The sequence below is a fragment of the Polypterus senegalus genome, chromosome 17 (assembly GCF_016835505.1).
Source record: "Polypterus senegalus isolate Bchr_013 chromosome 17, ASM1683550v1, whole genome shotgun sequence".
Lineage (NCBI taxonomy): Eukaryota > Metazoa > Chordata > Cladistia > Polypteriformes > Polypteridae > Polypterus > Polypterus senegalus.
Window position 1 is genome coordinate 74,294,205 of NC_053170.1, and position 144,179 is coordinate 74,438,383.

Sequence of the window (144,179 nt, forward strand, 5' to 3'; positions counted from 1 at the left end):
TTAAAGATGGACACAGTGACATCACGCATGCTCAGACTCAAATACTCTGTACACATAAATGTGCTCTGAAAAAGTGTGATGTCATAACAACAGAAATATAAAATGGCAAGAGGGGTCATCACCAACACAGTCCCACAAAATGTTAAAAAAAGGTGATAAAAGCAAAATCACTTAATTTCTAACACGCAAACAGTTCTGATTGTTTCTCTTATGTTGAGCCCTTCATTAAAAATTGTACCCTGAATGAAGATGTGTCAAAAGTGAATGCCCAGGAGCACTGTGAGGTACTGTAAACAGCAGGGGTGGAGTCAATTCAGGAATGAAATCAACAATTGTTCTTCAAACAAGCAAATGGAACTGGAATTGAAATTCAACAAGAACAACAGGAAATTGAATTAGAATTGAATTGGTGTTGCAGGAAATGGAATTCAATTCAGTGAAATTCTGCTGAATTCAATTTATTACTATTTGTGAGCAACTATTTGGGATAACGTAGGGACATACATGTGGACTTTATTTATGGTGCCTTACAAATTCCAAGTAAGGAATGAACAAAACTTAATGAAATGTAAGAATATAAAACTGAGAACTGCACATTAACAACTGATAAATGATGAATGACACAGGACATAAGTATCTGAATATACTGTTAATACCGGTATATGATTACCAGTTTAATGTAATAAATGCTACACATGATGTATGTCTCACACTACAAAATAATGAGTCATGTGCATTAATGTATTTCATTCACATATATTCACTTTTTATTGAATTGAATGATCATTTTCCTAAAATCTGGCATTACTAAGACTGTATTTCTCAGGCCTAAATATGTGTCTAGCAATACTTAAAAAAAAAATTCAGAGGAGCAGATGAGGCAGGAATCGTGAGATACTGATATGCAATTTCAGCCAAATATGGGAAGATCAGACTACTCGGTATAGCACAGTAGGCTTAGGTAACTTTGTACCTCCTCTGATGCTAATAACTCTGAAGATGTTCATTGATATTATGCATTTACTGTGTTGAATCATCTTGTCCCACAATTTTATACATGCAACAACATAAACAGAAGCAATTTTTGTTTTACATAGGTAAATAACCAAACCTCCATATTTACTAGCAATGGATAAAATCCTATGTGTATGATTATTGCGTAGAAGTGTTATTCACATGTAACTGTTTTTAAAGTGCTAGGTCCACAACCAGTACAAGTACTCACCTGACGATGCCGTTTAAAGTTTGATGTAGCTCGGCTGGATCCATGAAAATGTATACCACGATGCTTACAGACTGCTTTGTGATTACCGGAAGTTGTAGGAGTTAGTTCACCAAAATGTTCCTTCATGAAGGTCTTCTCAGAAATTTCAGTTTTCTCAGCCATTTCCAGTTTAATAGGGATTTCAAATCAGTGTGCTAATATTGCAATCATGCACAAATGAGACACAGTCCAAGATCATACACAATAAGCAATCCAAAGTCAATTAAAAACTTTCCAATCAAACTCAAAGAAAATCTCCAATCTCACACGTTTAACATAAGCCCTAAATCGTTTTCATTTATACTCATAGGTTATGAACCTTCACCTTGCATGGAATTCTGGGAAACATTGTTTTAATCTAATTTAAGAAAATGTTGTTGGGGCATTAATGTGCAGAGTGACATGTGCAAAGAGGAGAATCAAATTTAATATTTTAGTTTTTACTTATAATAGTGATTTGTGGAATTAATATGCATAATGTATAAAGCATGCATTACTCTTGTATTTATTTTATATGTTTATAATTTATGTAATTCAAAATATTTGATATACTGTAGACTATTTAGCAAATCAAATTAAATTATCTTAAAAAGTGGAATTTATTTGAATTCAGTTCTGTTGCCTGACATTCCAATTTAATTTCAATTCCATTTCCCTTTAGCTGCATGCAATTCTAATTCCAATTCCTGGAAGTGAATTGGAATTTACCATGCATTCTCAATTCAATTCATGAATGGCCACAACCCTGGCATTTGGGGTGAGGAAGCCTGAAGCAATACTATGTCTACTTTGAAATCTAGTAACTACAAGTGTAAAAATACTCCATCCCAGCATCCCACTATGTTCCATTGCCTGACAAAACTTAGCAGCCTGTCAAAAAGGGATCCACCATTCCCTATGCTTTGCCTTATTCTAATGGCTGAATACTGTATTACAGCTCATGGCTGAGGTATTTGTTTCCTCATCTAGAATGCCATCTCATCTGTTTAAATGAGCATATCTTCACCGTTGAAAGGCAGGATCAGAATTATAGGGAACATCAGGAACAGGAATGTTTCAGAATGAGGCTGATGTTAACTGAGGTCAAAACAACATCTGAATTAGAATTTGAACACTGAAGTGTGAAAGGCAGGCAAGATATTAAAGAAACAGTGAGACAGCACAGAATCAAACTACAAGATACAGTACTGTGACTCCAACCATCATCTGTGACAGGACACTGGCATTAATTAAGTGCCTAAGTGCAGGGCAGCCACAAAGTCACAACAGCATAGCAGAAAAGAATGAGTTAGAAAATATTTCCACAGCTTAAAAGTGCCAAAATTTATGGAAGAATGCTGTCCTTGGGATAACAATTGACTGCTATTTTAGGATAAATCAATAAGAGTCTTTTCACTCAGCTGTATTGTATTGCTACAGGCTGCCTCACACAAAGGGCAAAAGGTTTTGCCTTCAGACTGATTATTCAATGTGATGTGTACATCACTGGCATTTTCTTTAGCATCCTTCTTCCCTTTGTGACACAAACAATTTTAATTTGTTCTGTTTGCAGAATCCATGTCTCGGCAGCGTTTGTAGCTGTCTCTTTAATTTGCATTGCCTTCATGGCTGTGCAAAGGTTTGTTTACAAGAATGAAACCTGTGTTTGCATGTCAAACGTTACCTTGTTAAAAAAGTGAAGAATGTACCTGCTTTGTTTCTCTTGGAAGCTATGCAGAAATGCAAACACTAAAAGGAACATGGCTAAATATTAATAGTGTAATTGCACTGGGGAAGCTTGCCTATCCCAAGGAATTAAAGGAGTAATCCAACCAAAAAAAGATATATTTTTTGTTTTATATGTTACTTATCTCATGCATTTTGAACTGAAGGCAAAAAAATCTTATGTTTTCATGCAGAATGGAGAGTTAAAAGTTTATGATAAAATACAAGCCAACAGTGACCAGTGCTAAACAAGGCCAAACAATGTCAAAAATGTTAATTGAAAAAAAAAATGCATAATTTGCATGGTGTAAGTAGCATATAAAAGATATACATATATAATTTTTGGTTGGAGTATTCCTTTTCAATATTCACAGACTTTATCACTGGCTCTGAAGATGCTCCTAGCCAGCTCATTTTACTTTGGCAAGCCAATCCTTGCACTAAAGTGTAGCATTATGTGATCAAAGTCATAATCCAATAGTTTCTTAGTGCTGCTTTTCTTGAGTCCAGAGACCCTGAGGAATTTAACCCACAATCCCTTTTTAAAAAGACTCCACTAAACCCCCATTTTCTTTTTAAAGTTTGGAGCATTATTAATTTATACTGCCACTTGTCATGTGACCTATAAAACAGCTACCAGAATAAATTTAATAATAGTGTTCACCCTACACCATTCTTTGGTATCCGGTGTCTCATCTTGTGCTGGCAAGCTCTGTCAATTTGAGGCATGCTGTTTGCCTCCTGTCCAGTTTTTGACTATCAACAATGGTAGATTAGCACCTACTATTCACCGTGAAAACATACAGTATTTTGTATTCTGTAAAGGCCTCTCACAGAGTTCATCCTGTGGCTTTCCTTGGCATCCTTGTGTGTGTAAATCTCCCATACCTGGTGCTTCTTGCCTCAATTGCGTTTGACTGATCAGCCACAGAAAAACTGATCAATCAGACCAAAGGCAAACTGACAAATTAGATTGCTCCAAAGGGTCAGGCTCACACACAGACATTAACATTTTATTACATAGATAGATTGGTTCTACAGAAAAAGCCATTTAATTGTAGTCACCTTTTGTGAAAAAGCTTTCACAAATAAAGAATCAAAGACTTAGGTCAACAACTTTGTTGCCACATGACTAACAGTTCTATTGAATTTGAAGACAGCTTGCACTGTAGTCAGATATTTTTGCTAAGAATATTTCTGCAAATACAACATGGAATGCAATATTAAAAGTGAGCACCTTGAGCTGTTTTCCTGCAAAGCTTCTACATAATCCCTTAGTTTAGTGAATACATACAGTGCATCCGGAAAGTATTCACAGCGCATCACTTTTTCCACATTTTGTTATGTTACAGCCTTATTCCAAAATGGATTAAATTAATTTTTTTCCCCAGAATTCTATACACAACACCCCATAATGACAATGTGAAAAAAGTTTACTTGAGGTTTTTGGAAATTTATTCAAAATAAAAAAACTGAGAAATCACATGTACATAAGTATTCACAGCCTTTGCTCAATACTTTGTCGATGCACCTTTGGCACGGACTGGCGAGCTTTGTTGGACTGGCGAGCTTTGTTGGACTGGCGAGCTTTGTTGGGCTGAATGGCCTGTTCTCGTCTAGATTGTTCTAATTCTAATACTACACATGATATTCAGAAAGGTGGCAGCAATTACAGCCTGAATATGATGCCACAAGCTTGGCACACCTATCCTTGGCCAGTTTCGCCCATTCCTCTTTGCAGCACCTCTCAAGCTCCATCAGGTTGGATGGGAAGCGTCGGTGCACAGCCATTTTAAGATCTCTCCAGAGATGTTCAATCGGATTCAAGTCTGAGCTCTGGCTGGGCCACTCAAGGACATTCACAGAGTTGTCCTGAAGCCTCTCCTTTGATATGTTGGCTGTGTGCTTATGGTCGTTGTCCTGCTGAAAGATGAACCATCGCCCCAGTCTGAGTTCAAGAGCGCTCTGGAGCAGGTTTTCATCCAGGATGTCTCTGTACATTGCTGCAGTCATCTTTCCCTTTATCCTGACTAATATCCCAGTTCCTGCCGATGAAAAACATCCCCACACATGATGCTGCCACCACCATGCTTCACTGTAGGGATGGTATTGGCCTGGTGATGAGCGGTGCTTGGTTTCCTCCAAATGTGACGCCTGGCATTCACACCAAAAAGTTCAATCTTTGTCTCATCAGACCAGAGAAATTTGTTTCTCATGATCTGAGAGTCCTTCAGGTGCCTTTTGGCAAACTCCAGGCAGGCTGCCATGTTCCTTTTACTAAGGAGTGGCTTCCATCTGGCCACTCTACCATACAGGCCTGATTGGTGGATTGTTGCAGAGATGGTTGTCCTTCTGGAAGGTTCTCCTGTCTCCACAGAGGACCTCTGGAGCTCTGACAGAATGACCATCGGGTTCTCGGTCACCTCCCTGACTAAGGCCTTTCCCCCCCGATCTCTCAGTTTAGATGGCCGGCCAGTTTTAGGAAGAGTCCTGGTGGTTTTGAACTTCTTCCACTTATGGATGATGGAGGCCACTGTGCTCATTGGGACCTTCAAAACAGCAGAATTGTTTCTGTAACCTTCCCCAGATTTGTGCCTCGAAACAATCCTGTCTTGGAGGTCTACAGACAATTCCTTTGACTACATGCTTGGTTTGTGCTCTGACATGAACTGTCAACTGTGGGACCTTATATAGACAGGTGTGTGCCCTTCCAAATCATGTCCAATCAACTGAATTTACCACAGGTGGACTCCAATTAAGCTGCAGAAACATCTCAAAGATGATCAGGGGAAACAGGATGCACCTGAGCTCAATTTTGAGCTTCATGACAAAGGCTGTGAATACTTATGTACATGTGCTTTCTCAATTTTTTTATTTTTAATTAATTTGCAAAAACCTCCAGTAAACTTTTTTCACATTGTCATTATGGGGTGTTGTGTGTAGAATTCTGAGGAAAAAAAATTATTTAATCCATTTTGGAATAATGCTGTAATATAACAAAATGTGGAAAAAGTGATGCGCTGTGAATACTTTCCGGAAGCACTATATGTCATACCACAGTCACAAATAGGGAGAAAGTAATTTTGGGGTGCTTATGTGGAATCAGCGGGTTCAGAAAATGGATAGTCTTATAAAAATATTTTACAGCAGGGTTTTACTACTGCTAAAAGTATGCTGTGCTAAAACACCAACATTACTCTGCTATAGACAACATACAGTATCTATGGCTTATCTGTTCTAAATAAAAATTCCAAAAAAGCAAAACATAACATGTGTTACCTTAAGCACAACATGTTCTGAGATGTGGCTGGCTTGTCATCCCGGCCAATACCACCAGGCCGCCAGATGGAGCCCTCCCTGCAGTATGGAGGTGCCCCGAAGACCAGCAGGGAGTCATGGACTATGTAGTTTTTATACAAGACCCTGCTGAATACCACAGGGGCCGCAAGAGGGAGCTGCAGGGAGGACCAAAGACTTATTTGTGCCCTATGACCCGGAAGCTTGTCAAAGGAAGAGCGACAGGCTTCCGAGGTGAAGAAAAGAACATTTTACCTGACCCGGAAGTGATACTAGATCACATGGACTGGGGATTGAGAACATTTCTGGGTCAGGGTATTTAAAAGGACTATGGGAGCTCCCAGACGGCGAGCTGAGCTGGGTGGAAGGGTGGAGTGGAGGATTGATTTATTGTTATTTATTGTGAGTGTTTATGAATATAGTGGAGGAGAGGGTGCTTTGTGCACTGTGGAGATTTAATAAAGTCAAAGTTTGGACTTTTACCTGGTGTCTGGAGTCATGGACAGGGGTTCAAGGGAGCGATAGTGCCCCCTATCTGTCACAATGTTTAGAATTTAACTATATCTGTATTAATAATCCTCTAAATTAAAAGTTGAATTACCATCTTTAGTTCTGATTCCAGCTTCTGGATTTAAAAACCATGATTGCATGACATTTCTGGTGCAGGAGTCTATAGTGGAATCTCTGTAGCCACTAAGTGATAATTTACTAATTAGCTGCTTTGTTTTGCCTTTGGAGCTGCTACAAAATGCAAAATAAAGGTTACTCACCATAAAGTATGGTTTTCACATAGTGCAGCAAACAATAGCTAAGACTATTTGAGAAAATGCTGGTTGAAATTAATTTGTACCAAGTTTAATAAAAGGTGTGGGGCTCCTTCAAGCTGCATTATAGTGCCTAAGCTTAGAATAAGCCTATTGTCCATGTACTTAATTTCACAAATATTTCTTGTGTGGCATGGTGACACAGTGGCAGATTGTTAGCATAGGTCTAGGGTCATTGGCTTGAAGCCCACCCCTGGTCATTTCCATGAAGGATGTTTGTACATTCTCCTTCATGTCTCTGTGGGTTTCAGTGTGGGTGTGGACATGTGAAGGCACTACAAAGTATGCGTATAATCTAGGGATGTTTCCTGTTTTGTACAAATTGCTACTGGGATAAGCAATGACCCTGTGACCCAGAACCTGCAGGTCTAATATGGTTATGTTACATTACCATTGGTGTTATGGTGGTGAATTGGCTAGTGTTTTGCCTCCCACTTCCAGACTTAAAATCTTTCCTGGTCATTCTCTGTGTTAAAGCTTGCACATTCTCCTCTTTGCTACTGGCTGTTCCAGGATACACTGGTTTTCTCTTAAATCCTAGGGGGTTTATTGGCAACTGTAAGTTGCCCTGGAGTAACTCATTTAGGGAGTGTGTGTGACCCTGCTGTAGATTAGTATCCCAACCACTCTTGGTGTTCTGTTGCATGCCCTATGATACTGGGATAAGCTTATGGATGGAAGTGTCTCTAGAGAGCTGTGGAATAATTAGCATTACAGCCTTAGCCCTTCATAGACCTGGATTTAATATCTAGCATTGTTACTTCCTGTGCAAAATTTGCATATAATTAGAATGGTTTTCCCAAGGGAATTTATTCCTTCCCAGATTATAAATGTATATATGTCTTACATTAACATGTAAATCAAAATTTCCCTAATAACTGTGTTTGTCCGTCCTGGACGAGAATTATGCCCACTCCAGAATTACTCGTACCAGGATTGTGCGTAATGCAGGGCTGGCGGGTAAAAAAAGGCAACTACAATGGATAAACAGTTTTATAAGAAAATACGAAAACATATTGTCCGATGTATGCTGCAAACTCACTTACAAGGACGATGGCTAGAAGCTTTGTCCTTTTGAAGTCGAGGCAGTGAAGAACAGAAGAAAAGCTTAGTTTATTAAGTACCGGGAAATTCCTCAAGTAAAGATTTCAGTCGTATGAGTTCGGTTTCATGCTGCATCTGCTATTCCAAAAACAACAACTGTCAATGTAATTCATACCATGATGCAGAAATAAAACATGTATTGGTTCCAATTGCCAATGAACTGTGTACATTAGAAAAAAGATGCGAGCGTTTTTATAAAATTATGTGAAAAAACACAAACTCTGTAAAAGGTTCTGTTCGTTGTCGTTTTGTAATATATGCGTTATATAGATCATCTCGCTGCTCATGTGCGCTTGGCGCCCAGGATATTTTTGTACCTCCTACGCAAACACAACAGGTCCCCGGGTAACAATCACAACAGCGCTCGCGTGTGAGGGCGGGGCACAGAACTATGAGAGAGCACATTATTGACGAAAATTGTGACAGACAGGCGCTTTCTCCAATCGGATGATAGTACTGTTCCGAAGGGGAAAGTCGCACGCTAAAGAGCCTTACAGAGTTCCCATTCAGTACAGCTGGCCGGTAAATCTTCCTGACTGGCCAGCAGTCTACGGGGTAGAGGAAATAAATCCAGATCGTTTCGACACTGCTGAGATTTGAACTCTGAAACATCTCAAAAGAGGAACTGAAAAATTCTTTGGTGAGTTTAATTCGATATGAATATGTATTATTCGATGTGTTTCCATAGTGAACTGATTGTTAGATCATTTTGAACAGTGTAATTCTGAGTCGGCAGGTATGTGTACGCGTCTGTGTGGTTATTGTTTTATACATTGGTTTTTATATCACGTATGCACCAATAACCAGAGTTGCTTTTTTATTATATTTATTTCAGACAGGAAGCTCATTTTAAATGCATACACTATTATTTGTCTCACATAGAATAGATGCACATAATGAAACTGCAAGACGCAACTTGCCTGTGTGCAAACCTCATTGTCGTTCAGTTAATGCAATGCTATCGAAGCCTATTTTCAGCACTACACCTCGATGTGTGAAGCGAAGTCTTCGTGTATGCGTGACTTCTTGAGAGCTTGTGGGGGAAAACGAGCCTATTGGCATTGCATTAATATGTATATGGGAACATTTGTGTTTGTGTGTGCTCCCATAAACATTTTAATTTGAGTTTTCACATGACACATGCACATTTTGGCAGAATGTAAGGCAGATAATTTTTCCAAATATTCAGCAGTTTTGTAGAGATTGTTATGTAGATATTGTGTGAATGTGCGCAAACCATATATGTCCAGTACAATAAACGTCATGCATAGTTCATTTGAGCCGAATCAAACAATGCTGCCAGCTGCTTAACGTTTCGTTTCGATAATAACTAGAATCTACACTAGATATTAAGCTTTGTTCATCAACCATGTAAAACTTTGAATAACGAAACTGGCCTTAGTGGAAAGAAGTAAAGAAAAAGTCAGAAAGCTTTGATGATGACACTAATAGCTGGGAGGATTTAGATCCGGCAATAATAAAAGCAAAAGTAGCAGATATTGTCATTTTCCAAGGGTACGATATGCTCGGATTATTATATAAGCTTGATGAGCATTTTGCAAAGTACCTTAAAGAATTCATAGCTGTGTTTCGTCCTAAAGTGACTGGAAAGTTTGTCACTGCACCATATTTATTAATCTTGTCTTTTTGTTTGCAGTCAAGTGAACCTGGTTCTAGCTATAAATTTCAGAATTATAATTCGTTGTGCATTTTGAGTCTATGCAATATGTATTAAGCATATAGAGTATTGGTCTACATATACATTTATATCTGAATTATATTGAAGCTTTAATGTGTTTGTCAGATTTCTTTCTGTATAAATCAGTCTTCATTTAGTATAGTGCACAACACAACAGAATACAGTTTCTAGTGAGACACTTACCTGATAAGGGACTAACAGTCAGAATGCCATACCTCTAACTTTCTTTTTAGTTTCTTATTGTGGAAATATCTTTACTTATATTTTTCCTTGAGTACATTGTTTTTCAAATGTATCAAATCTGTGTATTTAAGTCTTAGATGAAGGTATGCATCCTGTAGACCTGAGACTCTTTTCATTTTTACTCATAGCAGTGAAGGGCAGACACAGAGGCACATGAGATGTACTCAGGGATGGCACCACCATTAAGGTGCATTAGGCATTCTCTTAGGGTGCAGATCATAAGGGTGGGGTGGAGGGCAGGGAACCCAGCTGCACAGGTTAGTTAACAGTCAGTTGGCGCACTAATAAGCTTAGCCTAGGGCACAAAAATAACCTTGCACCGGCACTGGCTGTGCCACTCACATAATTCTTAACAATGGCCACATGTTCATTGCAATAGGGTGATACTATTTTCATTCAATATATAGAGAATATCTCTTCTTACCCTTCATTTGGTGAAGACGTTGGAGGCAAAGTATTGAATCTAAGTCAGCAACTAAGACGGACAAGAGCAGGATCCACAGCACTCTGTGCCATGAAATATAACAGCAAATATTATAAATAATTTTACCAGGGTAAAGTATTAATGCCATAACATTTGGTGATACTAGTGTGTGATTTTTATATACAGGATAGCAAGATGCAGCCTAGGTTTGGAGGATATCCAGTTTAAAACCCAAGGGCTGCATCTCATCTGTTTGCAGGTGATATTGTCCTCATAACCTCATTATTCTGTGATTGAAATGGATTGCTGATAAGTATGATGCAGTTAGATTGAGCTTTAGCACCTCATAATCTAAGGTTATGATTCTATCCCAAAAAGGGTGTCTTGCTCATGGCAGAAATTAAAGGATACGATTCCTTGTTTTTGAAGAAGTTCAAGTACCTCGGTGGTCTTTCCCACTTGAGAGAGCAGATCTGATTGTGAGATTGATCAACTAAATTGCAACAGCTGCAATTTTGTGAATTTTATACCTGAGCATGATTTTGAAACAAGAGTTTAGTATATAGACAAAGCTATTAATTATTGGTCTGTATACATTTCCGTCCTCATCTAATGTTATATGCTCTGGGTGATGAGTAAAAGTGAGAGCACACAAGTACAAGTGGCTTAAATGAAGTTCCTTCATAGGGTTTCTAGGCTTACTCTCTGTGACAGCGTGAAGAGTTTGGCATTACAGGATGACCTCATTGTAGAACCACTGCTTTTCAAGATATGAAGGAAATCTGGGAGGACAGAAAGGCATGTGGAGTGACGATTTACCGCAGTCTTTAAAGGAGAACATATGGGGTAGAGTTGGAAAGCTTGGCTAAAGAAAGAAAAAACATTTCTGTCAGTGCCAATGGCACTGTAGGATTTGGTTTGTCTTTTTTGTTAATCTGGGTGGAATGGTGGCTCTGAGGCTAAGGATCTGTGCCAGCCATTGGAAAGTTGCTGTTTCAAATCCCATAGATGCCAGCTGTGACTCTGATTCGTTAGGCCCTTAAGCAAGCCCTTAACTTGCAATTGCTTCATCCTGGGTGTGACATTATTCTGCATCCAGCCCTGCAAGCAGGTCTTCCAACTTGCAGGAAAAACTTGGGGGTTGGTGGCAGGTTTGGCACTCCAACCACTGTAAAAAAACCTCACACTGTTCCAGTGTGGTGCTGAGGTGTCACCCACTGCACTCAGGTCCCAATCCAGGTGGTTTGTTGTGTTGGTGAGTGTGGCAATACGCTATCAGCACATGCTAAGAACCTCTCTCAATTTGCATTAATCCGGAACTTGGTGCTTTATTCCTTGTGATCATATCACTGTTTTTGAGCTTCATTGCATAAAGCTATATTTCTTTATGTGTTCTTTTTTTCTGCATTTATTATGAGTAGTGGTGGCCCTTCATAATAATATACTGTACATATATATTGTATAAGATACATTTTTTGAATATTTCTTCTACTATCTTAAAATTTATGAATACATTTCCCATGACATAGATTTTACCAGGAGTATTTTAAAATTATATACAGTAATTACCTTAAGTAAGCTCTTGGAACAGTGCAATCTGTTTGCTTATATGATGCTTATCTTTGTACCTGGAACATGTTCTTCCATTAAAGATGAATCAAAAAAGAAGTGGTATACAGTTTGACAAGCTACTAGCTTATACAGTGCATTTGGTTGAGTGGCACTTGCTCTAGGGAAGAGTGAGTTTTCAGTTAAGTTGAAAGCTTATGTGATGTACCTGGTTCAAGCATGCGTGTTTCAGTTTCAATTTTGTCCTGTTGTGGGATTCAATGACATTTGACGCTTTACTGCAATAGAAGTGTGCTAACCTGCAATGACTGAATCAAATCAATTACAGTCAAAGTGTCCACTAGCCCTTTAGACCTTTACTTACAGCAGTTCGTTTCTACTTGGTGTTCTCTGCTTCTCAGTTGAGTGAGATACATTGAAGTTGACTTTGAAGAGATCAAATAAGTTGTATCAAGGGCAAAACAGTGTAAATTAAAGCCACTTTTTGTACTAGATTTTGTACAATTGATTGTATAAACAAAAAAAATACAGTTAGGACACATAGAAAGGAATAATAAAATATACAGTTGACCCTTGACATACGACCGGCCTAACATGCGAACAACTTGATTTACGACCAACCTCTTGCGTTACGACTCGAATGCGGTCACGTGTATCCGCTTGTGCGATTGTAAACAGCCGAGAGCGTTCGTAAGCATCAGTCGGACCCCAGATACATGTGTTTGTGGACGTAATTTCGGTCAGTGCAGTGATTTATCTATATTTATAATTCACTAAGACCATGGCAAGCAAGACGCATAATTGTTAAGGAAGGAAGAGAAGGTAACAAAGGTAAAGAAAGTGATTGTTAAGAGATGTTAGCTAGCGGGCTGGCGCGGCACATGATGATGTCATCAGGCTGAGTCAGCACCGGCTTGCTTTGGAGTGTATTATTACAGCAGTTCACAACACGGCCAGCTTTGAACTGAGTGCTCGACTACTGTCATTATTAACTTGAGAAACAGCGATCACAATCGAAACGAAGAAAGAAATTGTGCGGAAATATGAGAGTGGCGTCCGTGACCGATGTCGCTAATATGTACAGCATGTCGAAATCCACCATCTCGACAATTTTACAAAGAAAAGATTTGCATAAGGAGGCTCCTTTTAAACAATAACCACCTTCCGTTTCATTCTTCTCCTTCTCTGTTCCTGCAGCCCAAAGATATCAAATTAAATGGTGAGTACAGTATAAAATTGTTGTTTCTGGTAGGCTAGGTACTTTTTATAACTTTTTGGTTAGTACATTAGAAAAAGTATTGGTGTTTTGGTAAATTATGCGCATTATACAACCCCATTTTTTATTATGAAAAGGTTAAGTAAGTGTTGCTGTGGGAGGTTCGGAGCGCATTATGGGTATTTCCATTATTTCTTATGGGAAAAATAGTCTTGACTTACAACCAACTTGAGTTACAACCAGCCCTCGCGAACGAATTGAGTTCGTAAGTCAAGGGTCCACTGTATATTCTAGATAAGTAGTAAATAAATATGGAAAGCAGTCAGCAAAAAATGCCTTTGTACCATGTTGGTACTGTCTTAGCACTAGAATTCTTGGTTCCAGTTAGGGTCTGTGTGAGTATTTCTCAAGATACTCTGCATATTGTCTTTCTTAATTCCTGCCTGCTAGGTTTTAAATTGTAAAAATTCAAGTGGAATGTAAGTCTTTAGTTTGTTCATTTTTTATAATCATAGACCACTTTCTTGGGTATCTATGATGACTTCCTGTCAGTTTCTTGCTGGGATAACCCGCTTCCTGTTGAATGGTGGTTGGCAAACACAATGAAGCAATCTGGACTGTTGTTCAGTTGTTCTCTCAAAAATCTTCCCAAACTGACCACACCATATGTTGCACAATTAGTGGAGTGTGACATGTCATCTAAAAACATGAAAAGGGATAGAAATATTTTCATGAAAATTATATTTTCAATTGCAAAGGTAAGTGTTCTCATGTTAATTTTATTTTGCTAGCTAGCATCATATACCATGCTGATTTATGAATGGAGCAATTTTCATTTTCTTTTGTTCTTTGTACGTGAATTATATGAAACATATTGAATATGGCGGTATGCTAAGATGCAGGTGTCGCAGATCATCATGTTTTGATGTTTATTCACTGTGGTTGTAATAATTTATGTTACTGAGTGCAAGTATTGAATATCAGTATTAGATTTACACTAGTGCTTGATTGGTGATTCCTTGTTAGGCACATAAGTCTTACAGTGAAGTTTTAATAAAGATTAATATTAAAAACTATTATATTAAAACACATGAGAATGCCTGATGGAGGACAAGCATAATCATGGTCTGTCAACATAACAGTGTCACACACTTCTTTCGTGTCTGTCTCTTGCATTTCAAGTTGCACATCAGAAACAACATGCCGAAAATCATCTCCCAGATGGCTGTCTGCTCAGTCATACACAGAAGGATGCCCTTAATTCCTTTCTCCCCAGTTGTTACACTTAAAGTGGGATGGGACAGTGCCAATTTTGAGACGCTTACAAAGTGCAGATAGAAGGGAGTAATTCTACATACAAAAGAGCTACCTCAACTAACATGAAATGCTGAGATATGGTTAGGTTTTGTAGCAGAACAAAAAGGAACACCACAAAAACTCTTCAACTTGGTTTTCAGACATTGTTGTGATATAACAGGATATGCCAGATCCCAGCAACCAAAAGTTTCTGAGTTTATGAACCTGAAAGTGTAGAAGTGGTCTATTGTGTAAATAATAGCCAGCTATCTGTCTTTTTTGCATTTCTGTCTCTACGAAGTCTTCTGCCTTTCAGCATTTTTGCCTAACCTGTGCAGAAGTGATTGACATCAGGTGCCAAAGATCCATTTTTGCCTTAAGCTCTAGAAGTCTATAAAAAGTTATGTTTGTTATGTTTAAAAAGTGCCTTCAGAACCCATTGCTCCTCTAGAAAATAAAATGAAAAGTCAGTACCTTGTAAGAGTGCATGGGCATGGTACGTCTCCATTGTTTCCAAGCATTTCTTTAGCTCCTAATGGCAGACATCAGAAAGCAGAGTATGGTATCTCTACAGCTATTTATTTTTCAGTAAAACTGAAAGAAGCTTGGTGTCTTAAATGCAGGATGGGTGGCTGCTATTGAAATGAAACTGGAAGCAAACAGAATCTGCTTCCCTTAAATAAGCAAATTAATTAATTCAGCTTGTGCAAGTACTAACCAACAGTATCCAAATTTACTAGGCAGAAAACCTCACTAACATCCTGGTTCTTTAAGCTGTGTGAAAAAGTAAACTATTCAATTAATCATCTTTTAGCCATATAGCATAATTAACACAATAAACCATCACATTGTGTTTTATAGGGTTGACAGCATTACAGTGCAATGTCAAATTAAATAATTAAAAAGTACAGTAATAAAAATCGATATATACACAGCAGATGCAAATACCAAACTTGTCTGCTGTGTTCAAAGTACGAAACTGTTCACTTGTAAAGGAGGAGGACAGATCTAAGCAGAATTAAGTATAGCAATTATTCAAGGATTTGAAGACACCACTACTTTAGTGATTAGTAGTGTCCCACCCACAAGAAACATGTTTCTAACAAATAATTTGCTCATTCTAGAGTTTCATGTATTGGGAGTTGAGTGTTAGATTACCTTTTATTAACATCTTTTTGAAGTCCATATTTCAAAAACTTGCAGTGGAGTTTGTATCATTTTTAGCCTTAAAGAGTTTCAGACAGTCTTCAGTTTATAGACTCAGTGTTGTCGTTGAGCTGTGACTACCATGGAATGTTACCCACTCACCAGGTGGACTTGGTGTTTCTCCCAAAGCTGCCACCAGTATAGACTGATGGCCTAAGGATTAAGTGAGTTCCCAGACAAGTAGAGTTTTTTCCAGTGAGCTCAAATATAGCAAATATATAACCATTTTTTACTCTGCACAGTCCATGAAAAGCAACAGTGATTAGAGATTTTCATTTTAATCAGTCTCTAAATAAGAGGTAAATTCTTGCTTACAAATTATTCTTTTTTAGACGGATAAATTTATAATTTCTCCCCAGGAGGAAATTTATTCTTTCATGTTTTCTGTGCTCACTATGTCAATTTAGACTTAATCAAAAGCCTTAAAGTTACTAGAATTTAAAATGTAGTATTACAACAAATAGGCCCACATATAGTAGGTGCTGATTAGTGTTTTTTATTATTCCTTAAACTGCAGGCAATTTCCTTTGAAAAGACTCAAGTGCCAGTGAAAGTGGATATCACATGGCATAGCACTGATGTTCATAACAGGTACCTTAAAGAAAGAGAACAGAGTTCTGTGAATTACAATTCTTGAACAGGTTTACTAAAATGTTCTAAAAAGTCCCAATAGCGAGCTCTTTCATGCTCTCAGGATAAATTTGGAATTGAGAAGTCTAATTAAACAATCTGTCTATGGATTATACAGGTTAGCCTAAAATTAATTTACTGGCTGCAATGAAAACCTGCAGGCAGTGCTCTCAGTGAACTGTACTTAGTAGCTTGGCACCAGAATCTAGCTCAGCACTTCTAGTGCAGTTAGTTCTTATATATCATGACTGAACAGCTACCTCTTAAGTGTCCCTAATAAAGCTATACAGATACATTTTGAATATTATGAAAATAGAATGAATATTTAATCCTGATAATATTAGTTGCAATTTGGTAAAATATCTTAGACAGCATTTCAGACCCTAGCAAAGTACCCCAGGCTTGTCAGCGCATCTGCACCTTCAAAATAAAGGTAGATTTCACATACTTATAATAGACTTATGGAGACAAATTTAAGCTGATGATCACAGCTTTGTTAGATTCTGCTTAGATATTTTTCCACTCATTGCCTGGTGAAGTTTCTTTTTCCTGAACTTTTTGCTTCCTATTGTCTGTATGTAGCATATAATTATTGAGAGATGAAGTACAATATATAGTACACATAGTGGCATCTGTATTGAAAAGATTCCATTCATTAAGCTATACTTATAATAATATTTTGTACAGAGCAACAAAAAAAAAATATATAAAAAATCTTATGTTCTTTCACAATAGGGTTAGAAGTGATATTAATATGGCATACTACAGCCATGAGGCACGTTTCCCCGAGGGTGATCCAGCTCACTGCTGGGGACCCGAGTGGCTGGACCAGGCCAAGGGGTCACCCACGTAACACCTGGCAGTGGCAGATAGAGGGTCATTTCCGGAGGGTGTGACTGGACCGTGCGTCTGCCTGGGGGGTTGCCAACCGGGATCCCGAGTTGTTTCGTCGTGTATTGAGTGCGACAACACACGCTCCCCAACTTGATACTTTCAGTTGAGTGTGAAAGATGCATGCTGAAAATACACAATTGATAAAGTGAACCCAGCTACCTTACTAGTTTGCTACAGGGAGCTGTAAATCCATCCAAATAGACTTTAAGATGTTTACAGCAGTTTTAAATTTATAAGAGTTTCTGTTGGTACACAGGTCAGCATCCGTCTCTTATGCAATGTCTTGGGTTATACAGACATAGCTATTCACCAGAGCAGTTAACCATGAAGCCTTTGGGTTGCTGCTGTCAACATTACCAACTTGAGGAAGTCTGTATGCTGAAGAGGGAAAAAGTAAAGTTAAGTACTGTCCATGATGAGTGGTGGCTCTGAGGCTAAGGATCTGTGTTGGTATCCAGAAGGTTGCAGGTTTGAATCCCTGTCACTGCCAAAAGAGTTTTTATTCTGCTGGGCCCTTGAGCAAGACCCTTAACCTGTAATTGCTCCAGGGGCTCTGTACAATGGCTGACCCTGCGCTCTGACCCCAAGGGGTATGCAAAAACTAACAAATTCCTAATACAAGAAATTGTATAAGGCGAAATAAATAACAAAACAAAAAAAAAAAAATGATGCCATGGTGCCTCGTACATTTTAACCAGTGCTCATTGATTATTTATATATACATGCATTTTCTGTAACAATTCCTGAAACCAACTTCTGACACAAAACATAAATATTTTTAAAGACTAAATAGTTTTAACTCCAAACATAACAAGATTACTTGTCCACCGTATGTGTGCACAACATCATTTGCATCTCTCTTGACAAGTGAAATGCAGAACATTACCAGACTGTGTGTACATCAAAGGCCTACAAGATTTCTTGGCCTTGAGTCCTGTCTGTCCAGGCACATTTGCCTTCAAAGAGCTCTTTCTCATTTTCTAAAACCTGATTTGTGTTTTCTAAAAAGCTATTTACAATCCCTTGAGAATATAACTCTAAATATAGAACAGTGCATCTAAACTTGACTCCACCTGACCTGCAGGTCTCTGTGGAGCATACATGGCAGATATCAGACAAAGTACCTTGTAGCCATTTCCATCTCTAGCTCTCCCTTCCTCCTCCCCTCTCTCTCTCTCTCTCTCTCTCTCTCTCTCTCTCTCTCTCTCATCCCTCCCCTTGCCTGCATTGCTATAGAAACAGAACCTGCTCCGACTTGGAGAGTTTAATTTAAAATGATATGGTGCTGGTCCTCGTGATGTGATTCAGCAGACAAGGAGGGAGGATAAATCTCCCTTAAGTGAGAGAACAGCACTGACAAGCAGATTTGGAGGCATATTGCATATAAAAGCATCCCAGAAACCCTCTGTAACTCTGATCTGGTCATATGTGCTGGGCATCCCAACCTATACACTGTAAAAGCCTAACTTTACTCTTGTGTCAGCTTAAAAGCTTCTGCATATCCTTGAAGGAACTACATAAAAAATTTAATTTTTCTTTTTCATGTGAGGTCTCAATTATCATTGTCTAAGAATTAATGAGACATATCGGTGCTGACTTTGGATAAGGCTAGATTGATCCATCTCGATGAACCACCATATTTGTAAAATTGGAAAAGGACTCTCAATATTCTCTTTATCAGTTCTGAGAATGCTGGTCCCAGAGAGCAGGAGACAGAGTGGAAGAAAAAGACTCTGCTATGCAGTGCAGCCTGTGTGTCTGTAATCAGTATTGATTCTGATTGAATTTTTAATTTTTTCTCTTTGGTTGAGTAATCTGAAGAAATTGTACACTTCTCTGTATAGACTCTGTGTGTGTGTGTGTGTGTGTGTGTATCAGAGAGAGAGAGAAAGAGAGGAAGGATGAATAACAGTGGACCATTGTTTTGGAGATAGCCAAAGCAGGAGAATTCTTTGTTTGGCATTTTATACATTATAGTTTAGAGAGAAAGAACACATGTAATGTAGAATTCTGGAGACGTAACATACACTCTATAGCCATTAGCAAGTAAACACTGTTTTATGTGCATGGCCTTTGTTGGTCAATAATGTATACAAGGCAAGGATATTTTCATTTTTCGCACATCTCACACTGCACTGAGGAATGCCTAATTCTTCCTTATTCTGGCATATGTGGTAAAGGCAGCTTTATACTAAGGCTGGATTCACTTTCTTCCTATGGTTGGCTTTGTACAATTGTAAAAGAAAATGGGTCTACAAGGAGGGAGGAAATACCATTCCAATGTTATCAGAGACAAACAAGACTAGGCTTCAGTTAGGAGAGGAAGTTAGTCTGCACCCCAACATTAACATATTGGTTTTATCTTAAACATGTCTATCTTGTTCATCTGGAGAATTCAAGTTCCATACCCAGTTGAACTATCTGTGTTTCATTGATTTTCTAGTATCTTTGTGTATTTTATATTTGAATTCTATTTTCTTCCCACAAATTAGACAGATTGGATTAATTCACAACTTTAAATTGACATGGGATCAAATAGAGATTGTCTCATTCTTACAAAGATGCCATACAGAGAGATCTCAAACAAAAGATCATTGGGCATAAAAAAAGCATAACATGATATGACATAACACAACATTCTCCAGCCTGCTCAAACCAATTAACCGTCATGGTGGATCCTGTACTGATAGTACTTGGTAGAAAGTAGGAAACCATCCTAGATAGGTTGCCAGCCTATTGTGGGGACCACTCATGTACACCCCCACACTCAAACGGGAACAATTTACAATTACCAGTCAACCTAACCTACACATCTTTGGGAATGTGGTGGGAGACTGGACCACCTGGGGGAAAGCCGAAATAGAGAATGATATATTTGGATACTAGGTCTGTAGAACATCCATTCATTAATTGTGTAAGCCTGCTTTGTTTATTGCTGGGTCAGAACCTATTCTCAAAGTAGACCCAAATTACCCAAGATAAAATAGTAGTCTAGGGCAGGACAAACTCATGTGTGCACTTTCACTCATTCATTCTAATTAAAAATAAATAGTTAACCTAGGAAAATGAAAATAAAATATATGAGGATCCAGAAAAAATGTAGTAAATCCACATGCACAGTGGCAGAATTTAAAACCACACCCCAAGAGCTTTAATGTAGTAATGCTTTTATTGTTTATTTAATTTTAGATATAAAAGACACAGATCTTTTTGTTTCCTCAACAGTGTTTGTTTCTGAGTATGGCACTCACTGAGCACCCCAGGTTCACCTGAATCTAAAAAAATGATAAACACTTTTTTTTCTTCTAGTAGTCCTATGAAAGTACAGAGATGATTAGGCTGCAACAAGTGTTTTTACCGGGATCCAGAAGTGTTTCAGAGAATCAATGGAGTCTGTCAGTTTGACAGACATTTCTGATAGGTGATGTGACAGGTTATAGTGGCCAAAAGACATAAAACTAAGTCTAGTTATGGACTGTTCTCAATCAAGGCTAAAGACACAAACAGTGCATGAAAATAAACACTTGAACTGTTCCAACCTGAAAAGGCGCTATAGTTGAAGGTTTAAGCAGCCAGAGCCTTCTTCAACAAGATTTGATGCAAGACAGGAACTAACCCTGAATAGGAGGTATGTCCAATACAGAGCAGCACACAGCCATAATGGGCTAATTTAGAACTGTCTATTAACCTAAAATATGCACTTAGTTTTGGAATTTCCAGGGGAAACCTGAAGAAAGAACATGCATACTCCATACAGGCTGTTGGAGACCAAGATTCAAACCCAAACCCTGGCACAGCAGAATCTAAATTCTGAAAGAAAAAAAATAACTATCTAACTGACTCTCTATTTCATAACTGCTGTAATAAAGTAGACTGGAGGCAGAAAAAGGTTTGGGGATGACCACCCCGTATACTGTGATATATGCAACAAAATAAACACGTCTTTACAGACAGGAGTCCACAACTGAACTGACTAACATTGTGATGGCTGTTCTATTTATATGGAGTAGATAGAAACAGGTGGGATATCATGGACCGGGACCAGAAGTGAGGTCATCAGGAGGCAGGATTTGTAGCCTGGAAGTGACCTTACTGGGAGGGTTCTTCAGCTGGTCTGCAGAGAGACAAAGGGAGAAAGCATCAGATGACAGCACCAATCCCTGGTTCAGCTGAGAAAAGACATTATTTGAGCCTGTAAACTGTCTCCCATATGCATGTGTGTGACACTGCTTATAAGCAGCAAAGATTTCTATCCCATAACACATTTACACATCTGCATTCTGACAATGGACATTTCTTCATGAGAAAATTACACCTAAATAGTATTACACAAGTTTTAAAGTGCATGTATAATGTGCATATTCCAAATTAAGAGCAAGAACCTGGTTTTAAATAGCATTTCCAGTAATCTCTCATATGTGTTGGAACATGTGATCTATGTTTTGGGTCATCACAGAAATTCAAGCCAAAAAGGAATCCTAGATGGGGTGTTAGTCCATTGCAGGACACCCTCTCACACACCACCCACACTCATTTATTAAAAGCAAAATAAATAACATTCACACTTTTGGAAGGATTAAGGAATGCTAGAGTATCACAAGGGAAACCAGACAAACACAGAGAGAAAAGAAATACTTCATTTGGACAATAGCATGGCTGGGATTCAGACACAGTTCTCCTGAGCAGTGAGGCAACAGCCACTCCTTACACTGTGTTTGCATAAAAGTAAAATAAGATTTTTGAATACAAATCAAGTTTACAGTGTTGCCAACTGAAAGTGCAGTTATCATTAAGTGATACTGAAGAAATGATGAAACACACTGAATTGTTAAAACCTTTAATAAGTTTCAACAGTGATACTAAGGCTTTCTTGTCAACCATGACTTCAAAAGCAGTTCCAAGAACAAAAAGACCTATTATTTTGCTATAAGGGCCAGAGGTTTACTTTTAAACTTCTCACTATCAAAGACAGAAAGTGGTGTGGTAGAACAATGGTTAGCACTGCTTCCTCATGGATCCCTCTTCTTGTTTTTAGATCCTATGCCTGGTCATTGTTTGTTGAGAGATTGTTAAACTTTCACAAACATTGGTAAATTGTGCAACCACACCTCCCAAAGATATGCAGGATATGTAAATAGTGACTGAAAGCTGTCAGAGTGTGGATGTGTGTATCAGTGGCCTCTATGATGCACTGTCCCCTCATCCAGGGCAGTTTCCTACCTTATACCCAGTTCTGTCAGGATATGTTCCAGCCCTCTGCAAGATAATACTGTTCAGGCTTGGTATACTAATAAGTCTCAAATTTCCTACACTGATGTTAATGAAAGTTAATGTTATACCAAAGCAATCAGGTGAACACATTTATGAAAATGAAGTAATTGTCACAGTCTTTGTCACATCTTTGCTTGTCACCATCTTTTATGCCTATGCCTTTCACCAGAAATGTTTTTTTCTTTAATCTAATTAAACAAAATAAATACTGGGCTCAGTCTTAGGATGGGTTTGTCAATGCTCTGCTTCTAGTGTGCCTGTTTTGTTTCTCTACAAAGCCACATTCTGAATTAACAATTCTTGTTTGAATTCGACTTTGTGTAATTATTAAATAATTTAACGGATGATACTGGACAGAAAAGCAAAAACCAGACTTATCTCAAAGCATCTTTTTTCTACTGCTATGTAGATGGTGGTGTTGATAGATTCAATTTATGAGGTTACTTTTCTTTCTCTCTGGAGATGCACAGGGACCATTCAGAGTGTAAAGTAGTATACTTCAGTGACTAGTGATACCATGAAATTATACAGATCACATCAGTGCTTAAATTGATAATTCTCGAGCAGAGAAGAGGCAACCCATGTGGGATTTCCTGAATGTTACTTTGTGTTGTTTGTAAACTCAAAGAGCACAGCAGCATATTCAAAATCAATACTTATCTTTATTTATTCATATAATCTCAGCAATGCTTTGTCTATCACACCTGCAGAGGATTGGTGCCAGCTCTCAAATTGTTTTTCATGTCTTTTTCTATAAATAATAAGTGATGATGGTGGAAGGAACTGGGTGAGCTTGACTGTGGAGCACCACAGCGAGAACACCAGGATTTTACTTGTCTGTCTACATGGAAGAATTTTACGTCGCACAAAACAAAATCTTTGTGACCTGCCTTTCCACTGACATAGCAACAACATGTTATGATGTTTCTAAATTAGCAGTCTGGAAGAAATACTCTCAGGGTGGAAGATTTTTCCATGAGAATAGAAATCCATGCTAACATTCATGACCTTTTGAAGCAGAGCTGCATGTTCATTGGAAAGTGAGTGCCAATTTGACTAATCTGAATAATTTTTATGGAACCAGGTTTCTGTTGCTTCCACTTTCTTGGAGTGTATCTAAATATGTGTATATGTACTGTATATATTGTGAAATTGTCCTTCTAGTAATTCTCCATACCTATGGCAGAGAATTTCACACAAATGCAAAAGTATTAAAGAAAAAATTATCTCTACGAGGCCTTCCAGGACAAGCTTGTTTTTGTCCCTCTCTCTGATAAAGTGACTCAACTACATGTTTCCCCTCTCTTTTATGAACATGGCATTGTGAGGTAGCAGGTCTATGGCACATTTTAAATAAATAGATATGCTTAGGTTTTCAGGTTTGGCATACTGTATGTAGCATGTGTACACATGCAAGATTGACCTGTTCCCTCATTAGTGCTGGAGCCATGATTGCCGCACCTGCATCCTATAAGGTTTTAAAAGAGAGCTGAGGTTCCAAAAATCTGGGTACACAAAGACAAACAATAGAACTGTGAGAGAGCAAAGTATCAGGTACCTGGGACAAGCCAGTTTGAGAGAGAATGAGGCACATAGGCGGATGAGTGTTCAGCAGTCCTTGGGGTGATTCATTCCCAGCTGAATTTCTGAAGGAGAGGGTAGAATACTGGAGTCCTTCCTAAGGATCAAAAAAGACACTAAGAGTGTATGGGGGCTGGCTCTGAGCGGTTCAGTCAGATGCCCACGGAGGAGCCAAGATGAGAGTTGGAATTAAGGGCCGCATTTACTGGTGCCTCCACTAATTGCAAGACCTATTGTGGTGAGTTGGGGTGACAAGGGAGCAGAGGAAGTGCTGGACTCAGAAAGGTGGGAAAAAAAGAGAGAACCTGATTACTGTGAGCTTTTATTCTGGTTTTATTATTGATTTATTGGATTTTAACTCACAGACTTTCACAGATATATTTTATTTGTTGAAGATTTCGGCACTGCACTTTGACACTACTGTTTGTATTAAATAAAAGCACTATACACTTTGCAACAATCCTTTGTGTATGTCCTCATTGGCCTGGCTTATCCTCAGGTACATAATCAGCGGATCTGGATTAAAGAGGAAGTGGATTGTCATAAGCATCTTCCTTCACCCTAACTGCTCACCAAACTCTACAGTCACAGTGGCCCTTGACCTCTAGTATACCTAAAGGTGATGTTTCTGGTGTAGTTTTTTAAAAAGGGCTCCTTGGTCATATTTTTCTATCCTAAGATAATATATTTTCATAACACCTTATGGGCTGAAGGCTGTTAACTGACCTCTTGCCATTTCCCACCATTAAAATGGCAGCATGGTTCCTCATCTGCCAACTTGGCACCATAGGCTCCCTCTTATTAGAGAGGAGGTATTTTCGTAAATCTGTGGCACCTGATGGGTCTACTGACTTGTAGCATCTAAAGAGAATATTACCGATTTACTTTTAAGTTGTAGATTTTTCCTTTTTAATGTACTATATTGCTACCTGGCTATGGGTACGTTCACATGGTCTTTAAAGACCCCCTAAATTATTCTTCTTCCTATCCTTGAAAGTCACCTTAAATACCTATTGAGAATGCAACTTTTTTTCTTCTTTCACTTATGGGCCTGTAGCACTTTCTTCCTGTCTTGTGCCATGCTTTTCTGCCTGGTTAACCCCATTTGCCAACCAGGAAACCCATCATTATATGAACTCAATGTCTACCTTATTTAGATACACAAGCTTATTAACACAAAGAGCCTGCTCCTCAGAACAGCCAATAACGCGGCTACAACTCATTATATACAGTACGTAAACACAGTCAAGAGGTTTACTTGTTTGACTAAACATTAGAATTGGCAAGACGAGTGATGTAAGCAACACAGACGGTAATATGATTATTGAAGTCTGACTTGTTTGGCGTACTAGAAACGTCTCTCTCTTTTTTATTTAAACACACTACAATCTTACGTTTACAGAGAATGGCAGAAAAAAAAAACATCCAGTGAGTGTCAGTTCTATGGGTAAAGACACTTTGTTAAAGAGAGACGTCAGAGGAGAATAGCCACAACTACTCAAATAGCTCTTTGCAACAGTGGTGTACAGAAGAGCATCTAAGTGTACTGTATATCTGACGTAGAAGCTGATCTGCTACAGTAGAAAATATCACTAATAGGTTTCAGCTCTGTCAACTAAGAACAGAAAGAAAGGTACAGTAGGCATATAATCATCAAAACTGAACAACTAAATATTACCAAAATGTTTTCTTGATCTGACAGTCATTGATTTCTGCTATACCAGCAGATTCTACAGACAGAATTTTGGAAAAAGTTTAACTACACCCATCCCTCCTGTTTTTTATCAATCAAAATTAATCAAAATCTTTATCTTTATTGTCATTGTAGCAATGAATTTTTTTTTGAGTCAAAAGTACAGACTACTTGTGTTTGCAGTGTAATGGTGTATATACTGAGGTATAAAAGACTGCTTGGGATACTTGCCAAACCAAAAAAAAGAACTAGGAGGTTTCTTCCAGCACAGCCTTGCAGAAATATTTTTTCATGGTCTTTTTCTTCAATGACTAAAGGCCTACTTTTAGTATCTAGGAGGCCTTCCTGCCTTCTCAGTCTTCATGCAGGCCTTAGAGCTTCCAAAGTGACTTCTCACAATGAATTTTTATCTCTTGAGTGGTTGGTACACAGTATTTTGGCTTTTATATATGTTTACAGGGCAGTAATGAGTAGATAAAGCCAAATCAATGTTGCTTAGCCTTTTTTTTGAGTTTCTTTGCAGGGACATGCAGTGGCATTTCAAAGCGGTTTTAGGATTTACATATTTCCAGATTTTTCCTAAAGAGAAAATAGAATTTAAGGCATCTGTATCATCATAGTAATTTCACCTGAATTCCCAGAGGATCCAAAAAGGAAACAGCAGAGCAAGCTGTTACTATATATAGTATTTTTTATCAACTTAATTAGTCATTTATCTCTGGGAGTCAGGAATTAATATGACTAAGAATGGATCCATCATTCTCTAATTTTCAAGCTCATTCTCCAAGTTTATGCATGTCAGTGCAAAAGGACTATGCAAAGGATTATGAGGTTGACCAGAATTTGAAAAGGTTGCAACAGAGTGGCATAGCACAGGGGAAGAGCGCAATGTCAGACCAAAAGAGAGAGGAAAAAACTGTTAAAAAATTAACATACCAGTGTATGAAGAAAGACACAGCTGGTCAATCGGTAAGCCCTGCAGATGTTTTTAGCACAGAAGAACTGGTTTACCCTAAAGGCGCCAGAGAAAAGTGAGACCATAGATGCCCTGTAGAGGTCAAATGATGGTAAGGACACTAGGCCAGAAAATGTGGGATCATAATGCCCATTTAAATGTAATGGTGAGGAAAACTGTCAGGGAGAATGTCATTTACCATCAATGTTTTTGGTACCAGCACATGATCCCTTAACACTAGAATCCTTTAACACTAGTCTACAAAAATATCCGTAATGCCAGGCCACTTTAAATTCCCTTGCACCACCTAATCAGTGTCTTTGTTTTACAAATGTGTCAATCAGCAAAAGCAGCAAGCAGCCTGCTCACTCATCCCCAACCAAGGCAGCTTAAGTCAGATGCAAAATTCTCACAGCTGAATTCTGGGAGTTAGGTGTCTCTAATTGAATAGGGTAAATTTATATATCATTATTCGAAATACATACATTTCATGTGTGTTCCACATCTATAATGTTCTGTGTAAAAGTAGTATAACAGGAAACGCAAGGCAATAAATGTTGAACACATAACTAAAACAAACTTTTTTCATGTTCTAGTAGTATCGACAACATGTTGATGTGAAGGTATAATGTATGAAGACTGAAATCCAGATATTTAATAAACAACACAAGTGTGATTTTATTCAAGAATATAACTGAAGAAAAAAATGATTCTATGTGTAAAAACCAAATCTCAAATATCAATCAACACAAAGTGGACATGTCTGCTTGGCTGGTGCAGAGGTAAGACCCACAGTCTCATAATGGTTGCTGGTTCAATCCCAGGTGCTCACCGTATTTACCGTTTTCAGTAGTTAGCTGCTATTATTACTACCATTATACAATAAAAATATACATTTGATTTGAGTCTGTAACACCCGGTGTAAATTTACTACTTGTAAAACTTGTTTTTTTTTTTTTATTATTCAGTTTTATTTTCTCAGTGACGTTCACATGGTACAACGAACTTGCCTGTCCCTCTCTAAGATGATGGCATTTATCTCCATTCTTTTCACAAGAGCAGTGATGACCACAGTTGGTGCTATGGTTGATGCCTGATCAGAACTATTTGTTGTACCAGCAATCAAAGATACAATGCCCTGTGACCGCTATCAGACTATCGTGCGGCATTTGTGCTTTGACAACAAAGACACCCGTGCAGTACATGTGAAAAACAACAGATTTGCTGTTATCCTGGACAACATTTTGTTGAGAACTGTATTTTGAGTTACAACCCAGGGCAACATATTACCATTGATGAGCAACTGTTTCCAACCAAGGTCCATTTTTTCTTGCAATACATCTCAACCAAGCCTGACAAATTTGGCATAAAGCTTTGGATTGCGGCACATTTGGAGACAAAGTACATGTGCGATGCCATTCCTTATTTAGAAAAAGATTCCAGTCGTTCCACGGGACAAAGACTTTCCGAGACTGTGGTCATAAAGCTTATGGAGCTGTTTCTGGATAAAGGCATAACTGTAACAAACAACTTCTTCACATCACTTATGCTGGCTAATAGACTGCTGCACCACAGCACAAATCTACTTGGCACCATAAATAAAGTGGGACAGGAACTTTCACCTACAGCTAAACTCACTTCAGTATGCAAGCAATTCTCCACGCTAGTGTTTAGATCTATCAGTGCCATGCTATATGTGTCCAAAAAGAAATCTGTCTGCATTCTCTGTAACATGCACCTTAATGTATAGGCTGGGCAAGATCGGGGCAAAAAAAATGTCAACTCATGTTCAAATGTCATAGCGTTTTCAAATGATAACCTTTCCATGCATGGATGTGTGTGTGCATGCGTAAGAGAGGCAGAGATAGATTTGATGTCATTCAAGTGATTTCTGGAACATAAACATTTCTGCAAAGGTATAATAAAACAAATGTGCTTTTATTCAAGTGACAAGAAGATACCAAGAAGACATGATTCATTAGCGTTTGTGTGTCTGCGTATATCCCTTAAGCAATATCTTTTACAAGTAGCAAAAATTTACACCAGGTGTTACAGATTCAAATGAAATGCATCTGAATATAAAAAAATGTTTTTATTATATAATAGTAATAATAGCAGCTCACTACTCAAAACGGCATATGCAGAGAGAACCTGGGATCGAACCTGCAAATGTTTGATTACTAGACAGCAGTTCTTACCTCTGCACCAGCCAATTGGACATATCTAGTTTGTGTCAGTTGAATTTGGTCTACGGTTTTTACACATTGACAGCAACATGAAAATTGAAAAATTTCTTTTTCTTCAGTTATATTCTTATATAAAAATACACTTGTTTTGTTATACCTTTTGTGAAATATTTGATATTTGGACTTCAGTCTTCATGCATTATACACCTCACATAAACATGTCATTATTACCATAACATGAAAAAAGTTTCTGTTTTAGTTATGTGTTCATCATTTATTGCCTTGCATTTCCTGTCATCCTACATTTACACAGATTGCTGTAGACACGGAACACACATGAAATGTATGTGTTCCAAATAAATATATTTTTTACACTATACAATTCGAGACACCTACCTCCCAGCAAAAGAGAGTTATGTTGTGAGAAGTTTGCATCTGACTTGACTTCAGTTGCCTCAGTGGGGAATGGGATAGCAGGCTGCTTGTGCTGATTGGCACATTTGCAAAACAAATACTCTGATGAAGAAGTGAGAGGGAATTTAAGGTGGCCGGGCATTACGAATATTTTCATAGGCTTCAGGAATTCTGGTGTTAATGAGAAAAATGGAACTGTATTGCTATTTTAAGATATGAAGTCTGGGGACAATGTCAGAATCCAGTTAATTTTAGGCCAACATAGTGTTCAACTATGGAGGACTATTTCGGACAAAATAAAATAAATAAATAAAGGCGCAAATAAATAAAAGTATTGTGAAATGTGAGCATAAATAAATAAATGTATCATGAAATGAAGCCTTAATAAATAAATGTATTATGAAATGAGAGCATAAATAAATAAATGTGTCACAAAATGTTTTTCGTTGCTTATTTATTTATTTCATTTTGTCCGTAACATTCCTGCAAACTGTCATGAAATACGACTTGAAATAAAACTGTCACTTTCACTTGTCAAAGTTGAGAGGGTGGGCTCTAACACGCCCTCTAGTTACTGATTGGTGAATCGATAGCACAAGAATTAATTAGAAAAATATTTACTACTGCCGATGAAATGGATTCTGCCAAAGATATTACATATTTCAGAGAGAGAATTGAAGGTTTATCGGAAGAAATTACAATGTTGGCGGCCCTTTTAGACTCCGATATAGATTAAACTATTTTTGAAATTATCGAAGAACAGGTGACTATACTACACTCCAGTTCAGGTGATGCAGTACCCTGCTCTGGACGCCCATCCTTTGGCATTCCAGCTGAGTCAATAGAACACCTTCTGTTATGCGGATTAAAAGTACGACAGATTGTAGATCTATATGGTGTATCAGAGAAGACAATCACAAGGCGAATGAGCCAGTTTGATATACGGTAAGCTGCAACGGCTGTATTAGTTTAGGTACTTTGACATGGAATGCCCAAAGCAGCTCCAACTAATATTTTGAACTGAGTATTTCTCCCTTGTTTTACAAGTATAAAGTCAGGTGCATATTCACAGCTACTTTTTCAAACAACTCTACAGCTCTGATCAGTGGCAAAGTTGTTCAGTTCAAAATATTAGTTGTAGTGGAGAGGAATGAAGGTCAGCAGGAACAAGACAGAATACAGCTGTGTAAATGAGAGGGAGGTCAGTAGAATGGTGTGGATACAGGGAGTAGAGTTGGCGAAGGTAGATGAGTTTAAATACTTGGGATCAACAGTACAGAATAATGGGGATTGTGGTAAAGGGGTGAAAAAGAGATTGCAGGCAAAGTGGAATGGGTGGAGAAGTGTGTCAGGAGTAATTTGTGACAGACAGGTATCTGCAAGAGTGAAAGGGAAGGTCTACAGGACGGTAGTGAGACCGGTTATGTTATATCAGGTTGAAGATGTTGGCACTGACCAGAAAGCAGGAGACAGAGCTGGAGGTGGCAGAGTTGAAGATGGCAACATTTGCACTGGGTGTGATGAGGATGGATAGGATTAGAAATTAGGACATTAGAGGGTCAGCTCAAGTTGGACGGTTGGGAGACAAAGTCAGAGAGGCAAGATTGCGTTGGTTTGGACATGTACAGAGGAAAGATGCTGGGTATTTTGGGAGAAGTATGCTAAGGATAGAGCTGCCAGGGAAGAGGAAAAGAGGAAGGCCTAAGCAAAAGTTTATGGATGTGGTGAGAGAGGACATGCAGGTGATGGGTGTAACAGAACAAGATGCAGAGGACAGAAAGATATGGAAGAAGATGATCTGCTGTGGCAACCCCTAACAGGAGCAGCCGAAAGAAGAAGAAGAAGTGGTAAATAATGATACTGTCTGAGGCACTGAGTATTATGTGTTTGAAGGCAATTATATTATTTTTCTTCTGAAAAAAAAAATGAATACATTAAAAAAATAAAAAGAATGTAGTTGACAAATCTGAAGCAAGGCTGACATTTTTAGAAAATGTGTATGAAGTTTCATTCATATTTGACATTTTTAGCAAGCAGACAGAAAATCAGATTACAGAATGAGGATTAGATAAGCATTCTGCATCATAAAAGATTCATATTATTATTTGTTGAAATAGTAAGCAAATGCATTATGTTGCTGGCAAAATTTGAAAAATAAATCTTGGTTAACAGAATTAGAAATGAAAAAAGTAGGTGGGTGCAAAGAATTAAATTCATTTACATTTTATGTTTAAATTTATTTGCTTGATAGACACATTTATCCAAAGCGACTTACAAAAGAGGTAGCATAATCAAGTAACTTTAAGCTAGGGCTTGTTTGTTTATTTTAATTGTTTTTATATTGCACACTCTCACCAGTTACAAGATTAGTGAACTTTTGGTGAAAGTGAACTACGTTGGGCTGACACACTGTCCAATGGCTAGTATTCATGATTTTGATGGATGATGAAGAAGTTATTGTTCTGTCTGTGTGTCTGGTAATACTCATATGCCCAAACCATACTGTGGTCCACTTTCAAGGTCATGAGGGTTATTTTGATAAAAGTGGCAAAAGGGTAAAAACACCATACATCATTGTAGAACATCAACAACAGGAAAGGATTGGTAACAATTCATCACATTGATTTTTACAGATAATAAAAATGTATATGGGCAGCCATTCATCTGCATCTATACTAATAAAAGGCAAAGCCCTCACTGACTCACTCACTGACAGACTCACTCACTGACTTACTCACTCATCACTAATTCTCCAACTTCCCGTGTAGCTAGAAGGCTGAAATTTGGCAGGCTCATTCCTTACAAATTACTTACAAATGTTGGGTAGGTTTCATTTCGAAATTCTACGCATAATGGTCATAAGTGGAACGTATTTTCGTCCATATATACTGTAATAGAATGCAGCTCGATAGCCGTGGGAGGCGGAGTTTCGTATTAAAATATTTAACCAATCACATTTCAGCCGTCATTTGTTGCCAGGCAGAGAGAATAGACTGCAGCTCGATAGCCGTGGGAGGCGGAGTTTCGTATTAAAGCATTTAACCAATCACATTTCAGCCATCATTTGTTGCCAGGCAGAGAGGCTTTCACAATCTGTTGTGGAGGCACTCTGACACAGAATAAATGTCGATTAACCTGTTGCTTCAACCAATCAGATTTTGAGTTGTTGTCAGTAGTGCCCTTTAGCAGGCGTACGGCAACGTCACCGTATTCAGACCCATTGATTGGATAGAAGCCGATATGAGGAACTCTACAAGGCCATTGAACTCACTGCAAGCGCTCTGAGCGAAAGATCGTCACTTGCACTGCGGCCAACTCCATGGCAGGATTATGGACAATATTATTTGCCAGACACAGACCAGATTTCAAGACCATGAAAACCTGATATTTGTCACGTTCCTCGAGCCCCAGAAGTTTCGGGAATACAAGAAAAATTTCACGCATGCAGCCTTCTCCACTTTAACACAACAGACACAGAACGCTTTTTGATCTGTCTCGGCTTAAAACAGAACTGACTGTAATGTATACCATTGTTGATTTTGCAGGAGAATCTCCCACTGATCTCCTTGACTTCCTTCATCAGAAAAATCTGAATGAGAGCATGGGGCAGCTGTTCACATTGGTATATTTGGCGGTGAGCATTCCTGTGTAAACTGCTTCTGACATTTTCAGCCCTAAAGCGAAATCAAACTTATGCCAGAAATACCATAGGGCGGGTTCACCTTTCAGCATTAGCTTCGATGGCGATAGAAAGTGAGGTTTTGATGGAACTGAAGTGCACGGATAATCCGTACGACAGAGTAATTGAACTGTTTTTGAGGAAAGAGAGGACGATGGATTTTGTTTACAAATAATCCAAATATTTGGTGAGTAAAATGTTGCGATTTTCCTAAATAATATTGCAAGTTTATGAGTTATTATTGATGTTTTTTATGTGTGTCGCGGCTGTGGCTGCAGTAGAAAGGAACTTGTTCATTCCTGGTTTGTCTATAATATAAAGGCATTTATTGTTGCTACAGGAGTATATATATATATACACCCCAATCTACATACTGTCAAATAAATGAACCACACTCCGTATGTACACACGCATTTTTATTCATTTTAACTTCGCATCCCCTTGGTTTGAGACGTATGAAAAAATATGTGGCTAACGCAGAAAGACAGATCACCATTTGAAGCTTTATGAATAATGGATACTTTATTCGCGATCAATGATTGTTTTGGTAAAGCCATACTCAGTGTATTCATTAGATGAATGGTAAAAAAGTAAGAGTGAGGGGAGGGTAACTTATTGAGGAACGCAGGGAAAACCACAATAGCACGCGGGCTCGATGTACTGTAGTGCACGTCAACTCAATCTGAATTGTGCGATCACATTCGAAAAAATATATCTTTTCAAGTTCTATTTAGTCCATATGTGTCAAACTCAAGGCCCACGGGCCACATCCGGCCCAGCGTGTAATTAAATCCAGCCCGCAAGATCATTTTATATACTGTATTATTGTTATTAATGGTCCGGGTAACACAATAAACTACAGATCCCATAATGCAGCGCTTCATCTGCCTTGCCGAATACTTACCGCGTTAATCAAGTCTTGCTTATGATGCTGCAAGTTATTGCGAAGCTAGCCCACACGATGCCGAGAGAAAAGGTGATTCTGAACATAGAACCTTTAATAACCGATGGGAGGCTGAGTATATGTTTACTGACATTGCCGGTAAACCCGTGTGTCTCATTTGTGGAGCTAAATGTAATGTAATGTGTAATTACAGAATTTAATCTAAAACGGCACTATGAGACAAAACATCAAGATAACCTGAAAGACCTGAATGCAATGCACAAGATACAGAAAGCAGAAGAGTTAAAGAAGAATCTGACACTTCAGCAGACATTTTCACCCGTGCAAAATCACAAAGTGATTTCAAGTGAAGCTGCTTTTATGGGAGACACAAATGCACCAGTGCAACTTGCCCCACTTTCCCTGTTGCCAAATAATGTTGAACCAAAGGTGTTCCCAAATACGCATTTTGCTGATAAACTGAGCGCACTGCGCACTGAGTTTGCAAGGCGCTTTGGTGGCTTTGAAGAACAAAAAAAGAATTTTGAGTTGTTTCGCAACCCATTTGCCGTCGATGTGGAAACTGCACCTGTGCAGATTCAGATGGAGGTGATTGAGCTGCATTGTAGGCAAAGTACGATACTACACGGCCCGCACAGTTTATTCACTTACATTCCCGCAGAAATGCTCCAGCTCCATCTACATGCGGCTCGAACCTTGTGCATGTTTGATAGCACATATCTGTGTGAGAAGCTCTTCTCAGTCATTAGGACTAACAAAGCAGCACACAGGAGTCGCCTCACTGATGAGCACCTGCAGTCCATCCTGAGAATTTCCACAACACAGAACCTCACACCAAACATAAATGAACTTCTTGCCAAAAAAAGATGCCAGGCGTCCAAATCTGATAAAATGACATAAGAGCAAAGACAACTGAATGATTTGATTTGTTATTGCTGAAAAGAACAAATTTTATTTATATTTCCAGGTTTTGTTATGCACCATGTTCATATTTAAATTTGTATAATTTTGACAAGATATATTTTAATGGAGAGCAAAATCTTTTGAGATATTTAAAATTTAAGTTTACTTTTTATATAAAATTACATAAGAGTAAAGAAATTTGAATGTTTGTTCTTTTAATGTTTATTTCTAACTTGTATAATTTAGACAGGATATATATTTATGAAGTTATTTAAGGTTTGAGTTGATTTATTAAAAAAATAAAAATTCCTTCAATTTAAAATTTAAATAGAACTTGAATGCTTTCAAGTGTACCGAAATGGCCAAATATTTTACACCTTTGGACAACTGCCAATGCCTCTTAAACATCTTCGATTCACAGGTGACGATTTCAGTAGTGGACACTTTGATGTTTATGAATGTTTAAACTCTCAAAAGCTGGAAGTGAAGTTATCGATGAAACCGGTTGTATGCTTACAACGCATGACAGATGCTGAATGTCACTTCAACACAAGTCCTACAAATACTGAGATTTGAGACAAGATTACTGTACATTGCATGCTTAAGAGTAAGCTCAGCACACAGCTTGGTCATATTATAACCGGATGGCCGAACTCAAAATGTGCTATACAAAGAGATCTTTAACAAATAATTATTGGTATATTTTCCCTCAGTTTAAAAAGGTTTAATTTTCTTCTTAATAAAACTTTTAGGGTAGTACTTCGCCGCTGCGAAGCGCGGGTATTTTGCTAGTGTGTATATATATATATATATATATATATGACAGCAACACTCATAACAGTGACAAAACAATTACATTGACAATCATGTTACGTTATTTTTAAAATGTTTCCTTTTCTTTTTCATAACTTCTTTAACACACTACTTCTATGCTGCGAAGCGCGGGTATTTTGCTAGTTTCTAATATAAGTGCTATCTAATATAAGTGCTATATTCTATCATAATGGTTTTCAGGCCTTGAGATTTAAATTATGAAACTAGTAGATCGCCTCTAATATTGATGTGATAGTCATTCTTGTAGTTGTATATATCCTGTAAATCTTAAAATGACTTTTATATTACAGACATCTTAATACATGTAGTAAGTTACACAGTCACATTAGAGTATTGGTTGTGAAATGGGGCCCAGCTGGCAAAGTATAGCATCATCTCCCATAAGAAACTTATTGAAGAAAGAGAGAACTAGATGCACTAGTCCTCAGAGAATACCTCTGAATACTAGTGTTTCATGGAGACAGTTGGGAAAATGAAATCTGCAGAGGCATCATTGCAAGATATAGAGAGTGATACCCAGGAATGAAACTGAAAAGAATCATCCAGTACACTGAAGTACAGGACACCCAGTAATTAAAAAAGTGGATAACGTTTACAATGACAGAAATGAACCCAGGAGAAATGGAAGTAAGCAGCTGGAAGTAACATGGATTCCCTTTGTAAGTTGGAAGACAAAGTAAACTATTTGGAATTTGCTTCAATAAATTGCTCTTTAAAAGACATTTAGCCTTCAAGGATTTATGAAAATCACTGGCTTCTAGAGGGGTATCTGCCATCACAAAAGACTGCAACTGACCGTAGGTTGATTCCACAGCCTTGGCTTAGAAGGGACCCCAGGACGGCATTGAAAGTTGCTTCAGGCATGTGTATCATTAAATCCTGGAAGGAGAATAAGTTCAAAAGGTGAGCGACAAGATGGAGTTCTGAAAGAGAAGATAAGAGTGGGAGGGGGAAGAATGATTTTCATGGACAAGTAGGCAAGTCTGTAGCAGTAAATATGACTCAAACACACACGTCTTTAAGATAAGGAAGAAAGACCATTGGCCTCATGTATAACGGTGTGCGTAGAACTCACACTATAAACATGGCGTAAGCACAAAAGGCGAAATGTGCTTATGCACGGAAACTTCCACATTCTTCCGCTACATAAATCCCGATCAGCCTGAAAAGTGACGCTCGTGCACGCGCTTTATGTAATGCCCCAACTCCTCCCAGAATTACGCCTCTTTGAATATGCAAATGAATATAAATCGCCCTTAAGCTCAGCCTTCTGTGAAAAGACAATGGGAAAAGCATGGGGGAAAATATAAGAATTTCAGCGAATACCAAGTGGAGGCAAAGGAAAAACATACTATTTGTTCAAATAAACCGTTGTATAATCAACAAAAGGAAGCTGATCGAGTGACATAGCGTGTTGGAGAATCTTGAAAGCTCATGTTCACAAAATCGCACAGTGCCGTAAATAAAAAAGAAATCACATATCAATGTCGCCGTGAAAAGGCGAGTTGTAGCCCACTGTCTGAGTGTCATATGAAAACTTATTAGGGTACAGAGAAGAAATGGCACACAGTGGGGAAAAAGCACAAAATGTCAACTTCAATCTCGACATTTCCACGTTAATCACGTAGTTAATTTTGTCATTAAAGTAGAACATCATAAACTTCATCTTAAAATCGTTTAATTAACCAGTTTCTCAAATCACATCGTAATTAAAGTAGCACGTTAAATGCTTTGTTTTGTATTTGATCTTCTATGTGCTCTGTGTGAATCACTACTTGCTGCTTAAACCGGCTCTCTTCCTCCAACTGGACACAGAATCCATTACATTTGTGATATTACAGCTCTCTGAATAACTAAAATACTGAGATGTATACGTGATATCATTTTTATGATGATAGGAGTTAAAGCACGTTATTAAACATGAGTTTCACAGAGCAGTGATCGTTTGCGACCATCGATGAAATAATTTATTGCAGCAGTACTCCGGGGCGGCTTTGGGTTGTGATGGCACTGGGCAGAGGAAGAATCAGTGGCTCCTTCGCCCGCCAATGTCAGTAAGGTAGCTTATGCACGGTGGACGGCCACGTCCGTTGCAGACACTGCATAGCCGCCTCATCGTGCTCATGACGCAAGCATTTAACTTTTGCCGAAATTTGTTGCTGCATTTTTAGCTGTGTTGTTATTTTCTCTTTCTGTTTTATATTCATTATATATTGGCGTAGCCGCCACTGCAGTCCTTGCTTTTCTTTCCCCAAATACCCAATCACCACACAATCAGCTCTGTAATAGAAGTTAAGCCATCTGTAATTTTAGCGCCGATTCTTCAAAATGTTTAAGGAACATTGAAATATCTTCGTAGTACATGTTTAATTATTCTATCCTTCACGACACTCCCAGTGAAGAATATAGATTATTTAAATGAAGTTAAAGTTTTATCTGTATAATATAATAAAAATATTTTGCTGCATTTCACCTTAAAATGATATCGTCATCATATGTAAATACGCGCTTTATAAAGTGGCTCAGGTTGTGTGATATTATAACTGTAGTGTAAGTTTACAGTGAGGTGATTGTACTTATAAGTACAAACAGTTCTACAAGGAGCAATTGATTGAGTGCGTTTATAGTTCTTGGGATGAAACTGTCTCTGAACCGCGAGGTCAGGAAAGGCTTTGAAACGTTTTGCCGTGTCTGAGGCAGTGTGTCCTTGAAGCTGTATACCAATAATTCTCTTTCCGATTAGCTGCTGCTGTGATTCACACTCAGATACAGTGATATAAATACTCTTGAGTGGTGCACTGAGAGTAATATGGAAAAAGATGATCCGCTGTGGCAACTCCTAATGGGAGGAGCTGAAAGAAGAAGAAGAAGAAGAAGAAGAAGGTGCAGTGACAGTAACAACGCTAAAGCAGTTATGGTATTTGGAATACTATGGCTATTCCCTGGACCATTAGATTGTTACAAGTTAATTACAATCAGATGTGTTACACTAATAAACAATATGCGGTTAGTTTCAGTGTATTTATAAAGCCGCGTCAGGAAAATAAGGTGTAACCACACAGGAACAGTAGCATTGCTTTGACGCTGGGTGCCGCCAGTCTGCAAAACCGAGCGGAGAACTTGCGTACGACAAGGTATGAGGTACCGTTGAAAAGTGCGTGGCTTAGATAGATAGATAGATAGATACTTTATTAATCCCAAGGGGAAATTCACATAATCCAGCAGCAGTATACTGATACAAAGAAACAATATTAAATTAAATAGTAATAAAAATGAAAAAAATAAAAATAAAAAAGCAGACAATAACTTTGAGTAATGTTAGCATTTACTCCCCCGGGTGGAATTGAAGAGTCGCATAGTGTGGGGGAGGAACGATCTCCTCAGTCTGTCAGTGGAGTAAGACAGTGACAAAAGTCTGTCACTGAAGCTACTCCTCTGCCTGGAAATGACACTGTTCAATGGATGCAGTGGATTCTTCATGATTGACAGGAGTTTGCTTAGTGCCCGTCGCTCTGCCACAGATGTTAAACTGTCCAACTTTACTCCTACAATAGAGCCTGCCTTCTTAACAAGTTTGTCCAGGCGTGAGGCATCTTTCATCTTTATGCTGCCTCCCCAGCACACCACCGCGTAGAAGAGGGCACTCGCCACAACCGTCTGGTAGAATATTGGCTTGGCTTTACGCCAAGTGTAGGTTTAATACATCGTGATTTGAATGTGGAAAAGTTCTTACGCAACATTTCTGTGCGTATGCACCGTTTATACAAGAGGCCCCAGGATACTTGGAGAAAAACCTAAATAGACAACTGAAGAATGGGCAAGATGTTCACAAAATGTGAGCAGCCTGGAATTTAAGACATGGTTCCTAGTATTGGGAGACAACATCATTAACCATGATTTAACCAGAATATGTTCCTAAAGGCATATGTAAGGAAAATATCTCCACTTAACTTCACACAGGCAACAACCAGGTATATGTTTCAGACACAAAGAGAAAATGCAGACTCTAGGAATGGGATTTGATCCTAAGCTGAGACATCAATGATGAGTCATCCAGCATCAGAAGATGTTAGAATATTATTTATTGCTGTAGGTAAGCCTGCATCTGTTATATGCCTAAGCTGAAAGGGAGAGAGAGAGGTTGGGAGCATGCGCTAGTAGCATGTAGCTACACCCACCACATGCCGATCCACCTTGTTTTGGACACAAGTGCAATTGATGAGACCTCAGCATCACCCTAGCGAACTTAAATTCCTGTAAAAGTGTAGGTTTATTTTAAAGTGTAAGTGTGTCTTGTCAAATACTGCAGAAAGAAATTGAACTTTAATTAGGGTATAATAGTATTCATGTCTGTCAGTGAGTTCTTTCAAACCTGCTTAATCAATTAAATTCATAGATGCAGGGTTGCAGAGTCTATTCTAGCAGCACAGGATGAAATGCAGGAAACAACCATAGACAGGGCAGGTATTCAAGCAGACACCTACACTTGCCTTCACACAGAGGCCAGTTTAGAGTGGCCATCTAACTTTGTGTATTTGGAAATTAGTGAGGAAAATGCATAGACATGGGGAAAATGTGCCAATCCACAGAAAATGACCGGACACAGGGTTCAAGCCCAGATTCCTGGATCAGTCAAGCACCATTTTTAATTATTGCATTACCTTAATATCATAATTACAGAATTAACTGTTCTTAAATTTGCTTTAGTGATGTAGAGGTTAGCACTGCAGGCTGAAAGCTACAAAGCTGTGGGTTCAAACCCCAGCTTGGGCATTTTCTATGTGGAGTTTGCTCATTATTCCCAAGTCTATAGGAGTTTTCACCATGTATCCCACATATGTTAAGCTAGTTGGAAACTAATATTAGATATATATGAGTGTTGGCTGTTTTTGTTTTGTGTGATGTGAACAAGTTATGGTCTGATCCTGTCTTCTGTTTTTGCTATTTCCAATTTGTATTTTCCAAGGCAGGTTATTTATCCAAAGTAGCTGTGGTTGTAATAATCACACCATGGCAATGAAAGAAGGGAATAGGGAGTAGGTGAATTTATCTGTATGAATGGATTTTGGGGTTTAAATAATGTCATATATTAACAATCTACTAGAATCTATATCTCATTTTAAAAAGGAAAAAAGGAAAAGCTGACAAACTCCTTCAAGGAGTGCTAAACACAACTTAAAAAATGTCAGTTTATTAAGGAAAACTCATTTCCTAAATCATTTTTATATTAGGGTGAAGGGATAGGTGTCTTTCCCTTCACCTGTGCATTTCTCTCCTCTATACTGGTCACACATGCTCCCCTTTCACAATGATCTTATATTCACTATCAGCTATACTTAGGATAGCCTTTTGATACTAATGAAGCAACCACTGCAACTGAATGTGATATTCAGCGATGAGCTGTGGCAATGGAAATTTTATAAGTAACCACCAAGATTCAAGAGTATTTATTGTCATTTCATCCATATACAGTAGTACAGCTTACAGTGAAACGAAACAGGATCATGATGCTATATAGAACACAGGACAATGAAGAATCCACGACACATAACATATAACAAGGTGCATGTAAGTCAAATGCGCAGACATGTGCAACCATGTGCAACATTGCAGAGCAGAACACATATATCAGATATCAGACCGGTCCTTGAGTGTTCAGGAATCTGACTGCTTGGGGGGAAAAACTGTTACACATTTTGGTGGTAAGGGCCCGAATGCTTCGGTACCTTTTTCCCAATGGCAGGAGTGTAAACAGTGAGTGTGAAGGGTGTGTTGGGTCATTCACAATGCTGGTAGCTATGCGGATGCAGCGTGTGGTGTAAATGTCCATGATGGAAGAGAGACACCGATGATATTCTCCGCTGTCTTCACTATCTGTTGTAGGGCTTTACGATCCCTGACCATGCAATTTCCAAACCAGACACTGATGCAGTTGCTCAGGATGCTCTCTATGGTTCCTCTGTAGAATGTTATTACAGTAGAGTAGCTGGTGGAAGATGGGCTTTCCTCAGGCTACGCAGGAAGTAGAGCCACTGCTGGGCTTTTTTGGCTAAAGAACCAGTGTTGTAGGACCAGGTGAGGTTCTCTGCCAGGTGGACACCCAGGAATTTGGTGCTATTGATAACCTCCACAGTTGAGCCGTCAGTGTTCAGTGGCAGATGGTCACTCTTAGTCCTCCTAAAGTCAACAGTCATCTCCTTTGTTTTGTCTACATTCAGAGACAGGTTATTGGCTTTACACCAGTCCGTTAACCTCTGCACCTCCTCTCTGTATGCTGACTCATTGTTGTTGCAGATGAGACCCACCACAGTCGTGTCATCAGCAAATTTTATAATGTGATTTGAGCTGTGTGTTGCAGCACAGTCATTAGTCAGCAGTGTGAACAGTAATGGACTGAGTACACAGCCTTGAGGGGCTCCAGTGCTCAGTGTGGAGGTTCGGGAGATGTTGTTTCCAATCCTGACTGACTGAGGTCTCTCAGTCAGGAAGTTCAGAATCCAGTTACAAAGAGAGGTGTTCAGTCTCAGCAGGCTCAGCTTTTCCATCAGCTGCTGTGGAATGAATGCTGAGCTGAAGTCAATAAACAGCATTCCAACGTATGTGTCCTTATTGTCCAGATGAGTGAGAGCCAGATGGAGAGTTGTGGTTATTGCATCATCTGTTGAACAGTTCTGGTGATAAGCAAACTTCAGGGGGTCCAGTGAGGGGGGCAGCAGGGTTTTGATGTGCCTCATGACAAGCTTCTCGAAGCACTTCATGGTAATGGGAGTGAGTGCAACGGGATGGTAGTCATTGAGGTTAGGCACTTGTGACTTTTTTGGCACGGGAACTATGGTGGTGGTTTTGAAGCATGTTGGGACAATGGCGTTGCTCAGGGAGTTGTTGAAGATGTCAGTAAAATCATCTGCCAGCTGGTCTGCACATTCCCTTAGCACTCTGCCAGGAATATTGTCTGGTCCTTCAGCCTTTCGTGAGTTGACTGTTCGTAGAGTATTTCTCACATCGGCCACAGTCAGATTTAATGCTTGGTCGCTAGGAGGAGAGGTGGTCTTCCTCATCACCACGTTGTTCTGTACTTCAAACCGTGCATAGAATTTATTCAACACATCTGGAAAGGAGGTGTCACTGTCACAGGTGGGTGGTGTTGTCCTGTAATTAGTGATAGCCTGGATGCCTTTCCACATGCTCCGTGCATCTTTGTCATATAGAAAAAGTCCTTGGATTCCCTGGGCGTGTGCATGATTTGCCGCTCTGATGGTGTGGAATAGTTTGGCCCTCGTTGTTCTCAGGGCGATTTCGTCACCTTCCGTGAAGGCAGAGTCCCGGGTCCTCTGTAGCACACACATTTCCTTTGTAATCCATGGTTTCTGGTTGGGGCATGTAGTGATGTACTTGGAGACAGTAACGTCATCAATGCACTTATATATGTAGCTGGTCACTAATGACGTGTACTCCTCCAAGTTGATACGGTCGCTGTTGGTTGTGGCCTCTCTAAACATACTTCTGCACTGAGGTGAAATTTAAAAGGAATGCCTGGTAGAGTGCCCAGTGGTGACTATAAGGACAAGTGGCCTAGAAGTGACCATGTGCTACGAGATATGCACTATTTTCACCATGTCTCATATTTTGTATTTCTTGACTCATATACAGTACCTTAACTGTGTTTCTTTGAAGCTGGAATGGAGAAGTTCTAAATCACTCTTTACATGTTTGTGAAAAGCTGCTCTATAATGATGATGTAATTTCAGAAAGAGGAACATTTCCAAGTCATGTCACTCTGCTTTTAGAATTTTCTGGGCAATGCTTCCAAAGGTAGAAAAAGAAAAGGGTGTACTTCTACAGCACATTTAGTAATAAACTGAATTCTGCTGGTATTGACTATCACTATATGAAAGAATTTTCTGATAGTAGCCAGTGGTATTATTCATCTCGTGATAGACAAGATTAGACAGGAGTCCCTGTGAACTATGATGTTTGCTGATGACATTGTGATCTGTAATGAAAGTAAGAGCAGGTTGAGGAGACCCTGGAGAGGTGGAGATATGCTCTGGAGAGGAGAGGAACAAAGGTCAGTAGAAACAAGACAGAATAAATGTGTGTAAATGAGAGAGAGGCCAGTGGAATTGTGAGGATGCAGGGAGTAGAGTTGGTGAAGGTGGATGAGTTTAAATACTTGGGATCAACAGTACAGAGTAATGGGGATTGTGGTAGAGAAGTGAAATGGGTGGAATGGGTGGATAAGATTGTCAAAAGTAATTTGTGACAGACAGGTATCAGCAAAAGTGAAAGGGAAGGTCTACAAGATAGTAGTGAGACCAGCTATGTTATATGGATTGGAGGTGGTGGCACTGACCAGAAAGCAAGAGACAGAGCTGGAGGTGGCAGAGTTAAAGATGCTAAGATTTGCACTGGGGGTGATGAGGATGGATAGGATTAGAAATGAGTACCTTAGATGGTCAGCTCAAGTTGAACGGTTGGGACACAAAGTCAGAGAAGTGAGATTGCGTTGGTTTGGTCATGTGCAGAGGAGAGATGCTGGGTACATTGGGAGAAGGATATTAAGGATAGAGCTGCCAGGCAAGAGGAAGGCCTAACAGAAGGTTTATGGATGTGGTGAGAGAGGACATGCAAGATACAGAAGACAGGACAATATGGAAGAAAGTGATCCGCTGTGGCAACCCCTAACAGGAGCAACCAAAAGAAGAAGAAAAAGAAGCCAGTTGTTTTATTCGTCTGATATGTTAGCTAAATACCTACATCTCTATATTGGCAGAAACATAAAATTTTGTTCAAGACCAGACATAAACTCCACATGACTGATTTTGTAAATGAAGCCTATGCACAGTGAGTCCAAGAGCAATATGGCATTCTTAGTCTAAACTGATATACTATATTTGTTTCTAGCACTATTTAATGCTTGTTAATCAGTGATACTTGGTTAAGCCACACTATGATTAACATAAGTCCTAATGAGCATAGAAAGCACCAGGGTGTTCTGAAAAAGATGAGGACCAAAGATAATAAGCAATATCTTCTCCAACACCACCTCCACACCACCTTTTTCATTTTGTCGTGGTAAGTTTTTCAAAGCTGTGTAATCAAAGCATCAGCAGAATATCTGTAGGGCATAGAGTAATGGCAGACCACTACATTTTGTTTGTTTTTGTTTTGTTTTTTTTTAATTTTACTAGAATAAATGAACATTCCATACAATGAAGTCAAACTTAACTTAAAGTCAACCCTCATCCAAGAGAAAGGAGGGAGAGCCAACAGCACTGGCAAAAAGTTAAAAGCAAACAAGGGAGAATGACCTTTTCCTTGATATAAATGCTTATTCTATCCATCCATCCATCTATTATCCAACCCGCTATATCCTAACGGGGGTCTTCTGGAGCCAATCCCAGCCAACACAGGGTGCAAGGCAGGAAACAAACCCTGGGCAGGTTGCCAACCCACCGCAGGGCGCACACACACACACCCACACACCAAGCACACACTAGGAACAATTTAGGATTGCCAATACACCTAACCTGCATGTCTTTGGACTGTGAGAGGAAACCGGAGCACCCGGAGGAAACCCACGCAGACACGGGGAGAACATGCAAATTCCATGCAGGGAGGACCCAGGAAGCAGACCAGGTCTCCTAACTGCAAGGCAGCATCACTACCCACTGTGCCACTGTGCCGCCCCATGCTTATTCTAAACTTTCATTAATTAGATCTTTTAATTTTACAAGTTTTGAACAAATCCTCTTAAGCAGGAATTTTATTTTTTCCTATTTCAAATACTATAGTATAGGAATTCAGTTACTCACAAACTTATACAAGGTGGGTTGGAATTCTTCCAGTTGGGCAAGACAGTATGTACTAGTAATGTGCTATTGGCAATTCCAATCAATTTGTCCTTCTCCACTTTAACCCCATATGGGAGTATACCAAACACAGCTTTTAATGGATTTGGAGTGATTGTGACACAAATATTGTTTAATAAGATGTTTGTCCAAAAACTTGATACATTTTTGACATTTTGCCTTCCACTACTTTTCTGAGATTTTAAGTGAAAGATCCTTTCTCTACCATACAATAGGTTCTTTGAAAGGAAGATACACAAAGGTATCTTTATATATTGTTGAGATGCTGTCTGAGTCTTCAAGACTAATCAGTATTTCCTCTGGAATAGAAATGTGTGGAATGTGTGGAAAATTGGATAGGTTCTTTTTAGTACATTTTTTATTTTGAAAATTGTGGAAAAACTTTGTTGCTGGGAAGTTCCGTTTGAAGCATAATTGTTCGTAAGATGCAAAACATTATCTATATATAGTTCTCTTAGTGTTTTAATCTCTGACTTTTTCCATAGATTAAAGGTTTGAGAGGGTTTAAAAAGGTGATTATCATTTAGAGGTGCAACAGTTAAAAGCTTCTTTGCCTTGAAGTGCATCCTGCCTTGATTCCATATTCTGAATGATTGATGGACAATTGGATTATTGGTATATTGACAACAATTTGTATATACCGGGGCACAAAGCAGGGCACATAAAGAAGTACATCAAGATTTTATTTCTGTTGCCGATCAGGCTTGTGTATATACACTACACAACAAAGTTTTTGCTTCTTGAACACTGTTAGGTGCTTTTTATAGATTTTTGGGTGCTGATCACGAATATCACATCAATTTAACCATCACATACCGTTTCAGAGACATCTTCAGTTTTGTCATGATTTTTTCTTATATTTGTATCCAAACATTTTCGCTCCCATAAGTGACTTATCAACAACGGTTTGTGCAGCCTGGTCATGTCCAGGCATGGAATTGGGCCAAATTGGAAGCTGTTCTGTGAAAGATGACATCCTGGGCGTGCCTGGGCAGGTCTGAACGAGCTTGACACTGTCTCAGCATGCTATAAAGGTGGCTTGCATACACTGATCCTGCTCATTTGGTTTATATAGATAGTCAGTGTTTATGTATAGTATAGTATAGTATCTGTAGCAATATAACAGTAAGTAAGCTTGATGCTATAGACGTTTTGGTGTCGGGCGATATGTCTCGTCAATGTCGTAACAACCGCGATACATTCTGCTATATCTGTGGCGAATATACACTTGCGCCTCAGAGACGTTGGATGACTGCTCTTGTGAAGAAAGCTTAGCATCTGTATTTCAGCTGCAAAATTGGTGATTAAGACAAGGAATGGGCGCCTCACATTTGCTGTGCAACATGTGCTGTCAGTCTGAGAGCCTGGCTCAGAGGCACTCGAAAGACAATACCGTTTGCTGTTCCGATGATATGGTGATACTTCTGTTTGATGAATGTGTCTGGTTTCTTTGCCAAAAACAAGAAGTCAATTGAATATCCTAATCTGCCTTCAGCAATGAGATGCATGCCACATGACGACAGTCTTCCAATTCTGAAACCACCAGAGGACTGGACCTTAGACGAACCAGATGAAGAAACTGCAATGCAGGGTACTGACAGTGACATTGACCCTGATTTTGAACCGCGCTCATCAGGCGATCCACATCTGATAACACAGTCCGAATTGAACGATTTGGTCAGAGATTTGGGTCTATGAAAAGCAAAAGCCGAGCTGCTGAGTTCGAGACTGCAGGAATGGTGTTTGCTGTCACCAGGTATGAAAATTTCTTTGTTTCGAGGCAGAAATCATGATACAACCAAATTTTTTGCACAAGTCGACAGCCTCTGTTTCTGTTGTGACACTAAAGGATTGTTCTCATCCTTGGGTTGTGATCACAACCCAGAAGAGTGGCGTCTGTTCATTGATTTGTCAGTGTTAAGCCTGAAAGCTGTTCTGATACACAATGGCAACGTTTATCCTTCAGTACCTGTTGGCTGTGTAGCACACATTAAAGAAACCTATGAAAATATGGAACTGTTGCTGAAGCACGTCCAGTATAGCAGGTATAACTGGAATATCTGTGGAGATCTTAAAGTCATTGCTCTTTGCTCTCCTCTGTTACTAGGACTGCAGCTCGGCTTTACAAAGTACTGTTGTTTCATCTGTGAATGGGACAGGTGTGCCAAAGAGTCGAACTATTCTCGACAGAACTGGCCACTCCATAAAAAGTTAGTTCCAGTACAGAAAAATGTGACACATGAATCGCTTGTCAACCACGCAGAGATATTTTTGCATCCTCTTCACATAAAACTGGGACTCACGAAGAATTTTGTGAAACCACTGAATAAGGAAGGCAAAGGTTTTCGTTATTTAAGACAGATGTTCCCAAGAATAACTGACACCAAGATCAAAGAGGGCATTTTTGTTGGCCCCCAGATCAGACATGTTATGAGTGACAAACGGTTTGAAGATCTGTTAGTTGGGCCGGAAAAAATTGCCTGGAAAGCCTTCAAAGACATTGTTGATAGTTTTCTGGACAATTACAGAGCCCCAAACTACATTCAGCTGGTAGACAAACTTCTCAAAGCATACAAGACAATGAAGTGCAACATGTTGCTCTAGATTAATTTCCTTCCCTCATCCTCCACTCACACTTTGACCTTTTTCCCGCAAATCTCGGTGCTGTCAGTGACAAACGCGGTGAAAGGTTTCACTAGGACATTGCTACAATGGAGAAACGATACCAGGGCAACTGGAATCCGTCAATGCTTGCTGACTACTGTTGGACACTGCAACACGATGTACCAGTGCAAGCTCTCCAACTTGACTTGAGAGTTCCCTGGAAAAAGTACACTTTTATTGAAATTGATTTTGAGTCCAAATATCTTTTGAAATTCTGCTAGTGCATTAAGAACTATTGGCAAAGATGTTTGTGGATGTGATATGTACAGTACCATGTCATCTGTTTCTAGTGATATTTTCTGTTCAAGTCCTTCTCTGATAATTCCTTTTATACATTTCAAAAGTGAATGGCCAGTGGCTCAATAGCAATTTTAGAAAGCAATGGTGATAGAGAAAACCCTTGTCAAATACCACAGTGTAGTTTGAAACAGTTTGAGATCGGGTTGTTAATATAGACAAAGGCTTCTGGACTGGCATAAAGTAATTTTATCCATGTAAATATGTTTGGGCGAACTCAAATTTGTGCAATGTGGTAAAAGGTAGTCCTTAAGATCTCTGATGTGTTAGACTTAATGGGTTAGTAATTATATTAAACAGACACAGAAGGTTTGAAGCTAAACATCTTCCTTAAATAAATCTGATTTGGTCTTGTGATATTACAGGTGGAAGCTTTTGAACTTTGGAGAATATCTTAACAACATTATTCAGAAGAGAAATTGGTAATTTGTTACATTTTCACAAAAAAAAAAATTGAATCTAAGATTTTATTTAAAAGGAGAGCAATGTGACAGGGGCCATCAAAGGATGTGTCACAATTTGGAAAAAAATACTTTAGTATTTCTTTTCGCTTAGCAGAAGATATATATTACAGAACAGTCATCTGTAGAGAGCAGTCATTCTACCATAGGCATACATACAGTAAATATATCTGTGTGGCAGGTGTTCAGTTAAGTGTAAAGCTGTCACAGACTGTTAAACACGAGTACATGGATATGCATAAACAATAAGGAAAAGCACTCAAGTTGTGTGCTCTCTGCACTGTTTAAATAATTATTACATTATATATAGTGCATGTTTAAATAAATAAATTAAGGTCATGAGATTTTTTTTGCCAACCTCAAGGGAGTTTTGTAGATTAGTAATTTAATGAGCTTTTCTGATGTGTTGTGTCAGATGTGTAGCTATTGAAAACTTTATTTATGGTGTGTTCTAGAAAGGTAATTTGCTAAACTGACCTAACCCATCACACACATAGTATTTAAAGTGACAGAAAACTTATTACACACAGGACAAAAATGAAAAAGTAATATACTGTACATTATTTGAAACAAGAGTTTTGTAAAATACAAAGAATGATTCTCGGTGTTCTTTGGTTTGCCAGTCAATTCTTTGGCAGCTTGACTAGGAAAATGGAGTACTGATAGGTGAAATTATTAAACCATGATGGGTTTCTTAGCTTGAGTTTTTTAGCTTGTGAGGTGGGAGAGGTGTATGCTGTCTGAGAGAAAATACTTCTACATGCTAGTGTAATTGAGCCTTCTGGGGAAGGTAAATCTGGTAAACCCTGTCTGCAGGGCTTGTGTCTAAGGAATTAAACCTATGGAAACACCAGCAACCTTTGGAATAAATCTGAAGCTAGGCTTAGAAAAGACCACAGAATGAGGTTTAAAGCAGCTATACACAAGTGATGCGAGTCTGGTGTTGTGAGGAGAAATGAGGATGAACGCTATCTGTTGAGAGGCAGACATGCCAGAGACAACAGAGAGAGGTGCACATGTTAAGAGTCAGAGTCTCCAGGGATTGTTGTGAGAGAGAGATTTACTAGGAGATATACAGTATGCAAGACAGAACTGTAGTGAGGAACAGATCGAGGTTAACGTCATGAAGATCATAAGAAGCCAGCAAATAAAACACAAGAACAAACATAAAAGTCAAAGTCTGGAGCAAAGGAGTTGAAAAACTGAAGCAGAATATATCACTTGACTTACATGAAAAATAAGCTAACTGCACTAGAGTCTTTAATGGAATTATCCAACTGGGGGAATACCGCATTGAGCCAGCATGATATTTATAAAAGAATTTCTGGTGATGTGCCACTCACAGTCACATGGCATGGTTTGCATAAGTAAAAGATGGCCAACAAGAAAACCTTGCCAAACCTATTAAACCTTGCCAAAAAAATAAAAATGTTTAAAAACTCTAATTAGTTTTTTCACAGTAAACAAAAATAAAAACAGTCACACTTTAACAAACAATGGTCATTATCAAAGTACAAACCTTGCTCATAGTTAATAGTTAAATATTGATTAACCTGACTCTTTTACCACAGGCTATATGAGGCAAAACATTTTCAGCCATAACTAACAAAACTTCATTTCACATAGGTCATTCGTTTCGAATCTATACTAATAAAAGGCAAAGCCCTCACTAACTCACTCACTCATCACTAATTCTCCAACTTCCCGTGTAGGTAGAAGGCTGAAATTTAGCAGGCTCATTCCTTACGTCTTACTTACAAAAGTTGGACAGGTTTCATTTTGAAATTCTACGCGTAATGGTCATAAATGGAACGTATTTTTGTCCATATACTGTAATAGAATGCAGCTCGATAGCCGTGGGAGGCTGAGTTTCATATTAAAATATTTAACCAATCACATTTCAGCCGTCATTTGTAGCCAGGCAGAGAGAATAGACTGCAGCTCGATAGCCGTGGGAAGCGGAGTTTCGTATTAAAATATTTAACCAATCACATTTCAGCCATCATTTGTTGCCAGGCAGAGAGGCTTTCACAATCTGTTGTGGAGGCACTCTAACACAGAATAAATGTCGATTAACGTGTTGCTTCAACCAATCAGATTTTGAGTTGGTGTCAGTAGAGCCCTCTAGCAGGCATACGGCAACGTTACCGTATTCAGACCCATTGATTGAATAGAAGCCTATATGAGGAACTCTCAGAGGCCACTCAACGCACCGCAAACGCTCCGAGCGAAAGATCGTAGCGTGCACTACGGCCAACTCCATGGCAGGATTCTGGACAATATTATTTGCCAGACACAGACCAGATTTCAAGACCACGAAAACCTGATGTTTGTCACGCTCCTCGAGCCCCAGAAGTTTCGGGAATACAAGAAAAATTTCACGCATGCAGCCTTCTCCACTTTAACACAATAGCCACGGAGCGCTTTTTGATCTGTCTCGGCTAAAAACAGAACTGACTGTAATGTATGCCATCGATGATTTTTGCAGGAAAATCTCCCACTGATCTCTTTGACTTCCTTCATCAGAAAAATCTGAATGAGAGCATGGGGCAGCTGTTCACATTGGTATATTGGGCGGTGAGCATTCTTGTGCACACTGCTTCTGTCGAGTGGACATTTTCAGCCCTAAAGCAAATTGAAACTTATGCCAGAAATACCACAGGGCGGGTTCGTCTTTCAGCATTAACTTCGATGGTGATAGAAAGTGAGGTTTTGATGGAACTGAAGCACACGGATAATCCATACGACAGAGTAATTGAACTGTTTTTGAGGAAAGAGAGGACGATGGATTTTGTTTACAAATAATCTGAATTTTTGGTGAGTAAAATGTTGCGATTTTCCTAAATAATATTGCAAGTTTATGAGTTATTATTGATGTTTTTTATGTGTGTCACGGCTGTGGCTGCAGTATTGTCTATTCAGTAAAGGCATTTATTGTGGCTACAGGAGTTATCTTTTATATATATATAGAGGAGGAACGCCGGGAACACCTGCGGCTCATCCGGGTCATATATAAAAAGGGCCGTCTCCCTTCATTCGAGGCTGGAATCGGGAGGAGGAAGGACGAAGCTCAGGAGAGCTGTGGAGGCGGCCCGAAGAAAGGCATTGTGGCCAGGAGTGTGACTTTGGGGTTTTTGTGCACTAATTTGGGGTCTTAGTGACCATTACTGGGTCTGTGTGACCAATACAAATACTGTAAATATTGTAAATAAACTTGTGGTGGTTGAGAACAACATGTCCGCCTGTCTGTGTCCGGGTCAACTTCCACAATATATATATATATATATATATATATATATATATATATATATATATATACTAATAAAAGGCAAAGCCCTCACTCACTCACTCACTCACTCACTCACTCACTCACTCCTTCACTGACTCCACTAATTCTCCAACTTCCCGTGTGGGTGGAAGGCTGAAATTTGGCAGGTTCATTCCTTACAGCTTACGTACAAAAGTTGGGCAGGTTTTATATCGAAATTCTACGCGTAATGGTCATAACTGGAAGCTGTTTTTCCATTTACTGTAATGGAGATGAGCTTGAACGCCGTGGGCGTTTCGTGTGACATCATCACGCCTCACACGTAATCACGCAGTACATAGAAAATCAGGAAGACCTCCAAAAAGCGCTGAAGAAAACATGCATTATATAATTGAGAAGGCAGCGAAACAATAAGAAGCGAGCGAGTGACATATACAACCATATTGATGAGTTCTGCTACTTCGGAAACAAAGCACGATGTAAACCTACACTTTAAATTAAGTTCATAGACAGGCTGCGCTGGCGCTTGTAATTTAGTGCCTGCCCATATAAGGCCGTCCGTCAGCGGCAATCCAATAGCAAACTCCCACTAAATATTCACGGGTTAAGGACTGTGCTTATGCAGAGGAAGATGAGATGGTCAGCGTGGTGTTTGGCACAAACTCAGCGAAACTGCGAGAGAAAGTTTTAAGTGCCAGGACTAAGGTAACATTAAATACAGCCATGGACATAGCACGAGATGGCACCAGCACAACTGGGGAACTTCGATGCATGTACACCGAGCGGCTCACGTGAACTGACGAGTGCACAGATAAAAGCAACAGTTCCAAAGAGCTGAACAAAACCGAATTACACAATTGAAAAGGCAGCAAAAATATGAAGCGTCTGATACATACAAGCATATTCATAAATGCAGCTACTGTGGAAACAAAGCACACGGTGGAAAAAGTCAATGTCCCGCTAAAGGAAGACAGTGTAAAAAAAAAACCCGTGCATGCAGTGTGTCAGGTCTCGGATAAAGAAGAAGACGAGCTGTTTATTGATGCAGTAAGAAACGAATCGATGAATGAAACCTGTCATCTTTACAACGATTGACAAACACGGAATGTAACTTGAACACAACACATCCTACAAATACGAACCTGATTGAAAGAAATAATGATAATCAAATCATTGATGACAGCAACACTCAGTAACACTCACAAAACAAATACTGTATATTGACAGTCATGTTACGTTATTTTTAAAATGTTCCCTTTTCTTTTCTAGCTTTTTAACACACTACTTCTGATACGCGCGGGTATATATATATGTATATATATATCCCGATCTACATACTCGAATAATGGATACTTTATTCGCCATCAATGATTGTTTTGGTAAAGCCATACTCAGTGTATTCATTAGATGAACGGTAAAAAGTAAGAGCGAGGGAGGATGACTTATTGAGGCATGCAGGCTGTAGTGCGCGTCAACTCTATCTGAATGTGCGCGATCACATTTGAAACAATATATCTTTTCAAGTTCTATTTAGTCCATATGTGTCAAACTCAAGGGCGGGCCACATCCGCCCGGCGTAATTATATCCAGCCCGAGATCATTTTATATACTGTATTATTGTTATTAATGGCCCGGTATATGAAGCGCTGGTAACACAATAAACTACAGATCCCATAATGCAGCGCTTCAGCTGCCTTGCGAACACTTACGCGTTAATCAAGTCTAGCTTATGATGCTGCAAGTTATTGCGAAGCTAGCTCACACGATGCTGAAGAGAAAAGTTGATTCTGAAAATAGAGCCTTTAAAACCGATGGGAGGCTGAGTATATGTTTACTGAACCCGTGTGTCTCATTTGTGGAGCTAATGTGGCTGTAATTACAGAATTTAATCTAAGACGGCACTATGAGACAAAACATCAGGGAGTTCTGTGTTGTGGAGATTCTCAGGATGGATTGCAGGTGCTCATCAGTGAGGCTGAAAGACCTGAATGCAATGCAGAAGATACAGAAAGCAGAAGAATTAAATAAGAATCTGACACTTCAGCGGACGTTTTACCGTGCACAATCACAAAGTGATTTCAAGTGAAGTTGCTTTTATGGGAGACACAAATGCACCAGTGCAACTTTCCCTGTTGCCAAGTAATGTTAAACCAAGTCGTCACTACGGTGTTCCCAAACGCACTTTGCTGATAAACCGGCGCACTGAGTTTGCACGGCGCTTTGGTGACTTTGAAGAACAAAAAGTCCGTCTACATGCGGCTCGAACCTTGTGCATGTTTGGTAGCACATATCTGTGTGAGAAGCTCTTCTCAGTGATAAAGAATAACAAAACAGCACACAGGAGTCGCCTCACTGATGAGCACCTGCAATCCATCCTGAGAATCTCCACAACACAGAACCTCACACCAAACATAAACGAACCTGTTGCCAAAAATAGATGCCAGGCGTCCAGCTCTAAAATGACATATGAGCAAAGACAACTTAATGATTTGATTTGTTATTGCTGAAAGGAACACATTTTATTTATATTTCCAGGTTTTGTTATGCAGCATGTTCATATTTGAATTTGTATAATTTTGAAAGGATATATTTTTATGGAGAGCAAAATCTTTTGGGATATTTAAAATCTAAGTTTATTTTTATATAAATTTACATAAGAGTAAAGAAATTTGAATGTTTGTTCTTTTAAGTTATTTAAGGTTTGAGTTGATTTATTCACGAATAATATTCCTGTCTGTTTTACCATTCCTACCAAAGATATTTCTGTCGACTAAATAAAAATTCCTTCTATTTAAAATTTAAATAGAACTTGAACAAATACGATAGTTCATAATATCCACGCAGACTTGCGTAAGAGCGGAGTTATCCGTTTTAACAAGCAGCGTATTGCACTGATACGAAATAGCTGTGTGTGTATATATGTAGATATGTATGTATATGTATATATATGTTTATATATGTGTGTGTGTATGTATATATATATATATATATATGTGTGTGTGTATATATGTGTGTGTATGTATGTATGTGTATGTATATGTATGTGTATATATGTAGATATATATGTATGTATATATGTGTATGTGTATATATGTGTATATGTATAGATATGTATATATATATGTTTATGTGTGTGTGTGTGTGTGTAAATATATATATATATTTTATATATATATATATATATATATATATATATATATGACAGCAACACTCATCACTCACAACAGTGACAAAACAATTACATTGACAATCATGTTACGTTATTTTCAAAATGTTTCCTTTTCTTTTTATTGCTTCTTCAACACACTACTTCTCACAGAGGCTGGGTATTTTGCTAGTATATATATATATATATATATATATACTAGCAAAATACCCATCATTCTCAACGCTAAGTACTGCCTTAAAATTTTTATTAAGAAGAAAATTAAACCTTTTTAAACTGAGGGAAAATATACCAATAATTATTTGCTAAGGATCTCTTTGTATACCACATTGTGAGTTCGGCCCTCCTGTTGTAATATGACCAAGCTGTGCGCTGAGCTTACTCTTAAGCATGCAACGTACAGTTGGCCATGTGAACAGTAATCTTGTTTAAACTCTCACAGCTTGGATTACTGCTGTCATAATCGGTTTGAGTTTCATGGTTTGTTTCAATTACAACAGTATTTGCAGGACTTGTGTTGAAGTGACATTTGGCATCTGTCAAGCGTTGTAAGCATACAACCGGTTTCATCGATAACTTCACATCCAGCTTTTGAGAGTTTAAACATTCATAAACATCAAAGTGTCCACTACTGAAATCTTCACCTGTGAATCTAAGATGTTTAAGAGGCATTGGCGGTTGTCGAAAGGTGTAAAATATTTGGCCATTTCGGTACACTTGAAAGCGACAACCGAACAATTCAGCGGCAGCCATCAACTCACATGCAGAACCATAGGTGAAGGGCTTAAGAATTTCACTCTTATACTGCTCCTGTGTAGTATAATTATCTCCTGTACCATCATCAGTCCACACTTTGAACCTGTCCCAGTCGTTCAATACATAACACACAATGTTCCTCCAGATATCAAGAGTGAGCCTGATATGGCCGTGCAATATGTAACAAAGAGAATGGAAAAGGTAGGAGCCATCTCCTGGCATGGAAACCACTTGGTAAGTGACAGTTCTTTGATCGATGGTGATCACCTCGATAGACATGTTAATGGGGGTACGGTTGGAATGATAAAGGAAATGGGTACCTGAACAATGTAAAGTAAGTCTAAAATACCTACACAATAACTATAATCATAATAAACAAACAATAAAACAGTGGAGAAGCCGTGGATTAAATAAAAAAGCTGTAGTTATCAGCAGGGAGACATGAATCCCGTGGCGAAGCAAGGAAGGGAATGTAGAGACCGGAGTGACGGACGGCCTTATATAGGCAGGCAGCCAACAATGTGTTGAGGCATTGGGATGGAGGACCCAACGCCGCCTCACATGGTAACCAAGCTCCAGGCTGTGGACGTATATATGTACGTAAGTAGGATTCAGTTAGCGTTGGGAACCCGCGTACCAAATTTCTTGAAGAAGGGCCCATAAAAGTAACAAAGACCATTGAAAAGTTCAATATGTCGGCTGACAGTGGCACCATACCACCAAAATAAGTACGTACATTGGTTGCGGTTAGCGCAAGGAAGCCACCTAACAAATTTTGTGAAGATGGGGCCATAAATAAGAAAGTTCAACATAGTGGACGTTGTTGACCGTTTTGACCGTTACGTGTAGAATTTCGAAATGAAGCATGCTTAACTTTTGTAAGTAAGCTGTAAGGAATACGCCTGCCAAATTTCAGCCTTCTACCTACATGGGAAGTTGGAGAATTAGTGATGAGTGAGTGAGTCAGTCAGTAAGGGCTTTGCCTTTTATTAGTATGCTAGCAGAATACCCGCGCTTCGCAGCGGAGAATAGATATCTACATATACACACATATATATATACATACCTATCTACATCATATATACACACACATACATACATACACACACACAGATTATATATATGAATGTATGTATGTGTGTGTGTGTGTGTGTGTGTGTGTATATATATATATATATATATAATCTAGATAGGGGTGTGTGTGTATATATATATACAGTATATACACATACATATATATATATACACATACATATACTTGTGTGTATGTTTGTATGTGTCTATATGTGTGTGTATAGCTTTGGTCACTGAGTGCAAGGGAAAAATAATAAAATATAGTCTATAAGTTATTAAACAGTAAAACATTAACGTTTTAAGAAGTACAGGTACATTGAGCACTACTGGAGTGGTTGCGGGTAAACTACATTTTAAAGACTGTGTAACACAACAGGTAAGTAGAACTAACAGCAGCTAAAATGTATATGGATCATCTCTCGGTAGTAGATCCCTTTTGAAAATCGCTACACGACGGCTGTGGTATAGAAATTACATTTTCTATGTGAACATTCAAATTTGTGCCTCTGGTAATATGCCTTACCGGCAATTAAAGAAAATTATTTTTGTGTCCTCTGCAGTGTTAAGAGAGAAAGGCTTTGGTTTGGGATAAAAGGAAAAAAGGTGTAAAGAAAAGAAAGTTGACTTTTTCTTTTATATAGTACTAGCAAAATACCAGGCTTTGAGCGAGAAGTAGTGTGTTAAAGAAGCAATGAAAAAGAAAAGGAAACATTTTGAAAATAACGTAACATGATTGTCAATGTAATTGTTTTGTCACTGTTGTGAGTGATGAGTGTTGTTGTCATATATATATGTTTACACACACACACATAAACATATATATATATATCTATACATATACACATATATACATACATATATATATCTACATATATACACATACATATACATATGTACACACATACATACATACACACACATATATACACACAAATACATATATATATATATACATACACACACACATATATAAACATATATATACATATACATACATATCTATATATATACACACACAGCTATTTCAGATCAGTGCAATACGCTGCTTGTTAAAATGGATAACTCCCGCTCTTACGCAAGTCTGCGTGGATATTATGAACTATCAGATTTGTTCAAGTTCTATTTAAATTTTAAATAGAAGGAATTTTTATTTAGTCGACAGAAATATCTTTGGTAGGAATGGTAAAAACAGACAGGAATATTATTCCTGAATAAATCAACTCAAACCTTAAACAACTTATAATATTTTGCTCTCCATAAAAATATATCCTGTCTAAATTATACAAGTTAGAAATAAAGTAAACATTAAAAGAACAAACATTCAAATTTCTTTACTCTTATGTAATTTTATATAAAAATAAACTTAGATTTTAAATATCCCAAAAGATTTTGCTCTCCATAAAAATATATCCTGTCAAAATTATACAAATTCAAATATGAACATGCTGCATAACAAAACCTGGAAATATAAATAAAATGTGTTCCTTTCAGCAATAACAAATCAAATCATTCAGTTGTCTTTGCTCATATGTCATTTTAGAGCTGGACGCCTGGCATCTTTTTTGGCCACAGTTCGTTTCTGTTTGGTGTGAGGTTCTGTGTTGTGGAGATTCTCAGGATGGATTGCAGGTGCTCATCAGTGAGGCGACTCCTGTGTGCTGTTTTGTTAGTCTTTATCACTGAGAAGAGCTTCTCACACAGATATGTGCTACCAAACATGCACAAGGTTCGAGCCGCATGTAGACGGACTTTTTGTTCTTCAAAGTCACCAAAGCGCCGTGCAAACTCAGTGCGCTCAGTTTATCAGCAAAGTGCGATTTGGGAACACCGTAGTGACGACTTGGTTTAACATTACTTGGCAACAGGGAAAGAGGGGAAAGTTGCACTGGTGCATTTGTGTCTCATAAAAGCAGCTTCACTTGAAATCACTTTGTGATTGTGCACGGTAAAACGTCCGCTGAAGTGTCAGATTCTTATTTAATTATTCTGCTTTCTGTATCTTCTGCATTGCATTCAGGTTACCCTGATGTTTTGTCTCATAGTGCCGTCTTAGATTAAATTCTGTAATTACAGCCACATTAGCTCCACAAATGAGACACACGGGTTCAGTAAACATATACTCAGCCTCCCATCGGTTTTAAAGGCTCTATTTTCAGAATGAACTTTTCTCTCCAGCATCGCGTGAGCTAGCTTCGCAATAAGTGTTCGGCAAGGCAGCTGAAGCGCTGCATTATGGGATCTGTAGTTTATTGTGTTACCAGCGCTTCATATACCTGGGCCATTAATAACAATAATACAGTATATAAAATGATCTCGGGCGGATATAATTACACGCCGTGCGGATGTGGCCCGTGGCCCTTGAGTTTGACAAATATGGACTAAATAGAACTTGAAAAGATATATTTTTGAAATGTGATCGCGCAATTCAGATAGAGTTGACGCACTACAGCCTGCATCCTCCCTCGCTCTTACTTTTTACCGTTCATCTAATGAATACACTGAGTATGGCTTTACCAAAACAATCATTGATGGCGAATAAAGTATCCATTATTCGAGTATGTAGATCGGAATATATATATATACATATATATATACCCGCGTATCGCAGCGGAGAAGTAGTGTGTTAAAAAAGCTAGAAAAAGAAAAGGGAACATTTTAAAAATAACGTAACATGACTGTCAATATACAGTATTTGTTTTGTGAGTGTTACTGAGTGTTGCTGTCATCAAGGATTTGATTATCATTATTTCTTTCAATCAGGCTCGTATTTGTAGGATGTGTTGTGTTCAAGTTACATTCCGTGTTTGTCAATCGTTGTAAAGATGACAGGTTTCTTTCATCGATTCGTTTCTTACTGCATCAATAAACAGCTCGTCTTCTTCTTTATCTGAGACCTGACACACTGCATGCACGGTTTTTTTTTTACACTGTCTTCCTTTAGCGGACATTGACTTTTTCCACCGTGTGCTTTGTTTCCGCAGTAGCTGGATTTATGAATATGCTTATCAGGACGCTTCATATTTTTGCTGCCTTTTCAATTGTGTAATTCGGTTTTGTTCAGCTCTTTGGAACTGTTGCCTTTTATCTGTGCACTGCGCCAGTTCACGTGAGCGCTCGGTGTACATGCATCGAAGGTTCCCAGCTGTGCTGGTGCCATCTCGTGCTATGTCCGTGGCTGTATTTAATGTTACCTTAGTCCTGGCACTTAAAACTTTCTCTCGCAGTTTCGCTGAGTTTGTGTCAAACACCACCCTGACCATCTCATCTTCCTCTCCATAAACACAGTCCTTCACCCGTGAATATTTAGTGGGAGTTTGCTATTGGATTGCCGCTGACGGACGGCCTTATATGGGCAGGCACTAAATTACAAACGCCAGCGCAGCCTGTCTATGAACTTAATTTAAAGTGTAGGTTTACATCGTGCTTTGTTTCAGTAGCAGAACTCATCAATATGGTTGTATATGTCACTCGCTCGCTTCTTATTGTTTCGCTGCCTTCTCAATTATATAATGCATGTTTTCTTCAGCGCTTTTTGGAGGTCTTCCTGGTTTTCTATGTACTGCGTGATTACGTGTGAGGCGTGATGATGTCACATGAAACTCCGCCCCCACGGCGTTCAAGCTCATCTCCATTACAGTAAATGGAGAAAAACTGCTTCCAGTTATGACCATTACGCGTAGAATTTCGATATAAAACCTGCCCAACTTTTGTAAGGAAGCTGTAAGGAATGAACCTGCCAAATTTCAGCCTTCCACCCACACGGGAAGTTGGAGAATTAGTGATGAGTCAGTGAGTGAGTGAGTGAGTGAGTGAGTGAGGGCTTTGCCTTTTATTAGTATAGATAGAGAGATGTGTTTGCTGACGTTATGAACGCCTTTTGGGGGCAGTCGCGGTGGGTCTTGTGTAGACTGGTGAGACGTCCCGCCATTAATCGGCTGTGATGGCACTGTCAGTCCTCCACTCATGTGCGTGTCTTCATAATCCGAGCTGAGGACCTCATAATCGTATACGCGTGCAAAGAAAGTGTGAATCGCCTTAATATTATTTTGCCGTGGTGTAGAAAAGGGGTCCCGTGTTTGCACTTGTCTGGGCTATAGCGCAGGGGGAGGATGAAAAAAATTAAAAGTGCTCACTTTGACTTAAGGCAGAAGCGCAGTCAGCGTCTCAACCTCATATTTTTTCATACTTCTTCTCAAACTAAGGTGGTGCGAGGGCAAAATGAATCGGGATGCGCTGATCAATGTAATCGTTGTACCAGGAAATCATGCATTGACAAAAACTCCCCTTTGCTTGAAATGCAAAGTGTGATTAAATGCATTAATTTTTAACGCGTTATGGAGCACATGCATCGAAGCTTCTCAGCTGTGCTTGTGCTAAGAAAAGGAAAGATTTTAAAAATAACGTAACACGATTGTCAATGTAACCTTTTGTAAGTAGTGCCTGGAGGATTCAGTGTGGAGAAACTCTAGAGACAGTGTGTGTATTAACTTGTGGATTTTTCTGTGAGTATTTGGTGGCAGTGTGACGGTTGCTTGAAGACGGCGTTAGCCATGAGCTCAGCTCAGAGCGAAATGAGGTAAATGGGAGGGAGATGATGGCGTGACTCCCCACCGCTTAACTGTCAATCCCCACAAACACAGTCTCGAAATTTGCATAAGCACACCCCTTCACCTACAATTTTAACTTAGTTACAAAGTGATCAAAACTCGTTTATATCCTCGTCCTCTCATTAAACTTGTATCCCGCATTACCTGTGGGCATGTGAAAGCATGTGTAGCCTGTCTATGAACTTAATTTAAAGTTTTGGTTTACACCTTGCTTTCTTTCCGTGGTAGCAGCACTCATGAATATGGTAGTATATGTCACTCGCTCGCTTCTTATTGTTTCGCTGCCTTCTCAATTATATAATGCATGTTTTCTTAAGCGCTTTTTGGAGGTCTTCCTGGTTTTCTACGTACTGCGTTGACAGTCAGTTCACGTGATTACGTGGGAGTGATGATGTCACACGAAACTCCGCCCCCACGTCTTTCCAGCTCAACTCCATTACAGTTAATGGAGAAAATACCTTCCAGTTATGACCATTAGTCGTAGAATTTCGAAATGAAACCTGCCCAACTTTTGTAAGTAAGCTGTAAGGAATGAGCCTGCCAAATTTCAGCCTTCTACTTACACGGGAAGTTGGAGAATTAGCGATGAGTCAGTGAGTGAGTGAGGGCTTTGCCTTTTATTAGTGTATATATATATATATATATATATATATATATATATATATATATATATATATATATATATAAAATATACACCCCGATCTACATACTGTCAAATAAACGAAAACAACATGGCGCAACATGAGAGGCTTCAGGGGGTGCAGTGAGTGTGTAAGCCTGATGAGCCCAGAATTAGGGCAAAACACGTGCTGAGTACTGTTTGCATTATTTGACAGTAAAACTATTTCAATATATATATATATCAGCGCTTCCCGATTCATTTTACCCTCGCACCCCCTTGGTTTGAGAAGAAGTATGAAAAAATATGAGGTTAACGCAGAAAAACATCACCAATTGAAGCTTTATGAATAATGGATACTTTATTTGCCATCAATAATTGTTTTGGTAAAGCCATACTCAGTGTAATCCTCCTTCCATTTTATAATTTTTATGCGACTAGCCATGATTAAATGAACGGTAAAAAAGAGCGAAGCAAGGGTGACTTATTCAGGCAGGCAGGCAACAGCTCAATAGCTTGATTTTTGGATATAAGTAGTTTCTATTTAGTCGCCAGAAATATCTTTGGTAGGAATGGAAGTTGAATTTAGTCTTTAAATTTCTATGGTGAAGAAAAATTTATGCAATGATGACTAAATTTAACTTACATTCCTACTAAACATATTTCTGTCGACTAAATAAAAATTACTTATATTTAAAATTTAAATAGAACTCGAACAGCTACGATAGTCCATAATACCCACGCAGCACTAAGTGCACGTAAGAGCAGGAGTCATCCGTTTTAATAAGCAGTGTATTGCACTAATACGAAATAGCCTGCCCATTTAATTATTTAGGAATGGATAGATAAATTAAGACTTTGTACAAATAATGTTTTTAATTTTTCTTCCTCGATGGATTCTGGCACCCCCAGCAACAGCTGCTCACACCCCAAAGGAGATATTTATATATATATATATATATATATATATATATATATATATATATATATATCCTCCTAGGAGAGAGATGCCCAGAGTAGTTCCTTTCAATTACCTGACACCTCTACATTTCAATTTTTTTCTGATGATTTCAATAGTTTCTAGGACTCTAGGCTTTTCATAGCATGGGCTTACACAGCTAGTATATATATATATATATATATATATATATATATATATATATATATATATATATATATATATACTGCTCAAAAGAATTAAAGGAACACGTTTTAATCAGAGTATAGCATAAAGTCAATGAAACTTATGGGATATTAATCTGGTCAGTTAAGTAGCAGAGGGGGTTGTTAATCAGTTTCAGCTGCTGTGGTGATAATGAAATTAACAACAGATGCACTAGAGGGGCAACAATGAGATAACCCCCAAAACAGGAATGGTTTAACAGGTGGAGGCCACTGACATTTTTCCCTCCTCATCTTTTCTGACTGTTTCTTCACTAGTTTTGCATTTGGCTACAGTCAGTGTCACTACTGGTAGCATGAGGCGATACCTGGACTCTACAGAGGTTGCACAGGTAGTCCAACTTCTCCAGGATGGCACATCAATATGTGTCATTGCCAGAAGGTTTGCTGTGTCTCCTGCACAGTCTCAAGGGCATGGAGGAGATTCTAGGAGACAAGCAGTTACTCTAGGAGAGCTGGAGAGGGCCATAGAAGGTCCATAACCCATCAGCAGGACCAGTATCTGCTCCTTTGGGCAAGGAGGAACAGGATGAGCACTGCCAGAGCCCTATAAAATGACCTCCAGCAGGCCACTGGTGTGAATGTCTCTGACCAAACAACCAGAAAGACTTCATGAGGGTGACCCAAGGGCCCCATGTCCTCTAATGGGCCCTGAGCACACTGCCCAGCAGCATGAAGCTCGATTGGCATTCGCCATAGAATACCAGAATTGGCAGATGCACCACTGGTGCCCTGTGCTTTTTACAGATGAGAGCAGGTTCACCCTGAGCACGTGACAGAAGTGAAAGGGTCTGGAGAAGCCACGGAGAACATTATGCTGCCTGTAACATCATTCAGCATGAGCAGTTTGGTGGTGGGTTAATGATTGTCTGGGGAGGCATATCCATGAAGGGTCACACAGACCGCTACAGGCTTGACAAAGGAACCTTGGCTGCCATTAGGTATCAGGATGAAATCCTTGGACCCACTGTCAGACCCTATGCTGGTACAGTGGCTCCTGGTGCACGACAATTCCTGGCCTTATGTGGTGAGAGTATGCAGGCAGTTCCTGGAGGATGAAGGAATTGATACCATTGACTGGCCACCACACTTTCCTGACCTAGATTCAATAGAATACCTCTGGGACATTATGTTTTGGTCCATCCAATGCCACTAGGTTGCACCTCAGACTGTCCAGGAGCTCAGTGATGCCCTGGTCCAGATCTGGGAGGAGATCCCCCACAACACCATCTGTCATCTCATTAGAAGCATGCACCGATGTTGTCAGGCATGTATACAAGAACACAGGGGCCATACAAAGTGCTGCGTACAATTTTGAGTTGCTGCAATTAAATTTTGGCAAAATGGACTAGCCTGCCACATAATTTTTTCACTCTGATTTTTGGGGCGTCTTTGAATTCAGGGCTCTGTATGTTGATCATTTTCATTTCCATCAAACGATGTGGCATCCTTTTGTTCCTAACACATTACCCAGTCTATATCAGTATAGATATCCAGGAGGATTTCTTTTTCCCATTGAGATCTGATGTGTTTTCAAAGTGTTCCTTTAATTTTTTGAGCAGTTTATATACATATATATATATATATATATATATATATATATATATATATATATATATATATATATATATACAGGTATATATATATACTGTATAAGATAGATAGAAATATATATAGAAATATATATCTATATCTCTATCTATCTTGATCGATCGATTGATAGATATAGATATATATATAGATAGATATAGATATTTATAGATATGTATATATGTATATGTGTGTGTATATATGTAGATATGTATGTATATATGTGTGTGTGTGTGTGTATATATATATATATATAGAGAGAGAGAGAGAGAGAGAGAGAGAGAGAGAGAGAGAGAGAGAGAGAGAGAGAGAGAGAGAGACACGTGTGTGTGTATATGTATGTGTATATATTTATATATATATATATATATATATATATATATATATGACAGCAACATTCATAACAGTGACAAAACAATTACATTGATTACATTGACAATCATGTTACGTTATTTTCAAAATGCTTCCTTTTCTTTTCATTACTTCTTTAACACACTACTTCTCCGCTGCAAAGTTTGGATATTTTGCTAGTACTATATGTAAAGTATATTACAATTTTTAAAGTGTAAAAAGCTGTTAAAATCCTGATGAGCCCATGGAAAAAAAAATCAAGACATGTTAAACCATTCACTTGTTACATTGCTAAAAATATTAGTAATAATACTATTCTTTAAGATACTGGATTAAACTGTGTTACCTGTAGGGGGTACCACTGTGCTTCCTAACCCTCCAACATACCAACACAAGTTACAGTTAAAATAATTTATTTTAACAAATACCTTCACAGGCAATGCACAAAAACAGAACAGCAACAATTCTTTCTCTTTCTTTCTTTCTTTCTTTCTTTCTTTCTTTCTTTCTTTCTTTCTTTCTTTCTTTCTTTCTTTCTTTCTTTCTATTCCTCCTATTGCCTAGCTCCTCCTGACTTTGACTCACCTTGATGACGAGCAGTTTCCTTTATGCCAGACTAGGGAGCACTTCTGGTGTTAGCACTCCTACAGGTTGGAGTCATTTCCAGGTCATGCAGAAGTTCCTTTGAGTGGTTACGATCTGTCCCTACAGCTCTCCCTAGTGGCACCCAGGGAACTCCACAGGGCTGTCTAACGGGACTGCAGTTCCCATCCTGCCATGGAAGACTGACACCTATTGTATCAGGGGAACAAATTGTCCATGCAATTCGTCTCCCCTATGCTTCCATTAAACCTTGAATCATCCCGACCAGAATGCCAGCCCATACCAAGTGTTCATTACAACTGTAATGCAAATATGGCTTGCAAGACAGAGAACAGTCTTTTTACTTCACACAGGTTGCGTTTTCCATTTGATTCTTGGTTACATGCTCTATGTCCATTTTTCATGACGCCAGGTTTCTTCCTATGGTCCAAGGGGAAAGAAGGTTCATGTAGATGTGCTTGTGTGCACTCTGTGATGAACTGTTGATATGTTTTTTCATTTACATATTCTCTCTGGTTTACTGGTCTTCCTAAGTGGAATTAAAATAGAAAACAGAGTGATGGATAATGCAGCCTACATCTTACAAATTTGTGCAACTAGCATCACTGTATTAGGTTGCCTTTCATGTTGCTTGACTTTGAAATTTCTTGTGCCAGGATATGTCCATTCTTTTTGAAAGTGACCAAAGTGACCTTTTCTTTTTGAATATTTACAAACATTCTATGCTTATACTGTATGTAATAAAAACTTTGATTAGTCAGTTGCTGACCTCCAAAAGAACTCACTGTCCTTATGCCTGTATGTACATATAGTAGTTGGTTTAAGTAAACACTAAAAAACAAACTTATCACTAGTAAAGGACAAATGCCTGTAAATTAGGGCAACTTAAGATACTGATTATGTAAAGGATGCTAATGCTTGAAAATTGAGATAAAGAACAATTTAACTTTAACATCTTTTGCTGTTTTTGATACCAGGGACTATACAGGAAAGAATCATCAAAGAATAGTGAGATATTATTTCCCTGCTCTCAGCATTTGGCCTTCACTGTTTCACCTATTTAAAATCCACACAGATAGTGACCAAACTGGGATTCAGCCTCAGTCTTATAGAGATGTGTGGCAACAGCATGAGTTACTGAGCTGCCATGCCATTATAATGTAGCATGATTATATTTAAACCTTTTCAGTTCTTGTTTACCATTTGTGATCAATAATAGGTAGTTTTTACTTCCTGTATTTTAAGTGCTGAATATTCTGCACTATTTAATAGCTTCTTTAAAAAATGCTTCTAGCCAAACAAATGTATCACATATGATTCTATATAACACACCCCTTAAAGTTTACCAGGTTGATGCCAGCATGTGTAATCTAGCATTAAAATAGTAGCTCCTTACAGGCATCAGGTTGCTGAGTCTCACAGACATTTCTTTGCTGATGTTTATGACATGAAAGTAGCTTTGGGTGTAACCAATTTGACTATCACATCTATATGGAATATATGAGATACACAAAATAAAAATTCTGCAATAAAAGGCAGTAAGATATTGATGTGATACTAACAGCTTGAACTTCCTGATATTTGACATTCATTTTGTAGAGCGATCTTTGTTCTGTTAAGTAATTTATTTACCACTATCACATGAGAGTGGTGGCTTGTTTTTAGTTTTCTTAAAATATGCTAATTAAGAACCATAAAAATCAACGAGGGTGACAATAGATGTGAATCACATTACAAATTTGTAACCAAAAAAACCAACCTTTTTATTCTATAACGCATAGTTCTGTATTAATATCACTAAGTCAAGGTCACTTTTTATTCTTTTTTTTTTTTTTAAGCAAAGGCATCTTAAGTAACTTGAATTGTTTTATCGAGCAAGTTACTTAATTTAGACCAAAACCTTTGTTATTTATTAGCCATTAGGCTTTAAACATTATAAAACAAAATAGTTAAAAACAAAAGTTGGAACTGGTAGCTAAAAGGAAGTCAATGCTGGATGAAATAATTTAATTCAAGTAGTAAATTTTCATCTACAACTTCATTCTGACTAGAAAGTAAGCAAATCATTTTGACTACATTTCCCCTTCATCACTACAGAGCACATTCTCCTTTTTGACAAAGCCTTGAAATGTAAAGGTGATCTTCCATTTTCTGAGTTGATTCTTCACATTTGTCCATGGTAGATTTTTTTAAATACATAATGCCATTTAAATTATATGGATGAAAAACTGCACATGTTATGAAAAGAGCTGCAGTGTTATCAGTGAGTAGGGCAGGCATTCTTGGAGCTTGAGTATATGGTAATAAAACCGCTGGAAGCTTAATGGGAAGTTGTGCCTCATTACCTAGATGGCAGTCAAGTAAGTGCATTGCAGCACTGAATGTCAATGACATACAAGTATGCTTTCAGCTTTTTTGTTGGAATTTTCTCTCTGCCCTACTTATGAAATATTGGTATTCCTGTGATCTAACTTAAAACTGAACTCGGAATTCCCACAATATCACAATTAAATTATATCTAATGCTTGAAGGAAACAACAAACAGAGAAGTCCATCCCATGGGATGAAAAGGTGTAAAAAAAAAAAAAAAAGCTGTAGGACTGTCACATCCAGGTAGTGTGTATGGGTGCTTGTGATTAGGACCAGAGTGAAGACTGAGAATAGGAATATTCTGATTATCTTAGCGTATTTTATCCTCATCACAGCCCTAGTAATAAAAGTAAACAAGTAGAAGTCAAAATTCTCTTCTTTATATTGTAGGTAACCTGTTGAATACTTTATTTGTTGATTTTCATGAAGATTTTATTTCCATTTGTATCTTTGTATATCTTTACAGTGATTTTGCAATGGGAAAACACAACAGCAAACTAGCTCCTGAGGTTTTGGACGACCTAACTAGGAGCACAGAATTCAACGAGAGTGAGCTCAAACAGTGGTACAAAGGTTTCCTCAAAGACTGTCCCACTGGTATACTCAACCTTGAAGAGTTTCAGCAGCTGTATGTTAAGGTAAAACACTTATATGAAGAACCACTTTAGATGGGGCTCTCTTGCATAACCTTCTGGGTCAGTTGGGGTATAATATTATTGAACATGATATTTTTTATTGAAGGGCGGTTGTATTTTATTACTACATTTTGTGCCTTAAATAAAAAATTATATAAACATTACCAGTCAAATGATTTAGAACTCCTTAGTTTTTCCAGCCTTTCTTCAAATGTAATCAAGTGAAATGCAATGAATGACCTAAAATAGTGAAACATTAAGCAATAAACCGCCATAGGTTTAAATTTAAAGTTTAGGTTAGCAAAAACTGAAAAAAAGGAAATTTCAGAGTATTACAAATGAACCTTTGTCAGGGAACAACTAGTAAGTTACAACCTACAGATGTTCTGCAGCTGTTAAAGTAAATTAAGCCTTCCAAGTTGAAGCAAACAATTTTTACAGGTGTCCCAACTTCTGTTGATTACTTAAAACCCTCTGTTAAAGTTAAAGTGGAGTTTGAACAGACTGTGTTACTATGCCTTCTGAAGTACTGCTTGGACAATATTACACTGTAAAAAGTTGTAAATTCCATTGATAATGGCAGGAAAATGGCAATTAACAAATGAAATAGGACAGAGCAGTATTACCATTAGAAATGTAGGCCTTTCATTTAGAGAAATTGCAAAAAAAAAAAATGAAAATGTCAGTGAGTACTGTGTCCTACACAATCCAAGGATAATTGAAGGAAGACAATCTGGCAGACACAGCCCAATCAGAAGACAAGTTTCTGAGGGTCTCCAGCTTGGGTCTCTCCAGGTGCCTCACAACACAACAGCTTCGTATAGGTGCCTCACAACACAACAGCTTCAAGAACAGCTAACAGTGGTCAAAAAAAGCAAGTCTCAGTTTCTACTGTGAAGGGGAGGCTTCATGCTGCAGGTTTGACAGGGCGAGTGGCAGTAAGGAAACCATTCTTTAAAAGACAAAATAGGACCTTGAAATATGGGCTGTGGATGACTACAGACTGGAAGAAAGTGCTATGGACTAATGAATCAAAATTTAAAATCTTCGGTTCGTCATGCAGGATATTTGTACTATGTTGAGTTGGCAAAAGGATGGTTCCTCAGTGTGTGACACCATCTGTTAAACATGGAGGAGGAAGTGTGATGGTCTGAGGTTCTTTTGCTGGAGGCAGAGTTGGTGACTTGCACAGAGTGATTGGCATTCTGAATCAAATGGATTACCACAATTTGGCTGTTATATCAGCAAAAGGTGGCTATTTTGATGAATCAAAAATTTGAATAAAATTTTGTACACTTAATAATTCCTTGACTTAATTTTTTATTTGCCATTGTTTATTTGTTCTATGTCATAATTTCATGAAACATTAAGATATTAAACTGTTTGCATTTCCATAAAAACTGTAAAATCTGTGCTGTTCTAAAACTTTTGGCTGGCAATGTATATATATTTGTATTTGTGTACTGTAAATTATGCTTGATTTTAGAGTTTACCATTTCATTGAGATTAGCACATGATATTGTCCCACGAAACAATGTTTCTGACGCTAGCATTTCTCCACAGTTTTTCCCATATGGTGATGCATCTAAGTTTGCTCAGCATGCTTTTCGAACTTTCGACAAAAATGGGGATGGAACAATTGATTTCCGGGAGTTTATCTGTGCCCTCTCTATCACATCCCGGGGGAGTTTTGAGCAGAAGCTAAACTGGGCTTTCAACATGTATGACCTAGATGGAGATGGCAAGATCACTCGCACAGAGATGTTGGAAATCATTGAGGTAATGTTTGAGTAGAGGGTTATTAATATTAACAATAAGTAGAAGTTACTTAGCTAGCCTTTTGTTTAATTTGTAGTCCTTTTCAGCACTTGCTCATCAAATGTTATCATCATTATCTGCCATATAAATAAAATGAATTATTATTATATAATAACTGTAAACCAAACATCTGTGAAGTTACATGACAGCTGCAAAGAGCATTTGAAAAATGTCCATAGAAAAATACCAAATGATTAAATAATTTTTTTCAAAATGTGTAGAAATTTCTTCATATATAAGGAAAATTAGGTGTAGCATATTTATAAAAGTGTTACCCATAATGTACACTAAAAAGACTATTTGGCCATGAATATAAAAATGAACTGTGAATGAAGGAGATACAGATCTACTTAAGGTTTGATTAGTTCATTCTATTCGGAGGAGAAACAGGGAAGAATTAAGGATCAGAATCCCTAACTAATCTAGTTTCAAATGAGCAGAATAAAACATGATGGATATGGCAAGGGAGGATAATTTGGGAGTTCCATGTACACAATGAAACCCTCACTAACATTCTCAACCAGCTTTGAGGATATTTGTCTACCTTCTCAGGACCTTAAGGATATACTGCTCTCTCCTACTTCTGTCCCCAGTGATGTACAGTAATTTTAATCATTAACCGAACATTACTTGTATTTGGGGCTAGGTTTTGAAATCAATAGCACTACAGTTTATATAAAAAGAGCTACTTCAATCTACACATAGTTGTTTCCTAAATGTCCGGGATCTGGCATGTTTTTAAAATTAAGAAATCTGAATGGAGGTGGTTGTCACCAGGAAAATTAAACATGTAAGACTTTGGCTAATTTTGTCCCTGTATGTTTAGTGTTACAGTGTTTTCTGTATGCATGCTAGGTGTAGACAGTGTTAGGAAATCGCTTGCCACAGCCTGCTGAAAAGATGCATGCATAATTTACATGAAATGTTCCCAGGTGCTTGTTTCCTTTCATACTTTTTATTTGATGTGTATTATTAGGAGGATACATGCAGTAGTACATGATGCTTTGATGGAAATAAAAAAAAAAACCCACATAATAAAAAAAATTATAATTTCCATCTCATAAAACTACATTCTATATTGTAAGCATTGCAAATCCTAGCATTTAAGATTGTAAATATCGGGACTGTCTGTAGTGGCTAAATGAAAATGAGAGTAAAGTGCCTTTGTTCTTAATTTGCCTCCTCTATTTCTACAAATACTTCATACTGGTCTACTTGATAAAAAAAAAATCATGAATGACTTTGAAACTAGCATTGTTTTTATTGCTCCTTGATGGTTTTAGTTGCAATTTATAGTAGAATCATAGACATGATGCCAAAGAATAAATGAAAATAGAGGAATGCAAATGGTATTAAGGGACATACGTGAAGGCGTGGCTATAATAGCTCAAGGCCCTGTCTCTTTCCCCTCATTAGCCCAAGTGCCCTTTTGTCCTGTTAGTAGCTAACTGATTGATCGCTTATAAACGTGAGTGCACACCTTCTTTTCATTGTAAAAAAACAGAAAAAGCAGAGATTACCAACATGTCTTATTAAACCATGGCTACTATTTACTGTCCCATATGGAAAAACATTTTGTCTTTAATAATTTTAACTAGCCAACCCGCGGCGTACCATACGCCGCCTAATCAGGCCGGTTTTTTAATGATTTTTAAGCACAGGGAGAAAATTAACATTTGAAAAATTGGTAATGTAATAAATCAGCAAGAAAAGCAACATTGTAACAATGCACGGAACAAACCAACATACAATCGTCCGTGCGGCGCTCAGGTGCGGAGGGTGGAACGGGAGGAGAGGAGAAGGACGTCCTTTCTGCTCCCTCCGTCATGCTAGTGTGCTGATTTCTCATTCAGTATGCACTGCCTGCTCATGTGCCCACCTCCAACTCGTCATTCGAGTCGTTGTTGTCTTTGCACAGTCCAGATGCACCTGTGACTCACGTAGACTTTTCATTGCTCTGTGCGGTTTTGGCTGCCTTTCTATATATAATCCACCAAGACACCCGACCACGGTAGTAGCGAGGTGGGAGAGGGGTGTGTACAAAGTGCAGGAGCATCTAAGAAGACGCATGTTTGTCGGGGAAGCGAATTGCTGTATGTAGCGTGTAAAACAGTTTGCTATGGTGCATGCGGTCGTGCGTCGTAACCGAAAACTCGCTTTTTAAAGACTGCTCACTTCATTGTGTTTTAACCTCAGTTGTAAAGAATTGTTTTAAGGATCCCATGGGATACCCCTCGCAAACCGTTTTACACGCTGCATATGGCGATTCACCTCCGTGAGAAACATGAACAGTGAGTGTGGGTCGGAGCTGCATGTGGCCACTATGACAGACGAATATAAATTACGCCATTTTTTCTGTGTCTTCGCATCCGAGTTGGTTGGCGTGGCTCTGCGAGTTGTCGTCGTATCCAATGGTCTTGGAGTTGGTGGGTGTGGCTCCTTCCTGCGTGCGCCATAGGTGTCTCACTTGTCGGCAGCTTAGTGAATCCACGCCCCTTCTGGCGTGCTTTCCATGGGTGTCTTGCCTTAGTGAATTATATATATAGATGCTAATATTACAAAAATATGTATGATAAAGGGGGCACAATGGTGGCTGCACCACAGTAAGGAGACTAAGGTTTGCATCCCAACTTCTACTTACATGGAGTTTGCATGTTCTCCCTGTGTCTTTATGGGTTTCCTCCCTCTGTCCAAAGTCATTCAGGTTAGGTGAACTGGCAAAACTAAATGCAATGGACTTGTGCCCTATGCTAGCTGTGATGGGCTCCAGCCCCCACAGCAATACTGGTTTGGATTAAGCAGGTTAGAAAAAGAAATGATGAGGAAAGTAGCTGAGATGTCTCCGCACAAGCCGGTCCTGGATGGTCGTAGTGCCTGCAGGTTTTCACTCCAACTAGTTTTGTAATGCAAAGCCAGTCCTAGAAGATAATGAAATTTGGTATTTAATGATACGGCTACTTAGTGCTTTCATTCTTCTAAGACAAATCTTTATCACATTGTAGAATTTTCATTTTCAGAGAACATTATTCATATGTTTTGTGGTCTGGAACATATTTGTACCTCTTGGTCCTTCCCTTCTCCCTCAATTATTTCAAAACATTTTACTCTCACAGATACTTTATGATGCATATACACAGGTTTAAATGAAAGCATGTAGGCTCAGATTCCTTTGTCTTTTACGCCTCATTATTAACTGATGGCTGGTTAAGAAAACAAACATCAATTAAAACCTAAATACAGCTGTTTTAAACTAAAATAGGCAATTAAGGGTTCTTCACCATAACAAGTAAACATAAGCCTAAAAAATTGCTTTAGTAGTAAATAAACAGGTTCTAATTAGGAAATTTTTTAAAGGGAAAACTCGAGACCACTGCAATCAAGTAATGTAATCAAGTAACCCTGGCTTAGTATATAACACCAGCTTTCCTAGTCCGCTTGTTACAGTTGTCCTCACATCCCACCTGGGAGACATATGCATACATGGTGTTTACTGGTACTTCCTCAATGCTCATTTAGAGTCATCACTTGTCCTCCTTACCCCTAGCAAAATTTCTGCCACTTGCCTAGAAACCACTAAGCCTACATGAGCTCCTTCCTTGTTCATTTGCTTCACTAGTATACAATATCCTACACCCTGCTTGTATTTCTCTTGACTTCTGGCCCTACTAACCTGTCTCCTGCACACAGAATGTTCCTATCTTCCACCTCTCCATCATTATCAGCCAACTGTCTTCCCCTCCTTGTCAAGCTGCCTTCATTATTAGTACCAAACCTAATTTAGGACCCGTTTCTTTTGTCATGCTCTTTCCTGGCACAGTTAACCTTGAATCTTTTACACATGGGTTAAACGAGATCCCAATACGTCAATTACAGAGGATGCCCTGTCTTCCTCAATATCAGCCACTACTCACTCTAAAAAGTACTAGAGCTCTATAAACTTATTTAACAGATTTCCCAGACGCCCTCCCCAGCGCCCAAATCCGAATCCCCGGTTTGACGTAGACAATAAACAAAAAAAAATAATAAAAAACAATGTTCTCCGAAAATGCCAATAAAGAAAAATATACTTAATCCACATATTAGAAAAAATAAATCCTGCAGTCTGATAATAATTTAATACTTCCCGCACCGTTTCAATTGTTGAAAGTCTATATCATATTCCCTGAATTGGCTGCAACTACTGAGTGAAATGTTTTCCAAGTTCAATTTGTTTAAGTCCAAACTCAGAAATGTATATGGACTAGAACTGCTCTCTGATCTTCTGATTTTGTCCACAGAGAAAGATGTTGTACTGAGCATGGAAACAGAAAAGACAACCTCACACATACAGAATAACACTACACAGAATGTGCAGGTTGGAGCCCTCAGAAAGCCAAGGGTGGTTTTTTTATTTTGTTTAACATCACAACACAAAACAGGCAAATTGGTAAGCCCTATAGAAACTTACAGTCTGTTGGTTGACATGAGGAATTCCACCAAAAAAACCAAAAACTAGTTGACTGCTAAACACCAGGATAAGTCAGGCTTTACCTCATGATGTCTCCTCTTATATACACACTGGGTCACCGCACAATCACTGGGCCATTCTCCATCATACACTTGCCGACATGTGGGCATCTCTTCAACTATTGCTATTCTGGCATGTGAATTATCTGGGAAACTTCTTTTTTTTTTAAAAAAAACTTTTGTCATCCACGCTGAGATCTTGCAGGTAGGTCACTCCTCTGTGTCATCTTCTTCTGCTGGAAACAGCGGCCCTCTAAACTGTTGCAGCACTTAATTGTAAAATTTTTTGCTCTATAAAATGCCTCTTCTCTCCTTTTGATCCACTTCTCATTAAAAGGTCTGTGCATGTGGTAAGTTAGTGTTTTTAGGTACAGGTGAATTGCAGTTTCAGAAATGTCAGTAGGTAGAAATTATTAATCAGTTTTAATTTTCTATTTTTCAGTTAATGCTATCAGGCAGGTCTTTGAATGAAGAAAATAAAAATCTAAGTAGAGCTCAGTTGCTACATAGAGAGAAGACAATGATATGTATATGTTGCATGGGCAGCTTCCATCTTCAATATCCATCCATCCATTATCCAACCAGCTATATCCTAACTACAGGGTCACGAGGGTTCTTCTGGAGCCAATCCTCAATATATATCTTCAGTATACAGTAGCAATACCTGAATGGATTTATGGTTCACAGGTATAATCCTGTAAGTTGTGTTTCATAAAGATGTCATCCAAATAAGTTAATAATAATAATAATAAATAATAATCTTCTATATTTTCTGCCTGTAAGGAAAATGACTTAAAGGCTAGTCTCTCAGTCTTTAATATTTCTTTTAGAGTGGTTGCAGATAACATTCAATAATATGGTATGAGGTGGCACAGTGTTATTGCCAAGCCCCATCATTTTTGTATTTTTCCCATAAAATAAGCCATGCATGAAATTTAATGAAGTTACATTTCTTTATTTGGAAGGAATAATACAAGTTATTATATTAAATGATGTTCTAGTTTCACAAGACAAAATTATAAACAGATCTAAAGAGAGCCTAGAAAGCAGCATTATAAAACCTTGCTGAAATAAAATATATGGCCAACTGCTTTATTTTGTGCTAGAATTGTTATCTAAACATATTTTTAATAACAAGATAGAAAAAAAGAGTGACACAGGGGCACAGTTGTAATGCTGTTGCCTCTACGCTTCTGAATCCTAGTGTTCAGGATTTGTCTCACATCCCAAAGATGTGCATGTTAGGTAAATTGGCTACCCTGAACTGGCTCCCTGTGAGTGACTATGTGTATGTGCATGAATGTGCTGAACACTGGACTGCTGTCTCTTCCAGAGTTTGTTCCTACTTTGTACAAAGTATTGTTAGCAGTGGCCCTGTAATAAAGTAGATGATTTTAGAAAATAAATACCTGGAGGGATATAAAAAAATATGCCATATGTGTATTTTAAGTATTGCCATGTCTCCTACCATAATTTTCACCTTTTTCTGCTATGTATATTTTCCATGGTTTGATGACATTATTTTCCAGAGCCATGAATGCCTACATACAAGTATATACCAGAGGCCTAAATTTGGTTGATGCCCAGTAATATCTTGTTCATCTCAAAATATTCAAAACTAAAGTATTTGGGAAATGAATACATTTAACACGGGTGGCACGGTGGCGCAGTGGTAGCGCTGCTGCCTCGCAGTTAGGAGACCCGGGTTCGCTTCCCGGGTCCTCCCTGCGTGGAGTTTGCATGTTCTCCCGTGTCTGCGTGGGTTTCCTCCGGGCGCTCCGGTTTCCTCCCACAATCCAAAGACATGCAGGTTAGGTGGATTGGCGATTCTAAATTGGCCCTAGTGTGTGCTTGGTGTGTGGGTGTGTTTGTGTGTGTCCTGCGGTGGGTTGGCACCCTGCCCAGGATTGGTTCCTGCCTTGTGCCCTGTGTTGGCTGGGATTGGCTCCAGCAGACCCCCGTGACCCTGTATTCGGATTCAGCGGGTTAGGAAATGGATGGATGGATACATTTAACACATCCTGAACTTTAAGAGACACAAATTTAATTTAAAAATTCGATGTTAAAAAACAAAAACTCAACAATAAATATGAAGGATCATCTAAATCATAGACATAACTGGAAATGGTAAGTAAGGGAATATAAATTTGAATTCCCCCCACAATATATTTTAGAATAGGTCCAACTAATTGATCCTAGATTAAATCAGGTTTAACGGTACCAATGCCCGAAGATCACTTAAGAGAGACTAAGTAGGAGCTTTTTTCCACAGTCCATCTACATGTTGAATGAGGAAGGTTTTCTAGATCTACATGATGTCCTATTGTAAACTCTCTTACATTATATTAAGTTATTAACTTTTTTATTTAGTTATTATTTATCACATATTTTATAATTCTATCATAGTACATAATATTGCATTCATTTAACATAATGATTTTTATTGATATTTATAAGATCATATACTATTATTCTTTATATTCCTGTTAAATGTAAATTTAGTCTTGGAGTTTAACAACTGTGCATTTCACTAGATACTGTAATGTATGTATAATTTGTGTGTGACAAATAAAATTTGACTTGATTTGATTTCTCTACTTTCTCACCACCAGCCCCAATCAAGACCTCCACAAAATGTTGTCATCTTCATTTGTAACACAGTTACACAAGCAGCTTTATTTTGATCATGATTTAATTTAATAGTGATTTTCAAAAATTCTCTATAAAATACTAGACTAAACATAACAAAAGATGGCATATCAACTAGACCATATTCATGAAATTTCTAAAGTCTGACCAGCGAGACCCAATTCTTACACCAAAACAAAATGCTTACCTCTGTTTCAGGCAATTTATAAGATGGTGGGAACTGTGATTATGATGCGTATGAATGAAGATGGCCTGACCCCCCAGCAGCGTGTGGACAAGATCTTCAGTAAGATGGACAAAGATCACAATGATGAGATTACACTGGAGGAGTTCAAGGAGGCAGCTAAGAGTGATCCTTCCATTGTGTTACTTCTTCAGTGTGACATGCAAAAATAGAGGCAAGGTGCAGTAGTGGGAGTGGAAGGCCAGGATAGGGCACAGTTTGTCAACCTGTCAGAACCTGTAAAACACAAGAGGAGGGGCTCTGAGAATGTCCAATATTCTGTTTTTAATGTATGCATTTTGTAAATCCTGAGCCTGTGTATTTTTATCTATGGTGAAGTATGATGTAGCAGTACTAGAGTATCTGATATGATTCTTGTTATAATTCAGATTTTGAATATTTTCACTTCTTCAAGTGACATTGCTACTTTTTGGTTTTGACAAGTTTACAATCTTGATACAGTTATGCCACCTTTGTCCACTGTGTGTCACTAATGGTGTTTTGTGAGCTTAAGCTTTACATCCAGGCCTTCCCAAATTGCCAGCCCTCCACTTACTCTTCAGTGCTATATTCACACTTGGAACTCACTCTGTTTTTTTTATCTAAGGCCAGAAGACTGTGACCACAGTCATTTAATAAGATAGGGGCATTTTGGTGAAACAAACTCCAAATGACAGTATTTTACATGAACTGTTAGCAATAAACATGAAGTCAAGTGCACCACTTGCCTGATGAGAACTCACAAAAGAAAACTGCAATGGACATCCTTTTGCATTCTTTTTGCATAGTATTTGAAATGGAAAATGAGGAAGGGATGTATTCTCTATTTTTTTTTTGTGTGTGTGTGTGTGTGTATATATCTGTTTCTGTGTTTTATGTGTGTCAGAGGGGTGGAGTGGTATTTTTGTATTGGGGTAAAGGTTTATTACAGTTATGTGAGAAATAATTAGAGGTTTGTTGAAATTGTTTTCCATAAAGCCCAATAATTCATTATTATTTGAACAAAACAAGGCTGGGTGCTGCAAAATAGTTATCCATCTCAACTGAAACTGAATAGTGTAGTGCCAATGCGAACTGAATGGAGTGTCCACAATTTTTAATACCATGATTTTCAGAATGTAAATATGATAGTAAAGAACATCATCCAAAATTGTATGATTTTCCTCTTTGATGTATAGTGGTTTAAAGCAAGAACTTATTCTAAACACAAGCTTACTTTTTGATGGAGAAAGACTGTGCAATCATATATTTTTTTAGCATTTTATCTTAATTATCTCTTTACTTGTGAATGTGTCACAAGCACTCTTAGATTAAGTAGTACAGAAAACATAAACGTTATCACTGCTCAAAAAAAAAAAAAAATTTAAATTAGTCTTTCAATTTTCAAACTACCGTAGGTGTCTCTCTTTTGCTAGAATTGGTTTTTACATAACTATATGCCTTACAGCATAACTATCCCTTAAACAACCTTGTAGAAGATTAAAGGTGCGATTTACACCTCATCACATCTTAACTTCCTTATAAGAGGTGAACACACAATCTTGATTACGTGCTGCTTCAATTTTAATGACACTTTTATTTTGAATAGAATTATCTTGGGTCAGTTATAAAAAACACATATATTATTCACATTTACTCCAGCCTTTATTCAAACTTCAGTGAGATAATAACATGAACAAAGAACAATTTAGAAGCATCTCAGAAATTTCTATATTCTTACAAATCTTCAATTTTGCAGTAGATAACATTTATTCCAGTTAAAATATCAGTTTGGTAAGACAGAAAGAGTTTCCCAGTTTCCCACTAGCTACTCATTTCTACAGGTGATGATGTATAACAGTGAATTAACTGTTTAGAAATAAACCACTGAGCTCTTCCAGTAACATTAGCCACTAAATCCTCTGTTCCCTTAAAACTGGACACAGCTTTATCTCTTGTCTGCTGGGCTAATTATTTTTACTTCTCTATATGCATCGGAATGTATCTTGTCTTTTACATATTTTAATTTTATTTTGTATGTGTTTGTGGGAATGCTTTTCTGTAAAATAAAATACTTGAGGGAGAATAGACTAGATTAATTTGGTGACCACTTTAGAGTTTCTTCTGCAAACAGGCACAATGTTTGCATTGCTGTCGTGTATAAACTAGTGCACGCACATTGTGAGTTTAAAGGCAGAGTTTCCAGCATCTTTAAGAAACCACGCTTTTGCAGAATATGTCTACTCCCAAAGAGCATATAAACTGGCTTTATAATTTTCCAAGAAGCAGCCACATTTTGCCTTCATTTTGTATACATATTGTAGCAACCGCAAGATACGGGCACGCGATTCCTACACTTCACAACCCAAAGGGAAGTGGACGATAATAGTAGCATTACCATATTCGGTCATAGGCCCCTCTTGTCCCCATATGCACGTCCTTATATAACTGGCAAAAAATCTCACGCAAAGGAAAGTGGGACTGAAAAATATACTAACATTTACTATTTACATTTACTTGCCCGGTGCCTGAGTGCTCATTAGTGAACCCCTTTCCCAGACGCCCTCCCCAGCGCCCAAATCCGAATCCCTGGTTTGACGTAGACAATAAACAAAAGAAAATAATAAAAAACAATGTTCTCCGAAAATGACAATAAAGAAAAATTTACTTAATCCACATATTAGAAAAAATAAATCCTGCAGTTCAGTTCCTTCCGTAGGGCAGTAGGAAAACACAACAGTCCTCTGGTGGAACGGCTTCTCCGCGGACTATCACGAAGAAATGCAAATTCAGGAATCTGACTCACCAGACGGGAGCACCCGGAGAACACCAGAACCTGGCCTCTTCTTGGGGATTCGTCACCAGATTATTTCTTCAGGGTGGCCACCCACAAATAGCAAACGTCCCTGGGTAAAGAAAGATCCTGAATGATCCTTTGAGCGTGGATAGTCTCTCCTTGCCTTCAGCCTTTTCCTTCCTTTTTTTTTGTTCCCTCCTGCCATTCCCCTTAAATAGAAAAAGTTTCACGCAGAAACATCCTTGCCCCTCTCGGTTGTTATGGCAACCTCATGCCAGCAACAGGCAGCTGGAATATTTACCGGGCGGGGTCCTCCCAGACTGGAACGTCAACAAAGGTGCCTGACAGGCTATTTACAAACACCCTTCCAGCCAACATAATAAAGTGACAGACAGTCCAGGAGGACAACCCAAAAGTCAAGTTATGTAGCCTTGCTACAATATGGTTTTTTGAAGAAAGATTATCTTTTGAGTTTTGTCTATATTGACACCCCAGACTGCTCATGTAGGTGTTCAGTTTGTACATGTTAACCATTTCAGTTCCCACTCTGAGCATAAATGACTCATATTTCATCATTCAGTGTAATTTATGAAACTTTCTGTTGTCCATATAACCTCTACACTTATATAAGGTTTATGTGCTGAATGTACACAATAACACAGGCATTTGAAGTTTTTGTCAAAGAAATGAACCCATCTGCTCTGATTCTGCTCATGGTCTGATTTTACTGCCTGGGCACAGTGTTGGTAACAGCTACAATTCTTCTGACCAGCTCAGGTGTTTTACGTCTGCTGAATGGTCACTTTCTTCCTGGAGGTATACCCAGCTAACACTGAGTCATTTCCCAACTTTTCATCAGAGTAGCCCATATTGTTTTCTGTTCCAGAGTGTCTTATTGTTTTTTTAAAATAGCTTGATGGTTACTTTTACTTTAAGTATGTAATTTCACCTCATCCTTAGGTCTCATAATTGCATTGAAGTTGAATTCACAGTCATTTTCCTGAAACCATTCAAAGCATTCTTCTAACTTTGATGAAAACGTCCACTTGCAGATGGTCAGACTGTTGCCATAAAGAGATGTTTCTAATGACTTAGTGTGAGCCATAGAAACATCCCACTTTATTACAACTCTTAGTCTGTACTGTAGACACTCTTCAGATGGATTCAAGTAATCATGAGGTTTTGGATTCATTCCATTGCACCTACAAGTATGAATAACAATAAGCCACAATTTATCAGACCTTGTGGACCATTTCCACTACACAACACTGCAACTACTGTCTTAATTTTCACTAGCAGAAGTGGCACTCAAAGGGATAAATAACTATCATAACCCAAAAAACCTGATATGCTGCCTTTAGCACTGTTGTGCTTACCTTTTAGTCAGCTTACTCTAGTCCATTTATTACTCTGTACCATCAAGTCATGCCAACTAAATTTTACTTAATTTTATCAGCAGAACAACCTTTGGTTAGATGTTTTATCGGCCTATGGCCATTCTTGATGTACCTTTGACACTGTCAGGCTTGCAATTTCCAATATACCCATACCAATGTGACAAAAATACATTTTGATTCTTAGACTTGCACATTCTACCTCTAAACTGCACTTGCTTGATCATTTGGCACCTATCTGTGCGCTTTGTCAGCATATACAATCCTGTCACTGATTGAGCAAATTATGAAGTCAGACAAGAAGGTGCAGCAAAAGGTGTGCATTTAACATAAACTTTCTGTGCTTTATATGCTTTCAGTTTTGTTCTTGTCTTCACAAATGAACAATATTACTATATGTTCAGAGGTTTACTATTTTTAAAGGTTTTGTCAGCTTCATACTTTTGCTTAAGATGACCGTTCTCTCTTACCCATTCAGCTTTATTTCTGTAGCATGTATTCATTGTGCTACATTCATCAGTCAATTCATCTTTATTTTATAAAGCATGTTTCACAGAGCACATCACCAAAAACGTTTTGTGTTGAAATCAGTGAAATAAAACACTCAACTTTGCCCCCACATACATTTAAAAATGTATTTATAAATTCTTAAAGCTCCCAGTCTTCTCTGCTTGCAGTGCAGCTACACATTTCATTCTAGTGATCTACAGTAGGCCTGACTGAATCATCTACTAGAATACTTTCCTACAGCCCTTGCTCTGTACAAGAGCCTGATTTCTGAAAGTATTCTAAAATTTAAGTAAGCTGCTAATTTAAGTTATCCACCGTATGGTATCTGTACCTGTCACATTAGTTTTTTATGCCAATAATTTGATGAAGCATAGAGTGAAATAAGCCACACAAACATCAGATATAGAACATGCAGCAAAAATACGATTAGCAGAATAAAACTCAATTTATGGACAACAAATCACATGAAAAGAAAAGACAGATCTCATTCCATACAAGAATAAAACACTCCACAGGGCAAGGGTTTAAGGTGGTGCATGGCAGTGATTATTTCAGGATGATTTAAAAAAAAATTGTCAGACCTAGCAGGCTGTAACACTGAAAAGACAAACAGATACTGACCAAAAGGAAATGGCAAAATAAACTTGTAATCATTAAGTGGGCAGAAAGTCAAAACCAAAACTTGAAAACTAAGCTAATTTTATTTTGCTAGAAAAATGTTAATCCTTTGTGAAAATGAAGCAGTCCAGGCAATCACTCAGCATGCCATGTGATCATATCCCTTATCATCTGACAGACATTCTTAGAACACACCCCCATAAGATGGCATAGCAGCCAGTTCTAAAATGGTGGCATCTGAAGATGTTACCAACATCACTGAATACTATAGAAGATAACACAAAATTAAATTAAATAGCTGTAAAATTTATTTGTACAACTTGGCACTCATTTTCTTTCTTTTTAAATACTTAATGTTTTCTTACACTAGCATATTGTGTACTGTGGCCTGCTACTGTCTTTATGAAAATCTTGAGACTAGGCCCAGTAAACACAATACCTTCAGTCCAACAAAGCACCTTATTTTTCCTCTATTGCTATTTTCTTTTTCTGGAATATTTTGGAGGAAAAAGCCTCAATATGTTCCTGTGCTTAAGATCTTATGCATAAACTATGATGTGCATCAGTGAAGCTGAGGGTAAATGTAGGATCAGCTGAAATGTCCTAATAGAATGTGTGGTGGATGGGATAGCCTCAGAGCTGAATTACAAAAGTGCATGTGAATGAAGTCAACATTATGTTACTGAAGTAGCTTACTTTAAACTGTTGATTTACACTAGCTAGACTAGACAAAAAACATATTTAGTAGTAGATTAAGGATGTTTCATTTTACTGACTCTATGTATGTTGATGTTTTATGATGTGATTTTTGTTTTAACTCTGCACTTTACTATTTATTGTTTGTTTTTATATGAAGGAATGCCAATGTAAGGTTCTGCTGGAAAATCAGAGAACAAGATGGTTATTTCACTATGTCGGTGGAATATTCTACCTGTTTTATAGCTGTTCTGTGGATGTACACCACCTTATTGTCACCATATATAATCTTATAATTTCATACTGTTTAGTGTATAACATGTAACTATTAGATTTAAAAACTGTGTATTTTTAATACATAGAGGATTAAACAATGGAAATAAATCAAATACAGTTTGCATTGCTTATTGTTTCCATTTTATAATATTTTGATAATGCTAATTTTATTTTAAGATTTTAGTAATGATCAGAAAATATGTGAGTCTGTATATCTGCAAATAAATAAAAAGGCTTCACAGCTTACAATAACTTTCTTTCAAAAGCTTTTCATAGTAGAAATAATTTTATTTCAGAAGCATTCCTGGGATGTGTTGAATAGGAAATGTGATGATCATCCTTAGGATGAGTGTATGGATATGATGAAGCATTTCCAGACTAAAATCTCCTTGTTTTTTCCAAGAAAAATAAAATTTTCAACTCAGAATTTATGGAACATGCAGTATTTGAGAGCATACAGTAAATATGGATGTTGATGTAATTAATAGCGTGATGAATGCTGTGTTGAATGCTTCAGTTTCAAACAATGAATGAGAAAATTATTTCTCAGAAAGACATACATTATTATTATTATTATTATTATTATTATTATTATTATTATTATTATTAATTTATATAGAAGATACATTTGCTCCAGAGCAGCTTACATGATCACAATTTATTTTATTTTTGTTTATTTTTCACAATTGAGGCACAAGAAAGTTAACATGCTCACATTTCAACAGTGTGAGAACTTGTGTGAGAAGCATGTTTTTAACTTCTTTTCAGCTGGTCCCATTTCATATCTTAAACAGTTCAAAATAAAATAATCCATAATCATAATCCATAATCAGAGTATGAGAATTATATGTAAGACTACATGTTATAAATAAGAAGCTGAACCCATCAGACTGAACACAAATACATCAATGTTTATTTTGTGATAATAGTCTAAAAGTTTGATTTTAATCTACACCTCTATCTTCAATAGAGGAGCCTTTAGAATTTGTTTAAAAAGCATTGTTTCTGAGGAGCTCTTAATGTGAGAATTTTCAGCTTGGAGATACATATTATTAGACTGTCTCACATTATTTAAAATGAAGAACATTACTCACTCGATTGTCATCTGTCTGAAATTGAAAAAAGAAAAATATTTCCAAAGTACATTTACATTGTTCAGATCTGAAACGCAAGACATTAGGGAGACACAATAAATTACAGGCAATAACCGATCTTGCTGTTCTCTCCAATGCCTTAGTCACTACCCAGCACAGCCATTAGAGGTCAATAGACTGCAGACATTGAGATACTATGGTCTGTGTGCTTTTGTGTATTTTAAGTGGTCATACCATGCTGCTGTTTTGCACTTTATTTTTAAGCTGTTTATTTCTGCATTTTTTTTTGTTATCTTGATCCATTCTGGTTATGCTATTCAAACCTGACTATCTTTAAGGTGTGCAACCCATTACTACAAAAACCTTTCCTTGTCACTAGTAAATTACTGTGTCCTTCACATTAAATTGGACCAATGAAATTTCTGATGAAACTACATACAACAACTCAACTTTCACTGATAATGAAGACAGAAGTCTGCAAAAAATGAGTAAATGTACACTACAAAATTGAATGATTTGACATAATTAGATCTTAGTACAAATGTACATAGTTTAGCTTAGAATGTTGTTCCATACAGCTGAATCATCCTGATGAAGTGGCATTTAATTATTTTTAGATAGCAATCTGAAACACCCTACTGTATCACACCTAAATGTAAAACTTCCTGTGTTTTCTCTTCCTATGGGCTCCAGAGTCCTGGGTTCAAACCCCAGCCTGGGTACTCTCTGCATGAGCCATGCACATATTCCCTGTTTTTTTACTGAATTATTTATGATACTTTGGTTTTCCTATCATATTTTAAAGGTTGACATGTTAAGATAATTTCTGATTCTATGATCACCTGGGACCAATGAGTCTGGTTGTGTACATAATGTAACTGACAATATGCCATTATTAATGACATGAGAGCTTATAAAGAGGTTGTGTTTGTTAAGAACTGACTTGGCTGATTTAATTTTAAAAATGGATAATTTTATGAATTATCCTTATACTGTATTTGACAAGTAATTATAATATGCATAAGTACTTCATTTTGTTTGCTTTTTGCTGTGTAGCCTATTCAGATATTATATAGTGAGAGGTGGAGTCGGGGTAAGGGCTCTGCCTCCGAGGAAACAGAAAACTAATAATACAAGTGAGGTGAGCACATCAGCAAAATGAAACCTCAGAAGAAAGACAAAGTCGCTTAGTTGGCAAAACAGTATCCCTTTTACTTTTCCTCCCACCGCTGATGCACAAGCGATGTGAGCACGTCAGCAAAATGAATCCTCCTAGGAGAGAGAGATGCCCAGAGTAGTTCCTTTCAATTACCTGACACCTCTGAATTTCAATTATTTTTGTGATGATTTCAATAGTTTCTAGGACTCTGGGCTTTTCATAGCATGGGCTTACACAGCTAGTATATATCTTGGTAGAGTGATATATATATTGCTCTACTTTCCCCTATTGTATTATTAATATGTAGCCTTAGAATGCATAATCTCACAGACTTACCACTGTTTATAAGGTATTATTGTATATGCCTTATCCCCAACTTCCCTTCTATATCTATAACCTCAGGCAAGTAGATGTAGTAAAAAGACAAGCAGGAGTTAAGTTACACATAAAATAATGTATTACTGATAATATTCATAAATAATAACAAAATGCAAAGTACATTTGAATATTGGCAACCATACAACCAAATGGTGATGTGTAATTCAGGTGGCACACAGACTTGTAGTTACTTAATGTCTCTAGTTAAGGCATCATTGGTGCTCAGCTTTTAGCCACATGTCTGTTCAAAATGGCTGAAGCTGTGTTCTTCATTGTGTTGTCTTCAGTTCATGGTGTGATGGTCTTCTTCAGTTGTTAGCAAGAGAAAGATACTTCTACATCATCACAGGTTAGCAAGAGAGATGCTTCTTCATCATATGTTGGTTAGAGAGAGAGAATGTGGTTGAGCAAGCAAATTTATAGGTTGTCTGTCCAACTTCCTACAGCCAATAGGATATCATGGTACTTAAAGACCTCTGAGACAAGCCAAATCCAAACAGCCATACCTCAGACCAATGGGTCTTATCTCCTACCACCCCCCCAAGACCATATATTAAGCTAACCTGGCTTTGTGTGGGGATGGGAGAAAAGACTTTCGCGAAGAAATACTCATCAAACTGTTTTAAGACACATCCTCCAAATCCTGTCGTAAAATTACAAAGAGACAGTCGTTTGGGGCAAACACGAATACCTCTCACCAAAGTAACACTAAATTACATTGGTTTGCCTAAATTATAAATAAAGACATACAAAAAATTTATCAAGTTATATGCAAAATCTCACATCACAACACTCCACCCCGATGAATGTTGTATTGTACAATGTCCTTATAAACAGTCTTAATTGTTTAAAGAGTCTGATGCATAACTTGTGCATTGATTTGCAGTATTTGCTCTCCCAGTGTTAAAAGTTGTCCGTTACCATTTGTCCATTACATATCTTCTTTATTTCAAAGACAATCTGAAGAACTTGGAAGTGCTCTTGATGACTTGCATCTGCTCCGGCTTGCTTCAACTGTTTCTTTAACTTTCTGCAGTCTTCATATGTCATCAGATGTGGTGGTTCAAAATGAGACAAGTCCACACCTTCCACTAAACTAGCCCACTACAATTTAGTCTATTGTGTGAATTTTTAATCTGTGCTTGTTTTGTGTCTAACTGCTAATTAGACCCATGTCCCAAACTATCTGTTTAAGCATATGCAGCTGTACAATTAACATCAAAATTTGAAAGGTAACATGCCACAGGTGCCAGTATAACCACTTCTGCCCAAGTGAAAGCACATGTGCCACTGCATAAACTGTTCACAAACCAACATTTGTGGCCCCTCTGCACACATTTGGGGTTGATTTAGTTGCCTCTTGTGCTTTCCTACCCATGGTGCAACTCTTGACTGCCATCAGCCTTTACCAGTATAGGCTGGCATCACCACCATGAGACATCAAAGCTATGCAACTTTCATCATTTCCCCCGTAGGCCACCCCTAGAGTTGTTTGCTCACCATATGCATACTCATTGTGCTAAACACCTCAGTTCAGAATTGGCCCACTGGTCCTCTGATTGTACCACAGCCGACAATCTCAGCAGGGCTTCCATATTTTCCCAATTAGACTATACCTAAACATCGGAACCCTTATGACTTGCAAATGTACCATCTGCACCTGCTTTCCTGAAAAGTTCACCAATTTGCTCAGTATACCTTTTCTTTTTTTAATTATCCCACTTAATTAATTAATACCCAGAATGTATACTTTATGAGCCCAAAATGAATCCCCTTATTTTGGCATTCCTAACAGGTTTGTTCAGTTTCCACCCTTGGAATATAAATTTGCTGAAGTAATGAACAAACCTTTCCTTTTAAACTATAGTCTGTGACTAGTCCTATTATTGAATGACTTGTGGACTTGTTACTCACTTAAACCCCAGTAACTGTCTTTTTCTTGCTGTCTCTTCAGTTCTTCTTCATGTCTTTGTCTTTGTCTTTGCTTGTTGTCTTTGTTGTCTTTTCTTCTTTCTTTTTTCATTTGGCTATGTAGGCAGGTCTGCAAAATGGAAGGTGACAAAGCAGTTTCTGTCCATCTCATCTTCTTCTTATTGGTTAACCTGGTGCCAACATTCAAACTTTGCTTGAAGGCATTCATTTGAACAGATTGGCACTATGGCCACACTGCCACTCTAATGTGCCAATGGTAACCCAATCTCCTGCATGGATTTTACCCTGCTAATTGCCTTCACTATTTATTACCTGCACCAACCAAAAGTCCGTAAAACCTTACAATAGAAGTAGCACTTTTACAAAAGGCCAGAAAATTGAAACAGAATTAACTGTTTTCCCTTTCCTATCTTCCTGCACTACCCTTCTATTTTTTTCCGTTGCCTGTGTGTCCTTTTTTTATTGTATGGTAACTGCTACCGGAAAGTGTGGGCTAAAACCTCTCCAGAATCCAAGTGCAGCATATCCAGCATATCCCCTAAAACTGACCTGTGTTTTTTACTAAAGACCAGCTCACTTTTCTCCATTTTATTGCATGGAGATTCATAGGCTGTCTTTATAAACAACTGGTCAGTCAGGTTTCAAATTACTGAACCTAAGTGTGTGTGCTTTTTAATTACAGCTGGCCCCAGCACAGCTGTTAGGACCTTCACACCCCTGTGCATTCCTTGGTTCCTGCCTGAGTTTGTAAAACTTCCTGTTGCACCATCCCCCATCCTTTGTTCTTTGGCTTGTCTTGTTTCATTCAAACCAACTCCTAAACTGGTACACTTTCTTTCCAACTCAGCCATTCTTGTACTAGCACAAAACCGCGACCGACAAATAAGCGCCGACAAACCCGCTAACTGGTTTTCGACAAATGCGCACCGACAAAATCACCACAACAAAATCGCAAGAGAGGCCAAGAGAGTGGGATGCCCTTGCTGCAATTCTTCCTACATATGCAGGGCGTGATCTTAAGGACTGTCTGCCATGCTGATGACATGCTGCGTCTCATAATATTGACTTCTAAAATAAACATTATTATATATGCTTTAAACTAGTAATTCATATTTAATGAAACTTTCACGATTTTGTTGGGGCGATTTTGTCGCCGCGATTTTAACGGCTCGTTTTAATCGGCGCTATTTTGTCGGCACACATATGTCTATCGTGCAAATGTCGGGTCACATTTTATTTAGCCCCAACATTTTCACAATTGCCAACACAAAAGAGCACAATTACAGTACTTCTTCCCTCCGCCAGTCGACTTTTGCTTTCTTTTAAGGTCGTCCCAGGTTCCCATGTGTCTTAATCAGGTTTAGCCCTGCCATGTGGGGGAATGACATGCTCCCGGTAAGCTCACTCTCTCTGTCTTTCCATTATGGCCTCCTGGCTGGGTATGCAACCTCCCAGCCAGAACAGATGTCTTTCCTTCTGGGCACCCACAATATATACATATATATATGCATCTCAATAAATTAGAATATCATCAAAAAGTTAATTTATTTTAGTTTATTTCAGTGTGTTGAGTGTTGTTTTACAGTGGCATAGTCGACAGGATGGCCTCCTGGTGGAATCGGAAGCCAAACCAACATTATGTCTCAACACACCATCATACTGGATCACTAAAGACCTATTAAGGAGGAGAGTACCGTTCTTGTGTTGCCGAGCTGGGGTCTGATGGTGTGTGTCGAGGGGATCTGGAGTATGTTCCAACCCAGTTCTCCTTAAAGAGAACCTGGGAGCATAGGCAGAAGACCTACAGACGAGGGCCAGGTTCTGAAAGGAACACAGTGGAGGATGGGGACCAATCCAAAGAAACCCAGAAAGAAAAACTTCTTTGAGAAAGGTGGGGGTGCCCTGGGTCGGCAGGTGAGGGAGATAATGAATTGGGAATACAACCCTGAGGAATCCCTCCAAGAACAGGCCATGAAACTATGGCAGAAATTCAGGTGTTGGCTACAGCCATATAATAAAAATGCCCGAAAGATTGTAGAAAAGGTGTGCAGTGGCCTACCCACTAAACTCGCCCAGCTGACCTGGGGACATTCATATAATAACATGGTCACCATCGTGGGGATCATTAACACCTTGCGGGAGGAAACCTACTTGGGAGAACCAGAACGGAATCCCTATGAACCCAGCGGGAGTTGTGCCACTAATTTAGAGTCTTACTCTTACATTGCGGAACATGCTTTGGAAAACTCCGATGCGCGGTGGAGGACTTTGTGAGGTAATGCAAGGGTCTGTGGAGAAACGCAGAGCAGGTGGACAGAGTGCTCCTGCTAATCCTCTGGCTTTTTCTCATACGGGAGAAGCGCTGGTCAATGGCTTTAAAGTATCAGCTTTATTTGACTCTGGTGGTAATATTACCATTGTTGCTCGCCATTTAGTGTTGCCATGACAAAGGTTAAAAATAAAGACCCGTCTAACCTGTATTCATGGGGACGTCCGGTTGTACGAACCCGCTCGCTGTTACATTTGCCAAAACGGCGTTATGAAGAAAATAACGGTGGCGGTGCATGATAATCCTCCATTCAACTGGGTAGAGATTGGTCAGATAAAAACTGTGGCATAACACTCGCTATCCCTACAAAAACACTAGTTCTTGCTATGGACGCTGATTCTGCATCCTCAGCTACCTCTACGCCGTGTACGCAGCCGGTACGGGAACAGAATGCGGCCTTAGAGAATGTTGTGGAAACAGCTGGACCATCACAGAGCGATACATCATCCCCAAGCGCTGCGCCAGCCCTGTCTGAAACCACGCCCCTTGAGGTCGAGTCTGATCCCCTCAGTCGTCTGCAGTTTCAGTTTAGGCAGACACCGGCTTCATTTAACAATTGAATGATGACTCCCTTAAATTTACGTAAAATGCAGTGGTCTTAGTAAATGGCCAGCGCACAACACATCCCATGCCACAAGGTCCCCACTTTGTATTAAATAATGACCTTTTATATTGGGTGGCAGATCATGAAGGAGGGGTGAGGTCACTGTTCTTAGTTCCACAGACTTACCGGCGACAAGTCTGTGAACTAGCTCATACCTACCTCCTGGGAGCCCATCTGGGTCCCGAGAAAACTTTAGAGCGAATCAAGCTCCGATTTTTTTGGCCTAGAATAAATGAGAAGGTCCGCTGCTTTTGCGTGTCCTGTCTGGAATGTCAATTACGGCAGATTCCTAGAAGGGACCGTGCTCCTCTAATCCCTTTACCCGTAATTGATGTCCCTTTTGAACGTATCGGGGTTGACCTAGTGGGACCCCTAGAGCCTTCAGCCAGAGGACATACAGTGGTGTGAAAAACTATTTGCCCCCTTCCTGATTTCTTATTCTTTTGCATGTTTGTCACACAAAATGTTTCTGATCATCAAACAATTAACCATTAGTCAAATATAACACAAGTAAACACAAAATGCAGTTTTTAAATGATGGTTTTTATTATTTAGGGAGAAAAAAAATCCAAACCTACATGGCCCTGTGTGAAAAAGTAATTGCCCCTTGTTAAAAAATAACCTAACTGTGGTGTATCACACCCGAGTTCAATTTAAGTAGCCACCCCCAGGCCTGATTACTGCCACACCTGTTTCAATCAAGAAATCACTTAAATAGGAGCTGCCTGACACAGAGAAGTAGACCAAAAGCACCTCGAAAGCTAGACATCATGCCAAGATCCAAAGAAATTCAGGAACAAATGAGAACAGAAGTAATTGAGATCTATCAGTCTGGTAAAGGTTATAAAACCATTTCTAAAGCATTGGGACTCCAGCGAACCACAGTGAGAGCCATTATCCACAAATGGCAAAAACATGGAACAGTGATGAACCTTCCCAGGAGTGGCCGGCCGACCAAAATTACCCCAAGAGCGCAGAGACGACTCATCCGAGGTCACAAAAGACCCCAGGACAACGTCTAAAGAACTGCAGGCCTCACTTGCCTCAATTAAGGTCAGTGTTCACGACTCCACCATAAGAAAGAGACTGGGCAAAACAGCCTGCATGGCAGATTTCCAAGACGCAAACCACTGTTAAGCAAAAAGAACATTAGGGCTCGTCTCAATTTTGCTAAGAAACATCTCAATGATTGCCAAGACTTTTGGGAAAATACCTTGTGGACTGATGAGACAAAAGTTGAACTTTTTGGAAGGCAAATGTCCCATTACATCTGGTGTAAAAGGAACACAGCATTTCAGAAAAAGAACATAAAATATGGTGGTGGTAGTGTGATGGTCTGGGGTTGTTTTGCTGCTTCAGGACCTGGAAGGCTTGCTGTGATAGATGGAACCATGAATTTTACTGTCTACCAAAAAATCCTGAAGGAGAATGTCCGGCCATCTGTTCGTCAACTCGAGCTCAAGCGATCTTGGGTGCTGCAACAGGACAATGACCCAAAACACACCAGCAAATCCACCTCTGAATGGCTGAAGAAAAACAAAATGAAGACTTTGGAGAGACCTTGTCAAAGTCCTGACCTGAATCCAATTGAGATGCTATGGCATGACCTTAAAAAGGCGGTTCATGCTAGAAAACCCTCAAATAAAGTTGAATTACAACAATTCTGCAAAGATGAGTGGGCCAAAATTCCTCCAGAGCGCTGTAAAAGACTCATTGCAAGTTATTGCTGCTAAGGGTGGCCCAACCAGTTATTAGGTTCAGGGGGCAATTACTTTTTCACACAGGGCCATGTAGGTTTGGATTTTTTTTTCTCCCTAAATAATAAAAACATCATTTAAAAACTGCATTTTGTGTTTACTTGTGTTATATTTGACTAATGGTTAAATGTGTTTGATGATCAGAAACATTTTGTGTGACAAACATGCAAAAGAATAAGAAATCAGGAAGGGGGCAAATAGTTTTTCACACCACTGTAAATATATAATGGTCCTGGTGGATTATGCCACCCGATATCCTAAAGCTGCTCCATTACGCTCAGCCACTTCCAAAAATATCGCACGGGAGTTGGTAGGAGTATTTGCGCAAGTCGGAATCCCTAAAGAAATCCTGACGGATCAAGGGACTCCATTTACCTCAGAGACATTCAGGAAGACAGCTAAGTTACTGAAAATAAAGCATTTAAAGACCTCTGTATATCATCCTCAAACAGATGGTCTAGTCGAGAGGTTTAACCAAACTCTCAAACAGATGCTACGCAAGGTAGTCAATGAGGACGGAAGGAACTGGGATCAGTTCCTTCCCCTCGTCCTTTTTGTATACCGGGAAGTCCCACAAGCCTCCATGGGGTTCTCACCCTTTGAATTATTGTATGGATGACAACCCCAGGGTTTATTGGATATATTAAAAGAAGGCTGGGAAGAGGAGGTCCTTCCCTCAGTAAATATACTTGAATATATTGCACAATTACGCGATAGATTTGCAAAAATTAGACCTATCCTACATTCTCACATGGAGAAAGCGCAAGTAGCCCAGGCTTGTTGTTATAACCGTGGCACATCTCTTCGGGAGTTCCGCTGGGGGATCGAGTCATGGAATTGGTTCCTACCTCACATTCCAAATTACTGGCTCATTGGCAAGGCCCATATGAAGTTAAGGGGAGGAAGGGTCTGGTCGATTATTTAATTATCCAACCTAATCGTCGACCTAAAGAGCGGATTTATCATGTCAATTTGCTGAAACCATGGAAGGAAAGGGATCCCGATCCCTCCTCCAGACAGCCCTGCCCACTCTTCGCTCATAAATTACACCTTAACTTCAGTGATGATTTGACTCGCCAACAGCGACAGGAGCTCGAAGCAGTTATCCTGTCTGTCCTGGATGAATATCTCTGGTTGCGCATGATATAGTGACAAATCCAGGGGTTATAGTCAGAGAACGCCCATATCGGATTCCCGAAGCAAAAAAGGCAGAAGTGGAGTTGGAGATCAAATGAATGCTGGCTCTAGGTGTGATAGAGGAAAGTTTTAGTCCCTGGTCCAGTCCCGTTGTGTTGGTCAAAAAGCCAGACGGAAGTTGGAGGTTTTGCAATGACTTCCGTTGGCTTAACCAAATCTCCCAATTCAACGCCTATCCGATGCTACGTGTGGATGACCTTCTCAAATGGCTAGGACATGCCAAATTTTTGACTACTCTTGATATGACAATGGGGTTCTGGCAGGTTCCCTTAACAGACTTTGCAAAGGAAAAGACTGCGTTTAGCACTCCTAGCAGACATTGGCAGTATCGTGTACTTCCATTCGGATTACATGGGGCACCCGCTACCTACCAACGTCTGGTGGACAAAGTGCTCCTACCCCATAATTCGTACAGTGCTGCCTACCTGGATGACGTTGTCATCTATCCCAGCACCTGAAAAGAACACCTGCTGCAGGTTGCAGGTGTATTACGGACACTAGCGAATGCTGGACTTCGTATTACAGTAATCCCTCCCGCGATAGGTGAAAATCTGTGAAGTAGAAACCATATGTTTGTATGGTTATTTTTATATATTTTAAGCCCTTAGAAACTCTCTCACACTGTTTATAAATATTCTCCACACAGTTATACAGTAAACCCTCATTTATCGCGGTTAATCCGCTCCAGAAAGATAAATGAATTTCCACAAAGTAGGATTCTTTATTTATAAATCTAATATTTCCGCAGTTAGAGCATTGAAAACCTGTTTACGACCTTCTAAATACGTTTTTTTAACATTATTAGAGCCCTCTAGACATGAAATAACACCCTTTAGTCAACATTTTAAACTGTGCTCCATGACAAGACAGAGATGACAGTTCTTTCTCACAATTAAAAGAATGCAAACATATCTTCCTCTTCAAGGTGCGTGTCAGGAGCAGAGAATGTCAGAGAAAGAGAGTAAAGTAAACAATCAAAAATCAATAGGCCTGTTGCGCTTTTAAGTATGCAAGCACCGCGATAAAGTGGCCGCAATGAAGGGATCAATGTGAAGGTAGCCTTTCGGCATTTTTTAGAGGAGCGTCCGTTTCTTCTAAGCAAACATCCACTGTGCAAACAGCCCCTCTGCTCACACCCCCTTCGTCAGGAGCAGAGAATGTCAGAGAGAGTGAGAGAGACAGAGAAAAGCAAGCAATGAAAAATCAATATAGGCTGTTAGAGCTTTTAAGTGTGCTAAGCACCACGCGGGAAGCATATCGTATATCATTGAGGAGTTTTATTTAATACGTAATATGTGCTCTGATTGGGTAGCTTCTCAGCCATCCGCCAATACCGTCCCTTGTATGAAATCAACTGGGCAAACAAACTGAGGAAGCATGTACCATAAATTGAAAGACCCATTGTCCGCAGAAATCCGCAAACCAGCGAAAAATCTGTGATATATATTTAGATATGCTTACATTTAAAATCCACGAATGGAGTCAAGCCGCGAAAGTCGAAGCGCGATATAGCGAGGGATCACTGTAATCCAAAGAAATGCTATTTTGGAGTGGTCGAAGCCAAATATTTAGGTTACCTAGTGGGCCGGGTTACGGTCAAACCACAATGCTCCAAAATAGATGCCATAGTGAGTTGGCCCCGTCCGATAACCAAGCGGCAGGTACAAGCATTTCCCAGCTTAGCGGGTTACTATCGCCGGTTTGTACCCCGGTTTTCCGAGAGAGCAACGCCCTTTTCAAGCCTGACAAAGAAGGGGAAACCTAACCACGTGGTTTGGGATGATGATACAGACGCTGCATTTAGTGACCTTAAGCAGGCCCTTATGTCAGCTCCTATATTGAAAGAACCTGATTTCACTTTCATTCTCCAGACGGATGCTTCAGACACAGGTCTTGGTGTCGTGCTGAGTCAAAGTATCGATGGAGTGGAACACCCCGTTATTTACCTGAGTTGGAAACTGTTGGACCGAGAGACCAGGTATGCAGCAGTGGAGTGGGAGTCTTTGGCAATTAAATGGGCGATTACGCAGCTGAGGTACTACCTCCTGGGTCAGGAATTCACCCTGGTGACTGACCATGCACCGTTGCAGTGGATGGCATTACACAGGGATTCAAATCCACGAGTCACAAGGTGGTTTTTGGACCTACAGCCTTATAGGTTTTCAGTCATTTATCGGCGAGGTCTGCTGCAGGCCAATGCTGATGCCCTTTGCCGGTGCCACCACCTCACAAGCAGGTATGCCCAACCCGATGGGTCTGGGCTGGGTGGGGGCGTGTCACACACATGCGACTAGGAGCAAGCTGAATGGACCAAGTGAAGGTGACTACCTGCCAGGGCAGGGGGTGGCGGGGTGCTCTAAACCTATTTCTGTTATTTCTGCAAATCAAATACGGGAAAACCTGCCTGATCTGACATCACTTCCTGTTCCGGCACCCAGACTGAAGTCTCTTCCGGGTTACAGACTATAAAATCCTCCATCTTGCCTAACTAAGTCAGTTCATTCTGAGAACTCAAGGAAGCAACATCATTGTGTTGAACATAAATCTTTTGCAGCCAGGAACAACATATGGATGGCTGCCCCAAACCTTTTTCAGTGTATATATATTTATATACAGTATATATATATATATCTATACTAATAAAAGGCAAAGCCCTCACTCACTCACTCACTCACTCACTCACTCACTGACTCATCACTAATTCTCCAACTTCCCGTGTCGGTGGAAGGCTGAAATTTGGCAGGTTCATTCCTTACAGCTTCCTTACAAAAGTTGGGCAGGTTTTATATCGAAATTCTACGCGTAATGGTCATAACTGGAAGGTATTTTTCTCCATTTACTGTAATGGAGATGAGCTTCAACGCCGTGGGGGCGGAGTTTCGTGTGACATCATCACGCCTCCCACTTAATCACGCAGTACATAGAAAACCAGGAAGACCTAAAAAAAGCGCTGAAGAAAACATGCATTATATAATTGAGAAGGCAGCGAAACAATAAGAAGCGAGCGAGTGACATATACAACCATATTCATGACTTCTGCTACTTCGGAAACAAAGCACGATGTAAACCTACACTTGAAATTAAGTTCATAGACAGGCTGCCGCTGGCGTTTGTAAATTAGTGCCTGCCCATATAAGGCCGTCCGTCCGCGGCAATCCAATAGCAAACTCCCACTAAATATTCACGGGTTAAGGACTGTGCTTATGCAGAGGAAGATGAGATGGTCAGGGTGGTGTTTGGTACAAACTCAGCGAAACTGCGAGAGAAAGTTTTAAGTGCCAGGACTAAGGTAACATTAAATACAGCCATGGACATAGCACGAGATGGCATCAGCACAACTGGGGAACTTCGATGCATGTACACCGAGTATGAGGGGCCAAACAGGCCATAAATCATATTTCTGTGTGTAATCTATTGGTTCACGTGTGAACACTATTGGTTTATGAATATTTACTATCGGTTTGCGTGCATACTTAATTGGTTTGCCTGCGTACAATACTGGTTTCATTCATATGAACTATATTGGTTTGTGCCCGTATATTATCCGTTTGTACGTGTATGTCACTGGTTTGCATATGAACTATATTGATTTGCGTGTGTATATCACTGGTTCCAGTACGTTTGTTATTGGTTTGTGAGTGAACTGCATTGGTTTACACTTGCATGTTATCGGTTTGCGTATGAATTATATTGGCTTGCGTTCTGTGTCGGTCTAACAATGGATTTGCGTATGCACTATATTGGTTTCATGCATGTCTTATACTGGTTTCATGTGGGTAACCTGTCGATTTTGCGCTTGAACTCTATTGGTTGTATGTGTGCACTATATCGGTTTCGCGTATGAAACATATTGGTTATGCGTGCGCACCCTATCGCAACTCTGTGTATGAACTATATCGGTTCTGCGTGTGAACTATATTGGTTGTTCACGTGATCCTCAGAGGAAATGGGCGTGGCAAGAAACAGGAACTCAAGGGCCGGTAGAGTCATTGAGTCTAAAGAGAAATGTCTAGGAGACGCATCTGCGTTTAAGCGGCACTGTATATTTTTTCCGCACCATACGTTTGCGAAAGGACTTGGTGGTAATTATTACTATTTAACAGAATCTACCCTTGAGTCTGTAATGAACACAAGGCTGAAGTTAGGTACGTATTCGGCCGTCTTCTTATTCGGTCCCATCTACATGCTTGCTTGCAACCCGCAGCTGTACTTGTTCACACAGTATTTGCAAAATTGTTACTTATTCTAAAGGCAAAATATTCAACATTTACGATTGACGTCTTTATGCAACATAACATTTAGTTACTACTAGTTACATTTATTATGCCCGGTGACCCCGCACCGCACAGACAGGTGAAGTGACTTGCTCAGGGTCACAGTGTCAGTCTCAGAACTTGAGCCCACGAACAAAGGGTTGAAAGTGCAAAGCCATAACCGCAATGCTTGCACATCTATAACGTGTATATTAATTGACTAAACGTGTCCATTCTATGAAAAGCTAAACATTTAACATTTAAGACCTGCATGGGTCAGTTACATCATATTGGGCCACCTTACCTTTCACAGTTTTGTGAAAAGACAGATGTGTTTTTTAAGATGCGGCGGAGTTTTGCTCTGCCCAGTGGGAGTATCAGGGTGAAACTGACAATGTATTTCCACTTCAAGATCAGATAAATGGGATTTACTGTGATATTTAATGGGCACTGTAAAGTGTTAAATGGCGTTGGGCTACCTTAATTTTCATAGTTTTGTGACATTGGCATATATAAACTTGTCCAGGATAGATTCCTTTGTTAAATTAGAGTTTAACAATTTTGACCCGTGCAGGACCAAAATGTGGAATATTTATTTTTCAAATAATGGATCAGTCTGTAATGATGCCGATTAATGTACACGCTGTAGATATTTTGCATCACTGTTATAATAGAATAAGAAGCTGCTTTGCAAAAGCTGTGTGAATAAGTAGCTGACTGCAAGCTTATACTGGGAGTAGCTGGGAGTGAATAAAATGCCAGCCGAATGCGAACCTAACTTCAGCCCTGTGATCATTTCAGAATTAAGGGAAAATACTGGTAAAAGAATTACCACCAAGCCCTTTCACAAACATACAGTGACGTGCAAAAGTATTCAATCCCTTTAAAAGTCATCCTAATTTTCTGCATGACAAAAGATTTGTCCACATATTTATCCATTTGTTTTTTTTAATGTGAACTCTTGTGTTGTAACAAAACATTATCAAACTCCAAATAACTTAACTAAAGAAAAACTCCAAAGTGATTGTTTGCTTAAGCATTCAAGCTCAACATATTCATACTTTGTCAAGAACCTTTTTGCTGCAGTAACAGCCTTTATTCTTTTGGGGTACATAAATATACCCCAGTTCTGCACATTGCTCAGGCGTGATTCTTCCCTATTCTTCTTGGCATGATTTCTAGGTACCCTCTATGTTGGTGGGATGGTATCTCTGAACAGCAGTTTTCAAACAGTGCCCCAGATTCTCAACAGGGTTAAGATCAAGGCTTTGACTTGGCCATTCCGAAACATTCACCTGTCTGTTTTTGAGCCATCCCAGTGTCACTTTGGTCTAATGCTTAGGGTCATTGTCATCTTGAAAGCTTTAAATTCATAGTAGACTGGAACGAGTTCACTTGCAATATTGTGTGGTATTTGTGCCCATCAATTGTCCCTTCAACTCTGACAAGATTCTCAGTCCCAGGACATGAAAAACATCCCGAAGCAAGATGCTGCCACCACCATATTCCACTGTAGGTCTGGTGTTTCTTGTGGCATGGGCAGTGTTTGTTTTATGCCACACATTCTGTACCTCTTTGAAGTCTGAGAAAAAGTTCTATTTTAGTTTCATTTGACCATAAACCCTTCTCCCCACATTTAACTGGAAACACGCCATATGTGTTTTTATGTGGACCATCATAAGGAATGGGTTCCTTCTTGCCACCTTCCTGTAGAGGCCTGTTTAATGGAGCGCTCTTGAAATTGTGGACCCCTACACCTTCACTCCAGTTTCAGCCAAAAGCATTGCAAACATCTTAGAGTGACGTTGGATTTCTAGTTTCCTCTCTCTCCAGTTGATGTCTAACTCTGATGTTCAGTCTTCAGGGACGGCCTGTTCTAGTAAGAGTCAGGGTGCTGTGATGAACCTTCCACTTTCTGATGATGGATCCAGCAGTGCACAATGGGACATCAGACTCTTGATATTTTTATAATTATTTCCTGCTACCTTGTGCATTTCAATAACTTTATTTCTCACATCAGCAGAATGCTCCTCTCTCTTAATTTTTTCAGTGACTGTCCAGCAAAGACTGCGGCCCCTACAAAGGGGGCTTTTAATATCCAGAGAGAAAGGAGCACCTCATTATGTTTAATATGACTGTCAAATGTCTGCCACCTTTGTAATTAACTTGTCATTGGTGTAAACCTGGAGCTTCCAAAGCACAACTGCAGAGGTTTAAACACTTATGTAAACACTAACTTTGGAGATTTTCTTCTTCAATTAAATGTCTACATAAAATAGTTTATTTTGACTTTGGAAATGTTTTGTTACAGCATAAGAAAAATATGAATGAATAAATATGTGTACAAATATTTTGTCTTGCATAAAATTATGACAACTTTCATGGGGATTGAATACTTTTGCACGTCACAGTATGTTTGTGAAAGGGTTTGGTGGTAATTATTTTTAAGTTAGGTTCACATTCAGCTGCCTTTTTATTCACTTCTAGCTACGTCCAGTATAAGTTTACAGTCAGCTACTTATTCACAAACCTTCTATATTAACAGCAAGGCAAAATATTCTACAGTGTGTACATTAATCCGCAAACTGATCCATTATTTGAAAAATAAATATTTGAGATTTTCAACCAAAACTTGAACAGGTTGAAAATGTTAAACTCAACTTTAACAATGGAATCTGTCCTGGACAAGTTTATATTATCCTAATTAATATACATGTTGTAGATGTGCAAGCATTGTGGCGCAGTGTTTAAGACTGCACTTTTAAACTGAGTTCGTGGGTTCAAGTCCTGATAATGACACTATGTGACCATAAACAAGTCACTTCACCTGTCTGTCCAGCACTGGGCGAATCTAACCAGTAGTATCTAAATGTTGTATGTTGGATAAAGGCGTTAGTAAATGTAGAATATTTTGCCTTCAGAATGAATAACTGGTTTCAAAAGTTGTGTGAAAACGTACTGTGGCTGGGTGCGAGCAAACATGATCCAGGAAGCAAATAAGAAGACGGCCCAATACGTACCTAACTTCAGCCTTGTGTTCATTACAAACTCAAGGGTAGATTCTGTTAAATAGTAATAATTACCACCAAGTCCTTTTGCAGACGTATTGTTCGGAAAAAAATATACAGTGCCGTTTAAACGCAGATGCATCTCCTAGACACTTCTCTTTACACTCCATGACTCTACCGGCCCCTGAGGTCCTGTTTCTTGCCCGCCCATTTCCTCTGAAGATCACGTGAACAACCAATATAGTTCACACGCAAACCGATATAGTTCATACACAGAGTTGCGATAGGGTGCGCACGCATAACCAATATGTTTCATACGCGAAACCGACATAGTGCACGCATACAACCAATACAGTTCAAGCGCAAAATCGACAGGTTACCCACATGAAACCAATATAAGACGTGCATGAAACCAATATAGTGCATACGCAAATCCATTGTTAGACCGTCACAGAACGCAAGCCAATATAATTCATACGCAAACCGATAACATGCAAGCGTAAACCAAAGCAGTTCACTCACAAACCAACAACAAATCGTACTGGAACCAGTGATATACACACGCAAATCAATATAGTTCATATGCAAACCAGTGCTATGCATATACAAACGGATATAGTTCACACACAAACTGATAATATACGGACACGAACCAATATAGTTCATATGAATGAAACCAGTATTGTACGCACGCAAACCAATTAAGTATGCATGCAAACCGATAGTAAATATTCATAAACCAATAGTGTTCACACGTAAACCAATAGATTACACACAGAAATATATGATTTATGGCCTGTTTGGCCCCTCATAACCGAGCGGCTCACGTGAACTGACGCAGTGCACAGATAAAAAGCAACAGTTCCAAAGAGCGCTGAACAAAAACCGAATTACACAATTGAAAAGGCAGCAAAAAATATGAAGCGTTTGATACATACAAGCATATTCATAAATCCAAAACAAAGCACACGTTGGAAAAAGTCAATGTCCCGCTAAAGGAAGACAGTGTAAAAAAACCATGCATGCAGTGTGTCAGGTCTCAGATAAAGAAGAAGACGAGCTGTTTATTGATGCAGTAAGAAACGAATCGATGAATGAAACCTGTCATCTTTACAACGATTGACAAACACGGAATGTAACTTGAACACAACACATCGTACAAATACGAACCTGATTGAAAGAAATAATGATAATCAAATCCTTGATGACAGCAATACTCAGTAACACTCACAAAACAAATACTGTATATTGACAGTCATGTTACGTTATTTTTAAAATGTTCCCTTTTCTTTTTCTACCTTTTTTAACACACTACTTCTCCGCTGCGATACGCGGATATATATATATATATATATATATATATATATATATATATATATATATATATATATATATATATATATATATATATATATATAACCCGATCTACATACTCGAATAATGGATACTTTATTCGCCATCAATGATTGTTTTGGTAAAGCCATACTCAGTGTATTCATTAGATGAACGGTAAAAAGTAAGAGCGAGGAAGGATGACTTATTGAGGCATGCAGGCTGTAGTGCGCGTCAACTCTATCTGAATTGCGCGATCACATTTGGAAAAATATATCTTTTCAAGTTCTATTTAGTCCATATGTGTCAAACTCAAGGGCCGCGGGCCACATCCGGCCCGGCGTGTAATTATATCCGGCCCGCGAGATCATTTTATATACTGTATTATTGTTATTAAAGCCCGGGTATATGAAGCGCTGGTAACACAATAAACTACAGATCCCATAATGCAGCGCTTCAGCTGCCTTGCCGAACACTTACCGAGTTAATCAAGTTATTGCGAAGCTAGCTCACACGATGCTGAAGAGAAAAGTTGATTCTGAAAATAGAGCCTTTAAAAACCGATGGGAGGCTGAGTATATGTTTACTAAACCCGTGTGTCTCATTTGTGGAGCTAATGTGGCTGTAATTACAGAATTTAATCTAAGACGGCACTATGAAACAAAACATCAGGTTAACCTGAATGCAATGCAGAAGATACAGAAAGCAGCATAATTAAATAAGAATCTGACACTTCAGTGGACGTTTTAACCCGTGCACAATCACAAAGTGATTTCAAGTGAAGCTGCTTTTATGGGAGACACAAATGCACCAGTGCAATTTGCCCCACTTTCCCTGTTGCCAAGTAATGTTAAACCAAGTCGTCACTACGGTGTTCCCAAATACGCACTTTGCTGATAAACTGAGCGCACTGAGTTTGCACGGCGCTTTGGTGACTTTGAAGAACAAAAAAAGTCCGTCTACATGCGGCTCGAACCTTATGCATGTTTGGTAGCACATATCTGTGTGAGAAGCTCTTCTCAGTGATAAAGACTAACAAAACAGCACACAGGAGTCGCCTCACTGATGAGCACCTGCAATCCATCCTGAGAATCTCCACAACACAGAACTTCACACCAAACAGAAACGAACCTGTGGCCAAAAAAAGATGCCAGGCGTCCAGCTCTAAAATGACATATGAGCAAAGCAACTGAATGATTTGATTTGTTATTGCTGAAAGGAACACATTTCATTTATATTTCTAGGTTTTGTTATGCAGCATGTTCATATTTGAATTTGTATCATTTTGACAGGATATATTTTTATGGAGAGCAAAATCTTTTGCGATATTTAAAATCTAAGTTTATTTTTTATATAAAATTACATAAGAGTAAAGAAATTTGAATGTTTGTTCTTTTAACGTTTACTTTATTTCTAACTTGTATAATTTAGACAGGATAAATTTTTATGGAGAGCAAAATATTATAAGTTGTTTAAGGTTTGAGTTGATTTATTCACAAATAATATTCCTGTCTGTTTTTACCATTCCTACCAAAGATATTTCTGTCAACTAAATAAAAATTCCTTCTATTTAAAATTTAAATAGAACTTGAACAAATACGATAGTTCATAATATCCACGCAGACTTGCACGTAAGAGCGGGAGTTATCCGTTTTAACAAGCAGCGTATATGTAGATATGTATGTATATGTATATATATATGTTTATTATATATGTGTGTGTGTATGTATGTATATATATATGTATTTGTGTGTGTATGTATGTATGTGTGTGTGTATATGTATGTGTATATATGTAGATATATATATATGTATATATATATGTGTATATGTATAGATATGTATATATATATATGTTTATGTATGTGTGTGTAAATATATATATATATATATGACAACAACACTCATCACTCACAACAGTGACAAAACAATTACATTGACAATCATGTTACGTTATTTTCAAAATGTTTCCTTTTCTTTTTCATTGCTTCTTTAACACACTACTTCTCATATATAGATTCATTACACACAGAGTGATATATTTCGAATGTTTATTTCTCTTCAATTTGCTAATTATGGCCTACAGGAAGTGAAAAACTCAAAATTCAGTATCTCAGAAAATTACAATATTACATAAGATCAATAAAAAAATATTTTTAATACAGAAATGTTGGCCTCCTGAAAAGTATGTACACATTCGTGATGGGAAGTTCGGATCATTTTACCGACTCGGACCTTTGAGTCTCGTTCAGCCAAATGAACGAATCATTTCGAGTCATTTCGTTCAATTCTCTTTCCGGCTCAGACTGCATAGGTTAAGCTTATGGGGCTGTCACGTGATGAATGAATGACTCGAAAAACCCGAAGACTCGAAACAGGTGAATCAATTCCAATACAGAAACTATAGGAAGTTGCGCAAATGCATGCGCGACTGAACGAATCACTCCCACAAGACGACTCGTTCTTCCCGAGTCACATTAAAGATTCGTTCAAAATGAACGAATCGTTCAAGAACGACCCATCACTAGTACACATACGCACTCAACACTTGGTCAGGGTTACTTTTGCATCTACCCCAAATTTATGAATGGGCTGTGCTTCGCAATCCGCTCGAGGCTACGGTTATACCTGTTGCTTGGGCACTTTTTTTCTGCCACATTTTTTCCTTCCACTCAACTTTCCATTAATATGCTTGGATACAGCACTCTGTGAACAGCCAGTTTCTTTAGCAATGACCTTTTGTGGCTTACCCTCCTTGTGGACCAGACAGAGAGACCATTTAAAGGCTCAGGACACCTTTGCAGGTGTTTTGGGTTAATTAGCTGAGTGGAGTGTGACACCAAGAGTCTACAATATTGAACTTTTTCTAAATATTCAAATTTTCTGAGATGCTGAATTTTGGGTTTTCATTAGCTGTTAGCCATAATCAGCAAAGTGAAAAGAAATAAATGCTTGAAATATATTACTCTGTGTGTAATGAATCTATATAATACAGTGGTTCTTAACCTTGTTGGAGGTACTGAACTCTACCAGTTTCATATGCACATTCACTGAACCCTTCTTTATTGAAAAATAAAATATGATTTTTTTCAAATTCAAGACATAGGTATATGTTGTACTGGTTTACCAAATTAATCGTGTATTAACATCACAGAGTTCAAAGAACAAAACCAATATAATGCATGAATTCACAACAAATTACATACCCTTTCACAAGGACATAACCTTTTTTAATACTACCACACTGAAATGATTTTAATTTTTAAACATGTGTATTCCAATAATAAACTCATTGTATTATGCTATTTTTATCATTTTAACACACACCCATCACCTAATTTTCACCACGCTACAATAATAATGAATATTTACTGCAAATCAGTGTGACTTCTGCTGTTGCCTTTGAGAGACCAGTTTAGAAATGCATGGCTTCATCTTGGCAATTGCCACTCTCATGTCATTTTCACAACAAAGTCTGTTCCTTTCTTCGTTTTTATGTCTAGCATCCTCGAAAAAGATTGCTCGCAAAGATATGTTGTAACAAATGGTATAAAAATTTTCAGAGCTTTCCTAGCAATAGTAGGATAACTTACCATTTGTCGACACCAAAACGATGAGAGCGTTGTAGTTCTGAAGAGTTGCTGTTGAATCTGGCTCTATTGAATTTCAATGATTTCGTCGAGGTATTCATCATTGACATCTGCTGTCTCAATGTCAAACGTAAACGGCTGTCTCACCCATGCTTGATATGACTCTCTTGTAGGGAAGTATCCGTCGAGAGACTTTGCAAGCTCATCTAAGTGTGTGGCAATTGCTTGCTTCAGTTCCGTAGGTACAGAAATATCTCAGATTCCAGACACATCTTCGATCTTACTTACACAGTCGTCCAGCAGGTGAAAGTTTGCAAAGTTATCGTTCTTTGTTCATCGTTTCCATAGCGGCAGCTTTTTTTGAAAAGCCTTCAGGTTTCCTTCCGCTTCGATGATGTTGACTCCCCCACCCTGCATCTGCTGATTGAGATGATTAAGAGCTGCGAATATATCGGCCATGTACGCTAAAATGAGAATGAACCTAGAATTTTTAAAACAATCTGCATGACGACGTTAGAATGGTACAGAAGTACCTCGAATTCAGAACCCATTTCTTTACACAGCTCACTGAAAATACAGTGCCTTGTCGCACAATTTCGCACATAGTTCACACATTCAACTACAATTTTTAATACTTCCGTCATTTCTGGAGGCAAGGTTTTTGTTGCCAGTGTATGCCTGTGCAGAATACAATTCGTAACAATGGTGTGTGGTGTGTCAGCTTTCACCAGCGCACCAAAGCCAGACTTTCTTCCCAACATGACTGGAGCTCCGTCCGTACAAACTGCAGAAACCATATCCCACGAAAGATTGTTGCCTCTGAAGAAGTCATCCACAAGTTTCTTCACATCGGCTGCCTTAGTTGTTGTTGTAAGAGGCTTACAAAATAAAAAATCTTACTTTATCATGTCATCTTTCACATAGCGCACAAATACAGCAAGTTGACTTAGATTAGAAACGTCTGTGGTCTCGTCGATTTGGAGGCTAAATTTTGTAAATTTTGAAATTGAAATTTTGAAATTAGATATGCAACCTGAGCTAAGATGTCTTTGCTCATATCCTCTATTCTGTCGTTGATGGTGTCATTTGAAAGAGGAATTTGTGATAATTTAACTTCGGCTGCTTTTCCCAGCATCAGATTCGCATCTTCAACACAGCTGGTTTTATGTGTGTTTCACCAATGGTGTGTGGTTTGCCCTGCTTTGCGATCAGGTAAGCAACTTCGTACGATGCTGAAAGGATCGGTTTGTGGATGGGTACAAAACCAAAAGCACGCAGAGTGGCCTTTTCATCAAATCTGGTTCTATTTATCTTGAATTCAGCAAGCGTTGTGTTCTTGTATTCCCCATCTCAATGTAGGTTAAGGAAGTGTTCTTTTAGTTTTGCCGGTACTATACTAGAATTGCTTAACTTGGCATTACAAATCATGCAGATAGGACACTGACTCCCATCACGTTCTGTTATATATGTGAATCCATGTTGTACATATTCGTCCAACCACTTTCTTTTTTTGTTCGACATAGTTAGTATGGATTAAAATATTAAGAAAGAAATCTCACGACATACTATCACAACAGTCACAAGTCGACTACTGAGTGCACTAAATTCCCTGCAGCACCGATTGGCCGAACAATGTAGCGTAATTACCTACAGGTAATGATGACCAAGCGGGGCGTGTCATATGAATCATATGAGTCGGGTGCATGTCTTGACCTCCCGGCGCCGAACCCCTGAGACTGACTCACCGAACCCAGGTTAAGAACCACTGATATAATATATGAGTTTCATTTTTTGAATTGAATTACTGAAATAAATTAACTATTCAATGATATTGTAATTTGTTGAGATGTACCTGTGTGTATATATATATATATAGTCGGAGATGGCTGGGGTGGCAACCTGGCCGGGACGCCCTCATGAGGACCGGAGGAGGGCTTGCATCTTCCCCAGAGCATGTGGGGGCGGTCGCCCTGGTACCTTTGGGGGCCATGGGTACAGAGCTTTGAAGCTAAACCCTGTAGGGGCCCGTGGTCACCGCCAGGGGGTGCCCCAATGCCTACAGAGGTACTGCGGGGGCGGTGAGTAAAGCTGACCCTGTATAGCATAAAGGAGGGCCCACCGAAAAGACCCGTGATCTAAATGATCAAATCCGAGTAGGGGAATTTCCAACAGTGGACGCGACGGCGAGCGCTGTGCGCATGGAGAGGGGAGAGACAGTGAGAGGGCTGGCAGGACACGGGCTGATGTGTGCCCCAGGTCCTAGTGCCCTACGCCCCGAGCCAGCGGCAGCCTTGCGTTGTTCCACCGGGACACAGACGGGAAGGGGTCTCTTTCTTTGTATAAGGAGACTCAAACCGTCATGGCGTCCCAGAGAAAGAAAAGGAATCGAGGGAAGAATGCCGGTTCCTCCGATAAGGGAGGATGTGAGGCAGGCGGGGGCAGAGGGACCCCATGAAGTCAGTGGAGAGGACAGGAGTGCAGGTGGTCCCGTCTGTTGACTCAAGAGGAGGGACACGGAACACGCGGAGGGGGTGCCAAAAAGACAAGTCCTGGGGTGCCTGTCGGGGGGGGAGTGCTGCCAGTGCGTGGCATGGAGAGACGCCAGGAGACGCCAGGAGAGGGTGTCCAGGAGCGGCTCTGCACCTTTTTCTCTGTGTGTTGCAGGACCAGACCCTGGACGAGCAGTAGGACCCGCTATGGAGGCGTGAGTGGCTCCGACCAAAGGGGCACGAAAACCTCGGAGGGGTGCCAAAGGAGTAGGCCCCGGGGTGCCAGTAAGAAGGGGGAGCGCTGCCTGTGAGAGGCACGGGAGAACACCAGGTGGTGGCGTCCAGGCGACGTCTCCGCCCCTATTTCTGTTTGCTTGACAGGACCGGACCCCGGCGCTTCAGGAGTAGGACCCATTTCGGGGGTAAGGTGCCCTCGCGGGACATGCTGCTCCACCCAACGGGTCTTCTATGACAGTGGGGCACTGTCGGAGATGACTGGGGTGGCAGCCCGGCCGGGATGCCCAGGAGGACCAGAGGAGGGTTTGCGCCTTCCCCAGACCATGTGGGGGCGGCCGCCCTGGTATCTTTGGGGGCCACGGGTACAGAGCTTTGAAGCTCAACACTGTAGGGGCCCGTGGTCAACTCCATGGGGTACCCCAATGCCTACAGAGGCCTGGACCTCAGAACTTCCACCACACCCAGAAGTGCTGGGGGAAGAGGAGCAGGGACACCCGGAGTGCTTCCGGGGATGCAGCCGACACTTCCGCCACACTGGGGCGTGTCGGTGGAAGATTGCCAGGACACACATGGAGCACATCCGGGGCACCATAAAAGGGGCCGCCTCCCTTCATACTATGGCTACAGTCTGGAGAGAAGAGAGCTTGGTGGAGAGGAGTGGAGGTGGCCTGAAGAAGTGACAGAGGCATTGTGTTGTGGCTAGGACTTTGGGGACTTGGGGGCTGCAAGTAAATATGGCAAATAAATGTGTGTTGGGTGAAGCCAACGTGTCCATCTGTCTGTGTCCGACCCCCAGGCCGCCAGGAGGAGCTCTCCCGACAGCAGGATCATGCCCCGAGGTCCAGCAGGGCCTTATGGACTTTGTAGTGTTTATACACAGCCCTGCTGGATACCTTGGGGACCACCAGGAGTCACTGTGGGGGGGATTATGGGCTCTGTGATGCCGTATGACCCGGTAGCACGTCACAGTCACGTGACGGGAAGAAATGTCGTGCTCCCGGGTTGAAGTAAAGAACTGATTGCCCTGACCCGGAAGGAATAAGGAACTGTGGACTGTTGGGACAGGAACACCTCCGGGTCAGGGGCTATAAATTGACGATGCCTCAGTCCAGACGCTGAGCTGTGCTGGGAGGGAGAGGAGCAAAGTGTCTGGGCGAGGAGGAGAGAGATTATTGTGTTTATTGTAGTTATTGGTAGATTTATGAGTAGTGTGGAAGGTGCTTGGTGCACATTGGTGGAAGACGAAAATAAAGAGTCTTGGACTTTTACCTGGTGGCTGGAGTTGTATCTGAGGGTCCAAGGGAGCACTAGCGCCCCCTACTGCCACAATATATAAATTGTCACAAAAGAACGGACAAAAAACAATAATAAGTTTTGGGGAACCTTCCCTGCATATTCTCCTGCAGAGGAGAAGTTAAAAATGACCGATACTTAGGGTCAAGTGCAAAATATACAATTCACAACTAGCAGTGTAGTTCTTTTATCTTATGTACACAGAAAGGAAATAATAATGCAGAGGAAATGAAAATGACGTGGAGACAGGAACCAGAACTGACATCTTCAAATAAGTAGTGGAAGTGATATCATCATTTAGTGACCATGACATCTTTGCCGGAGGACGGAAGTGATGTCATCACTTGGGGATTGGAAGTGACGTCTTTGCTGGAGGATGGGAGTGACATCATCTTTTGGGGACCGGAAGTTGCAGGATTGTTCTGGGCCGGAACAATTCTCATCAAAAAGGTAGGTTTATTGGCATCTATTTTGGACCGAAAAGTGTTGTTATTCTTCTGTAGGTCTGTAGGAAGAAGGAAAAAGGCATTAGTACTTGTTTCCAACCTCGTTTCTATCATACTTTCACTTACATTTGGACTCTTCGGCTGCCTCCTAAGCGCACGTGTGTGACAATATATATATGGTAAATGTTGGAGTGTATGGATTGGCATCCTGACTTGAATTGAGAATAATTCCCTACCTGGCTGGGATGTAAAGAAAGGTCTGGCATGTAAGATCCTCTGTTTCTATGCCAGGCTCGAGGAACAAGTCATGAATGGTCAAGATATGACTGGATTTTATGAGTAGTTTGTCCCCTAAAATGAGATGGGGCAGTGCTACTGTGACTTAGTCCCAGTTTGGACACCCACAGGGTTGCTTGGGACTTGTAATGCAGGAGGTAAACCCAGGTGAGGTTCTTGAGTGTAGGGGGGGCGCTGTGTGACGTGGACCTCTCTATTTAGGTAACTTCTGTATGACCTAGAAGAGCTTCTTTTTTGCAATGTTGTGACACCAGAAGGGTGTCCTGGGTCCACCATAAAAAGAAGCCACCTTTAGAACAAGGTGGATGAAGCTCGCAGAGAAATAGTGGAAAGAGATGTAGGTGGTAATTTATGTATTATACTGAGCTGGATTGACTTAAACTTTGTGAATGTATTATTGTAAAATAAGTATCATGTTATTTAACCTTGAAATTGCGTCAGGTTGAGTTGTGTCTGCTATTTGCAGCTCTCATACAGATTCATCTTTGTCTCATCTGTCCACAAGACCTTTTTCCACAATTCTGCTGGCTCTTTGAAGTACTTTTTTTGCAAACTGTAATCTGGCAATCCTGTTTTTGTAGCTAACTATTAGTTTACATTTTGCAGAGTGACCTTAGTATTTCTGTTCATGAAGTCTTCTGCAAGTAGTAATCTCTGACATATACACACATCTACCACCTGAAGATCGTTTCTGAGCTATCAGACAGGTGTCTTTGGCTTTTTCTTTTGAACACTTTTCAAAACTTCTGATATTATTGCTTATTATAGTTATTTACAAAACTTGAAGAGTATAGTTGTGTGGCAATGAGACAAATACCTTTTTGTAATCTATCCTAGCAATATGTCAGTTTGTTTCTCGGTGTTTCCAATTTTTCAATATCATTTTATCAATCAAACCTTATCTTTGGTGTCTCTATTTCAACAACCTGATTTTAACAGGTTTTCTATTTCAACAATTAATTTTTGCTCTACTGAAAGCAAGCTGTTTCACTCCAAGTTATCTTAGTTTACACTGGATATTATTCAAGTCACTACCTTAAACATTTGTGGCGGGCATACGCCAATAATTGCTTGATTATTAATTTATTGATTATTTATTATTATTAATAATTACCTTTTGCTTGAAGTTTCTGTAAAAGATAAGTCTTTGTTGGTTGTCATCCCCTTGTCTATCTGCCCTCATTCCAGTCTGTTGTTGAGAAATTTTTGGCTATAAGCTGCTCAGATGTTGGACCAGAAGCCATGCAGTCCATTACAAGGCATTCCAGTTCTTGACCTTCTTTACTCTTTTCTAGCCTTGATGCTATTACTAGTTCTTCCATTTATTTTTCACCCAGAACATCCTCCACCTCCTTCACTCATACAAGTCATCTTCGTCTTGTAGTTCTTTGAGGTGTCCCACAGATTTCTGCAGAGTCCACAGTTCCTTTATCACCTGGCTTATCAACATTGCCTGTGTTTCCAATAATACTCTGGTAAAAGTGGATTTGGTTCAACTGAAACAGAAAACACTCTATGCACTGGACAATTTAGGATTTTTTATTTTGTTGCTGTTATTAGCTGCTTCATTTCCACAGGGATTTTTTGATGTTCCTGATCTCTTGATTTTGACTTCTAGTCTGAGCTTCCATTTTGGTGGCACGCTGCACATTGTTTTCTTTGATAGTAGGCCTTTTCATCTCACTTGCTGCTTCACTGTACATAAACTGGCTGGTCATTTTTAAAAATCTTATCCATATGGACTCAGCTGTTTTGAATTTCTTTAGATCTTTCAAGGCTTGTGCCAAATCTTTCTTGGCAGCATTTCTGGTGCATGGCCATTATTGTCACTCCTTCAAATTCCCTAATGTGCTCTGTGACTTTTTTGGTAAAAATTGTCCTTATTTTCAGTCGGCTGATAATCTTGAGATTGTATTGACAGGGAGGTTACCAGAAGTAGGTATTAAATGAATACTACAACACTAGCTTCTTGTGTTGCCCCTTTACCTGATTCAAACTGACTGACCTGTGGCACTTCTTCTTCAGATTTCTTTCTGTTACACTGTAGTTCTGTGAAAATCTTAATCATAGTAATGACCTACCTTTGATCTGCTAAGCATTGGTCAGTTATCTCTGAGTCTGGGTGATTTTCTTGGCAGGTGTCATATATTCTTCTCAAATCAATGTGTTTTGACAGATTTGGTTTGTAAAAACAAATACTAAGTTTCTTATTTCATTGATCATAAATGGAATTCCATTACTTTTGTAGGTATTTTTTTCAGCAGCTCCGCAGTCTCCAGTCCTGGTCTGGAGTTCTTGAGTGCTGTGACTTTAAAACCTGACACCGCCCTTGTTGATCCTGGTATGAGATTTGGGTTTCTTGCTGTCTTCACAGTTAAGATCTGTCTGATTTGGGAGACCCTTCAAGTAGTAAGGATGCTGACAGATGCTTACAGGGCCATCCACCACACAAAGGCACAGTTACTTGATGGGGTGAGGATGATGAGGATTCCAGTTATGTAATATTTTCTTTAAATAAATTCATTATTCAAATAGCATGCTCCCCAATGTACATTTATTTATTTATTTATTAATTGTTAACTGTCAAAATATACGCTTCAGGGTGCTAACATTATGGCACCAAGAATGACATTATGATTTTTCACCACCAGGGGTCTGTCTTTCTTGCATTAAAAAAATGCCTGTTAGTATTCAAGAGCTTACAAATGTAGAATACAATCTTGCTCTTTCGTGTGCGGTACACCATTGGATAAAATTTGGTTCCTTTATTTTCTGTTCAGGTTGACAAAGAAAGGAATGGCATCTATCCTGGCACATCTGGATTGAAAAACTCTTATGGCAGAGACCTATTTATAGACTATAATTTAGCATTTAATACTGTCATATCATAAAATTTGATCAAGTTCCTAGATGTAGGATTTAGCTGTCTCTCTGTAGCTTTCAGAACTTCTAGCATACATAGCGTTATGTTAGAGCCAGAGTTTATTATTTTTCATGCTTTTATGTTATGTCCGTTAATTTCATTTATAATTTGTTACTTCTGTTCTGCCTCCTTAAATGTACCTAAATTCCATATTCTTTGTGGGTGGTTTCCCAAGAGGTGAATCCACCCTGATATCACCACTACTGAGACCTCTTCCCACTATATGATCCATCTGAGAAGACACCTTAGCAGCTTGTCATTGAAGGTATATAGGGGTACTGTAAGTATTTCCTTTCTTTTTGCTAGTTCTTTGATCATTTTGCTTCATTTTGGATTCTGATTCTAGATTTGTGTTTTGCGACTTGTTCACCTTTGGATTGCCTTTTTTGGCAACTACTTTTTAATCTTGACGAACTTTGTTGTAATGTCTTTTTGTTTAAATAAATAGTCTTCTTTAATGAAAGATTCTTCTAACCTTTTAGACACAGGTCACAGTTTTCCATGTTTTTTCTCTTGTGAGATTTATTCTGAAGTTCTGAATTTTAAATTACTAATTTTCTCAATGTTTCTGGCCTGATCAGGCTAAAGACTATTGACAATATTTGGAGTTGGCTTTACTGAGTGAGTCTCTTTTGGACTGGACCTGCTTTTTTGGCACTTTTAAAAACCCCAAGCACACTTTTGTCATGTCTGGGACTCCTAATCATAATAATCTTCCATGCTGACCCTCAACACTCACACTCCACAGGATAGTGTGCTGTGCCCCTTTCTGTGCTCCTTGTTCAAGTGTGACTGTGGCCAAACACAGCTCCAACTTCATCATTAAATTTGCTGATGACTCCACCATCATAGGTGAGATCACCAACCGTGACAAGACAGCTTACAGAAAAGAGGTTTACCTGCGGATTCAGTGATGCTAGAAAAAAACATTCTCATCTTTCATATTAGCAAAACCAAGGCACTGGCCATAGACTTCAGGAACCAAGTAGTGGACCACACACTTAGCTGGAAAAAGATCTGACTTTAATGCTCAAAAGAACTGAAAGTCACCAGACGAGCAGCCCTAAATAATAATTTCTTTACGGATTACTGAATCTGGGTACACCAAGAGCTACTGAGGTCCTTGAAGTGATCCTGGGGCTTACCCACCCAAGTCTAGAGTCATGAGAAAAGCTGAGGTTAAGGCTCATCAGCAAGAGGAAAAAAACGGACATGGGATGGGTCTGTGATATTTTGTGTCACAGTGCCATTACAAAGCAGTGGGTGGAGTTTATCAGACAGGTGCTACTCAGATTTGTGAGTGTGTGTATGTATGTGAGTAAAAGATGGAAAAGCTGGCCAATTATTTAGCCAGATGCAATTGAAGTATCAGCACAGCCACCCCTCATCAGTGGATACGTTTTCCCGCTGATAAGTCAGGACTTGATTTTACCGTATAATTTCTGGTATTTTATAATGTCGTTGTATTAGTCAAATGTGGAAAACTCACGCTATTGGTCCAAGAGATTATGATATGCTAACACACACCTGAGAGAGTAACCACAGAGCACATTGCCTTTTTTCTATGTACTGTGCCTATGTGACCACACGGTTATACACAAACTATTCTGTAGCAACAAAAGACAAAAAATAGGCACACAGTGGCAAAAAAAGCTTGAAATGTCAACTTTAATCTCAAAATTTCCACTTTAAACACGTAACTTTATTTATTCACGTAGTTTATTTTGTCATTAAAGTAGAACATCATAAACTTCATCTTAAAATTGTTAACTTTAAAAGTTTCTCAAATACCATCGTAACTAAAATAGCACATTAAATGCTTTGTTTTGTATGTGTTCTTCTATGTGCTCTATGTGTGTGAATCACTATGTGCTTCTTAAACAAGCTTTTTCTTTCTCCAACAGGACACAGAATGCATTACGTTTGTGATATTACAGCTGTCTGAATAAATAAATACTGAGATGGATAATTGATATCATTTTCATGAGGATAAGAATTAAAGCATGTTATTAAACATGGGAACACAGTGGCACAGTGATAGTGATGAGCTGGCGCCCCGTCCAGAGATTGCTTCTGCCTCCCGCAAGATGCTTGCTGCACCGTGCGCGACCTTTGATGGAATAATTCCTGTCCTTCCTTTTCTTTCTCCAAGTACCCAATCGCCACACAATCAGCTCATTAATAGATGTCAAGCCATCTGTTAGCTTAGAATGCAGATTCTTCAGAACTTTTAAGGAGCATTTAAATATCTTCGTAGTACATGTTTAATTATTCTATCCATCTATCCATCCAGTGTCACGCCAGTCCTAGCAAGAATACAGCGCGAGGCAGAAATAATCCCTGAACAGAGTGCCAGCTCGTCACTACCGCTGTCCACCGTGTCCTCATGATGTTAAATTTTTTTCTGTATAATGTAAAAAACATTTTCTGCATTTTATCTTAAAAATGTTATCGTCATCATATGTAAATACACGCTTTATAAAGTGGCTCAGGTTGTGCAATATTATAACTGTATTGCAAGTTTACAGTGAGGTAATTGTACTTATAAGTACAACAATTCTATAAGGAGCACTTGATGGACTGATAGAGTGCATTTAGAACTCTTGGAATGAAACTGTTTCTAAACCGCGAGATCCCTATAGGAAAGGCTTTGAAGCGTGTGCCGTATGGGAGGAGTTCAAATAGCATATGGCTGAAACAGAATGTACTTAATGCTGTATGCCAATAATTCTCTTTCCTATCAGCTGCTTGATAGCTGTGAATCCACGCTCAAATACAGTGGGATAAATACTTGAGAGTCACAATGCTAAAGCAGTTTGGCCATTCCATATATTGTTACGGGTTAATTACAATCAGATGCCTTAAACTAATAAACAATATACAGTTAATTTCAGTGTCTTTGATAAAGCCGTCAGGGATATGCATCTAAAAAAGAAAGAGAAATCGCACTGGAACAAAAGCACTGCTTTGACGCTGGGTGCCGCCAGTTTGCAAAACCAAGTGGAGAACTTGCGTACACCAAGGATTGAGCTGGCATGAAAATGCGCGTGGCTTTACGCCAAATTTAGTTTTTATATATCGCGATGTGATTGTAGAAACAGGCATACGCAACATTTTTGTACACACCATTTATACATGAGGCCCCTGGTTATTTAGGGAAATGTGATTTCAAAAATGCCATGTGTACTCGTATTCCAGTTAACAAATGTAGATTTCTCCACAAGTCTTACAGTTTTGCGGCCACGTAAACCCGTAACCAGGTTACACTTAAGGACTTTGTGGTCTGCGTATGTCATTGCTTTGCACTTAGATTCAGCTGCCTCAAATAGAAAACGGTGCAATCATCCACAAAGGGTATTTCCTGAGGCAAATGCTCAAGTGATGAAATTATTCCTTCTCCAAGCTGAAATAATCTGTCTTAATATTTCAGAAATCAATAAATGTATGTTGATGAGCTGAACATATAATGCTAACGTAGGATGGATTAAATATAATGAAATAAGGGATTAATACCATTTTTGTTGTGAATGGGCTGGACTCTGTCTGATTAAGACAGACCGGTATAAAATTTACAAAATTTATAAAATATGTAAAATTTACAGTCTAGCATAACATGGCTTAGTAAAGGTATGCCTTTAGCCAGGTGTGTCATGGAGATTGTTGATGGTTTCTGTAGGTCAGCGAGGAACAAAGAAAAACCATTGGCTTCAAATAAATTTTTATTTCTCTTTATTTGATGAACTGGTGCTTGTGACATTTTTCGTTTGTTCTTGTTTGGGAGTTTCCTGCCTGCTTCCGCCCTTGCAAGGGTCGAGCGGAACGGAGTCGGGTGTGCTACAACTGTGGCCACGTCTGGCTGTGTTGTCCTGAGATGACATCCGAGCAGGGACGTCAGGGTATCACTCACAGACCTTTTGCTTTTGTATCCACAGGGCGGAGCCGTAGTACTAAGGATGCCGACCCCCGTTATAGAGAAGACCAACCCTTGCAGGATGTGCCGCTCAGTCCCATAGGACTCATCTGGAAGAGGGGCAATGTGGCAGACGGCCGGGATGCCCCTTCTACTTATGTTCCGGGGGAGCAGCCATGGGCTCCTCTTCTATTCTGACTGGGTTACTCACCCCACAGTTAACACACCCACTCATGCACATCTTTTTTATGATCATCAGCTTGTCCCTATGAATTCAATTCAAATGAGTTTTTATTTCAGAGATAGTCCTTCAGTAAAAGGCAGCTTTGGCTTTTCCTTTTGCTTATCCATATATCACATTTTTTGTTGAGGTATCCCTGTCCTTGGGGTTAGTCTGGATATGGAAAGGCGGCAGGAATACAGGAGGACTCGCTTCCTTGTTAAATTATTTATTCAGACGCACAATATGTTTGTAACATAATCTTTTCAAAGGCATACTTCTCAATATGAAAATTGCGCCCTGCTGAAGGCCAATCTTCAGATTTTCAATAGCCATCCTTTACAACCATGGCAACCTGGCCTAATCCGCTCAGCTCATGATCCATTGTTGCCACTTAAGGTTTGAGCTATGGCTAAAAATGCCAAGTCATATGACTGGATTTTAGTTTTTTACAGTTAAGAGGCTAAAATCTCATTCTTCAAGAATGACTTTACACCTCATTTGTCCATCTAGATGTGTCATTGACCTGTGAAGGGATCTTGCAGTATTTTGTTCTTCTATAAAGTAAGATTTGTGATGCACTGCTGAAGTGACAGGGTTTATGTGTTAGCCATTCTGAAAAGGATTCTTTCATTTTGCACCAAGATGTTTAATTTTTCTCATGTCAGTTACATAAAAAAATGTCCTAAAGTATTGTGGTGGTAGCCTTTGCCATATGAGCAAACGTCTTTGACCTAGTGCTTAACCTGTAGATCTGCTTGTGGATTTGAAGTGTCCCTGGTCTCCAATGATCTACCTTTGTGTTTAGTAAAGGCCTGCTTTATTTTCATCTGTTACAGCATCCATTCATAAAAGAAACACTCCCAAAGGACAGGCTTCCAAGGTGTGTGGTGTGTCGTGCTCGGCAGCTTGATAGGCAGCTTGATAAGCAGTTTGTCAGACTCTGTGCGGCACTCATTATTATTCATGGCCACCTCCCAGTCACTTCAACCACAGAGACTCAAAGCTCTATGCTGCCATCTCAGCAGCCAGCAAACAAGAACAGAGAGCAAAGCATAATGGATTTACATTGGCTGCTAAGCAACTGCTGTGTACATAGTCATCACAAGCCTTCCCCATGACTGTCTGTGGGCCTTCTTTAGGCAGCTTGAGACTGCGGATTGCAAGTCCCTGCACGCAGCTCTCTTCTTGTTAATGACAATCCTCTGAACGCTGGCTGAAAATCTGCTGTTTAAATAACAATGTCAAAGAATATGGCTGCAATTGGGGCTCAATGTCAGCTGCTCCTAAGTAAAGTTAAGGTGAATGATGGCAGTGAATCTGACCTCCATTGGTCCTAGTGCAGTAACTAACACACTGTTAAAGCGAAGCACTTGAGAAAAGAAATGCTACCTTCCATTTATTCACAGATTCACAATCCCAACCATAACCAGTGTGAAAGATGCCCGGAACACAGACAGAGACAGCCTCAGAATGTCCCAAAAACACATGCTTTTATTATTTTTCTTTTGCACACACAACACAGTGCACCAAACAGCCACAATAAACTCACAGTCCTTATGCTTCTGTTATCTTTCTCCTTATTCTTCTGCCACCTCCACTCCAACTTCTCTTTTCTCCGTGAAAGCTCTGTCCTCTCCCTCCCTACTCCGGCTCCCTGAATGGAGTGAGGCAGCCCCTTTTATACTGCACCCAGATGTGCTCCAAGTGTTCCCTGATGGCATTCCTGCAGCACTCCCTGGTTTGGTGGAAGTGCTACAGTCCATGGCTCTGGAACCATCCAGGCGGCCCCCCACAAGGTTGAGCTTCCAAGCTCAGTGGCCCCCATGCAATCCAGTCGGGCTGCCCTCTTGCATCCCGGGGAAGATACTGCCCCTCTCCCGGTCCTTCTCTTCTCCGTGCGTCCCGGTGAAGCAAGGTACCCGGTTGTCTATACCACCAGACAGTAGTGTATTCTGGGCCAAATATGGTTGGCTTTACGCACTTAAGGTTCAGCTATGGTAATGACCAATGTATTGTGGCCCAGAAATGGCCCAGATGTAACCAGCTACAATTAACAGCTTTCACCAGTACTAGAGTGTTGTACTGTGTTAGCTATTATGAATGTAGTGAGAAGTCAAGAAAAATGACACCTTTTATTTGCTAACTAAAAAGATTACAATATGCAACTTTTTGAGGTAACTCAGGCCCCTTCTTCAGGCAAGATGTAATCAAGATTGCCTGAAGAAAGGGCCTGAGTTGCCTTAAAAGCTTGCATATTGTATTCTTTTTAGTTAGCTAATAAAAGGTGTCATTTTGCTTGACAATTTTCACCAAATATGTATAGTGGCTCAGTCCCAAGTCCCAAGACCCAGACACAATCAGTTGCATGTTGAATATGTCTGGTATTATAGTTATGGGTCAATTATGGTATGGCTGTAACCAGCGGCATTTAGGAGTGTTCATGCCATTTGTATACTGGCCCAAATGTGTTCCATATGCAACTAAGGACATGTAATGTATTTTGACAATTTCATTATAGGCCAAAAGGGGTCTGGTTATATTCAGCCATACGTAGGGGTGGCATGCCATTTAGATTGCACACCTGACCCTGGCATTGATGTTTTGGGGTTTTGTTCTTATTTGGCATTTTCGGAGACATCTGCAACATCTGCGGCGCGAAGTGCGGAATAATCTGCATTCATTGGGATCAGTGAACGCGCATTCCACTTCCCGGGAGGCAGCCCGCACTGTGCATTCATGTACACCACCAGCCGTACCGTCCGTTCGCATGGAGTTTCCTAAGTTGGGAGAGTCATATAACTCAGAGGACATAATTCATTTCGTTGAACAGGCAGATGCTTTTCTGTCTGTTGCTCCAATGAGGGAAGATGAACTTTTGGGGGTGATTAATGCCTCCTTGAAGGGACCTGCAAAAAGTTGGTGGCAGGCGAGCAAACAGACCATCCACCCCTGGGATGCTTTTAAGAAGGATTTCCTGGAGGCGTTTCTCCCAGAAGATTATGAGGCTGAATTAGAAGAAAAACTTCGGTCCATGGTTCAAGCGCCAACACAGAGCATCCGAGATTTTGCCTATGATTATAGAGCTCTATGTTTGAGATGGCGACCTGAGATGAAGGAAGAAGAAGTAGTACGTCGAATATTGAATGCCTGTAACACTGTTTGGATGGGGGGCTGAGAGGGATTGTGACGACCTTGGATGGTTTGGTAAAGGTTGGGAGTGCAGTCGAACGTGATTGGGCATCTAACAAGGGCTACTGGGAGAGAGTTCATGCCAGTAAAAAGGAAACCCAATCCTCAAAATCGACCAAGCAATCAAAAGGTGGCCAGACTTGAGGCAGGCGTCTCAGTAGTATCCATTATAGCTACCCTCTTGGTGATCCCAGTCCATATTCGAGGCTGGTGTGTGGACGCAGTGGTAGATACAGGTAGCCATTTCACTCTAATGCAGAAAAGCTGGTGGAACAAAATAGCCAGACAGAATGAAAAACTCCTGGCTACTTCAACCATTAAGTTTATCATGGCCGATGGGACTGAACACCAGGCCCTAGGTAAGGTCTCGCTGAGATATGTACTCCATAATGTAGTGGATTACATGGATGCAATGGGGAGCATCCCTTTGTAGCAAAGGTCCGAGAAGAACTGCATGGGGCATAATTGGGATTTTATGCCGCAGAGTTGGAGGCCTGTGAGACCAAAGATCAGGATATTGTTTCAAATCAGCTGGATGAAGTTAAACCTCTGCTTTGCCAATGGCCGAATATATGGATGGAGAAGCTGGGGGCAACACGGGTGGTTACCCATGACATACTGTACACATGGTGAATGAGGTTCTAGTGCATCATCACACTTATCAAGTCTCACCCCTAAAGAAAGGGATTATTAAAGAACATATCGGCAAGATGTTGGAACTAGGGATCATCGAGCCTTCATCATCAGCATGGACGGCACCTGTAGTTTTGATAAAGAAAGCAGATGGAACATACAGATTCTGTGTGGACTACAGGGGACTTAATGCCAAGACACTCTTGGATGCATACCCCATGCTTCAGGTACAGGAGATTTTGGAATCCATGCACGGAGCGGCCATCTTTAGTACAGTAGATCTACGCAGTGGTTATTGGCAAGTGCGAATGGCAGAAGGCAGCATACATAAGACCGCGGTTTCCACACCAGAAGGTTTGTTCCAATTTCGGGTCATGCCTTTTGGCCTGAAAAATGTGGGGGCACGTTTCCAGCATTTGATGGAGCAGGTCTTGCGTGGGTTGATCGGGAAGATATGTTTTGTCTATATAGACGATATTATTGTTTTCTCCCCTGACCTTCACCAACACCTCCGGGATTTGGACCTTGTCTTTTAGAGACTGGGGCAAGCCCAACTGACATTAAATGTGAAGAAGTGTCGCCTCGCACAACCGCAGATTAATTTTTTAGGGCATGTGGTATCAGGAAAGGGCGTTGAGGTTGATCCTAAGAAAACCTCAGCTATTCAAAACTATCCTCCTATATTTTTAATCAACCCAAAGTGTCATCACACCTTACCCGGTGGGTATTGTGCCTTCAATCATTTACATTTAAAGTTTTTTACCGGAAGGGATGCAGCAACATTGTTCCAGATGCATTATCAAGAATACCAGAGATGACAGGGGTGGTGTGTATGGCTATAGCACAAAGCCAGTGGTGTGCCCTGCCTTTAAGTTTGCAGGATATAGCAGAAGCTCAAGATACCTGTCCGGCCTGTTTGGAGCTTAAGGAGAGTGTTGCTAAGGCTGAACCTGGCCGCATTCATTTCAAGGAAATACAAGGGGTGCTATATACGTCCGTACCATCTAAGAGTGGGGGCACCAAGCTCCAACTGGTACTCCCAGAAAATATATACCGGACTTTCTACACTATTATCATGATAGCCCTTTTGGTGGACACCTGGGGAAGTTAAAAACCCTACTGAGGTTACTAGAAGTGGCATGGTGGCCGTCAGTCCGCAGAGAAAAGTGTCAGATCTGTCAAAAGTATAAATCTCCACCTGGTTAACCAGCAGGGGAACTTCAATCCATGATTCCTTCGGAGCCAGGAGAAATGTTGGGAGTCGACTTGATGGGACCACTGCCATCTTCTAGCACCAAGAAGACTATATTGATGGTGGCAGTCGATTATTTTTCTAAATGGATTAGAATTCTAAATGGATGGAGTTTTTTGCTCTGCCCGATGCTAAGACTCACCGGACCTGCACCCTCTTAAAGAATGAGATTTTCACTCGGTGGGGGGTCCCCAAGTTCATTGTATCGGACCGTGGTCCTCTGTTCACCAGTGAAATAATGGAAAGGTTATATTTAGCTTGGGGGGTAAAGCAAAAATTGACAACAGCATACCATCCCCAGAGCAATCTAACAGAGAGGGTGAACCGGACCCTAAAAACAATGGTTGCATCCTACGTTGCCAGACACACCGCAGTATCATACGCTGGCAACCCTAGAGGAGTTACGAAAGAAGGTACAGGCTAGGTTGGTGAGGTCAACCTCAAGACAAGCCAGGTATTACAATGCCCGTCATTGGAAAGTGCACTACGAGGTGGGAGACTTGGTCTGGGTTCGAACTCATCACCTGTCTGATGCTGCTCATAAATTTACCTCTAAGCTTATGCCCAAATGGTTAGGACCAGCTATTATTTTAAAGCAGCTTGGACCGAATAATTACCGGGTACAGAAAGGGACTAACTCGGAGTCCAAAATAGATGCAGTTAATGTAAGTAGCCTTAAACCATATTTCGGTCCCCCCTTGGGGAAACCTGTGTATGGGTGGACTATGTAGCAAGGCTACATAACTTGACAGTCGGGTTGGCCTCCTGGACTGTCTGTCACTTTATTATGTTGGCTGGAAGGGTGTTTGTAAATAGCCCTTCAGGCTTCTTTGGTGACGTCCCAGTGCTGGGAGGACCCCGCCCGGTAAATATTCCAGCTGCCTGTTGCCGGCGTGAGGTTTCCATAACAACTGAGAGGGGCAAGGATGTTTCGGCGGGAAACTTTTTCTATTTAAGGGGAATGGTGGATCAAGGCAGGAAGAAACAAGGAAGGAAAAGGCTGAAGGCAAGGCAGAGACTATCCACGCTCAAAGGATCATTCAGGATCTTTCTTCACCCAGGGACGTCTGCTATTTGTGGGTGGCTACCCCGAAGAAATAATCTGGTGACGAATCCACTGGAAGAGGCCAGGTTCTGGTGTTCTCCGGGTGCTCCCGGCTGGTGAATCAGATTCCTGAATTTGCATTTCTTCGTGATAGTCCGCGGAGAAGCCGTTCCACCAGAGGACTGTTGTGTTTTCCTCCTGCCCTACGGAAGGAACTGAACTGCAGGATTTATTGTTTTCTTATATGTGGACTCAGTAAATTTTTCTTTTTTGGCATTTTCGGAGAACAGTTTTTTTATTTTCTTTTGTTTATTGTCTACATCAAACCGGGCATTAGGATTTGTGCATCTGGGAAAGGGGTTCACTAATGAGCACTCAGGCACCGGGCAAGTAAATGTAAATAGTAAATGTCAATATATTTTTCAGTCCCACTTTCTTTTGCGTGAGATTTTTTGCCAGTTATATAAGGGCCTGCATAGGGGACAAGAGGGGCAGAGGACCGAATATGGTAATGCTACTTTAACCTTTTATTACCGTCCACTTCCCTTTGGGTTGTGAAGTGTAGGAATCATGTGCCCATATCTTGCAGTTGCTACAGTGTGCCTTTAAATGTAAAAAAAAAAAAAAACCTCTGGGAAACAGATTCCCTGTCTTGAGTATAAAACCCACTGATGGGATCTAAAACTACTTTTGTAGAGGAATAGACAGTCAAGTAACAGCTGCATCCAAAAGTCATCTTCCCTTGTTGAAGAAAAGGATATGGCAACTGAATATTGAAAGTAACATCTTTTAATACTGATATGCCCTGAAGGAAGGACCAAAAAAATCCATGAATCCTGGAGCCTACAGTGCAGGTCATTGGTTGTAGTATGGTTGGATGTTTTTCATGGCACATTTTTGATGACTTGATATAAACAGACCAACATTTGAATCTCAAAAGGTGCGTAAGTATTTCTGCAATAATGTTCAGTTTCTACATCTTAAGCGTAGTCCTGGAACACTGGGTTGAAATTTCAGGGTGCTAAGTCTCTTTCTGACCGCTTTACACTTGATGGTAGGTCACTCAAGTGCATATGGGAAATTGAATCAAAGTCAAATGAGACCAGAGTGACGTCACTGGGATTCAAATATCACGTTCCAAAATGTCTTACTGTATTTCACAAGTATTGCTATTTTATGTTATTTTTTGTTATAATCTTTTTTATAAGTAATTAACTAAATGGGAAAAAGCCAAACAAAACTGTTGCTCTGCCAATATAAAGATTAAAAGACATGCTGCAGAGAAGTCCCGCTAATGTATCCCAGGACTAAACAGTCTGCCCTACTCGGACAAACTACATTTCTTAAAGTTCTGTACTACTGAGAAGAAACTACTATGAGGAGACCTAATACAGGTCTTGAAAGTTATCAACACCAAAATAGCAGAATTCTCATCTCATACTTGAGGTCACTAGTTAAACTGTACTTTTGACTGAAGCCAAGAGCACTTCTTTTTACAAAGAGGAGTGGGAATCTGAAACAAACTACCAAGTCAGGTAGTAGAAATGGAAAACCTGAAAAACTATAAGGATAAGATATTGCAACAACTTATCTATTAGTTAAGCAAATACCAAATTATTTTCTCTCTTTTTTCTCATATTCTTATGATTGTGAAACTTCACACTCTTATAGGACCCCCTCGAAGATACCCTTCAGCCAAACATTTTCTAGGTCCACAAAACACCAACAATTCCAGGGATCTGGATTTAGCTCCTAATCAAGTCATTCTTTGTTCTCTGTGCATCGATTGCATGTTCTCCCTGTGTGCAAGTGGCCTCTCTGGGTAATCCAGTATCTTCCCACATTACAAGTATGCACATATTAAGGCAATTAGTAGTTCTAAATTTCCCCATCGAAAGTTTGTCCTAAAACGTATTGTCTCCTGACCAAGCTTGGTTGCTGTCTGCACACAATAGGCAATAGATCACGGGTCGCCAACTCCGGTCCTGGAGGACCACCATGGCTGCTGGTTTTCATTCTAATCCTTTTTAAATGAGTGCCCTGTTTGTGCTGCTAAAAACTTCTTGTGAATTAATTTTAATTGAATTGCTTTTTAAAGATTTATTCCCTTGGATTTCTTTATTGTTCCTCTGAATTGCTTCATTTCTTTCCTTAAATGGCACCCAAAAAGAAATAAAATGTGAAGTGAGTGAGCCAACAGAAGACCAACTAAGTCAGGGTTTCAAACTCAAACCAATTACACTCTAACCAGCTGCTTAATGAGTAGATTCTTGTTGTTAATTAAACCCATTCTTTAATTCCCTGGATTGTTGCTGCTCTTATTATGCATTAGCAGACATTTCCAAAATTGTTAATTTGATCTTTTCTAAGAGCTTTGTTAAAATGTTTTGGGGTCCTGAGCAGATAAACATTCATGAGACCTTCGTCTTTCTTTATTTTCAGATATTGTATGGTGGACACCAGTTGTTTTGGCTCATTTTGTATCTCATTATTATTTTGCTGCCAATTAAAGAAAAAGAAACAATTAAGAAGTTTGCGTCTTCAAGAACAAGTCAATTCAAATGAATTCAAAAGTAGTTAATTAGCAGCAAAAACAGGTCACTCATTAAGAAAAGGGTTAGAATGAAAACCTACAGCCATGGTGGTCTTCCAGGACCAGAGTTGGCGACCCCTACTCTATATAGTATTGTCCATGCAATGGAAAAAATGGGTTTGCAGAATGGAAAAATGGATAAATGGATAGACAAAGCTTAATTTCATCACTGGATCAGAACTACAAAATAAATTGATATCCTGCACAGAGCAGCTGGAATTAACAAAAGTTAACCACTGTAAACTAGTGTATTATTTATAAATGAACTGATCCATTACCTGGTTAAACTGCGATTCATTTCTTTCCTTAACATGCAGCATGTTTATGTTTATCTCCATGGTCTTCATTAATAGCTCTGTGTCGATTCAGATGAACCAGCTGTCTCCAGAGAAATGCTCTCACTGCACAGCCTTCAAACTGACAAATGAAGCCTCTGAGCTCTATGGTTTAGCCACATGAATGTGCTCTTCTAAGAGAAATTTGACATTTTCCTTCTTGTTTAATGTGTTTGAAATATTAATGTCAAATTACAGGACATATTCAAACTAAGTGTTATTTTAATTGACAGAACTTTCTTATAATCTTAGAATCAAAGGGTAAGAGACACGGCACTGGCCTGCTGCCCACTCTACACCATGTGCAAGTGTGTCAGTGGTTGGAGCTGACTACATGATCAAATCACAGAAATAAGAATTGTATTGCTAAATAAAATGCTCATTCAAGGCAAGACAACCAGGAACACATGAAGTGAGAAGAAGCTAAATGGAACTTCTAGCAGAATGGATCAGTGAAATAAATTCAGCTTGTGCATAAGTGAGCAGGCAAAGCTTTATACACCATACCTCAGTACACTACAGTGAACCAGAGTGAAATATTTATGCTAATAATGTATTTGTATGAGCCTTACAAATCAAATTTTATGCAACTGGTGTTGCTCTAAAAATAAAATAAGGTAATGTGGACACCAGTCTACATGAATTTTCAAAATTAAATTAAAAATGAATTAATGCTGGTCTTGCTTCCAAGAAGTGTCAAAACAACTTATATTGAACAAAGCGCACTAATGTCGATGGTCACTTCAGTCAAGCACTAAACTGAAGAAATGTTTTGTAGCAAAAATGTAACCGGCCAAAAACACATTAAGTGCTCTAAACACCACCGTAGATGCTGCAGGCATAATAAAACAACATATTACTCAAATGGGGGGATACAAATCAAATGCTTGAGACTGTACATATACCGCTGAAAACCAGTAGTCAGACAACATATGTACAAGAAGCAATTTAAACAGTGTAGTGGGTACGGCACACATGCACAAGTCAAGTTGGGGAGCATGCACTGGTACAGTGCGTTGCCGCACCCACTACATGATGAAACAACTCAGGATCCCAGTTTGCAACCCCCCAGGCAGATGCACAGTCCAGTAACACCCTCCGGAAATGACCCTCAACCTGCCGCAGCAAGGTGTTACGTGGGCGACCCCTTGGCCTGGTCCAGCCATATGGGTCCCCAACAATGAGGATCTTACAAGCTGGGAAATGCGTCACATGGCCGTAGTGCCATAACTGACGCTCCCCCACAATGCAGGTAATGTGCCTTATTCGGGACTCCATGAGCAACCGCTCATTCGACGTAAAGTCAAACCAACAGTACCCAAAGATTTTTCCGAGAGACACAGTACCAAAAGAGTCCAGTCTTCGTCTCAGGTCACTGGCTAGCGTCCATGTCTCGCAACCATATAGCAAGACCGGAAGCATCATGACTCTAAAGACTTGGACCTTCGTCCTTTTGCATAGATATCGGGTGCACCACACACCCCTTTCCAACGACCTCATGACCCCCCATGCTCTCCCAATCCATCTACTGACTTAATAGGAAGAGTCACCAGAGACATGAATGTCACTGCCAAGGTAAGTAAACCTCTCGACAAGGTTGACACTCTTTCCGCAAACAGACACACTGCTGATGGTTGTGCCCAAGAGGTCATTAAAGTCCTGGATCTTGGTTTTTATCCACGACACTCGCACGCCTAAACACTCAGACTCCTCGCTCAGTCTCTCGAGCACCCCGATCAGAGCCTCCATTGACTCCACAAAGATCACAGCACCGTCAGCAAAGTCAAGATCTGTGAATCTTTCTTCACCAACAGATGCCCCACAGCCACTGGACCCCACGACTTTGCCCAGCACCCAGTCCATACAAGCATTGAACAGAGTAGGAGCAAGAACACACCCCTGACAAACCCCACAATCAACTGGGAAAAACGCAAAGGTCCTGCCTCCACTCTGCACAGCACTGACAGTACCAGTGTACAGGCCAGCCATGATATTTAGCAACCTCAAGGGGATCCCGTGAATCCTCAGGATGTCCCACAGGGCAGCTCGATCAACTGAGTCGAACACTTTGCGAAAATCGACAAAGGCTGCAAAGAAACTGCAGATATTCGTGTTTGGGCTCCATGAGAACTCTCAGTGCCAGGATGCGGTCAATGGTAGACTTCTTAGGCGTAAAACCAGACTGTTCCGGTCGCTGGTAGGTGAGCAAGTGATCACGGATCCCATTGAGGACGACCCTAGCAAGGAACTTACCCTGCACCGAGAGCAGTGTTATCCCCCTGTAGCTGCTGCAATCAAGGCGATCACTCTTCCCTTTCCAGATAGGACAAGTCCTGTTTTCCAGTCAGTTGGGATGATGCCAGTCTCCCAAATGGAAGCAAAGACAGCCTTACCACCAGCCTGGAGAAGTTCACCCCAGATACCACAGATCCCTGCAGCCTTTCCCCCCCTCAGCTGGTTTACCACCTGTACAATCTCAGTGAGATTGGGTGTTTCACAGCTAATCGGAGGATCAGCCTCAAGAATCATGGACCCAGAGATATCCAACGTCCTAGCCGTAGGATCAGCTTTAAACAACTGCCCAAAGTAGCCAGCCCAGCGGGTCACAACTGCAGTGTCATCTGTAAGGACCGTTCCATCAGCCACCCTGACTGCGACTCTCCGAGGAACAGATTCGGATGTGCGTAATGCTTCAATTCCTCTGTAAGCTGGACGTGGGTCACTAGATGGTGTGTCACTTGCTCACAGATTCCTCTAACAAATGCCTCTTTATCTGCTCTCAGAGCCCTCGCAGCCATCCTTCTCAGTTCCCGGTATAGACCAGAGTTGCCATTAAGCTGTGCGCTGCGACTCCTCTCGATGATATCCAGGGTGCTCTGTTAAATGAAACACCTCCTTCTGGGAACACCAGTAACACCAACACAACCCTCAGCAACCTTTAGGGTCTTGTCACGGAGGGTCACATTAGGATCGGCAGTCATACCCAAATCTGAAAGTTCCTCACACAAATTGCGTGCAAACTCATTAGAAACAGCCTAGTCTTGGAGTCTGGCCAAGTCCAGGCTCATTTTCCTAGTAGGTGGTAACCTGCTGGACCTAAGCTGGATCCTAAGAGTAGCAACAACAAGTCTGTGATCAGAATTCACAAACTGGGCACTTCTGTAGACCCTGCAGTTTTGCAAGAGCCTCCAGTGTCTGTCCACGATGATGTGATCGATGTCCTTCACCACAACTCCAGTATTGGAGTACCAAGTCCAACGATGTGGCTCAGGGCGCTGGAACCAGGATCCAGCGATTCGCAGCCCCTGACCTTTTTGCAAAGTCAAGGAACATGGAGACGGTCACCAGACCCATTGGGACTGAGACAATCCTCATAGCCAGCCCTGTCAGTGCCAGTGGTTGCATTGAAGTCACCCATGACCAGAGGAGTGTCACCTTGTGGGCACCCATCAACCACCAAGCGAAGCTGTGAATAAAATGTCTCCTTGCTGAGACATCCCTCGCTGCGGTCGGAGAATACACTGAGACAACAGACAAGGCACCCAGGGAGTGTCGTAATCTGAGTCCCATAATACGCTCATTGAAAGGAGTGACATCGGAGACCATCATAAGAAGCAAATCCGTTACAGCAACAGCTACTCCCTGAGTATGACAGCAATCAGACCGACCATACCAATAAAAGGAGTAAAATCCTACAGAGATCTGGCCAGTCCCTGGTCTGCGCACTTCAAAAAAGTGCCGCCACTGAAATGCAGAGATTACGCAGTTCCTCTGACAGCAGAAGAAGATGATCATCTTGCTGGAGAGACAAGACGTTCAATGCCCTCATCCGTATGGGCCGCCTCAAATTGGGACAGAGTGCTGCTGTGCAGGGGGTGACGCCTCAGCACCACACCAGTTCCGATCCCCAACAGACCTGACCCTGTTGGCTCTCCAACGGTTTCGACTCTTCCGGGGATGGGGCTCCCGAGGGCTTTACCCCATCCCCTTCATGATGTGAGCAGCCTTCCTATGGGTGGCTGCTGCAGAGCTACTCCCACGAAGAGCAAAAAGGGTCCTTTCTGTAGCCTCGGAGATTTGTGACTTTTTTTTACAGTGGCTGGAGTGCCAATCCTGCCACCAAATCCCATGATTTCCCTGCAAGTTGGAGGACCGATTGCAGGGCCAGATGCAGTTTAACGTCATACCCAGAATGCACAGCTGAGCAGAAATTTAGACTCTCATTTGTTAGTACTGAAATCAAAGACTGTGATCCAGTTCGCAGTATGCGTGTTCAAACTGACACATTATAGACATACACAATATGTATAAATTGTATGTTTGCAGTAGATTGTCCCTGGACCTTAGGGTCCTAGAAGAAGTCAAAGACTGTGTTACTGACCCTACTGCACGGGTACAAGATCAATCCCTGGTGAGGAGTATTATTTCTTTTATCTGTTTGCTCTTCTAAGTTATCAGTTTAAGGATTCAAAGAAAAACACAATGCAATTTGTAGAAATAAATAGACCAACAATATGTTAAGACATTGAAGTTACTCTTAGATCAACAAAGTATCTATCTATCTATCTATCTATCTATCTATCTATCTATCTATCTATCTATCTATCTATCTGTCTGTCTGTCTGTCTGTCTGTCTGTCTGTCTGTCTGTCTGTCTGTCTGTCTGTCTGTCTGTCTGTCTAAAGAAGGATGTATCTTCAATTCAGATGCGTTCTCAGATTCAAAGAGGGTTTCAGAGTGAAAACACCATGAAAAGACCTGGTAATCTCAGTGGACTTCATGATTTCTAGAAAAATGAATAGAAGAGATAAATAGGATGCTGCTTACTGCCTGATGTATCAAACTAAAAGCTTTCAGGACGCCACATGATCATTTGCAGCTCAGGTACTAGTTCTGCTTGTGTAAGGAGTTGTGAAGTATTTAGGTGCAAGACTAACATAACGCTGGTCTAAAACAAATTTTTCCCTTAGAATTGTGATGGGTGTTCTAAGTGTAGTAGATAGATAGATAGATAGATAGATAGATAGATAGATAGATAGATAGATAGATAGATAGATAGATAGATAGATAGATAGATAGATAGATACTTTATTAATCCCAAGGGGAAATTCACATAATCCAGCAGCAGCATACTGATACAAAAAACAATATTAAATTAAAGAGTAATAAAAATGCAGGTAAAAACAGAGAATAACTTTGAATAATGTTAATGTTAAAACCCGGTGGAACTGAAGAGTTGCATAGTGTGGGGAGGAAAGATCTCCTCAGTCTGTCAATGGAGCAGGACAATGACAACAGTCTGTCGCTGAAGCTGCTCATCTGCCTGGAGATGATACTGTTCAGTGGATGCAGTGGATTCTCCATGATTGACAGGAGCCTGCTCAGCGCCCGTCGCTCTGTCACGGATGTCAAATTGTCCAGCTTCGGGCCTACAATAGAGCCTGTCTTCCTCACCAGTTTGTCCAGGCGTGAAGCTTCCTTCTCCTTTATGCTGCCTCCCCAGCACACCAAGACGTAGAAAGGGGAATCACCACAACCGTTTGATAGAACATCTTCAGCATCTTATTGCAGATATTGAAGGACGCCAGCCTTCTAAGGAAGTATAGTCGGCTCTGTCTTTTCTTGCACAGAGGATCAGTATTGGCAGTCCAGTCCAATTTATCATCCAGCTGCACTCTGTATTTATAGGTCTGTACCCTCTGCACATAGTCTTCTCTAATGATCACAGGGTCCATGAGGGGCCTGGTCCTTCTAAAATCCACCACCAGTTCATTGGTCTTGCTGGTGTATAGGTGTAAGTGGTTTGAGTCGCACCATTTAACTAAGTCCTTGATTAGCTTCCTATACTCCTCCTCCTGCCCACTCCTGATGCAGCCCACAATAGCAGTGTTGTCAGCAAACTTTTGCATGTGGCAGGACTCCGAGTTGTATTGGAAATCTGATGTATATAGGCTGAACAGGACCAGAGAAAGCACAGTCCCCTGCAGCGCTCCTGTGTTGCTGACCACAATGTCAGACCTGCAGTTCCCGAGACGCACATACTGAGTTCTGTCTGTAAGATAGTCCATGATCAATTGACACCAGATGTGAATCTACTCCCATCTCTGTCAGCTTGTCCCTAAGGAGCAGAGGTTGAATGGTGTTGAAGGTGCTAGAGAAGTCCAAAAACATAATTCTTACAGCACCACTGTCTCTGTCCAAGTGGGAGAGGGATCGGTGTAGCATATAGATGATATTACTATGTAATGCAGAATTAAAATGCAAAGTCAATTTTTTTTATCAGTCTTAGTTTTTCTTCTAACACCACCTTCTTATTTAGTGTCACCACAGGATAAAATATTAATAATTAAATATATATGTTTCAGATATTATTCACTATTGCATTCATTTTTTATTCAGTCAATAAGACTTTTGGCCTTGAACACAACATAGATAAGTGGTGCCTGTTCATTGACTCAACTTGAAGCTGTGCTTCTCCTTAACAAAAATGAATTCTCTCCTGTATCTATAGTACATGTTACTAACATGAAAGAGTTGTATGAGAACATGAAGTTACTTTTACTAAAAACATTCAGTAACAGACATACTGCATTAGTGGAACATCTGTGAAGATCTAAAGGTGATGGCCACTTTGGCTTGACTTGCACCAAAAACTGTTGTTTTGTTTTTGTTATTGGGACAGTAGGGACAAGAAAAAACACTGTGTTTAGAAGGAATGGTCAATGTGTACCTCACTTGCTTCAGGAAAGTAAAATGTAGAATGACTGATGATGTTTGTTGATCCTGTGAAAAGTTTACCTTCCTTATTTGTATATCAAACTTGGACTAATGAAACAATTTGTAAATGCAATGGATAAAACAAATTAGTTTCATGTACTTGAGAAATAAAATGCCCCTGCATCAGTGAAACCAAGACTGACAAAGACTTTTGTATAGGTCCTCAGATCAGAGAACTGTTAAAAGATGAGAGATTTGAAGAAAAGTTAAAAGAAGCTGCCTAGCCAAGCTTCTACACAAACGTTTGTAGGAATTTGTAAGGCTAAAAGCTACCCTGAAATAGTACAAAATCTACTCAAGTAATACCATATAATGAGGTGCAATATATCACTGAAAATTCATTTCTTGAACTTGGATTTTTTTCCCTAGAAATCTTGGTGAGATCAATGGTGAACATGGCAAGCAATTTCATTAGGATATTTTCAGTATGGAAAAGCATTAACATGGATGTGGAGTCCTATAATGCTGGTTGGTTGACTGCAGCAGCAATCTTAAGAGAGACAAAGTACAACAGAAAATCCAAAAATTCAAAATTGTACACATAGTTTAGCATTCAAGTGTATTTGAGGCCAGTGCAGTTACCTTCTCAGTCCATTTCAGGATACTCCAAAGGGACTGCGCAAAATAATAAAAACAGGCCTGGGCAGGACTCTAGTCTATCACAGGAACCACACTTATTCCACCATGAACATAAACACACACACTTACACCCTATTCATTTACAGTGACAATCTGGAAGTAACAATTAACAATACCTTAATAAATAAAAAATAATATACATATATGTATATAAAATCCAATGTCTGTCTGGGGGGGGTTTACATCCTCACTCAAGCACCAGCCTCGGGGTGTGTACCTTACCTCTGTTTAGCTAGCGAACAAGAGAACTACTTAATGGATTTAGATCAGGTATTTTTATATAATTTGCTTGAAGATTCCGGTTGATTTTGCGACTTCTCTGATTGTGCTAAGTATCATAGTTTGCTTGCAGGAGAGATATTTTCACGCTAATCTGAGACAGAAGATGCAGGCCGAGGGGAGAGGGAAGAGTGACGTCAGGAGTGGGAAGCCGGACTGGGCCCTCTTTTCTGTCCTGTTTAACTACTATGTGGGTGGAGACAACTTTATTGTCATCTCAACCATATACAAGTATACAGATAGATGAAATTGCGAAGCTCAGGGTCCACAGTGTAACAACATGATGTGCAAATAGTAAATTAAAAATAGAATAAAAATTAAAAAATTTAAAATTAAAACACAAACAAGACAAGACATTGTGCAAAGATAGGACAAAGAAGTAGCAGCAATATTGATGTGTAAGATATGTAATTTAATAAATAAATGAATAATAAATAATAGATATAGATAATACAGAAATTATCAGTGTATGATAATAGTTACCCAATACCCAATACCCAAGAGCGATTAGGGGCACAGGGACAAAAACACATCCACAAATGAACACATAAGTTTCTACATAGTGCTTTAACAGACAAATACCAGTGCTTTGTATTTTATCTGTTTCTTGTTCCTTGTTGTGAAACTGTTTAAATATAAAACAAGTCGTTAATCAAGCAGGGTTCCCTCATGTATTTTCATGCAAGCTGTTGTAAGCATATTGTGGCAATGTTTGTTACAGCGAAACACTGTTAAACTTTATAAGATGCCTGTTTAAACCAGGAAATTTTGATAATCTTCAGTTATTTATCAGAACACATAGCCTGAAATTAGGACTGTCTCTGTCACCAGAACTTCTGTTCACCCTAATAAAATACCATAGGGCTAGTCTGCAGAAGTCACAAAACTGCAGGGTCTACAGAAGTGCCCAGTTTGTGAATTCTGACCACAGGCAGACGTGGCTATTGGAAGTGAAAAAGAGGGACGTTTATACAAAGATGATGATGATAACTGTGTCTCAAAGTAAAATTGAAACAGCAGACATGCATGTTTTCATGTGTAAGTAAGTTTAAATATGAGGCTGCTCTTTCCTACCATACTATTTGATAACTTATTCCACTTGTCTGGTACTCTGTGTTAAAAAAGACTTTCTATTTTTTTTGCGAAGCTTACTGTTGATAACAAGTTTTCAAATGTGTGACCAGGTGTTCTTGTTAAACTCCCCGTATAGTAACAGTCTCAATCCACTGTACTAATTCCATTCATAGGTCTTTTCTGGACTTTCTCCAGAGCTGCTATGCATTTTTTGTAGCTTGGAGACCAAAACTGTACACAGTACGCCAGGCACAGTCTCAGTAGTGAGTTTCAAAGCTTATGTATAAACTGCTTTGGCTAGTACTCTACACATCACAATATCCAACCATTCTTATGGCTTCTGAACATGGTCTGAATGTTGATAGTAAGAAGTCCACTTTGATTCCCAGATCATTCTTATAAAAGTACAGTCTTTGAAAATCTGGATTAACTATTAGGACATTTTGGGTTGCTTGACTTCAAGGAGTCATCAGCATCCTCTGCTTTGCAAAATGCCTAATGATCTTGTAAGAAAACCAGACTAGGCCAGACCAGCACATAACAAAGATAGCAGTTACATTCTTTGCTGCTCAGACTTAGTTATGCTCATAAACTTTAAGGAAAGAGTTTTTGGATATTTTTGAAACAACCCATTTTTGAAAGAGTGGGAATGTGGATGGCAGGGGTGTAATTGCACTGAAGGCACAATGCAAGTGAAGGTGTCAGACATAACATTAGCCAGTCAACACCTTCAGGTGAGCTGACCACAGCACCAGAGAAGTGATAACTAGTTTTGTTTTTTTTTAAAGAAAAATAGCTTTTGGGCTTAAATGGCTTGGAACCCTTTTTAATGCAGCAAAGGTTGCTGTACTCTTTAAACAATGATAATCTGACGATAAACAAAAAGGTAATTTACTTTGAAAAAAGCTCAGCATATTGAATCTTCTCAAATAAATCAATGACTTCCATCTAAATTGGAGGCAATCACACAAATTAGAATCTTGTATTTTTTAAGTTGTTTGCTTTAGACAACATTTCATTATTCTTATTTAATTGGGGGAGATTCTGTTGTGCATCACACCCACTCTCCTAAGCCAGAGACGTGTTAAAGCTGATCCCTAGTATTGTTGTTTCATAATTCATCTCTTACATTTCAGTATCTATATGCCCTTCTCAAGCCAGTGTTGCATTAAATGAATTAAATGACCTCTGAAATCCTTTCTAATGCTCATTAAATAACAACACCAACAATTGTGAGCACCCAGGTATGTTAAAAAAAGAACAAGTCAAAGTCTGGCAGAAGAATGTCATGTCTTTTTAATATTTACCATACAACTGACACATGTAAATTACTGTATTGAGAACAAATTCCTGCTTCTGAAAAAATCCTGAAAAAACAGGATTTCTGAAATTTTGTGAAAGTCACATGATCAACCTTAATTCCAAATGAGCTATATATATAAAGTTATTAAAATGGTATTCATTTTTAAAAATATTCTAAGCAGTAACTATTGCTGGATAATATTATGGGCAAGACGATGCAGTTGTGTACTTTTCTGCACAGTCCACTTTCTCTCACCTTCCAAAGAAATACATGTACAGTATATTAATATGGATTTTAACTTTAATGTGGTTGAGTTTCAGTGAATGTGATTCCTGGTTTGTGCCAAGTACTACTGGGAAGGGCTGAAACCTCCACCAACCATGTGATGGAAAAATTGGAAGCATAAAATTACTGAGTAAGACAAATGGTTTGAGTTTTAAATCAACAGTCCCACCGGTGTAATTTTTTTTTCTTAGGGTTTGCATAAAACTCCCTTGCTTATCATCAAGGTTGTCATTAATTGTCTGAGGTAACTGAGATTTTCTTATCCTTTCTTCTACTAATTCACATATTTACTTTCAGACTGATTGGTGACTCGGTGTGAGTGACTGAGAGGGCTTTGTGTTGGACTGGTGTCCTGTGTGCATCTGCCAACTTTCTTGCCCTGATAGGACTTTGATAGGATCCAAACCTTTACTGAATGTAAGTTAGTAGAGGTAATGGATGGACTGATTTAACATTTCACATAGCTATCTTGATCATATATAGTCCAGAAAAAGTTAGAAAGTTGAAGCAGCTTAAAATAAAAAAAAAAAACATGCTTCCATGGCATAATTTAGTAGTTTCACAACTTTGCAGACATCTTCCTACATGCATAATTTAAGACTAGTGATTAAAATAAAACCCAAGCATTTTTCACAGCATTTACCACAACCAACAGATGTGTAACCAAAAATTGGTTCAAGTGCTATTTTCTTTAGTAAACACAGTGTCATCCATAATGTTTGGAACAAACACATTTTTCTTTGATATACCCCTCTGTTTCACAGTTTAAAATTACAAATCAAACTGTTCAGATGTGCTATAAAGGTATTTGCTTATTAATAGTTCATTATTGAATGGCACAGTACCTGATGCACTAAAAGTCATCAAAACATTACTTAAAAAGTCAGACCTAGACCCCCACATACTTAATAACTGTAGACCCATTTCAAATTTACCCTTTCTCTCTAAGGTACTTGAAAAAGTAGTGGCCAATAAGTTTCAATCACACCTTATACATTATAATTTTTTTGAGAAATTCCAGACTGGCTTCCGAACTAGTCATGGTACAGAAATGGCACTAACGTGTGTTGTAAATGATGTTCTGATATCCTCTGATTAAGGAAACTCCACTGTCATTATGTTATTAGACTCAAGCGCAGCGTTGACACCATTGACCATTCTGTTTTACTGCACAGGTTGAAAAATGGTGTTGGGCTTGCAGGCACTGTCCTTGCCTGGTTTATTTCTTATTTATCAAACTGACTCTAGTATGTACTCCATCATTATACACAGAAGTGAGATATGGTGTCCCACAGGGTTCAGTACTGGGACCTTTACTGTTTTCATTTTACATGCTTCCACTGGGATCTATCATTAGAAAACATAATGTCAATTTTCACTCGTAAGCAGATGACACCCAGTTATACCTTTTACACCAAATGATGTTGTCTTTAATTAGTTGTTTTAGTGAATTAAATGAGTGGATGGATGAGAACTACCAGATAAAACAGAGATGTTAATTATTGGAGGGAATGACGTTGATCACAATATTTTGTCATCATTTAACTCAGTTGGAATCACCATTAATTTTCCTGAATCAGCCCACAATCTAGGAGTTATCTGACTATAGCATGTCTTTTAAAGCATGCATTACAAAGTTGTCCAAATCATGTTTCTACCATCTTAAAAATGTTGGGAAGTTAAGGTGTTTTCTAAAAAAATGGGATTCTGACAAATTAATTCATGAATTTATTTCTAGTAGGATTGACTACTTCAATGCGGTGTTCACTGGATGTTCAAACTGTTCTTTATAGAGCCTCCAGTTAATCCAAAATGCTGCTGAAAGAATTATTACAAGAACAAGAAAATACGAACACATAACTCCAGTTCTTAAGTCCTTACACTGGCTCCCGGTTAAGTTTAGGGAAGATTTCAAAATCCTTCTTTTAACATATAAAGCCTTAAATGGCCAAGGTCCGGCTTACTTGTCTGAACTTATCATGACTTACAAACCCATCCATTATCCAACCCACTATATCCTAACTACACGGTCACGGGAGTCTGCTGGAGCCAATCCCAGCCAACACAGGGTGCAAGGCAGGAAATAAACCCCGGGCAGGGCAGCAGCCCACCGCAATGACTTACAAACCAGAGCGCACATTAAGATCTCAAGATGCCAGTCTGCTTATGATTCCAAGGATTAATAAAATAACAGTGGGAGGTCGAGCTTTTACTTACAGGGCCCTAAACTGTGGAATGGTCTGCCTGTTACTATCAGAGATGCCCCTTCGGTCTCAGCTTTTAAATCCCGGTTGAAGACTCACTACTTCAGTTTAGCATATCCTGACTAGAGCTGCTGATTAACTCTATAGACTGCATCTCAGTTGTTAGTCATTAGCGCTAAAACACAAGTAACAAGATAGTTATAATTTGATACTAACCCTCATCTATTCTGTTTCTCTTCTCAGTATTCAAATGTGGCACTTGGTGCCACGGCCCACCTGCCAAGTTGTTTTGCCTGCCTAGGGTAAAGTCATCCCTGATGGAGGATCACAGGAATCATAGGGTAGAGGGGTCCTTTCATTGGATAGGCTGGCCCAGCGCTGTCTCAGCTGTGGAATGGCCAATAGGGGGAGGCAGCGTGATGGCCAAGGTCTCCAGGACTCAGAACAAATCCAAATCATATGATGTGATATCATCTACTGTTGAATTCTGCTCTGTACTTGTAATATTTCTGTTGCACTATTTTATTGTATTGAGGATTACTTGTGTTTTGTTCTGTGTATTGTATTTAGCTCCTTTTAATTTGACACCCACTGCATGCCCAACCTTCCTGGAAAGGGTTTTTCCACTTTTTTCCCCTACAACGTTTTTTTTCTGGGAGTTTTCCCTTGTCTTTTTAGAGAGTTAAGGCTGGAGGGCTGTCAAAAGGCAGGGCCTGTTAAAGCCCATTGCGGCACTTCTTGTGTGAATTTTGGCAATACAAAAATAAATTGTCTTGTATTGTATTGAATTATATCCCAGCCACAGGGGATGCACAAACCAGTGTGTTTCTTCATGCCGGTCCCAAGCCCGGATAAATAGGGATGGTTACGTCAAGAAGGGCATCCGGTGTAAACTTTGCCAAATCAATATGCGGACAACAATACAAATTTCCATACCAAATTGATCGAGCCCCAGGTTAGCAACGACCGCCACCAGTACTGTTAGCCAACAGGATGCTGGCGGAAATTGGGCTGAAGTGTAGAAAAGTTTATTTAAGTAGCATAGGATGGCGGTTTGTATGCTGACATTGGAGATCAAGAAGAGGAAGAGAGTGAGGGCAGAGCCAAAGATTAAATGGTGTAAGTTGAAAAAGGAAGACTGCAAGGTTGAGTTTAGGGAGAAGGTGAGACACACACTGGGTGGTAGTGAAGAATTACTAAACAGTTGGGAAACTACAGCAGATGTAGTAAGGGTAACAGCAAGAAGGGAGCTTGGCGTGACATCTGAAAGAGGAAACGGAAACCTCGTGGTGGAATGAGGAAATATAGGAGAGTATACAGAGGAAGAGGATGCCAAAGAAGAAGTGGGATAGTCAGAGAGATGCAGAAAGTAGACAAAAGTACAAGGAGATAAGGCACAAAGTGAAGAGAGAGGTAGCAAAGGCTAAAGAAAAAGTGTATGATGAGTTGTATGAGAGGTTGGAAACTAAAGAGGGAGAAAAGGACCTGTACCGATTGGCTAGACAGAGAGACTGAGCTGGGAAGGATGTGCAGCAGGTTAGGGTAATAAAGGATAAAGATGGAAACGTATTCACAAGCAAGGAGAGTATGTTGAGCAGAAGAGAATGAGAGAGAGAATAGGTTAGATGATGTGGAGATAGTGAATCAGGAAGTGCAACGGATTAACAAGGAGGAAGTAAGGACAGCTATGAAGAGGATGAAGAATGGAAAAGCCGTTGGTTCAGATGACATACCTGTGGAAACATGGAGGTGTTTAGGAGAGATGGCAGTGGAGTTTTTAACCAGATTGTTTAATGGAATCTTGGAAAGTGAGAGGATGCCTGAGGAGTGGAGAAGAAGTGTACTAGTGCCAATATTTAAGAATAAGGGGGATGTGCAGAACTGTAGTAACTACAGGGGATAAAATTGATGAGCCACAGCATGAAGTTATCAGAAAGAGTAGTGGAAGCTAGGTTAAGAAGTGAGGTGATGGTTAGTGAGCAGCAGTATGGTTTCATGCCAATGTTTGCTCTGAGGGTGTTGATGGAGAAGTATAGAGAAGGCCAGAAGGAGTTGCATTGTGTCTTTGTGGACCTGGAGAAAGCATATGACAGGGTGCCTCGAGAGGTGCTGTGGTATTGTATGAGGAAGTCAGGAGTGGCAGAGAAGTACATAAGAGTTGTACAGGATATGTATGAGAGAAGTGTGACTGTGGTGAGGTCTGCGGTAGGAGTGACAGATGCATTCAAGTTGAAAGTGGGATTACATCAGGGATCGGCTCTGAGCCCTTTCTTATTTGCAATGGTGATCGACAGGCTGACAGACAAGATTAGACAGGAGTCCCCGTGGACTATGATGTTTGCTGATGACATTGTGATCTTTGGCGATAGTAGGGAGCAGGTTGAGGAGACCCTGGAGAGGTGGAGATAGGCTCTAGAGAGGAAAGGAATGAAGGACAGCAGGAACAAGACAGAATACATGTGTATAAATGAGAGGGAGGTAAGTGGAATGGTGAGGATGCAGGGAGTAGAGTTGTTGAAGGTGGATGAGTTTAAATACTTGGAATCAACAGTACAAAGTAATGGGGATTGTGGAAGAGAGGTGAAAAAGAGAGTTCAGGCAGGGTGGAATGGGTGGAGAAGAGTGTCAGGAGTAATTTGTGACAGACGGGTATCAGCAAGAATGAAAGGGAAGGTCTACAGGACGGTCAGTGAGACCAGCTATGTTAAATGGGTTGGTAGCACTGACCAGAAAGCAGGAGACAGAGCTGGAGGTGGCAGAGTTAATGATTTGCATTGGGGGTGACGGTTGGGAGACAAAGTCAGAGAGGCGAGATTGCGCTGGTTTGGACATGTGCAGAGAAGAGATGCTGAGTATATTGGGAGAAGGATGCTAAGGATAGAGCTGCCAGGCAAGAGAAAAAGAGGAAGGCCCAAGAGAAGGTTTATGGATGTGGTGAGAGAGGACATGCAGGTGATGGGTGCAGCAGAACAAGATGCAGAGGACAGAAAGATATGAAGATGATCCTCTGTGGCAACCACTAACGGGAGCAGCTGAAAGAAGAAGAAGTATTGTATTGATTTATATTGTATTTCTGTCACACCATGTGGAAATAACAACACTTTTTATACACTGTCCTTAATTTCAGTGCATCGTAATGTTTGGGATAATTGGCATCTCAGATGATTAATGTGATTGTGATTACTCAGGTTGTTTCATTGCTTAATTTGTGCAGGCATAAGATATCTAAGCTTGCTTCTAAACTTTGGAGTCTGTAGTTTCCGTTGTTCACCAGTGAGGACAAGGGCTGTACTAATGAAGGCTAAAGAAGCCATTAAGATGCTGAAACACAAGAATTAAACCACTAGAGAC

The 144,179-nt window shown here is 39.5% G+C and overlaps 1 protein-coding gene across 1 annotated transcript; it reads left to right on the forward strand.

Moving 5' to 3' along the window:
- The first annotated feature begins 8,685 nt into the window (after positions 1-8,685).
- hpcal4 (hippocalcin like 4) lies at positions 8,686-84,879 on the forward strand. The gene is made up of 4 exons (XM_039739595.1): positions 8,686-8,833; positions 69,137-69,308; positions 70,869-71,084; positions 78,477-84,879. Exons 2-4 carry the CDS (start codon positions 69,147-69,149, stop codon positions 78,672-78,674), a joined length of 576 nt encoding a protein of 191 aa, XP_039595529.1. The 5' UTR covers positions 8,686-8,833; positions 69,137-69,146; the 3' UTR covers positions 78,675-84,879.
- The last annotated feature ends 59,300 nt before the right edge of the window (positions 84,880-144,179 follow it).

Excerpts from the sequence above, each read along its gene's own strand:
- hpcal4 (XM_039739595.1), top strand. The coding sequence starts at position 69,147 with ATGGGAAAACACAACAGCAAACTAGCTCCTGAGGTTTTGGACGACCTA. Across the intron at positions 69,309-70,868 it reads TTCAGCAGCTGTATGTTAAG|TTTTTCCCATATGGTGATGC; the intron begins GTAAAACACTTA and ends ATTTCTCCACAG. Across the intron at positions 71,085-78,476 it reads AGATGTTGGAAATCATTGAG|GCAATTTATAAGATGGTGGG; the intron begins GTAATGTTTGAG and ends CCTCTGTTTCAG.